This window comes from Muntiacus reevesi, chromosome 2 (assembly GCF_963930625.1).
Source record: "Muntiacus reevesi chromosome 2, mMunRee1.1, whole genome shotgun sequence".
In the NCBI taxonomy this organism is placed as follows: Eukaryota; Metazoa; Chordata; class Mammalia; order Artiodactyla; family Cervidae; genus Muntiacus; species Muntiacus reevesi.
Window position 1 is genome coordinate 215,841,305 of NC_089250.1, and position 126,476 is coordinate 215,967,780.

General features: G+C 47.2%; 2 protein-coding genes and 1 pseudogene across 7 annotated transcripts; 1 reads left to right on the top strand and 2 right to left on the bottom strand.

Moving 5' to 3' along the window:
* Positions 1–382: 382 nt before the first annotated feature.
* MLKL (mixed lineage kinase domain like pseudokinase) lies at positions 383–29,475 on the bottom strand. Of its 5 annotated transcripts, none has more exons than XM_065925006.1 (11): positions 28,838–29,112; positions 24,343–24,808; positions 22,333–22,404; positions 21,024–21,219; positions 19,884–19,981; positions 18,694–18,829; positions 16,185–16,269; positions 13,019–13,170; positions 12,643–12,692; positions 12,269–12,409; positions 383–5,850 (listed from the first exon to the last, which is right to left on the bottom strand). In XM_065925006.1, exons 2-11 carry the CDS (start codon positions 24,794–24,796, stop codon positions 5,819–5,821), a joined length of 1,416 nt encoding a protein of 471 aa, XP_065781078.1. In that variant the 5' UTR covers positions 24,797–24,808; positions 28,838–29,112; the 3' UTR covers positions 383–5,818. The 5 variants fall into 5 exon arrangements, with proteins under 5 accessions (XP_065781078.1, XP_065781077.1, XP_065781075.1 ...); XM_065925005.1 differs by having other exon boundaries at positions 18,694–18,850; XM_065925003.1 differs by lacking the exons at positions 383–5,850; positions 28,838–29,112 and adding exons at positions 10,526–10,817; positions 29,265–29,475 and having other exon boundaries at positions 18,694–18,850.
* A 4,754-nt stretch (positions 29,476–34,229) lies between these two features.
* Positions 34,230–90,794, bottom strand: FA2H (fatty acid 2-hydroxylase). 2 transcript variants are annotated; one of them, XM_065920422.1, is made up of 7 exons: positions 90,490–90,794; positions 58,893–58,985; positions 46,726–46,868; positions 45,868–45,974; positions 38,523–38,695; positions 36,981–37,233; positions 34,230–35,628 (listed from the first exon to the last, which is right to left on the bottom strand). In XM_065920422.1, exons 1-7 carry the CDS (start codon positions 90,757–90,759, stop codon positions 35,549–35,551), a joined length of 1,119 nt encoding a protein of 372 aa, XP_065776494.1. In that variant the 5' UTR covers positions 90,760–90,794; the 3' UTR covers positions 34,230–35,548. The 2 variants fall into 2 exon arrangements, with proteins under 2 accessions (XP_065776494.1, XP_065776495.1); XM_065920423.1 differs by lacking the exon at positions 90,490–90,794 and adding an exon at positions 59,422–59,540.
* On the top strand, positions 75,571–76,284 carry LOC136158610 (large ribosomal subunit protein uL1 pseudogene; annotated as a pseudogene).
* Positions 90,795–126,476: the final 35,682 nt, after the last annotated feature.

A 126,476-nucleotide genomic window follows, 5' to 3' on the forward strand; every position in this document is an offset into this window, starting at 1 on the left:
TGTAACCATTGTCAAGGATGTAAAAGAACACATGTTTATAATGAAGGAACATGAAAGAAATCTCAGCAGAGAAATAGAAATAACAAAAATAGGACCAAATGGAAATCCCAGAAATTAAAAATACAGTATCTCAGTTTAAAAACTGACTGGATGAGCTTAATGGAAAGTTGGAGACAAAAAAGAAAGAATCGATTAACCTGAAGCTACAGTAACAGAAGTTATTCAATCTGAAGAACAGAGACGAAAAAGTAAAAGAACAGACCTTCAGAGATCTGTGTGACAATATCTAGAAGTTTAATATGTATGTAATTGGAATCAAAGAAGCGAGAATAGGGAGGAAAAAATATTTGAAGACATGATAATCCACATCTTGCCCTCAATATAAGATTAGCTCAAAATAAGTCATCAACTTAAGTATAAATTCTAAAACTATAAAATGTACAGAAGAAAGCAGGAGAAAAACTTCATGACCTTGGGTTAGGAAAAGATTTATTAGATAACTCCTAAAGCATTTTCATGAAAATAAAAACTGACAAGTTGGACTTCAAAATTAAAAACGTATGCTCTTCAAAGGATGTTGTTAAGGTGAACTGAATCCTGGTAGAAAATACTTGTGGGACTTCCCTGGTGGCCAGTGGTTAACATTCTGTTCTTCCACTGCAGGAGGCACAGTTTTGACCCTAAGATCCTGCATGCCTTGTGCATCCACTCCCTGCCCCCCCCAAAAATGAAAGCTGATAAAAGGCTTGTATCCAGAATACTGTATATAGAGAACTCTCAAAACATGATAATTGGTAAAACTAAACAACCTATGAGCAAAAGACCTACAGACCAAAAAAAGAACCAAAGAAGATACATATAGATGGCAACGTAAATGAAAGAATGATCAATAAATGAAAGGATGATCAACATCATTAGTCATCCAGTTCAGTTCAGTTCAGTTGCTCAGTCGTGTCCAACTCTTTGCGACCCCATGAATCACAGCATGCCAGGCCTCCCTGTCCATCACCAACTCCCCGGAGCTTACTCAAACTCATCTCCATCGAGTCAGTGATGCCATCCAGCCATCTCATCCTCTGTTGTCCCCTTCTCTTCCTGCCCCGAATCCCTCCCAGCATGAGGGTCTTTTCCAATGAGTCAAGTCTTCGCATGAGGTGGCCAAAGTATTGGGGTTTCAGCTTCAGCTTCCAGTGCTTCCAGGATCACCCAGGACTGATCTCCTTTAGGATGGACTGGTTGGATCTCCTTGCAGTCCAAGGGACTCTCAAGAGTCTTCTCCAGCACCACAGTTCAAAAGCATCAATTCTTCAGCACTCAGCTTTCTTCACAGTCCAACTCTCACATCCATACATGACCACTGGAAAAACCATAGCCTTGACTAGAAAGACCTTTGTCAGTCAAGTAATGTCTCTGTTTTTCATATGCCATCTAGGTTGGTCATAGCTTTTCTTCCAAGAAGCAAGCGTCTTTTAATTTCATGGCTGCAGTCACCATCTGCAGTGATTTTGGAGCCCAAAAAAATAAAGTCTGACACTGTTTCCACTGTTTCCCCATCTATTTGCTATGAAGTGATGGGACCAGATGCCATGGTCTTAGTTTTCTGAATGTTGAGTTTTAAGCCAACTTTTTTACTCTCCTCTTTCACTTTCATCAAGAGACTTTTTAGTTCCTCTTCACTCTCTGCCATAAGGGTGGTGTCATCTGCGTATCTGAGACTATTGATATTTCTCCTGGCAATCTTGATTCCAGCTTGTGCTTCCTCCAGCCCAGCGTTTCTCATGATGTACTCTGCAGTTAAATAAGCAGGGTGACAATCTACAGCCTTGACGTACTCCTTTGCCTATTTGGAACCAGTCTGTTGTTCCATGTCCAGTTCTAACTGTTGCTTCCTGACCTGCATATAGGTTTCTCAAGAGGCAGGTCAGGTGATCTGGTATTCCCATCTCTTTCAGAATTTTCCACAGCTTATTGTGATCCACACAGTCAAAGGCTTTGGCATAGTCAATAAAGCAGAAATAGATGTTTTTCTGGAACTCTCTTGCTTTTTCGATGATCCATTGGATGTTGGCAATTTGATCTCTGGTTCCTCTGCCTTTTCTAAAACCAGCTTGAACATCTGGAAGTTCACAGTTCATGTATTGCTGAAGCCTGGGTTGGAGAATTTTGAGCATTACTTTACTAGTGTGTGAGATGAGTGCAACTGTGTGGTAGTTTGAGCATTCTTTGGGATTGCCTTTCTTTGGGATTTAATCATTAGGAAAATGCAAACTAAAGGCTCAATGACATAGCACTCATAATATACCTATTAGGATCACCAAAATTAAAATGCTGACTGTACCAAATGTTGACAAGGATATACAGGAGCTCTATATGCTACTCGTGGAGTGGAAAATAGCTCTACCATTCTGGATAACAGTTGGACAGTTTCTTAAAAAGTTAAATGTACACCTACCACATGATCTAGCAGTTCGTTTTTAGGTATTTATCCAAGAGAAAGAAAAGTATATACCACCTGAAATTATCACAACATTGTTAGTCATCTATACTCCAATATAAAATAAAAAGTTTTTAAAAAATTTTAAATAACATATATTCAAACAGTCTTGTACATAAAAATCCATAGCACCTTTATCTGTAATAGCCAAAAATTATAAACAACTTAAATGTTCATCAGCAGATCAAAGGATAAATAAATGGTTACACTCATACATTGCCATAGTTTTCAACTATTTTTCAGCTAGAAAAAGGGAATAAATTAAGGATACATGTGATTACATGGATGAATCTCAAAATAGTCATACTGAAAGAAGGCAAACTTATCATATATCATATGATTACATTTATATAAAAATTTAAAAAACAAACTAATCAGTAGTGATAGAAAGCAGGTTAGTGGTTGCCTAGGGAAATGGGGGTGGTGGAGTGGTGGGAGGGAGGGATTATAAAGGAGCATGGAGCAGCTTTGGGAACTGATGCACATGTTCATTATCTTGATTGTGGTGGTGCATATATATGTCAAAACATCAAATCACACATTAACATGTATAGTCCACTGTGGGACAATTATACCTCAAAAATGCCATTTAAATCAGAATTGCGGGGCAGGAGTGAAGAGGGGGTTTGACTGTATGCACACAATAGGACTTTTGGGCATGATGGTAATGTTTGTCATCTTGATGGGGTCTGGATCAGTCGTGTATGAATTTATTAAACTCATCAAATGGTATATTTAGGGTTTGTGTATTTCACAACATGGAAACATTACCTTCCCTCATCAAACAAAGACCACCACCCTGTAAACAAATATTGAACTGCAGTTAATAATATAAACGCTGAAATGTTTAGTGATGAATTATGTTGATGTTTGAAATTTTCTTCTAAATGCATAAAAAATAAGTATGGATCAACGGTAGGAAGAAGAATGGCTGAATTGATAAGTATGTGATAGAATATGGTGAATTGTTAGGTGTAGAATCTAGGTGGTGACTATTCAGATGTTCAGAGCATAACTCTACTGACATTCCTGAGTATTTGAAAATTTTTATATTTATAAATGTTGAGGAAAAAATTAGGTATAGGGCTTTGAAAGATGTCTTGTGCGAGTCAGGGGTCCCTGAAGATTAAACTTTATTACTAATACTTTCACAGTGAATCCGCCTCTGCGTGTGGGTCTACCAGAACATGTATAACCTATAAGGGAGAATTTATGCTGTAGTCCCTATAGCTACAGAGAACATAAGATTTCAAAGATGAAAACAGTAGTACCCTATGATTAGCTCAAGAAAAGCCTCATTTTCAGTGTTCATTCTGTCCTTGTTGATTCTTCTCTCTTTTTTAACTTAAAAACATCAAGAATAAATAAAAGATAAAAAGGAATAGAAATGAACCACAATTTTATTCCCCAGAGATGATTACCAGATTATAAGCTCCAATTTATTTTGTCTTTTTTTTTAAAATTTTAATTTTATGGAATTATAGTTGTGTTAGTTTCAGGCGTACAGCAGAGTGATTCAATTACACATATAAATATATTCCTCCTTTTTGAGATTCTTTTCTCATAAAGGCTACCACAGAATAGTGAATAGAGTTCCCTGTGCTATTGAGTAGGTCCTTGTTGGTTATCTGTCTTCTATATAGAAGTGTATGTTCATCCCAAGCTCCCAATCGACCCCTCTCCCTGTCCCTGTCTATTGTCTCCTCAGTGATTGGAACAATGCCCAGCACATTCGCTGTTGAATGATTTGGCAGGAGTTCAGGCAGAAAGAAAAGCAGGGACAAGTAGAGGTCACCTTACCAAGAGCAAAGGTGTAAAAAAAATTCAGAACAAACAGGTCACATCCAGGAGACACGGGTTTCTGAGACCTCTTAGGCTAATAATATTTTGTTTGGCCTGTACAGCATAAAAATAATTTTTAATGAAGTGCCAATCTTTAAAAAAAGATGGACAATTTACCAAAAATGTGACAAAGTGGATGGCTCTGGAAACACTGGAGTCCGTTCCTATCTGATAAAAATAGGCTGGAGCTGAGCAGAGGCTGCCCTTTCTTCACAAAGCTCAGCTGTTCCCTGAAGTCTCTCCTTCAGGCTCAACTCACTTTTTAGGCTCCCACTAGACCTCATAGGTATTAGAGTTTGCAGTCTCTGGTGGGAGCACTCTGGGACCGGATACTGGAGATCAGGTTGGCGTCAGAGATAAAAGACCTTGGGGATCCAAAGGGGGATTCTGTACTTAGTTCAGTGGGAAAGAGGAAGGATCGGTATTTACCCAGGTGTTTACTGCTGTGTCACAGTTCACCCCGGAACTTAGTGGCTTAAGACCAGAGTCATTTATTTAGCTCATGGTTTTGTAAATGGGCCGTCTGGGCTGCTTCTGCTGTGTGGTTCTTCTGGTCTCAACTGAATTCACCCCTGTGACAGCTGCTGGCCTGGCTGGTCTAGTATGACCTCGGCTGGGCCAGGCTGTCTTGGCTTTGTGTGGTCTCTCCTTCTCCAGCACGCTTGCCCAGCTTGTTCCCGGCGGGGGAGGGCTCCAAGAGATGGGGGTGGAAGCTTGTAAGGCCTCCTGAAGCCTGGCCTTGGAACCCAAACACCATCACTTCGACATTCTATTGGCCAAAGCCAGTTACAACACCAGCCTAGGTTCAAGTGGTGGGGATGTAGATTCCACTTCTTTTTTTAAAAAAAATGTTGTTTATTTTTTTATTTTTAGTTGTGATGGGTCCTCACTGCTGCGCAGGCCTTTTCTCTAGTTGCAACGATTGGGGGCTTCTCTTCGTTGCAGTGAGCAGGTTTCTCCTTGCAGTGGCTTCTCTTGTTGCAAAGCACAGCCTCTAGGGTGCGCGGGCTTTAGCAGTTGGGCTCCGTAGTTGTCGCTCCCAGCCTCTAGAGCACACAGGCTCAATAGTTGTGTGGCGCACAGGCTTAGATGCTCTGCGGCATGTGGTATCTTCCCAGACTAGGGATCAAACCCATGTCTCCTGCATTGGCAGGTGGATTCTTTACCACTGAGCCACCAGGGATGCCCTAGATTCGACTTCTTGATGGAAGGGGCTGCTAAGTCACAATGCCAAGAGCTTTGGATCCAGAGAGAGAGACACATTTTTGTAAAACCATCAGAGTTATTGTCAAAGGTGTATTTTTGACAGTATCATTGGGAGTGGGATGAATTACTGGAGTTGTTTTCTATTGGTTACAGAGAAGTGCTGCCTCCCTGTATCCATAAATAAATCCATGCTGAAGGGTTCGAGAGAAAAAAATGCCCAACTTGTGTTCTTCCAGCTCCTTGTTCAGGGACACAGTTTCAGTTTCAATACTTGGTTTAACAAAAGGGAGACAGTCTCTTTAAGATTTCTGTGAATGAATGAACAGAAAGTTAGACAAGCTCAGCAACTTACAGTCACGTTAGAAACAAAGACATTTCCATACTCTAAGACAGTGTAGAAACTGCACTCCCCTTGGTCTGACTGGAGTCTAAAACACCATCAGCATTCATGCCTTTGGAATGTGATGTTCCCTCTCACTTGGACAATTTTTGTTAGTTTATTTTTATTTTATTTTTGTAATTTTACTTGGACAACTTTTAAAATACAACTAGCTTGTGGGAAATGTAAGCTCACATCTTAGTGTGAATTAGTCTCAGGTATTAGATTCTCTAATACCAGGAGGACCTGGGTTTAAGGGAGCCTGGAAAGAGGAGGAAGAAGACAAAGGAGAATTTGAAGGAGAGGAAGGTACTGTAGAAAATACTGTCAGCTTCTCATCCACCCTGAAGGATAATTCTTTAGGAAGCACCACTGAGTCTGCTCTTCTGTGCTGTGAGGGCAAAGACAAAGTTTCAGGTAGAAGCTAGGCCAAGGTTTTGATTTTGTTAGGGAAATTAAAATGGAAGTAGTCTTGTTCAGGCTTCAGAAGCAGGAAAGCAGGCCACAGACTGACTTCTGACCCTGCCTGGACTACGTGCCTGCTTGCAAACACACCAATTGTTACCAGGAAGCCAAGTGGCACGTTAGAATAGAGAGGGAATGGGTCTTGGACTTCCTTGAGCCCTTGGAGGCCTGGCCTGCTCCCTGGGGTTCCAGAAAATCTTGCGACTCACGAGGTGAAACAAACAGCATTGTAAAAGTTAAAGAAAAACCATCACTGCATTTTTGCTTGCAGACTGATGCTCATATCAGCTGGCAGCCTGGGATTGTAAGCAGGAGCTCCCCAAGCTGCAATTTGAAGTCTCATCCCTGGGTTAGACACACTGTTGGGGACCCCTTCCCAACTGGGACTCCAGACTGCTATTAACGAGGGACTTCCCAGCACTTGAAGCCTGGAGGTTGTTTGGCTCAATTTGGTGATGTGTGTGCTGTTACGTTTCTCTGTTGTTTTTCTCTTATTTTAATGACTATATATTGAAATGAAGTCAATCAATCCTCTATTAAATATTGAAATTGTTTATTGTGTGTGCAACAAATGGTTTCTTTTGTTAATGAATCTTTTGAACTTAAAAGAAAAGTAAAACTTTCGGCAAAACAGATTTTCATTCCAAAAGGTAGGGATGGGGGCAAAGGAAGGGGAGGGATGAGATACCCTGTCTTACATGACTGTTAAGAGTGATTCCCAATGGACCACCAACGAAAAGGCCTTGAAGGACAGTCTTCATGCCAGAGATTTCTGTAAATAGTAGTGCTGTCCTTGGGGGGGACTGCCCCCAAAGCCTGGGTGCCTATCTTTTTAGTTCTCTCTCTCAAGGCATTCAATCTTTATTTATTAATACACTTCACCCCCAGGTCTCTAACTCAGGATATTCTCACTTGTGTGTCTCAGGATACATGCACAAGAATATTTAAGGGTGAGGTTCTTAAAAGGACGATTTTTATCCATAGATAGAGGAAGGGGTAAGTAAGGTGCATAGTTATCTAAGTGACCTACTATACAGCAGTGAAAAAGAATGAGTTGAAACCATCACATTGGCATGGATGAATTTCAAATCATTTCTTCATACTAACTGATCAACTGAAGAAAGTTGTGGTAGAATATAGCATGATACCACTTACAAAAAGTCCTTATACATTTGTGCTAAGTCACTTCAGTTGTGTCTGACTCTTTGTGACCCTATGGACTGTAGCCCACCAGGCTCCTCTGTCCATGGTTTTCCAGGCAAGCATACAGGAGTGGGTTGCCAGTTCCTCCTCCAGGGGATCTTCCCAACCCAGGGATCAAACTTGCATCTCCTGGGGCTCCCGCATTGCAGGCAGATTTTTTACCGCTGAGCCACAGGAAAGCCCATAATTTAGTGTACCTTGGTTATAAAACAATAGACAAACTTTTACCAGGAAGTCAGCATAGTGGCTCCTCCTGGAGGAGGGGAGAGGAATGTGAAAGCAAGGGACAAGGAGGTGGTTTCTGAGTTAGTGGTAACGTTCAAGTCTTTAACCAGGAGTGGATTTGTGATGTTCTTTTTCTTCAATTAAAAAAAATGCACATATATATTTAATCATTGCTGTACTATGATACATATCACAATAAAGATAAGAAAAACATGATTTTGTATTTTTGAACACTGTAGCAACTTCAGTGGAAACACTTCCCCAGTATCTAGATATATTGCATGTGAATCAAGTTCTCTTGTATCTGGAGCTTCGTGGAAAGCCTGAGAGATCTGGATCTAGAGTAGGGGAGGGAGACATTCCCATCGAGGGAGATGGTGTAGGGAAACTACGGAGAAGCAGCTGATAACATGGTGAAATAAAAATCTGAGTAAAGGAATTTACCCCAGGGTGTTGATAAAAGAAAAGAAAAGGAAGAAAGGGAGAGAAAGAGTATCAGTTCAGTCCCTCAGTCTTGTCCGACTCTTTGCGACCTCATGGACTACAGCACACCAGGCTTCCCTGTCCATCACCATCTCCCCGGAGCTTACTCAAACTCATGTCCATCGAGTTGGTGATGTCATCCAACCATCTCATCCCCTGTCATCCCCTTCTCCTGCTTTCAATCTTTCTCAGCATCAGGATCTTTTCCAATGAGTCAGTTCTTCGCATCAGGTGGCCAAAGAATTGGAGCTTCAGCATCAGCCCCTCCAATGAATATTCAGGGCTGATCTCCTTTAGGAGGGACTGGTTGGATCTCCTTGCTGTCCAAGGGACTCTCAAGAGTCTTCTCCAACACCACAGTTCAAAAGCATCAATTCTTTGGCACTCAGCTTTCTTTCTGTCCCAACTCTCACATCTGTATCTGATTACTGGAAAAACTGCAGCTTTGACTTTTGTCAGCAAAGTAATGTCTCTGCTTTTTAATATGCAGTCTAGGTTTGTCATACTTTTTCTTCCAAGGAGCAAGAAGAGTCTTTTAATATCATGGCTGCAGTCACCATCTGCAGTGATTTTGGAGCCCCCCAAAATAAAGTCAACCACTGTTTCCCCATCTATTTGCCATGAAGTGATGGGACCAGATGCCATATCCTAGTTTTCTAAATGCTGAGTTTTAAGCCAACTTTTTCACTCTCCTCTTTCCCTTTCAATAGGAGACTCTTTAGTTCCTCTTCACTTTCTGCCATAAAGGTTGTGTCATCTGCGTATCTGAGGTTATCGATATTTCTCCTGGCAATCTTGATTCCAGTTTGTGCTTCATACAGTCTGGCATTTCACATGATGTATTCTGCATATAAGTTAAATAAGCAGGGTGACAATATACAGCCCTGACGTACTCCTTTCTTGATTTGGAACCAGTTTGTTGTTCCATGTCCAGTTCTAACTTCTTGACCTGCATACAGATTTCTCAGGAGGTATGTCAGGTGGTCTGGTATTCCCATCTCTTTCAGAATTTTCCACAGTTTGTTGTGATCCACACAGTCAAAGGCTTTGGCATAGTCAATAAAGCAGAAGTAGATGTTTTTCTGGAACTCTCTTGCTTTTTCGATGATCCATTGGATGTTGGCAATTTGATCTCTGGTTCCTCTGCCTTTTCTAAAACCAGCTTGAACATCTGGAAGTTCACGGTTCACATACTGTTGAAGCCTGGCTTGGAGAATTCTGAGCATTACTTTGCCAGCATGTGAGATGAGTGCAAGTGTGCAGTAGTTTGATCATTCTTTGGCATTGACTTTCTTTGGGATTGGAATGAAAACTGACCTTTTCCAGTCCTGTGGACACTGATGAGTTTTCCAAATTTGCTGGCATACTGAGTGCAGCACTTTCACATCATCATCTTTTAGGATTTGAAATAGCTCAACTGGAATTCTATCACCTCCACTAGCTTTGTTCGTAGTGATGCTTCCTAAGGACCACTTGACTTCACATTCCAGGATGTCTGGCTCTAGATGAGTGATCACACCATCATGGTTATCTGGATCATGAAGATCTTTTTTGTACAATTCTTCTGTGTATTCTTGCCACCTCTTCTTAATATCTTCTGCTTCTGTTAGGTCTATACCACTTCTGTCCTTTATTGTGCCCATCTTTGCATGAAATGTTCCCTTGGTATCTCTAACTTTCTTGAAGAGATCTCTAGCCTTTCCCATTCTATTGTTTTCCTCTATTTCTTTGCATTGTTCACTGAGGACGGCTTTCTTATCTCCCCTCACTATTCTTTGGAACTCTGTATTCAAATGGGTATATCTTTCCTTTTCTCCTTTGCCTTTTGCTTCTCTTCTTTTCTCAGCTATTTGTAAGGCCTCCTCAGACAACCATTTTGTCATTTTGCCTTTTTGCATTTCTTTTTCTTGGGGATGGTCTGAATCACTGCCTCCTGTACAATGTCATGAACCTTCATCCATAGTTCTTCAGGCACTCTGTCTATCAGATCTAATCCCTTGAATCTATTTCTCACTTCCACTGTATAACTGTAAGGTATTTGATTTACGTCATACCTGTATGGTCTAGTGGTTTTCCCTACTTTCCTCAATTTAAGTCTGAATTTTGCAATAAGTAGTTTATGATCTGAGCTACCGTCAGCTCCTGGTCTTGTTTTTGCTGACTGTATAGAGCTTCTCCATCTTTGGCTGCAAAGAATTTAATCAATCCGATTTCGGTATTATGAGTCTTCCCTTGTGTAGTTGGAAGAGGGTGTTTGCTATGATCAGTGTGTTCTCTTGGCAAAACTCTATTAGCCTTTGCCCTGCTTCATTCGGTACTCCAAGGCCAAATTTGCCTGTTACTCCAGGTGTTTCTTGATTTCCAACTGTTGCATTCCAGTCCCCTATGATGAAAAGGGCATCTTTTTTGGGTGTTAGTTCTAGAAGGTCTTGTAGGTCTTCACAGAACCGTTCAACTTCAGCTTCTTCAGCATTACAGGTTGGGGAAAGTCTTGGCATTCTGTAGTATTGAATGGTTTGCCTCGGAAACAAACAGAAATCATTATAACTCAATGAAACTAAGCCATGCCGTGTGGGGCCACCCAAGACGGTCGGGTCATGGTGGAGAGGTCTGACAGAATGTGGTTCACTGGAGAAGAGAATGGCAAACCACTTCAGTATTCTTGCCTTGAGAACCCCATGAACTGCATGAAGAGGCAAAAAGATAGGACACTGAAAGATGAACTCCCCAGGTCGGTAGGTGCCCAATATGCTACTGGAGATCAGTGGAGAAATAACTCCAAAAAGAAGGAAGAGATGGAGCCAAAGCAAAAATAACACTCAGTTGTAGACATGATTGGTGATGGAAGTAAAAGTCCTATGCTGTAAAGAAATGTGGCATAGGTGTTGTGGCCAGCACAGTGGGTAAGGCTCGAAAGTGGCTGACGCAGAGTTTGGGAAAAAGAAATTAGAGACAGAACTAAAGTTTTAAAGATGGGGCTGGGAGACTCAAAACCTCTTGGGCCAGAAGCCCTGTTCCATGGAGCCACATCACTTTTATTGAGTGTCTCGGCAAGCAGAAAGGATCTGTTGTGCTATGATGAAGTCAGCCTCCTGTGTCCCCGGTCACATCTCCCATTTTATTGATTACTTTAAACTATCTCTGTTATTTTCTTGTACAAGGGCTATCACCGAGCTGGAGGTCATAGACCCACATATGCCTTGGGAAAACATCTTAGTGTGTGCACAAGCTGTGTTCTGAACTTGTGCTGACCCGGTGTTCCAAGGTCCACACTATGTTTTTCCTTAGCTTAGCAGGGAATGACAACCCCAACTGATCAACCCAATGTACTTTCATTTGTGTTATGCTGTATTGCTATATTATGCTTTTATTCTCTTCCCATGGTGATTTTCTCATGGCTTAGCCAGAGCAACAGGTGGCTGATTATTAACCCCTGCACATAGGAACCTGGAATGTTAGGTCCATGAATCAAGGTAAATTGGAAGTGGTCAAACAGGAGATGGCAAGAGTGAACATCGACATTTTAGGAATCAGAGAACTAAAATGGCACTGATATGACACTGAAAGATGAACTTCCCAGGTCGTTAGATGCCCAATATGCTACTCCTCTGAGCTACAGAAAGAGTATAGGCTGGAATAATCTGCCTTCCCAACCCACTTTAGACTAAACAATGCCATTCGGCCAGGGTTTCTGAACTCCAGTGCTACTGATAATCTGAGCCAGATAATCGTTGTTGTAGGGGTTGTCCTGTGAGTCCTAGGATGCTGAGTAGCTTCTGTCCACCAGATACCAGTGGACATGTCCATGCCACCTCACCTCCCCTGAGCTGTAACTGCCAAAAATGTCTTTAGACATTGTCAGTGTCCCCCGAAGGGCAAAACCACCCCTGGTCGTGATACACAAAGAAAATCTTTCACAAATGTTAAGTAACACATGTGGTCCATGCTCTTTAGACCAGAAAGAGCCCTACCTTTAACAGAGGGCCTCCTGGAGGGTTCATAGGCACGGCAATCATCAATGATCTCCTGCAACTGTGAAGGGCAATCTTCACCCACTGGCTCCCGGTGCCGGGACTCAGCCACCAGCTGGTAGATCTTCTTGGAATCACAACCTGGCGTGGAAATGATATGACGGGAGGCTTAAAGGTTTCTCTGGCACCCACACATCCCTCTGGATGCTGCCGGCTGGCATCAGAACTAGGGACTCTGAGAACTGGAGACACAGGAGCTTCCAGTGACCCCACTGAGCAGCACAGGCAGTGCCCACATTGAAGAAGAAAGGGTCCAGGACAGCACTGCTGTGTAACTCTAGTCTACCATCTGAGTCAGCTTTCACACGAGTTACCTTCAAATGGGCTCTTCCCAGTGGTGATCTCCCAGAGAACAATTCCAAAGCTAAAAGAGAAGCAGGAAAATGAGCAGTGATAACAAGTTTCCCTTTTTCCATGCCCCTGGAGCCATTTCCAGAAAACACAGAGAATTTTCTTTTTTGTTTTCTTTTGCACTGTGAGCTTGTAGGATCTCAGTCTCCCCAACCAGGGATTAAACCCAGGCCATGAAGTGGAAGTACTGAATCCTGACCACTAGCCCACCAGGAACTCCCCACAGTGAACTTTCTCATTACCATCAATTACATTCCACAGATGCTCCTCCCTAACAGCATTTGACTGGGACTTTCTTGTCAGGTTCATCTGAGAATTGGCATGGGAACATGAACGTACCTGTATATTTCAGCTTTTATGTCGTATTTACTATACACATTTTCCAACCTCTGGGGAGAGATGTACGCGGCAGAATTGACTCTCTCTGCTTCTTTTCCCCCAGTTTGTCGGCTGATGGAAGTCTGTGTTTTGCTCAACTCAAATCCTGCAAGCTAGAGAGAGAGGCGACTCAGAGGCAGAAGGAAATGGCATGATCTCGGGCGGGAAGTAGAGGGCAGGGACTGGTGCTACATGTGACCGTCAGGGGATGGTCTTTTTCCTTCAGGATGTTTCCAGTGAGGTCTCCTGGCCACGTGGCTCCTCTCCTGGCTGCATCCCGGGTTCAATCTATTATGGTGCATTGACCGAGAGAAACGAGAAGAGGTTTCTTCTCTGTAAAAATCAGACAGTGAGGATTACTTGAAGTGATGGTTGTCAAGCACCTGTAAAACTTGGTATGTTTTTTATTTTTATTTATTTATTTATTTATTTTTAAACATTTATTTATTTATTTGGCTCTACCGGGTCTTAACTTCGGCACGTGGGAACTAGTTCCCTGACCAGGGATCGAACCCAGGACTCCTGATCTGACAGCATGGAGTCTTTGCCACTGGGCCACCAGGGAAATCCCGGTATGTTTTTTAAAAATTAATTAATTGACTGATTTTTGGCTGTGCGGGGTCTTGGTTGCCGCGTGTGGACTTTCTCTAGCTGCAAAGAATGGGGCTACTCTCTAGTTGCGGTGCTAATCTCTAATAGCGGGCGGCTACTCTCCAGTTTCGGGCTTCTCACTGTGGTAGCTTCTCCTGTTGGGAGCACAGGCTCCAGGCGCATGGGCTTCAGGAGTTGCAGCAGGCGGGCTTCAGCAGTTGTGGCTCACCGCCGCATAAGACTTGGCATGCTGTAGTCATTCTAATATTACTACATTAGATATGTACAGGGCTTCCTCAGTTGATAACAACTCCACTGTGTTAGGATGGACAGGGGTGCCTGGAGCTACCAATGGCTCGTTTTCTCTTGGAGGCAGACAAAACAAAATCAAAGAAACAAAAAACCTCCAACAACACGGGGGATCCTCTCTGTCGTGTCTGACCCTATGTGGCCAATGCCATGCTCTTAAAGAAGGCGCAGCACAAGAACACGTGTGTTCTTGCTCCGTGTACATCTGTCATCAGCACCACTTGTGTGCAGAGGGCTGTCTGGGCCAAATGCAGCCAGGGAGCCAAAGCTAGCGGCCAGAATTAGATGCTTACGTGGCTCCTCCCTCTTTTAGTCACAAGTTCAGGGAGCGCTGACATCCTCTGACATCTGGCTCCATGCTAACCACCAGGGGTGAGGAGCTGAATAGCACATGTTACAGTCACACGTGATGAGCACCAAGATTGTGGCATAGACTCCGTGCTTTGGGAACACTTACTTATATTACACCAATGGCGGGGAGATCCAACCAGTCCATCCTAAAGGAAATCAGTCCTGAATAGTCATTGGAAGGACTGATGCTGAAACTGAAGCTCCAATACTTTGGCCACCTGATGAGAAGAGCTGACTCATTGGAAAAGACCCTGATGCTGGAAAAGATTGAAGGCAGGAGGAAATGACAGAGGATGAGATGGTTGGATGGCATCACTGACTCAATGGACATGAGTTTGAGCAAGCTCCAGGAGTTGCTGATGGACAGGGAAGCCTGGCGTGCTGCAGTCCTTGGGGTCACAAAGAGTTGGATATGACTGAGTGACTGAACTAAATTGAACTGAGTGGTGGGGAAAGACATCTGAAGAGAAGAAAAGACCTGTCTCTTGATATTCAGAGAAAGCTATCTACAGATGACAAAGAATATATTCTTTTAGCATTTGGAAACTGTGGACATGGGGTAACAAAACCCTTTTCCTCATCCACAGGACAATCTGAATGTCAGTGAACTTTTTAGTTCTATTCCCCTGGGAACCTGTCAAAAACAGGCTGCTACTTATGCTCCTAAGTAATACATATTGCTGCTGATTAATAAATGACCAGTGATTAGTAAGTCATATATGGATGGGAGGTCGGAGTGGTGGGGACTATGAAGAGCTATAGGGATGCTGGTTATGTGGTGACACATACCTGGCATGCCCCTTGTGGGGATGCTGGAAGGCATGCCTACAGAGTTGTTATAAAAAAGAATATCGAGGACTTCCCTGGTGGCCCAGTGGATCAGAATCCACAGTGGATAAGAATGCATGGGACACAAGTTTGATGCTTGGTCCAGGAAGATCCCATGTGTTACAGAGCAACTGAGCCCGTGAGCCACAACTACTGAAGCCAGTGTACCCTAGGGCCCGCAGGCTGCAACGACTGCAGCTCGAGTGCCTAGGGCCTGTTCTCCACAACATGGAAGCCTCTGCAACGGGAAGCCCTCGCTCGCTGCAACTAGAGAAAGCTCTTGCAAAACAACGAAGACCCAGTACAGCCATAAATAAATAAAAAACGCAGTGATACCACACACACACACACACACACACACACAAACTCCTCCAGTTTGAAAAAAAAGAATATTGACTCCTGTGAGTCGTGAGGCTTCTAAGCTTCTCCTGCACCTGCGGAGCGGAGCCTCTTTCTGTCGCACTTGGGGTGAGGGTGAGGAGATTATCTCCTGGAGGATTTCGGGGGCTCCCATTTGATGGCAGGATTTGATGCTGCCTAGGTGGCAAGCTGTTTCCTGCACAATACCCTTCTGATTGCCTCCAGGTGCCACGTGCGGGCCACGGCCAGTCTGTGAGTCTGGATGCCTCCTTGGACCTAAGACGACGCCCTCATGGGTGTTGCAGGGACACTGAAGCGGTGTCCAGGCATCTAAGAGGCGAGGGCTCTTAGCCCGCCCCTGCTGGGAGGACAGTGGGGGAGACGAGCATCAGAAGGGCAGGGAGGATTGAGTCTGTCCAGTGGGGGTGTGGGGGGCGCGGTCCAGGCATGGGACCCGCCCCTGCTGGGTGGACAGTGGTGGAGACGAGCATCAGAAAGGCAGGGAGGATTGAGTCTGTTCAGTGGGGGCATGGGGGGCGCTGTCCAGGCATAGGAAGCGCAGAGCTCAGTTCCACGGCGAAGGCAGAGAAACCAGCAGGCACAGGCTTTCAGGGAAACACGCACGCCTCTCCCAGCACCAAACAGTCACATGGGTCAACTCAGAGGGTGCCTGCAAGGCCACACTCACCTTCACGCTGTAGTCTTTAGTCACCAGGAAGCTCCTGCTGCTGATGTTCCTGTGGAGTTCTGAGGGTGTTTCCGAATGGTGCAGCCTGACGTGACCAAAGGCAGGGTATGTTAGTGACCTTCGCACAGACTTTCTTTCTTTTAAAAAAAATTTTTTTTATTTATTTCATTTTTGGCTGCGCAGGGTCTCTGTTGCTGTGTGGGCTTTTCTCTAGTGGCGGAGAGTTGAGGCCACTCTCTAGTCACAGTGCTCCTCTCTAGTTTTGGGCTTCTCATTGCAGTGGCTTCTCTCGTTGCGGAGCGTGGTCTCCAGACACATGCGGGCTTCAGTAGTTGGAGCATGTGAGCTCAGTAGTGGCAGCTCCCGGGCTCTAGAACAGAGGTTAGGTAGTTGTGGCCCATGGGCTCAGTAGCTCTGCAGCATATGGAATCTTCCTGGACCAGGGGCCAAACCCGTATCGCCTGCATTGGCAGACGGATTCTCTACCACTGAGCCACCAGGGAAGCCCCTGCACAGGCTTTCTTGAAAGGCATGACAGTCACTACCAGGATAATGAGGTTGGTCAGTACCAAGCCTTCTTCTTGCATAGGTATCCATGGGTTAGTGGAAAAACCAGGATGCAGAGGTGAGATCTGACAACTGTGTGCTGCATGCTTCTGTGGGGCTCTGCCTGGGAAGTGCTGAGCGGAGCAAAGGGCTGAGCCATGGCTGGATGGTTGGGCCATATCTAGGGCCCTTCTGCTTGAAACAGAATGGAAAGCTGGGGTCTCCACCAACTCAGTAAGTGGTGAGGACTTCCCAAGTGGTGCTAGTGGTAAAGAAACTGCCTAAGTTCTTCGGATGAATGGAGCTCCTGCCTCCCATTTTGGACTTCTATTACAGAGTCTGCCTCAGGTTGGATTCTCCCAGAAGCAGATCATGAGCATGGACCGTACAAGTGACTGATTAGGAAGGTATTTCTAGCAATTAAGCTCTCATGCCACAACTACTGAAGCTTGAGCTCTGCAACGAGAGAAACCACCGCAGTGAGAAGCCTGGGCTTCACAACTGGAGAATGGCCCCCGCGCTCCACAGCTGGAGAAAGCCTGTGCAGCGACGAAGACCCAGAGCAGCTAAAGATAAATCAGTGAGTAAAACTTTAAAAGAGATGATAGTCCAGGAAACCAGTGAGGGAGGTGTGGAAGCAGGGCAGAGAAAGAGGAGAAATCAAGCAAGGGCGTGACTTCAGGTGAAGTTCCAGGCTCAGCCTAATCCCATGGGGACCTCTGGAGAATGACTACCCCTCAGGGTTTGTTCTGCACGAAGCAAAGGACCTGGACTTTTGTACCCACACTGGGTGTTGAGTGACTACAAGTTGGGGTGAGGGAGGGGAGGAGAGAAACAGGGGCAGGGGCAGGGGCTGTAAAGTTCCTGGGCGTTTTCAGCTCTCAGGGCCTAGGCGTGCAAGCATCCATAGATGTTCCTCTACAGATGGCGGTGATGAGCTGTTAGCAGCAAAGTGTGCTGAGTGGTGGGTAAGAGTGCAGATCAGGTAAGAAGGATCAGCGGTCCTCTGGATAGGCATTGACAGTGTCCCCTACAGTCCGAAACTCCTTCTCACAAAACCCACTAGTGTACAAAGTTGAGAAGGAATAAACTGTATGATTTCCAAGAAACAGCTAAGGAAGTATTCCCCAAAGTATGGGATAAGTGGTATGCAAGGTGATATAGTAAGAAAGGTATTCTTCTTTTAATTCTAATCTTTCTGATTATGTCAAGAAGAAAGTCTCAGTTTGGTTCTGGATGTCTTTGACACTTCTCTAAATCTGCTAACATCTCCTCTGCGAAAAGATAATACTGGTCTGAATTGCAGATCTTTTGCTAGGCAGAGACGTTTAACCAGAATTTAATGACATTGTTTTGGTTTTATTTGTGGTCACCTATTTGTGCTAAGTGATTCTGGTCTCTAATTTATGGTAGTAATAGAAAATGTCCCCTGTTTTTTCCTAACTTATTTAGGTGTTTTCTTTTTTTTTTACAAAGTGAGCTAATCGAAAGGAAAATATTAAATAAATAATCTTGGCATTACTGTGAATATGGTAATAACTACATATGTGGCCTGTTAGTGACTGACTTTTGGGGGGGTTTGGGCTAAAGGAACCATAGATTATATGCGAGAGTAGGTAGAGTTGGTGGATAAAATATAAAACATCCAGATGATTTTGAATTTTGAAAAATCAATACTTTTAAAAAAAGAAAGTACTAAAAATGTATAGGGTTTATATGGAATTCTGTATATCTGAAATTTCAATAAAAGTATATCTGGTGTCATATTTGGAACATACTTACATTGTACTAAAATTGTTTATTGCTTACCTGAAATTCAAGTTTAACTGGACCTCTTGTATTTTTATTTGCTAAATTTGGTGATTTGCTCAAGGAGGCTTCCAGTCTGTTCTCTGCTTGTCTCTGGGTCAAGTGGAGGCAGACTCATCCTCTCCCTCTGGGAGCCCTCTGCCCACGCTGGTACCTGTACAAGCCTCTGGCTGCCCCCAGGGTCAGGATGATGCGCTTGGCCAGGTTGAGGTCCTTTTCCCGATCCAGCAGCTCCCTCAGGGTCCCAAGCTCACAGTACTCCATGACGATGGATAACTGAGGGGGCATCACTGATGGAAAAGAGCCGATTGCTGTGAAGATGCATCCTGCTCAGAGGTCCTGCTCTCTGTAGCCCGTCCCACCCTCTCTCTAAGAGACAGACGCAGCTCTGCTGTGCTTCTCCGTCCCCGTCTCACATGGTTTGACTCCTTGAATGAGTCCAGTACCCACAGAGTCCCCATATCTCCTCTCTGTGGCATTTGGCATGTCAGAACTCTACACTTCCCCTAGTTATTTGAGTAACTGACTCCCCGACTCAACACTACAACCCAAGAGGGCAGGGTCTGCTGTGTCCAGACAGTGCTCATGGGAAGTTGAAAGACTATGTTGAGTAGGGGAGCTCAGACAGGGAGCTGAGACCTCAGGGCAGGGCCATGAGACGTGTAAGAACTGACGTACACAAAGTGAGTCAGTCACCTTGCTGTCACCCAAGAGGATAAATGTTACTAGAAGTTTTCTTTTAGCCTGGGATTCTGTGCTCCAAAGTCAGGTCACCTGAGCCTGTGCAGAAACTTCCAGAGGGGCTAAGAAGGGAGCTGCTCTGTGCCCTCTGTAGGCAAAAGCAGCAAAACATAAACAGCAGGAGAGGCCACACTGTGAGAGGAAATGCAGCCACATTTAAAAAAAAACAAAAAAGAAAATGAACCTGACAAACGAAGCTCTTGGTAAAGGGCAGGTTAATTTAGCTTTTAGATTCCCTCTACACTAATGATCAAGGTTAGATTCCTTATTTGGGTCAGTCAGCTTTGCAATGTTTTATTGCAACAAAATACTCTCATCACCCAGGTCAGCATGTGAACAAGTATCTCCTTGGTTCCCAGGGAATCAGCAGGAAGAGATGTGGTTGCATTAGTGCAAACCAGCCCTCAGGCTGAAGCCAACTTCAGGCCTCTTCTCCTGAAAGAAGATGAGAACCTGCATCGTGGGATGTGAGGAAATGAATGTCAATAATAAAAGCACCGTGCAGATGCCATCCTTTGAGCTGCTGTAGTGAAACAATGCAGGAAAGCACAGAGATATATGACAGACCAGAGTGAGCATGCCCAGGCCTAGAGGCACCCTTACCTGCTTCATCAACGCAAATCCCAAACATGCGCAGGATGTTGGGGGAGTCAAACTTCTTCATGGTTCTGATTTCATTATTGAAAGTATGCCTCACTATTCTATGAGAATAAAAAGGGAAAATAGGATTTCAGGATGGGGAGATCCTTCAGAAAACCTTCAGTGTAGGGACCGTCTGTATGCACGGGGCTTGAAGGATCATCGGCCTTTCCCTGTGGCTCAGACGGTAAGGTGCCCGCCCTCAGTGCGGGAGACCCAGGTTCGATCCCTGGGTCGGGAAGATCCCCTGGAGAAGGAAATGGCAACCCACTCCAGTATTCTTGCCTGGAGAATCCCATGGACTGTGGAGCCTGGTAGGCTACAATCCATGGGGTCACAAAGAGTCAGGCACGACTGAGCGACTTCACTTTCACTTGAGGGATTATCAGCATCTCCCAGGGGTGAGGGTAAGACGTATACAACCTGTTCTAGAGTCACCTGGTAATTCTTAGTCAACTTAATATATGCATACCCTATAATACATCAGTTCCTCTCCTAGCAATACAGCCCCAAGAAATTCCCATACAGGGCCATAAAGGGATACCTATGGCAGCATTATTTTTGATGGGCAAAAGTTAGAAGTAGGTTGTGTTCCATCACTGGAAAAAGAGGCAAAATGTGGATTTCCACCATGGATAGCAGTCAGAAGGAAAGGACTACAAGCATAGTACAAGTTTCACGACGCTGAGTGAGAAGGGTAAGAATAGCAGGCGGCAGACATGTCACACTACCGTCTGTGAACATTTAAAATGCACACATTAAAAAAAAACCTCACACATATAATAACAGCAAACATTTTGCAAGAACACATACAAACAAAATAATTTATCGTCTGTGAAAGGGATGGGAAAGCAAGAAACAGGAATGAAAGGGAATCTGCCTTTAAAAATATCTAAATACATGAATAAACAAGAGACGTTTCTAGAATTGACTTTGGAAGACATACCTTCAAGTCTAGACTGTGTTCCTTAATAACAGAGAGCAAATATTTAACCCTCTGGGGTCTGAGTTCCCCCTATCAAAACATGGAGACAGTCTGCCCCTCTCCTTGAGGAGTTACAGACAGGAAGTAACTAGGGGACAGAACCATACAAAACAACTCACCCAATGCCTTGGGCCTGGGAGTTCTTGAATACTTTTATGGCCACTGGAGATTCGTGGTATTTTCCTTTATAAAGTGTGCTGGATTTATTTTCCTTTAGTAGGATCCAATCGGCTTCTGGAAGCTCCTCCTTCTTAATCTCCTTGATTTGATCTTGTGGGAACCCCTTCTTGGGTTTCTGTGAATCTGACCTCATCCCTAGGACAGAAGGTAATAAAGAGTCAATAGCTGAGGAGGGTGTGTTATGAGGGAAGAGGAATCTTAGCAACGCTTGAGGGGGAAGCCCCACCTAGTGAACCAAAGCTGGGTCTGCCTGGAGCTTCTGATTGCCTCCTCCCAGGAGAGATGTCCCAGTGCCTCTGAGTGATCGGTAGAGACATAGCTGATGGTAACAGAAATGTCTCACGTACTTCTCTCCCCTCTTCTTCGGATCCTGCCTTCTCCAGCCTACGCCCCATCTCAATCCATCTCTCTCATCTCCTCCTACTGCACAACAGCTTGGTGCCTTGGCGTTTGACACCTTGTCTAGTGAGTTCAGTCCTAACAGGCAGATACACAGTTTAAGCTCAGTAACCCCACTGTTCTGCGTCTTTCCTCTCCCTTACTCTGTGCCATGGCCGGGAACTTTCAGAAGGCAGTTTTTCTCTGTATCTTAGTTTCCTCTACACATAGGCTCTAGCATAAAGCAGAGACTCACAGATGTGTAGAATGGATAAGCATTTTTGATTTTATTTGAATTTCTTTTTTTTTTTTTAATTTTTGAAAACTTTTAATTTCGTATAGCTGATTAGGTATAGGTGATTAACAAACAATGTTGTGATAGTTTCACAGGTACAGCAAAGGGACTCAGTCATACATATACACGTATCGGATTTTGAATTTCTTCTTGGAAATTCAGGAAATGAATTGAAGCTTTGATGCTATCTAGAGGAAGTCATCAGGGGATTTCCCCGGAAGTCCAGTGGTTATGATTCTGAGCTTCTACTGCAGAAGGCATGGGTTCAATTGCTGGTCAGGGAACTAAGATCCACAAGCCACAAGGAAAAAAAAAGATAGAGAGAGAGAGAGGAAGTTGTCAGTACTTTGACAGGTGCTGGAAGATATCTTGCTGGTCAAGAAACCCTCTTCAAACACAACCCCATGCACAAAAGCCTGGGCCAGCCATGAACACATCCCCAAAACCTGTGGGCTGCTTGCAGCCATCCAGCCCAGAAAAAGGACCAGAGTGGGGTGGGGGAGCCTGAAGTTCCTAACAAACTCAGGATTTCTAGTTTGGGGCAGCCAGAAGCAGCAGGGCACATGACAACTCACAGTTCCTCACGGCTTCGATGGTTTCCTTCATGTTGTCCAGTTGCCTCAATAAAGTTTTTACAGTTTCTTTCTCTGCAAGAAAAACAGCAGCAAACACTCAAAAACAGAAGCGCTCAGTAAAAGTACACTGAGATACCCTTTTCTCATCTCTCATGTTCGCCACAGTAGGAATGATTGCTGTTCACAAATATCTGGCTCTCCACTTCTAAGCAGACAGGAAGTGCCCTGATGCATGACTGCATGCCTTGCTTTGGCCAAAAAATGAAGTGAAAGAACTTTTCAGGGAAGTCTGTGTCAACAAGAAAGTGCCACAATACTGAAACATCCGGGAGGATGACAGTTACCTGAGCATCTCCTGGACTTTCTCTGAATGAGAAAAAGACATTTCCTTCTCTAAGACACTGAGGTTTTTTTTGAACCACGGTATAATCAAATCTATCCTGACTTATATATTCAGAAATATGTTAAAAATGTATCCTATACTAGATAGGGTGACCAACCATCCTAGTTTTCTCAGGACTGAGGAGCTCTGAGGATATGAGACCTTCAGTGCTCAAACCAGGAAAATCTCATCAGACAAACACATACATGGTTCGTAGCCATAATATTTCTATAACCTATGTGGAAGTTAATCTGGCAACCTGTATCAAAGTTTTAAAATGTCCATACTTTTTGATCTAGCAATTAGACTCAGTAACTCAACTTCAAGGAATTTCCCCTAAGGTGATCCTGAAATACATACAAAAAGACTCACTGTAGAACTATTAACAATAGTAGAAAACTGGACACAATTTAAATGTCCATCAATAGAGAGCTCCTTGAATATATCTGGTCCCTATAAACCAAGGAATACTAGATAACTCTATGGGTATTTATATGGAAGAATATTTAATGAGCTTATTTGATGAGAAAAACAAGGAGAACAGTGTACTTAATATGCTATTGATTGTACAACAACAAGAAAGAAAATATGTACTTGACTCTCCAAAAGGCTATTCAAGAAACTGGTAAGAGAGCATGTGTCTGGGAGTGGAACTTTAATGTCAAGGGTGAGAGGCAGATTTCCACCTCCTGCGGGGTCCTTTTCGTGCCTTCTGAATTTCGTCCTATGTGAAAGTATTACCGAGTCAAAATGTTTTCACACAATTGCAGGAAGTATAGCCTTTCCTCCAAGTTGATGACACCGAGGTGCCAATGAACGCTAAAGATGAGGAAGGCCAGGGACCAACCCCACTCTTCGGCAGGATCAGCTGCTGCGATGCGTTCAACCTCGTTTCAACCCAATTCCTGACTCCAGTTTTCCTCAGTGGTAGGTGTTTGGTTGAGGGAATTAAAAATGCCTCACTCTTCCTCATCAAAAAAACAAGCAAACAAAAAACCGTTTGCCTACAGGTCTCTTCCGTATCCAGTTTGTGATGCTGGAGAGTCTCCGGCGCACCTGACTGAGGAGGCACCATCTTCCACATCAAGGGGGAGAACGGTTATCCCTCTGAGTTCCAGTGCCCGGAAGGTTCATTGAAACTCTCCCCTTAACCCCTCTCCCTCCACCCACACCCCTAATAAGAGGGAGGGATCTGGAATTAACATCACCACGATCTGCAAAAGTGTAAAGTCATATCTGTGTCCATCGTTCCCCCTCCAGCCCAGCCCGTGTCTCATCCCCTTGGAGCCCTGCCCTCCGCTCAGTCCAGCCCGGGCCACTCTGACCCAAGCCCCTGCCACGTGAGCACAGCCTCTGACGTGGTCTCCTGACGGCAGTCGCACCTCCACTCTTGCCCCGGGTCTGCGGAGTTACTGGCCCCGAGCCTTCACTCCCATGTCGTCGCATCACACATCCACACTCTGGCTGTAGCCTCATGGCGGGCACCCCACTCCACTCAGACGTCTGGAATTCTGAGTCTCGTCGACAGATACCTGCCAAAACCTCTTCAACCTTCCTGATTTTCCAGTAAACCAAAATGAGACTAATACCTCTGCATGTGCATTCCCCCAACTGAAAAAAATCCTCACCACTCAGTCCTTGGAGAGCTTTCTTGTCCTCCTCTGCATCCTGTTGATCTTCCTGTTGCCAGGACGCTCCTGGGCTGAGGCTTGAAGTGTGCCTCCACTGATCCACCTGGAGCAGCAGAGAGAGCTCCTCCCAGACATCGCTCAGCCTCTGGTTCACCCCACCAAAGACTATGCTGTCATGCCCTGCTGTTAGAAACTTCTGGATATTGGACTTATTGCTGAACTTGTCTATCTGCTCCTTAGCTTCCTCTAGGGCAGCCTGGAAACGGCTCAGTGCAGTGGTGATCTGAGAGGGCAGGTTCCTCTCTCCTTGGTCCTGGAGCATTTGCAGAGGCTGCAGCAGGCCCTGGACTCGGTCCCCTAGACGTCGGCACTGTTTCCGGCAGTATTTCATCTCCCCACACTGGTTGTAGATAAGCTGGCCTAAGGAGATGATCTGCTTCAACTGATCCATACCTGGAAGAAACTGATGGGATCTGTGTAAGTCCTGGGACCCTCTTTCATATTTACTACTGGGATAAGGGAACATCAAGGGTGTCTGTGATTTAAATGGCTGAAGAGGTCTTCCTATTGTTTTCATGTAAGGTAGAGATGGCTTGCATCCACCAAAAGCTTCCAGTTTTAGCTGGGAAGTACTGGCTTTGCCAGGGACTTCCCCAGTGGCTCAGCAGTAAAGAATCTACCTGCAATGCAGGAGATGTGGCAGGAGCCGTGGGTTCGATCCCTGGGTCGGGAAGATCCCCTGGAGGAGGAAATGGCAACCACTCCAGTATTCTTGCCTGGAAAATCCCATGGATGGAGGAGCCTGGCAGGCTGCAGTCCACAGGGTCACAAAGAATCCAATATGACTTGGTGAATAAACAACAAATTGGCTCAGCTAGGACTACATCTCCCAAACTTTCCTGCAGCTTGATGGGGCCATATGACTATTTCTCACCGAAGGGGTATGAGCAATAAAGTGTTACTAGGGGTTTGAGTCAGGTTTGTCTCCTCCACACACTGTCAGCTGGTAGTATAGGAGGATGTAGCCCTGAGTGTGGTGGAGCTCAGGAATGAAGAATCTGGATCCCTGAAGCATCGCTTGGAGGAGAGCTGCTCATAAACCTGGAATGACTGTCATGGACTGTTAAGTTAGCAAGGAATAAACTGCTATTGCATTTGAATCATTATATTTTGGGGTCAGTTTGTTAAAGCAGGTCAGCCTATTTTAACAAGCATATCCTGCCAAAGTATAGGGGTGACCATAGGACAGTGGGTTGAAATGTTCAGATCTTGTCTAAAGAAGGTAAGGATTACCTAGTCAAGTCAACAGCTGCTGCTCTTCAAGGATAAAGGGCCCAGTGGTAGAAGATCTTCTAGTTTTTAGAGAGCAGTTAGAAATCTGGATTTTTATACTTAATCTCTCAATTTAAAATCCTGCAACCAATTCAAAAAATGTTTTAAAAACTATGCAGTCCAACACTGTGTTGGTCAAATAAACTTTGTTTGCCAACTGAAGATTGCCTTTGAAGCCTCAGTTTACAACCTTGGCCACAGCCAGCTGAGGACATTCAGAACTGTAATAGAAGCCGGCTTCTGTTAATCTCAAACTTTTCTGTTTCTTTCTTCAATGCTTGAGCATGCCTGCCTCCATGGTCCACACCTTCTTCCCTCTCTATTGTGTTTTTAGCACTCTGTAAATTTGCTTCACCCTCTCCACTGGCCGATGCATCAGTAAGACTTCTTGTTATAAGTGCTGGTCCCTCAGAGGCATTTGCATAAAGACTAAAAAATTTTCCAGGCTCAGAAGAGTTGCGGTAGACATTCGTGTTGCCTACACAGTATCCATTTCTCTGCTTTCTAATGCATTGTGTGTGTGCTCAGTTATGTCCTACTCTGAGGTCCCATGGACTGTAGCCCACTAGGCTTCTCTGTCCATGGGATTTTCCAGGCAAGAATGCTGGAGTGGGTTGCCATCTCCTACTCCAGGGAACCTTCCCAACAGAGGGGTGGAACCTGCATCTCTTGCCTCTCCTGCATTGGCAGGCAGATTCCATACCAGTAGTACCACTTGGACTACCTTCATATTTTCTGTAACAATCTGTTCCTCCTTTAATCAGCAATCTGTTTGTGGGGCTCTGGCCCTATCCCTGGTTCTAAGGGTGACGCTTGATGTCTCTAAGCCAGAGGTTCTAAACTAAAGGTGATTTTGCACCACCACCACCACTGGAACTTTTGGCAATATCTGGAGACAGTTTTGGTTGCCACAACTGTGGAGTGGGTGTTCCTGACACCTAGCAGATAGAGGTCAGGATGCTACAATGCATAGGGCTGACCCTGCTCCCAACAAAGAACTATCCAGCCCCAAATGTCATTAGTGCAGGGGTTGAGAAACCTTGATCTAAGTCATCAGACAATTCCTCATAGCTTATCACAGTGATTGGTTCTAAACTAGGCATCTGGGCTACTTTGAGGGGAATGTTTGCTGGGGAACTTCCTGGCTCCTCTAAGACAGCCCAGGAAGCCAGCTTCTAACTCTCAGTCTTTATTGGAATATGAATAGAACTCTGATTCTAAAGCTGTGGAATGAGGCTAACCTACAGATGGCAGAATGGAAAGAAAAGAACCCAAGTCCTTGATGACAACATTGAGCCACTGGTTCGAATTGATCCTGAGGTCTACCCCGTTACTAAATGACAGGCTTCAAGAACCAATAACTGTCTCTATTGCTTAAGCCAGTTTGAATCATATTTGCTGTACATGCAACCAAAAGCAACTAGGTTCAGTAATGAATGATGCTAACATCGAGGACCATGAATCGCTCTATTTACCAGATACAGGCTAAGGGATTTGGAACCAGGAGGTCACAGTGGTTATCTTAATTTTGTAAATGAAGATACTAAGTTAGGGACAAGGTTGCATTTAAATAAGTACAGGGCCACAGAAACAGTTTCCAACACAGTTTTAAACAAAGTTAATCTCAACAGTTCAATGAAACAGGTAGGAGTAGTAGTACTAGTTAGGAGAAAGTCCTTGGCCTGGAACCAAATCTGGCTTAAAAACGGAGTAAAAAAATTAGAAGTGAAACCAAATAAGCAACTAATTGATACTTTTTGTTGTTATTGTCTTAGCATTACATTGATCTAGGAAGGGAAGTAACAGGTGTTAGGGCATGCCTAAAAAAGATTCAAGGAGTCTCAGGCTACCCAGCTATTCCTAGTTGCTAAGCAGAGACTCAAGGCCATTTTTGGGGGACTCCTGGGGGCAGTGAACTTTATGCCTTTCTCTGGTCTACTGGAGACAGAGCAGATATGAAAGTGTTGCTCAGGAAAACTTGAAGATTTCAGCTTCGTAGTTCCAGCCTCCAGTTCTTATTCAAAAAAGCCATATTTCAGCAATAACTAGTCAAAAGATAATGGGGAAAATACCCAACTCATCTTAAGTTAAGCAACAACTTAAAAGAATTCATTTGACAGGAAAAGTGATGACGTGGTATGAAGAAAACCACGGAAAACAAAGCCTCAAGAAATGGAGAGAACTATTACTTATTTTGGCTGGGGAGATTAAAAATTACAAACCTGGAAATCCTTTTCAAATATAAATCTAATTTAATGCAGTTCCAGTAAAACTCTCAATGGTACATTCTGGTATTGAAACTAAATGATCCTCAAGGTTCATTTGAAAGAGGAAATTAGTAGGACTAGTCAGGATTCTTGCAATAAAATAGGGACCCATCTATCAGCTATTAAAATTATAATAACTAAAATTGTTTAGGGCTTATTGAGTATAGGATAAAGATATCAAAAGGATGAAAGGGAATATAAATACATACACTTTTACTCACCAATGTGAATTTCTAGGAATTTGTGCTGTAAAGAAGGTCCTATGTGTATAGATAGATGGATGCTAAGGATGCACACTGAGGTGCTAATTATAATATGTAAAACTGCTAACATCCCTAATAAGGTTATGTTCATAGGTTCCTTGCAGGAAAACAATGAGGGGTAAAAGTCATTAATTTTAAAAGTGAAAAATCTTAAAATGGTTAGTAACAATATAAATCCATGAAAAATTCTGATGCCATTTCCCCCTCTCCTCCAAAAACTGGCATCAAGCATCCTTTTCTGATGAGACTTTTAACACAGAGTTATTCCTCTTGTGCCTAAAACGGGCTCTGGAAAAGGAAGAGGGCATTAACCATCAAGACGTGGGATCAGCTCCCGGCATTTCCGCACTGACTGCCCGCGGCGGGGCTGTGCAGGGCAGTGGGCCGGCTTCCGGAGGCCCCTCCACGGCGACCCCCACGCGTCCCCTCCCCTACACCGTCCCCACGTGTCCACTCCCCTACACGGCGGGAGAGGGAGGCCGCACCCTCGGGGCCGAGGAAAAGAAACCAACCGGTCCTGAGTTCCGGGAAACGGGCCTGTGGCTCCCCCCTCACCGCCCCGGATCCCGGCTGCGCCCTGCAGCCCGCGCGCCCCGGCACCGCGCCCGCCGGGACGACCGCCGGACTCACCCCGTCCTTCCCGGAGCCGTCCAGTCGGTCCGGGGCGAGGTTCCCGGAAGGCAGCGCGGCTTCCCGGACGTTCAGCCCCCTGACACGAAGTCTGCGGCTGGAGACCGCGGGAGGTGCCGGGCCGCGTGCTTTGTAGCCCGCCGGCCGGCAGGCCCGGAACAGACGCCAGGGGCTGGGGGCGGGCGTGCCCCTCGGAAGCCCGGCGGCCTTCTGCTCGCCGGCCCTGCACGCCGCCCTCGCGGCGGGCCCCGTCAGCCTGTCGGGCGGGGAGTCTGACGCCCTGCTCGGAGCGGTCACGGGGAGCTGTAGCCGCCCCCAGGCTCAGGCGCCTTGGTTCCCTAGATCTCTTTCCAGGCGCTTCAGGCAGAAGGCCCTCGCTTCCTCCTGGTATTCTCCCCCCGCCCTGTCCACCTCTCCCCCACCTTACCAAAATTTCTCAGCAACTCTTTCGAGTTCCACGTCTTCTGCTTGGGGCTGAGGACTCAGAAAAGAATAAGGTCCCAGAAACTAGTACAGCGAGCACCCAGTATGGGAAGGATTAGGTGAGAAAAAACAAACAAACAAACCAAAAACAGAACTAGAGAGGAGATTCTCGTGTCTGCTTCTCGCTGCTTGAAAATATCGAGTGTGGGGGGAAAGTGCCAAGGGAAGAGACACACAGGCGGGATGGCTCAGGAGAGGTGTGGGCGGGTGTGGGTGCGGCGGAAGCCAACTCCTCCAAGGTCGCCACAGAGACTTCTGTTTCGGTGTGAGCCGCGGTTTCCGTCCATGGGATTCTCCAGGCAGGAATACTGGAGTGGGTTACCGTTTCCTTCTCCAGGGATCTTCCCGACCCAGGAATCAATCCCGGCTCTCCCTCATTGGAGGCAGACGCTTTAACCTCTGAGCCACCAGGGAAGCCCTTATTAAAGCTAGCTGAGTCCTTAGCTAGGAAGTCTGAGCAATGTCATTCATTAACTCATCAGACTGTTCCCTCCGAAAGGATAGAATTGGATTGTAAGAGAAGACTTTTTGAGTAGGGAAGACCTGGGTGGAGGATGTCTGGGGTGTTTATTCATTTACATTCTCTTGCCATTGTTCTTCACCTACTGCATTATCAGTTTTCTTCTTAGGTCAGGTTCCCTGGAAGTCTGCGGAAAAGAATTAGGTCCATGTGATTTACTGAAGAAAGCCTCTCAGGATCGAGGGTAGGAGGGGCAGTGGGAGAAAACTAGCTCCGCGAGGATAGCTGGTCTCTGTGGAGACTAGCTTCAGCCAGACTCCATGGAGAAGTCTGGAGGAAGCAGCTCTGGAGCGAAAGCAAGCTCTGCTCTGGATAGATCAGAAGTTAGGTCACAAGAAGTCTTAACAAATTGAAGAAGACTGAAATCATACCAAAAGATGACCCTCCACCGTGGTCATCTTTTCTGACCAGAGTGGAATGAAACTAGAAATCAATAGCAGAAGGAAAACTGTAAAGCTCATAAATGTGTGGAAATTAAACAACTTTTGAACAACCATTCTGTCAAAAAAAGAAATCCAAAGAAATTCAGAAAGTACCTGGAAACGCAAAACTTAGAGGATGCGACAAAAGCAGTACTAACATCATAGCAATATATATATATATATATATATATAAGTTCATAGCAATACATGCCTACATAAAATAGGAGAAAGGGCCTTCCCTGGTGGTCCAGTGGTGAGAACCTGCCTGCCATGCAGGAGACAACTTCAGTCCCTGCTCTGGAAGGATCTCACATGCCACGAGGCAACCAAGCCTGCACACAGCTACTGAACCACGGGCCCTTGAGCCCGTGCTCTGCGAGCAGAGAAACCACCGCCAAGGAAAGCCGAGACACCACAGTGAACAGCCCCGTTCACTGCACTGGGCACCCCTGGGGGCTCAGCTGGTAGAGAATCTGCCTGCAATGCGGGAGACCTTGGTTCAGTCCCTGGGTCAGGAAGATCCATTGGAGAAGGGCTAGGCTACCCACTCCAGTGTTCTGGCCTGGAGAATCCCAAGGACTGTCTAGTCCACGGGGTCACAGAGAGTCCGACACAACTAAGCAACTGTCCCTTTCACTTTCACTTTCTCACCACAACTAGAGAAAGCCCACACGCAGAGAGGAAGATCCAGGGCAGCCATAAATTAATTAAGAAAAGGAGAAGGATCTCAAACAACCAAACTTTACACTTCAAGGAACCAGAAAAATAAGAACAAACTAAGCCCAAGGCTAGCAGAAGAAAGGAAAGAACAAAGAGTAGAAATAAATGAAATAGAAAAATAATAGAAAAAATGTGAAATGGAGTTTATTTTTTAAAGATAAACTCTACAAACCCTTAGCTACACTAAGGAGAAAAAAGAGAAAATTTAAATAAAAAGAATCATCAGTAAAAGACATTACAACTGATGTCACAGAAATAAAAATGAATCAAAAGAGACTGTAATGAGGAATTCCCTGGTGGTCTAGTTTTCACTGCCATGGACCTGGGTTCGATCCCTGGACAGCAAACTAAAATTCCACAGCACAGACAAAAAAAAAGACACAGAGAGACTCTGATGGATGATCAATTATGCCAATAGACTGTGTAAACTAGAAGAAACAGGTAAATTCCTAAAACATACAGCCTCCTAGGACTAAATAATGAAGAACAGAAATTCTGAACTTGCTTGCTCAGTTGGTAAAGAATCTGCCTATAATACTGGAGACCCGGGTTGGATCCCTGTGTCAGGAAGATTTCCTGTAGAAGGAAACGGCAACCCACTCCAGCATTCTTGCCTGGAGAATCCCAAGGACAGAGAGTCTGGTGGGCTACAGTCCACGGGCACAGCTTAGCAACTAAACCACCACCACCATAATTAATAATGGAGACCGAATCAGGAATTTAAAACCTCCCAACAAAGAAAAGCCCAGGGCCAAATGGCTCCAAACATTTAAAAATGAATTGACCTCAATCCTACTTAAACTCTAGCAGAATACTGAAGAAGAAAGAACACTCTGAAGTGCATTTTATAAACTCAGCATTACTGTGATACCAAAACCAGACAAAGACTTAAGACAATTACAGGCCAGTATCCCTGACGGATATAGATACAACAATGCACAACAAAATACTAACAAATCCAGCAACACATTAAAAGGATCATACACCATGAGCAAGTGGGATTTATTTCTGGGATGCAAGAATGGTAACATATGAAAATCAGTTAATGTGACACACCACATTAACAGAATAAAGGATAAAAACATATGATTGTCTCAATCGGTGCAGAAAAAGCATTTCACAAAATTCAACACTCTTTAATGATAAAAACTGTAACAAATTAGGAATAGGAGGAAATTATCTCAGTATAACTAAAGCCGTGTATTATACTCTCAGCTAACATCATACTCAATGCTGCAAAACTGAATGCTTTTCCTCCAAGATCAGGAATAAGGCCAGGATGCCAGCCTTCACCACTTGTAATTCTCCCCCTCATTCTAATCCTTCCACCTCTGTAACTCCTTATTTTTTCAATTGCCTCCTAAATAAACCACTTGCATCTATATTCTTGTTTTAAGATTTGCTTTTTAGGGAACCTTAATGAAGACAGGCTCCCACATTTATGTTTTCATCAAAACGATATTTTTTCTTCTTTTTCTTATCACTCCTTTCCCCTGGATATAAGATGATAAGTTGTCTCAGATGGAGAGCAGATGAGAGTTTTGGCATTTTCCAAATTTCACATTCATCCCATAGTATCCTTAATTGGTAAGTTATTCATTATACTGTTATTACTTCTCTGTAAAGAAATCTCTATCAATTTTTTGCAGTCATCGTATTTTTATAGAAAGTTAGAACTGGAAAGTCCATATATATATAGTTCCAGCTTTATCTCAAAAGTAGTAGATGAGATAAAATAATAAGTTACAAGAACAGTTAGGTGGAAAAGATGAAAATTTACAATCACCGATTCCCAGTCACAAGGGCGCAGAGCCTCACGCTGTCGTTAGGGGACAGCAGAGGCCAGGGGACAGGTGGAAAACAATGTACCCTGCCTGAGATCTGACAGAGACAAAATAAGTGAATCGTTCAGTCCTGTCTGACTTTGCAAACCCATGGACTACAGCCTACCAGGCTCCTCTGCCCTTGGAATTCTTCAGGCAAGAATACTGGAGTGGATAGCCATGCCTTTCTCCAGGAGATCTTCCCAACCCAGGGATCAAACCGGGGTCTCCTGCCTTGCAGGCGGATTCTTTACTGCCTAAGCCACCACGGAAGCGACAGAGATGAGATTAACATTTACTGGGGCCTGTATGAGATGGGCTTTGTGCTGGGCACAATCAGAAATAGTACAAAGTTCAAAGGCAGAGAAAAAAATCACATGCTCCAAGTTTCAGGCTTTTCCATCACGCTAGACATGTTGGCATCTTGATAATGTCCCCTGCTGGCTTTAGCATCAAATCTTTGACCCCTCCTTAGGTCTCTTGCACTTGAAGATAAAATTTTTAACTCTAGCAGATGATCACTGAGTAGTGAACCACACTATGAGTGCCAACTGACTTGAGGTTAAGGGCACTTGCTATATTAGTCTCCTCTGTAGGGTGGGGCTCATTCTCTTTCTTCCCAAGGCCTTGTGGAAGTTCCTACCCCCCTGGAAAGTTGTAGCAGGCACAGCAGGAAGCTCTGGGAGACTCTGTCTAATATTCACTGGGTGGCCCTTTTCATTAACAGATTGGCTTTCCCCCTCCCCACATCTTATTACCATGCTACAAACTCACATTTATTTTAGTATTTCTTCCTAGTTCTGTTTCAATCTCTTTAAAGAAGGCTTTTGTTTTTTTTCTCCAATTAACTTTTTGCTCAAACATGCTCATCTTAGACCTGCCTCCTGTGAACTCCCGTATTTACAACCAGTTGGTTTTCTCCTTTCCCTGGGGAATGATGCCCGGTGGTTGGATTCCCAGCACGTTGTAGGGAATGGAGGTTGGATTTCTGCTGCTTGGACTGCCCGGGTCCAGCAGCTTGAGGGATGAGTGGCTCAGTCAGGTGGCCCTAACTTTCAGGCTGGGAGCGGGTGTCCCTCCATGGGCCAGAGTCTTGCCAGCATCAGCTTGTCTATGCTTTCATTTTTGCCTCTGCATGCTTAGGCAGGCAAATCCAGAGCCCACCTCTGCCAGACTACTGAATTAGACCCTGAGTGATGAGGACTTGGAAAACAGTAACGAAACCCAGTAAGATAAGGGTTGGTCTGCTTTTTATCATCACTCTACCCCAGCAATCTACACAAATTGGTCAGTGATCAAGTCAATACTCCTTCCTGCGGGACTTGGCCACCCCCCTCCCACCCTTCTGTGCCTCCTTGGCCTTGACCAAGTCTGTGGGCTGCCATCAATAAGTAGCACCTCATCTTTGGTGGTTTCTTTTCCAATGTTTTTATTTTTCAAAATATACAATTTATTTACACCTTTATTTCACAATGGTAGTTTGTATATTTATTCCAAAATCTTTAAATAACTCCCCAGTAAACAGTACAAATCACAGGATCGGTCCAACTGCTTCCCTTTAACCTTTACACACATTGAGTTTCAAGTAGTAATGGTTTGTGGGTAAGAAGGAACAAAACTAAGACCAAAAAAAAATTTTTTTTTTTTTTACATAAGCTTGACATGTAGGATTAGAAAGGGCAATCTGAGCAGCTACTTGGTCCAGGGCCCAACTAAGGGTATTTATATAGTTTATAAATAAGACCCTCTTATGGGCATCTAGGGTTTTGGTTACCAGGAGGAAAGGGTGGGAACACACCCGCCGGGCTGAGGCGGGGTTTCTGGGAGATAAGGCACCGTGTCAAGGCTCCTTCTCGGCTCGAGGAGGCACCGGCTGGAAGGGTCCTGAGTGATGCGGGCAGGGGCCCACCTATGCCAAGGGGAGGCTGAGAACGCCTGGGGACAGGAGAGGGTTCCCACGCACGGAGAGGTATTTAACCTCCTTTGGGGAAAAGCTTTGTGATTCTGGAGGCCAGAAGAGATGGGAGAGCCGGTTCCTAAAGAGAGGGCTGCCGGCTCCCTCCAGCCTTGAGACCACCTGCAGAGACAGGTGGGGGCCAGCATGTGGACGCTGGAGGTGTCTCTGCCCAAGGCACCTGGTGGTACAGCTGGCGTTGGTCATTGGCAGGGACAGAGGCATCGCCCCAGGATTGGCTGTGGGCCGAGAGAGGCTTCATGCTTTCTCTTCTGAAAGCGCTTCATCCATCTCCGTGTTCTCCAGTCCAGAACTGCTACACCCTCTCCAGGAAGGGAAGGTGGGCCCCGCAGACCCCCTCTTCGCTGTGCATGCAGCAGCTCCAGGGCGGCGGGGGCAGCTCCTAGGGAGCCCAAGGTGCTAAGACACAGGCCTGGGCCCAGGGGTCAGTTGCCGTCACTCCCCTTAGGAACGTCCCCGCCAGGCGGCTCCTGGAGCAGTCCTGGGGGCTGGGGCTCTGGGCGGGTGCTGGCAGAGAGGCTGGGGTGCTCCAGGGAAGAGCTGGTCCCCTAGGGCTCTTAGGCCACCCAGCAGACGGGGCCTTCCTGCACCAAGTCAGGAGGGCAGGCTCAGGGTCATCCTTGGTCAGGGTCTCCCCAGGACCCTCCACCAAGCCCAAGGGCTGGACAAAGCCCGCGCTATCTGGCCAAGCAAACCTTCCTTGCAGGATCTGGGCGGGGTGGACTGGGGTAGCGGCCAAGGCAGGGCTGAGGGCGGGGCGGGGCGAAGTCACTGCGTCTTCAGGTGGGGCTCTTCCGGAGTGAGGGTGTGGAAAAAGTGATCCCAGAGTTTACTGCTGATGCCGAACCCTAGGGCGGGAGAAAAATGGGAGAAGGTGAGGCGCTCTTGAAGGAGTGGGATCTGTTTGGCTCAGAGGGAGCCCAGGCGGGGTGAACACGTGGGCAAGTTTCAACATCACCCCCGACGACCTTCCCAACTCCTGGGGCCATCCTGGCAGAGGTCAGGAGCAGGGTACCAGTGTGCCTAGGCTCCCAGGGATGCTGTGGGAATAACACCAAGGCTCTTATCTGGCCTGCCTTCCTGGGAGAGCCTGGCGCTGCCTGCCTCTTCCTCTCTACCCCCCGCAGTCCAGTCAGCCTCCTTCTCTCTGAAGATGCCAAGTTCATTCCTGCTTCAAGGCTTCGGACCTGTTGCTCCTGGGATGCTCTTTCTCGAGACGTCAGATGCTGGCTTCTCCTAATTTAGGCCTCAGCTCTAATGGTGTCTGTGTAGTGACTCCTTCCTAGACCACTTCAGCTAGCATTCTGCCGTCCATCAGGGTAGCCACTAACCCATATGACTCCTGAGCATTGGAAATGTGACCCTGGGCTACAGTGGGACTGAATTACTAATTTTATTAATAATTAACTTACATTCCAGTGTAAAACCCTAAACTTGGTTTAGTTATTGGAAAACCTATAGGCACATTTGGAGCAATTCATGTATGTGAATCTACTTTTTTGACTGTCGATTTTATAAATTCTAAACATGGATGAAGTATTTCCAATGGAGATTTAGCCCTTGAATGGAGATGAGCTTGTAAGTGCAAGATACACACCAGATATCAAAGACTTAACAGAAGGAAAGAATGTAAAATCTCTCATTAAAAATCTTTTTAGCCACGCTGCACGGCTCGTGGAATCCCAGTTCGCCAGCCAGGGACTGAACCTTGGCCCACAGCAGTGGGACTGCTGAGTCCTGACCACTGGACCCTCAGGGCATTCCCAATAGTGTTTGATCACATGCTGAAATGATAATATTTTGGTTATATTTGGCCTGACAAAGTACATTATTTATATTAACTTCATTGGTTTTACTTGTTAATGTGGCTCCTAGAAAATGTAAAATCCCATCTATAACTCAGCCTGCATTTTATTAGCTAGTGTGGGACCCCCTGCCACTGACACGGTTTCCTGACCATCGCCTTGCTTTCTTTTCTTGCTGGCACTTACCACTGCTCTGGAACGATCTTTGCTATTTATTGGTTTCCTGGTTTTTCTGTCTCTGTACAGCCCCCTGCTCCAGGGCCTAGGATGGGCGTCCCCGGCTTGCCTTTCTGACTGTGAACCCCTGGAACCAAGGCTGGCCCTGGCTGGAAGCTCAGCGGGGGCTGTCAAATGGGAAATGAGCTGAGGGAGCGAGCGGTGCGGCGGGTCCTCACCCGACTGATGGTGTGCAAAGTGGTGCTTGACGTGGTGGGCCTTCAGGTGGTACAGGTAGGAGCCCTTGTGAGGGGAGCCGAAGTGCAGGTAGTAGTGGGTCAGGTCATAGATGACGTAGCCCAGGAGGCTCCCCGCAAACACGGTGCCCGCCACGGCCGCGGACAGGATGAGCCGTAACAGCAGGTAGAAGAAGGCTATCACCAGGGAGGCCGGCACGGGCGGGAAGACCAGGCGGGAGGTGTCGAAGGGCGCCTGCGGACAGAGGCTCACGCGTCAGGACACGGCCGGGGGCCCCGGGGCCTGCCTGCGGTCACACACGGCAGACTGGCCGGAGATGCTCCTTCAGGAGAGGGGCTGGAGTTGCCCAGATGGGCCAGGGAGGGGCGCAGGCCATGTCGGTGGCTTGGGGAGGGCAGGCCACCAAGGCCGAAGGCTTGGAGAGCCTGTCTGGCCCCAGTAAGCCAGGACGGGAGCTGGAAAGCTCCAGGAACATGGAGGTGGGGGTGACGTGGGCAAGATGCTCACAGGTCAGAGTATCTTGCTTCAGATGCTCTGCGCTCAAGAGGCCACTTTGGCTCTGGAACTTGCTAGGTGTGGACAGGAGCCCCCACCCCCACCCCGAGTACCATGCAGGGCACCTCGCCCGAGGCCTGAGGGTGACGAAGGCACACGGGGTGATCCTGGAGCTGTTAACAGGAAGGTCCCCCCCAGGTGGCCTTCTTTGCCCCAAGGAGGTGCTGTCACATTGAACCAGACCATGAAAGAGTCTAGCCTTTGGTCCTGAAGCTTCACAAGCCAAGGGCCTGGCAGAGGTAAAGAGGTAAAGAGACTGCATGAGTATTCCGAGACCCTCTCTGGATTGAGAGAGGAGAGAGAGGAACTAGGCGACCGAGACAGGGTACTACACGCACATGGGCCCCCGCCCCTCCACCCGGAGCAACAGGACCTGCGTGGCTCCGGGCTGGAACCGGCTCCTGGAGAAAGCAGAAGAAGGGCAAGGGGGAAGGTGGGAACCCTGTGGCAGGATGAGAGTAGCGCGGGGCAGGGCCATCCTCTGGGCGGACCTGGCCTCCAGTGCCGACTGCCGGGACCCTCGTGTGTTGCCCCGAAGGAGCCCCAGGGTGGGTGGATGACCGACAGCATAGACTGTGGCGTCCACAGGGGACGACATCCTAGGGTGACCTTGGGTGAGTGCCTTAGTTCCTTTATTTCCCCAAGCCTCAGTCTGCCACTCTGTGGAACGGGGAGAACAGCAGCACCCACTTCAGAGGGAAGCTCCACAAGGTTAGTGATTCTTGCCTGCTTTGATGGATGGTGCCCAGAACAGCACATGGCCCATAGTGAGTGCTCAGTGAGCATTTGTTGAATGAGCAAATGAATGAGCTGTTGTGAGGATTTGCGTTGGACACGCCTGCTTACTCTGTCCACAGCTGGTTCAGGCTTGGACCCAATCACACGCCCTTGACTTCTCCTCGCCCTCAACCCACCCTGAGGCGAGATGGGCGCTCCCGAGGGCAGGCGTCAGCAGCATGGCCACTCACCTTGTGGTGCTGGCCGTGCATGGCGAAGTGGAGCATGATGAGGTAAGCGCTGTTGCTGGGCGGCTTCAAGTGGAACAGGAAGCGATGGATGAGGTACTCCAGGAGGCTCCAGATGAACAGCCCCAGCAGGAAGAGGCCCGGGAACGCAGACTCGGGCATGGCCACTGAGTACTCTGTATTGGGCGCGACAGAAGGCGGTCAGGGGCTGGAGGCTCCAGAGGTCCAGCCCCGTCACCCTGGGGGCTGCTGTCCTCGGCTCCGCAGCTGTGGGGCCCAATCCCACCACCAGGGCCCGAGAGTCAAAGCAGGAAGGAGACGGTGACGATGTGTGTGGGCTTATTTAGGAGGAGTCCTCTTGGAGGAGAATTAATGTGGTGGATCACATTGATTGCAGGCATTGAACCACCCTTGCATTCCAGGAATAAATCCCATTCCGTCATGGTGCATAATGCTTTAATATGTTCTAGGATTCAGTCTTCTGGTATTCTGTTGACAACTGTTGCATCTGGATCCATGAGTGATACTGGTCTGGAGTTTTCTTTCTTGTGGTATTTTTGTCTGATTTTGGTATCACGGTAAGATTTGACTAGAGATCTGAGATCTTCCTTAAAGGGACCATAAGAGGAACAGCTATGGCCAGTGGTGGACCTCTGCTGGGGCTACAGTCTGAGTGTGTTCTCTCAAATTCATATGCTGAAACCTGACCTTCAAGGTGATGAGAGGTGCTTAGGTCATCAGGTGAGTAAGACTAACTCCCTCATAAAAGAGGCTCGAGAGAATCCTCCCCTTTTTCACATATGAGTATACAAGGAGTCTTTGACCTAGAAGAGGGCTCTCGCCTGACTATGCTGGCACCCTGATCTCAGACTTCCAGCCTCTAGAATCATAAGCAATTTCTGTTGTTTACAAGCTACCTAGTCTGTGCTATTTTGTTACAGCAGCCCAAAGGGACCGACACCAGGAAAGAGTGACCTTGCCTCAGTGGCCTGGAGGAGAGGGAGGGGTGATCCTGATGAAGCAAGCAGATCTGGGGGCTGTTGTTGGAAGATGTTAACAACGAGGGACCGGGGGCCAAGAGGGTCAGGAAAACCCGAGGAGAGAGAGGTTCATTGAGAACATCTGAAACCACAGCATATGAGGGAGGGAGATGTGAAAAAACAGAAGACCATTAGCCTGGAGATTAGAAGACTGGAGTGATGTCATTGTCATCAAGTGCGAGGCCCCCGCGCCCAGCTCTGGCTTGCAGTCCTCCCAGCCATTTCTTTTCTCCACTTCACTGATTCTCTAACTTCACAGGGACTTCAGCTCTCACTTTTTCTTCAGGTCTACCCTCACCTTCTAAGTTTTACTTCTTTTCTCCACTAGCCACTGCTTTGGTTATACTTTCTCTCTCTTTAAAAAAGTGGCAGCTTTACTGAAATATAACTCACATATCTTACAATTCACCCATTTAAAGTGTACAGTTCAGTGATATTTGGTATATCTATAGTTGTACAACCATCACCATAATTTTAGAGCCTTTTCATCACCCCAGAAAGAAATCCTTTACCCATTAGTAGTCATTTCAACCTTTGTCATTTCCCAGAGCCAGGAGATCTCTAATTTGCTTTCTGTCTATTGTATTTTCTGATTCTGGACATGTCATACCAATGGAATCATACAATATGTGGTCTTTTGTGACTGGCTTCTTTTGTTTAAATATTTTTAAGGTTCACCCATTTTGTAGCATGTTAGAACTTCATTCTTGGTTAATATGGATGCACCATAATTGTTTATCCACTCACCAGCTGATAGATAGCTGGGTTGTTCCTGTTTTTTTCTGGCTATTCTGAATAATGCTGCAATGAATAGGTGTGTTTTTAGTTATCTTGGGTATAGGCCTGGGAGTAGAATTTCTGGGACCTTATTGCAACTATGTTTAACTTTGGGGGCACCACCAAACTGTTTTCTAAAGCTAATCATTCTCTTTTGACCTCAGCTGCCCCCGTGACCTCCCAAGCTTGGATGAGCAGAAAAGCCTGTCTCTCCACCCCACATCCAAGCGGCTGAAGATGGAGGGGGAGCCATGTGTAGCCATGAGTCTGGTGCCTTCAACCTCAGCTAGGCCTCAAACACTGCCTGGAGATTCTTTCATGTCTGCACGTTCAGCTCCCTCCTCACTGCTCTCAGACACCCCCTTTCCCTTCCATCCAGCTTCCTACTTCACAGGAAAAAGACTTCTTGGGGTAGAAGAGTGGAAGGGGGAGAATGGCTGCTTCATAACCGTCCACCTTCAACCACCCTTGATTGTGCTTCAACCCTGTAACTTCGTGCTCCTCAGAGAAGAAGCGTGCACTCAGGTGCCTGGGCACTGGATGGTGGTGAAGGCAATAACAATAGCAACAGCAGCAGGATATGTGCATTCACCAGCCCCTACACGCCCGGCGCCACTCAAGTACTTTATACTTCATGTTCGTCTCACTCCAACTTGACGAAGGAAGTGCTGGCATTGCCCTTGTCACTGAGGGTGTGGAAGTACAGACAACTTACATCACTGACCAGCTCACCCTCAGTCTGCCCCCCTCCACCCTCTTCATCCCATCTTCAACTTCTCCCCCACTGCTCTTGTGCTCATATTTAAGGCTTTCTCATCATAGACGCAGTCCCGTCACAGCCAAACCCCTGAAAAGGTCAGTTAGACTTAAGTCTACTTCACCTCTTTCCATTTGCTGAAGCCCCTAAAGTCCGTCTTCTTCAAAGAACTGTGAAAGCCATTTGTGATGTATTTCTTGGCAGATCGAAGTAATTTTTTCAATTCATCTCTAAAATTGGCTGTGGCATGTGACATCGGTGACCACGCTATTTTTGAATCTGTAACCACGTAAGTTCCCAACCTGAGGTTTAGGAACGCCCAGAGATTCCTTAGTTGGGTTCAGAGTGAACCTGTTGCCATGGTATCCCAAACAGTGCACCTGTGTGCATCTTTCTGGGGCAGATCCACAGCTTTTCAGATTCTCAGAGCACCTGGGACCAAAACGACCTGAACACAGAACTCCCTGCCGTTGAAACACTTGGCTCTTCTCCTCCTCTCACCTTTTTCCCCTCTTCCTTTTCTTTCTTTCTTTCTTTTTTTTTTTTCCTGCCATGGGGCTTGTGGGATTTTTAGTTCCTCAACTAGGGATTGAACCTGGGCCTTCGGCAGTGAGCCTGCAGAGTCCCAACCACTGGGCCTGCAGGGAATGCCCTTGCCGCTTCTCTAGAGGCCCTCTGTCAGGCTCCACTGTGGAAACTGCCTCTGTCTCCAGGGTCAAAACCTTGACCCTCCCTTCTCAAATGCCCTCCGTTTGATCTAGGACGTCAGTCACACCCACCTGTTGACAACCCCCATATCTGTGTCTCCAGCCCAGCCCTGGATAGGCACTTGCTACTGGGCATCTCCATGCAGCTGTGCACAGCGCCGCCTCCAACATCAGCAGCTTCCAAATGAAGCTAATCATCCTCTTCTTCCTTCCCACCCAACCGCACCTCAGGGGAGGTTAATGACTTCCACACATTACCAAAGCCTTGACTTATTCCTCTCTCCCGTGTCCAACCTGGGTCACCAAGCTCTGTCAGCTCCCCCTCCTTAATATCTTTTGATAGTTATTAAAAAAAAAAAAAGCCAGACACAAAAGACCACCTATGTAGCAGTCCATTTACATGGCGTGTCCTGAAAAGGCAAGTGTGCACAGAAGCAGGTCGGTGGTTGTCAGGGCTGGAGAAGGGGGAATAGGGAGCAGCTGCTCAGAGGGATGGGGTTCCTTCTGGGGTGAAGAAAACATTTTGGAACTAGACAGAGTGGCAGACTGAATTGTTCACTGCAAAATGGTTAAATCTGTGTGTATCTCACCTCAGTTAAAAGTCTCCTGGGTCAGTTCACCGCTCTCACTCCCCCATGACCTAATCAGCACCCACAGCAGCTTCCTGCTCCAACTCTCTGCCCCTGCGTGCTGCTAAAACCCTCTTCTGGGGCCTCGTTCTCCTCAAGTGAAGTCCAGTCCCCCAGCCTGGCACTCAGGGTCCCCTGAGACCCAGCCCTGCCAGGCACATCCCTGCCTCATCTCCCCGCCACCCCGTCTGGGGCCCGCTGAACCATGTGGGACCCCTGGGGGCCCCACGCTCCCCTCCCCTCCCCACACAACTTTCCTTCACTGGAATCCCCTCCCTCCCTTCCCCCGGTAAGAAGCCGCTGCAGATGCCCTTTGCCCTGACCTGGGCAGGGTCTGAGCCAGGCCTTTCACATCATCCTTTCATCATGCTGAACTGTGGCCCTGTTTCACTCGTGTGCCCCCACCAGGTTATGAGCATGTCATGGGCAGAGTGGGTATTCTGTCTGCTATCTCCTGTGCCCTTAACACAGCAGGTGCTCAGACACTCGTGGGAGACTCGGGCCAACCCACGCCTCTCTGGAGGGCTGGACATGGATAACATTGGACCTGTGCTGTTCCAAAGGCAGCCTCTGGTTCTGTTTAAGGAAGCACTTCTGAAGAGCTGTGCCCAGGGTGAATGGCCACAGGGAGTCACTGCAGAAGGAGAGAGCCCAGGAAGGAGGTGGGGAGGAAAGGTGACTTTCCAGCTCTCTGCACCAGATTCCGGGCCTTTATGACAAAGGATTCCAAGTGAGCCTCTAAACTAAGGAAGGATTCTTCATGCCTCACCTGGAAACTAACATGTAACACGGCCAAGATTCAACCCCCCAAGGGGTATTAAGCTGCTCTGATGTCTCTTATCAGCAGGGCACGTGGTGTCCACACCCGGGCCTGACACTTGCCTGGGCTGGGCGGCTCTGGCTGACCAGGCCCCCCTCTGAGGGATGGCTGGCCACCTCTAGGGTCCTCGGGACGCCCTGCCGAAGTGCAGGATTCTGGTCTCCGCCCTGTACCATCCACATGTTTTCTCAACAGTAAAATATCCTACCAGCTGTGAAGGGCTGTTGCTAGAACCCAGGGAATATAAAACATGGCTGTGTGATAAGTATGTATCTCAGAGGACCCTGTGGGCTACTGTCCAGGGGGTCGCAAAGAGTCAGCCACGACTGAGTGCCTTCACTCTCACTTCACTTATATGTAAGAATAATACACTGTATATGGACATATGATAGTAAATAACACTTTTCACATGTTACAGGTCGCTGCTACGATCTTTAAATATCATCTGTCAAAATATGTCCAGCCATAGTCCTCCCTGAGCTGCATTTTCTCGATTCTCCTTGCAGGGCTCTGGAGGGTCCCTGGTTGGGGGAGAAGGAGTTTCCCTCCTAAAGTGCAAGAGCCCTTCCTTGCTGCGTAACTCACTTCTCAGCAGAGAAAGGACTGGACATACAAAAGCATTCCCTGGCCACAGACTGCAGTCTCAACCTTTGCTGGGGCTCCCACCACAATCCCTGCATAGGATGCCGCTTGGCACCCACTCTAACGCACCTCCAGGAACTGTCTCGGGGCTAGCCGGGAGGTGAAGACCCTCTCTGCTTCCCAAAGCATTTTCACACACGTGCACCTGCGACTTTCAGCCTTGAACTGCTGCCTCCGCACAGCTTCCACTGCTCCTTGGCACCCTGAGTTCCTGCATTTCCTGCAGCGCATCTCTCGTCCTGGAGCTGCATCAGGACCCTGCCGAGCCTCCACACGCCTCACTTCCTGACTGTTTTCCCTGCCTGGGCCTGGGCTTTGCCTGGCAAGCCGGGGGTGAGGGAGGCGTGTACGGCTCTCTCGCCACCATCACTGGCATCCTGGTCACAGGCCCACTAACCCCTACACTGGATCTTTATTAGACAGCACATTTCAGCTCGCTGCAGCACCGTCAAATCACCCACTCGGCCTCGCACCAGAGTCGCCTCCTATAGGTCAAGGCTCCGCCCGCCCCCTCACCCCAGCACCACCCCTGTCGGCCCATCAGGCCGGAGCTGGTACCGAGTGGCATCTCCGGAGGACTCCTGCAGAGGGACTTGGGCCAAAGCTCTGGCGTCCCCTTCTCCCTCCGGCCCCAGTCCTGTCGGCCCCGCCACTGTTGGCGATTGTTCGGGGAGCGCTGGGCAGAAACAGTGGGCGATTCAGTGAGCAGGCCGTCTGGGCAACAAGGCTTGTGCTGTGCCTGAGCTATTCAGCGTGGGCAGAAGTGGGTAACCTTGGCTTGAGGGGTGCACACATTAACCCTTGGTGTCTGGGAGAAGCCTTAGCTCTGGGGGACTTTCTGCAACTGGCTCAGCCCCACCCCATTCTGGACCAGGTGGGAAAACGGGCTCCCTGCGCTGTGACCATGACCTCTCTCATCTAAACCATTCAGCCCTCAACTTGTCCTCCTGGAGGAGGTGGGCAGGAGAGAGCCCCAGAGTGTGGAGAGAAGGAGTTTGCATTTGGCGCACACAGGGGTTCAGAGGCTCACAGTCAGGAACCCGACATGTGATCAGGAGAGGAAAGCCCTCCTGAGCCATCCTCAGCACCCTCTTCTACCTGTCCCCACCACCTGGCTTCTGTCTGAGCCACTCACCATGGGTGAGCACTCTCCCAAGGTGGACTGTGCCAGGATGGGCAGGTTACCTGGGCAGGTGGTCCGGACCTGGAGGCCCAAGGTGGGTGATGAACTGGGGAGACAGGCTGGCAGCAGAGGCCATGCCCACACAGTGCTGCCCTGAGACTCAGCCTCACAGGCTCTTCTCTCTGTCCCCTGCCTGCCTGGTGGCACCTGGCAGCTACATCCTAGCCACGCGACCCTGACCTGCTTGCTTAACCCTCTTATCTCTAAAAAGGTGTAATGACAAGTCCCTTGCTTGTGGGCTGTTGGGAGTGTTAAATGACATGGTCCCTGGGAAGTCCCAAGCATGTGATGACTGCTCGGCAGAGGTTACTGGGGTGACTCCGAGTCAGGCTTCTGCTGATGGGCCTTTGCCCGGGAAACACTCTAGGTCACCTACGATCTGATCTTTGTTTCTAATCTTTCTCCTCCAGGTTCTAATCTCTGTTTTGTTCGTGTTTCAGCTCTGCTGTCCTACCTGGTGAAATGACTTCATTTAGTTTCCCAACAAACAACCCCAGGTCATACTTTTTCTATTCTTCAACTCAATGGAAATCCCCTTCTTTATTGCTATACCACTTGATGAAATGATTTAATTTAATGTATGGCTGTTTATTTTTTTTTAGTTCCTCTTTTGGAGGGTGGGGAAGTCTGACCTTTCTTTTGGAAGAGTGTTTCTACAGATAGATCTCATTTTAAAATGCTTGTGATGTGGTTTAGGGTTCTAAGGTCTCAGAAACTCAGGAGGAGGGAGAGCACCAAGGTCCCCCACCCCCAGGAGCCACGGGAACTGCACAGAAGGAAGACCAGACATCACCTGTGGCGAAGGGTGCCAAGAGTGGGACGTTGCCCTGGGCGAAGGCGCCGTAGTAGGACCAACTGCAGTACAGGACCAGGGGGACCCAGACGATGGGGACGCTGTACCTGCAGGAAGACCATCAGGGTGAGAGAGATACATGCACAGCAGCTTGAGGCGGCCCAGCTTCCTAACAGACATACCTCTCTACTAGAGGGGGGACGAGAAGGTACTAAAGCAGGTGCAAAGAGCACATGGAGACCTGCGGTCAAGGGATACTGCTGCGGGGGTGGGGAGGGCAGGAGGAAAGAAGAGAGCAGCTGTGAGTCTATCTTCCTCAAGTCTCCCGAGTGACTGGAACGGAAAACGAAAAGAATCCCTGTGGCTACTGACAGTGCAATTGTATAGGTGCTGACCTCTCGTGGCAGAGGAGGTAATTGCAGGCAAAATAGCCCCCCAAGGGCAGCAGAGGCTAAAAACGCCTCATAGGAGTCAGGAACAGAACAGGCTGCTGCTGCTAAGTCACTTCAGTCGTGTCCGACTCTGTGTGATCCCATAGACCGCAGCCCACCAGGCTCCACCATCCCTGGGATTCTCCAGGCAAGAACACCGAAGTGGGCTGCCATTTCCTTCTCCAATGTGTGAAAGTGAAAAGTGAAAGTGAAGTAGGGACATTCAAAGCAGTTTCTGGCTACATGTTGGGTTGCCACTCAGTGGGAAAAACCATGCACAGGAATAGATTATGCCCATGGCATGTTCCACTGTCTCCAAGAGCTTGCAGTACAGCTCTGGGCTCCAGGGAGGGACCCTTCCCCTTTGCATCTGGCTGGCACCATCAGGAGAGGGGACAGCCCACCATGACCCCAGAGCAGGACTCACCAGACGGTCTTGCTGAGGGCCTCGACAAAATCTGAGTGGAAGAGGCGGATGGGCCTGGATACCGGCTGGTGGACCCACTCATCATACTTCTCTCCCAAGTGGCCGACCTGCCACAGGAGGGGCTTCTGCCAGTCCACCAGGTCCTTCAAGAGCCAAACCCAAGCGAACACTTGAGACTCACACCTCTTTGTTCTCCTGGTTACAGCATCCCATCCCCAGCTCTACCTCGACTCCCACGGACCGTATGGAGCGACCCACCCTCCCTACTGCAGACATCAGGAACCAACCGTTCGTCCCCACCCTTGGGCCACAGAAATGGGATCCAGGACAGGCCCATGGCCTAAGCTGGTGCAGTGAGCCATCAGACACCCTTTCCTCTTGCTGGGATGCCTAGGTTGGTGGGGCATGACCCTGGAGTTGCCAGGGGAGCCTGTCTGAGGACGAAGTCAACACAGAGGATGGTCAAGCCAGGAGCTGGAGACACCAAATTCTGTTGATGATATCTGAGCGCCCAGATTCAGCACTGCATGCCTGAAGCTCGAAGTCTTAACTAGGATTCTTTAACTACAAGAATCAATACATTCTGTAGGAGGAATCAAGTAGGCCCTTTCTCCTCCACCAAGGCCTTTCTTCTTAGCGGTGGCCTATGCAATTCATTCATTCATCCATTCAAACAATCATTCATTCAGCACTTTGCTTGATATACGTGCCAGTTGCTGGGAAAAATAAACAACAACGTAAAAGATCATCTTTGCTTTACATAGCTTAGTGCTGAAGCAGAGTTTAGACTCCAGAGTCAGGTGCCATCACTTCCTGTGTGACTCAGAGGAAATTACTTAACTTCTCTGAGCCTCAGTTTCCCTAGCTACAAATGGAAGTAATAATAATAGTACTTGCATAAAGTACTCAGCAAGGTGAGACAAGCCAGGCAAGATAATTTAATGGTGATGCAGGCAGGCTGAGGTTCAGAGGTGAACGATTGGTACAAATGTCTGAGTCTAGGGTGGGAGAGGAGGGCTTTGTACAGAAACTGGGGTTGTGGTTGGGGCTCATACAGTAGGGAAGACTTAGCAAGAGGGAGAGGGAAATGGAGATGGGCAGGGAACATAGGCGTCAAGGTGAAGTTGAGAATGACTGGGGCCCGTTTGGTCCCTTGACTTTGATCTGTGGGGCAGCAGAAAGAAATCTGCTGAGGGCTTTAGATGACAGAACATTCAGTATCAGGCCCAGGGGTTGTCACTTCATCCTCCAGGTCAGCTGTCCCCAAGGTGAGGATGGATGTGTACCCCAGAGGTACTCACAGGCTGATTCCCAGGGGTGGGGAGAAAATATTAGAGACTGCTTTTGATATATTTCTCTCGTATATAAACCATATTTGAATGCTTTCTAATGTACATAATACAAGAATACATAAGTTCATGCAAATAATTTGTGGATAATTAAAATGGACATATAATGAAGACCATGCTCAAAATGTTTTACTTATACGGACACAAGATCAAAAAAGTATGGAGGTCACAGCTCTGGGCAATGAGCAGCCCTTGAAGATCTCTGATGAGTTGGTGTAATGAAGATTAATCTAGACCAAAATCAATTAAAAAAAAAAAAAATGACCTTGTAGTCAGGCAACCCCCTTCAAAGCCCAACCCTGCCGTTTATCAGCCGTGGGATCCTGGGCAAGCGTCTAGCTCTCAGAGCCTCTCGGAAGCCAGGTGTGCCTGGACCCCCCACGAATGATAGGAGAGAGGGGTCCATGCACCCCGTGTCTGGTGTGCAGGGGGTTCAGTGAACCTCCAGTGCAGGGAGTCAGGCTGCCCCCGCAAGTGAGAAGCGAGGCGGTGTCCGGAAAGGAGCGGAGAGAACGGATGTGGATACGTGTGGAGGACAACCACGGAAGCCAGGGAGGAAGTAGCGACTGGAATCCACAAGCCCACCTTCCCACAGCCCCAGCTGGAACCTGCTCCCTGCACAGGCCTCCGCGCCACAGCTGGTCCGGGCCCAGCAAGGGTCCCTGCCCTGCCATGACAGCCTTGGAGCAGGGGGCGGAGGGTCTCGGGGCAAGTGGGGCAGGTCCCCAAGCATTCTCTGTGTGCCTGAGCCTGGGGGACAGGCCCAAAGATGCCGTGGTTCTGGCCACGTGATCCTGGCAGGTCCCAGGTGCTGACAGCCTTCACGCCTCTCAGGCTGGAAGATGACCCAGGGCAGCCCAGAGCCATCCCACGCAGTACCAGTTACACCAGGCGACCGTCCAAACCCTGCCGGCTGTGACACTCCTCCTGGCCCCAGTCTCACGCCTCCTTGATTTCATGCCTTGGGTCTAGCAAACAGATCACTGGGCGCAGGCTGACTCATTCCTGCCATTCCTCTGCCTCTTGTCAGACACATACACACACACACACATTCTGTGTCTCCCTTACACATACCAGCGGAGAACTGGAGGAACCAGCTAGTGGCCTGTGTTTACATCTTATCTTGCAACAGACCACAGAACCCCACCTCAGAGTAGCTGGGTCAGGAGCACAGCAAGAGCGTGAGGTTTTGTCCCTGTTGCGCCAACACCGAGGGTGGAGAGTCACAGTGCCCTGGTTATGTGCTGAGCGTGCCTCTGGGTCCTTTACGGGAGCTCAGCCCTCTGGTCCCCACCAGACCCCTAACCAGGCAGGTGCGGTATCATTGCTGTCACGCAGATGGGGAAATGGGAGCGGAGTAACTTGCCAAAGACCGCTCAGTGAAGACATTTTGATGAATTGGCCCCTTTATCACTGGGAAATACAGGCTCTGATAGGACTTCTTGTCCTGAGTCCGTTTCATCTGACTCTCGTAGAAGCTTCCTCATGCTTACTGTCTGCATGATCTACCTTGCCCACCCTTTCCCTTTCACCTTGCTCACGTCTCACATTTGAAGTGCATCCCTTGCAGACAGTGTATATAGTTGAGTCTGACTTTTCTATCCAGTCACTCTCTGCATTTTTATCTTTAATTTTTTTGGTCCTGCTGCACGGCATATGGGATCTTAGTTCCCTGACCAGGGATGGAACTCGCACCCGTTGGACTGTAAGTGGGGAGTCTTAACCTCTGGACCGCCAGGGAAGTCCCCACTCTAACTGGAGTATTCAGTCCATTTACCTCTAATGTTGTCTTGCTATTTGCCTGCTCTGTTCTTCACTTCTTGACTTGTTTGCATTGATCAAGTATTAAAAACATTCTAGATTATCTGCTCATCTTAGCGACGCCTTTTTTTTTTTTTTTTTTTGTATTTTTCTTAGTTGCTACCACCTATCTTGAGTGAAACTACTGGTTTTTATGTGTTCCACTTTTGCATACACACGACACCTAATTCAGACTCAGCTACCTTAGACAAGAAAATTTCCAGCTGTGGCACAGCACTGCGAACACATAGACCTCTTTCTTAGCCAAGAAGCAGTCTGGGCAAAATTTTCCTGTTTTGTGAAGCATGCAGAAAACAGCATGGGATTTGTGAGCTTAATTCAGCTGAGACCCAGGGAGAAACGTCTGGGTGAGCAAAAAGCAGGGATTCCAGCCCAAAGGGGAAGGAAAGCGACCCTTCCACCTTAAGCATGGAAATTGAGGTTGGCTGACTTCCTCCCCACTTTGAGAACAAGGACTCTGAGGCCCAGAGGGGTTAGGTGACTCTTGAGATGGGGCTGGTTGGTCCTATAGCAGGAGCCTCCCTTCCTGCCTCCCCCAGCCCTTAGCATCCTCCACAGAGTCTCCTAAGAGACGTAAGTGTGTCTTCTCAGTTCTCTTCCAGTCCTGCTCACTGGGGCTTCCCGGGTGGTGCTTAGGGTAAAGAACCTGCCTACCAATGCTGGAGACATAAGAGACACAGGTTCGATCCCTGGGACGGGAAGATCCCCTGGAGGAGGACATGGCAACCCACTCCAGTATTTTTCCCTGGAGGGTCCCATGGACAGAGGAGCCTGGCGGGCTACAGTCCGTGGGGTCGGGAAGAGTCAGACACGACTGAGCACTCGTCAGTAGCAGCAGCGTCCTGCTCACTGGTGAGCGTCTGAGGTGGGTGTTGGAATACACTCAACACTGCTCACTCGCTGGTCATTTCCAACATACAACTGGCCCAGAAGCGACAACAGCAAGACACAAAAGAGATGACCGCTCAGGCCCAGTGAGGTGGGAAGGGACTCCGGATAAATGTCACTTCCTGCTCTACCTGGCCAGGACAGCTTGGCCACTTCACACACACATGCACGCACATGCACACGCGCGCGCGCGCACACACACACACACACACACAGCTCTCTTCCTCCAGAGCTGGACCTGCTCCTGGCGCCTTTCCACCCCTACTTCCTGAGATTCAGGTGACACAGGGAAGGTGTCAGCAAAAGTCTCCCGGCCTCAGAAGAAGGTTGGGTGAGGGACAGGAGGGGGGACCAGCCCTGGACTGTGGGGGCTTCCATTGCCCCCTCACAATAGCAAATCCTCCTTCTACAGCAGTGGAACTGGATGGTCGGAGAGCGTGGCTGACCGACTCAGTGCAGCCAGCAAAAGCCAGACCACACGGATGAGGGTGAGGACCCGCCCAGACACAGCTCTGGAGTGCGCTTGTTGGGGGACGTGTGTGGGGGGGAGAGTCTGGGATGAACGCAGAGACCTGGGGCCACAGGCCAAGCCACAGGAGGCGCACAGCAGTCAGGGTGAGCTGGCCCCTGCGTCCCCCTCCCTGCCCCACCAGGAGGCAGAGGGCGGGAGGCTCCCGGCTATGCCAGGAATGCAGCTGCGGCAGTGCTGGCAGGGGGACAGGGCAGCCGGCTGCCCGGAGGGCGGGTGGAAGGGTGCTGCCAGGGTGTGCAGGGGACCTCTCTTCTGGCCTCACCCGCTCCCCAGGGGCCCCTCATCCCAGGCGGCACGGGCCGGGTGGCTCAGGAGTGGGAACTGCTCGTCCCAGGGCAAGGCGAGGCACAAACCGGGTGGGGGTGGGGGTGAAGGGAGCGCCGAGGGGGCGGCAGCTCTGCGTCAGCAGCTCCGCCCACCACCCCACGTGAGCCGAGGCGATTGTTCCCAGCATTGCGCACCCAAGCCCCAAGCGCACCGCTCCAGGGCAGCTTTCTGGGCCAAGGAGGCGAGGACGTGCTTCCAGCCCGCGGGCCGGGAGGAGGGAGGAGAATTCCAGGTCTATACTTGAAAGCCAGAATGTTGCGAGTCTACGCCTTTGATGAGCCTATCTGTCAGATGAGGAGATTGAGGCTACAGGTCAGCAGTGAGTGCTGCTCAGCTCCGGCCGGGGTCCTAACAGCTGGCTCAGGGCCCCCTGGGCAGTGAATTCTCCAGCACAGAGGCTGTGAGGGACCCAGCACCGGAGTCTAGTGTGTGTGACCCACCGGGGCTCTTGGTGGCCTCGCAGGGGTCGCTGCAGACCCGCCCCATGAGGTCTAATTGGAGTCTCCCAGCTGGACAAGCTCCAGCCCACTGGAGGGGTTCTGCCCCCTGCATACAGGTTCCCTAACCTCCCTGCACCGGAGGGGACCTCAGGCTCGCTCCGGTGCTCCAGGAGACAAGCGCGGGGAGGCCCGCGGAGAGGAGAGGCGGGACGATGCACCAGGAACACGCCCGTGCCGCGCAGCCCCGCCCAGGCGCCCGGCCCACACCGGCGGGTAGACTTTCACCGGCAGTTCATTTTCTCGTTCCCGTTTGTAGGTTCTTCCAGATCCTCCCGACAACCCCACACAACGTGGGGCAGGAAGAACCTCCTCCTCTTATTGATGGGAAAACAGACCGGAATTGTCTTTGGTCACCGGTCGGCACCTCCTGCCCCCAGCCTGCCTGGTCCAGGGCCCCTGCAGTGACAAAGAGGGCAGAGCCCAGCCTGCCTGGCGTCTCCCTGGCAATAGTTTTGAGCACGGCTGAGCTCTTAGGTGAGGGTTTCCTGGTGACTCGGTGGTAAAGACTCCACCTGCAAAGCAAGAAACCTGGGTTCGATCTCTGGGTTGGGAAGATCCCCTGGAGGAGGGCATGGCAACTCACTCCAGTATTCTTGCCTGAAGAATCCCGTGGACTGAGGAGCCTGGCGGGCTGCAGCCCCCTGGGTTGCAAAGAGACTGAGCGACGGAGAATGAGCATACTGGCGGATCAGCGGTATCGGGGGCGGGGAGGAGCAGGGCAAAAACTGGGCCAGGAGGACAGTCCTGGGGAAGCCCCCACGGGTTTCTCCACAGCCAGGCCCTCCAGACTGCTCCTCTGGGGTGGGCCAGAGGGAGGGAGGAGGCTCACGGGGGTCCCAGGTGACTGCGGGTCAGAGTCCTGGGGAGAGAGCCTGGACCATGATGTCAAGACTGGCCCTCTCCAGGGGAGCTGCTGGGGGGCCCTGGTTCCAATCTAGGCTCTACTTGCCTGAGTTCTTAGTGACTTACCTGGGGGCTGTGAAAGGATAAAACCAGGTGGTCAACATCAACATCTTTGCCAGGCAGCCCCTGATGCCAACTGTGTGTGTGTGTAGGGGCTGGCAGCCCCTGATGCCAACTGTGTGTGTGTGTGTGTGTGTGTGTGTGTGTGTGTGTGTGTGTGTGTGTGTGTGTGTGTGTGTGTGTAGGGGCAGGGAGGTTGGGGACCTGCTTTTTGCTTTGTGACGTGTGTGTGTGTATGATGTATGTGTGTATGATGTGTGTGTGTGTATGACATGTGTGTGTGGTAGGGGCAGGGAGGCTGGGGACCTGCTTTTTGCTTTGTGACGTGTGTATGTGTGTGTGTGTGTAGGGGCAGGGAGGCTGGGGACCTGCCTTTTGCTTTCTGACGTGCCTGGCTAGATGACTCTACCTGTCTCTTAAAGGAAGAAAGTTGCTCACTCACTCTGGAGGCCTCCAGGAGCCTGAGGGAAGCAAGCGCTGCTGGAGTCTGGCTCCCTCTGGGGAGGGATGGGAAGAGGCCTCCCCGAGTGCCTGCTCAGACCCCCCTCACCTTCTGCCACCCCCTCTCCCTGTCACGGGCCTCAGGGTCTTATTCTTGGCCAGCTGTCAGGGTGAAAGTGTTCTAGGACCCATGGAGGGGGCAGGTCAGGGGGCTTAGCTGTGACCCCTAAGCTAACTAGCAGAGTGACTTTGACCTTGGGCAGGAGACAAGCTCTTTCTCATGAGTTAAATCAGGATCATCATCTCTTTGTGTTGTTGGAAGAATGAAATCAGATCGTTGTTCAGTTGCTCAGTTGTGTATGACTCTTTGCAACCCCATGGACTGCAGCACGCCAGGCTTCCTTGTCCTTCACCATCTCCTGGAGTTTGCTCAAACTCTTGTCCGTTGAGTCAGTGATGTCATCCAACCATCTTGTCCTGCCCTCACTCCTTCCAAGCATCAGGGTCAGCTTAGACTTGAACCAGATCCCTTCCAGCTAAGCTAGAGGGGTGTGCGCGCGCACACTCAGTTGTGTCCAACTATTTGCGACTCCATGAACTGTAGCCCTCAAGGCTTCTCTGTCCATGGGATTCTCCAGGAAAGAATACTGGGATGGGTTGCCATGCCTTCCTGCAGGGGAGATTCCTGACAGAGGGATTGAACCTGAGTCTCCTGCATCTTCTGCATTGCAGGTGGACTCTACACATTGAGCTACCTGAAATTAGAGAAAAGATAGTATTTTTAAGGAACCTCCATACTGTTCTTCGTAGTGGCTGTATCAATTTCACCAACAGTGTAGAAGGGTTCCTTTTTCTCCACACCCTCTCCAGCTTTTATTGTTTGTAGATTTTTTGATGAAGGCCATTCTGACCATGTGAGGTATTCACTTCATTATATTGCATTTCTCTAACAATTAGTAATGCTGAACAACTTTTCATGTGCCTCTTGGCCATCTGGATGTCTTCTCTGGAGAAGAGAAGTGTCTAGTTAGGTCTTCCGCCCATTTTTTGATTGGGTTTTTTTTTTTAATTGAACTGCATGAGCTGTTTGTATATTTTGGAGATTAATCCCTTGTCAGATGCTTCATTTGGAAATATTTTCTCCTGTTCTGTCAGTTGTCTTTTCATCTCATTTATGGTTTTCTTTGCTGTGCAAAAGCTTTTAAATTTAATTAGGTTCCACTTTTTATTTTTGTTTTTATTTTCATTACTGTAGGAAGTGGGTTAAACAAGATCTTGCTGTGATTTATGTCAAAGAATGTTCGTCTTATATTTTCTGCTAATAGTTTCATAGTGTCCGATCTTACATTTAGGTCTTTAACCCATTCTGAGTTTATTATTTTTTTAAAATAATTAATTAATTAATTTGGCTGCAACAGATTTTTAGTTGTGGCATGTGGGATCTAGTTCCTGGACTAGGGATGGAACCCAGGCCACCTGCATTGGAGCATGGAGTCCTAGTCACTGGACCACCAGGGAAGTTCTGAGTTTATTTTTGTGTATGGTATTAGAGGGTGTTCTGGTTTCATTCTTTTACATGTGGCTGTCCAGTTTTCCCAGCACCAAGAGACTGTTTGAAGAGATATTCTTACTGAAGAGACTATCTTTTCTCCATTGTATATTCTGGGCTCCTTTGTCATAGATTAGTTGACCATAGGGGCATGGGTTTGTCTCTGGGCTTTCTATCTTGTTCCATTGGTCTACATTTCTGTTTTTGTGCCAGTACCATACTGTCTTGATGACTGTAGCTTTGTACTATATTCTGAAGTCAGGGAGCCTGATTTCTCAAGCTCTGTTTTTCTTTCTTAAGACTGCTTTGGCTATTCAGGGTCTTTGTGTTTCCATACAAATTGTAAAACTTTTTGTTCTAATTCTGTGAAAAATGCCATTGGTAATTTGATAGGGATTGCACTGAATCTGTAGGTTGCTGAACTACCATATGATCCCACCATATGATCCCACTACTGGACACATATGAGCTGAAAAAGCCATAATTCAAAAAGACACATGCATCCCAATGTTCACCGCAGCACTATTACAACAGCCAGGATATGGAAGCAACCTAAACGTCTACTGACAGACTCATGGATAGAGACTTGGTACATACAGACAATGGAATATTACTCAGTCATAAAAAAAGAATGAAGTTGTGTCATTTGTAGGGATGCAGATGGACTTAAAGTCTGTCGTACAGAGTGAAGTAAATCATAAAGAGAAACACAAATATTGCATATATTATGGAATCTAAAAAAACGGTACAGATAAACCTATTTGCAAGGCAGGAATAGAGATGCAGACATAGAGGACAGATGTGTGTACACGGTGGGGGACAGAGAAGAGAGGTGGGATGAACTGGGAGGTTGAGATTGACATATATACACTATCACATATAAGACAGGCAATTAGTCGGTGCCTGCTGTATACCAGGGGACTCGGCTCAGTGCTCTGTGGTGACCTAGACGGGTGGGGTGGGGGCAGGGTGGAAGAGGAGGGGATACATGTGTACATACGGCTGAGTCACTTTATTGTACAGCAGAAACTAACAACATTGTAAAGCAACTATATACCAATAAATTAAAAAGATAATAGATGTAATTGAGAATGACAACTTCAAAAAATATAATATTGTCAAAGTGTTTAGCCTACAGTGTTTAGCACAGGGTAAGAGCTTAATAAAAGAAGAATTAATTCGGTGCTAACTCCACTGTCCAGGGGGATCTGGGCAGGGGGTTCTGCAAACCTCTCAAACTATACTAGTTCAATCTGGTTCCCAGGAGGCTGGCACTCCAAGTGGGAAACCTTGCCAAGGACAAAGTGAAACAGCAAGGACAGAGGGACAAATAGGACAGGTGTGCCCAGAAGCCAGGAGCAGTGGGAGCTCCGGCAACTTCCACTGGGTAAGGCTCCACACAGCCTGGTGTCCAGGAAACAGCGAGATGTGTAGGACAAAGTATGTGGTGAGGAGCTTACCTGGTATTTTGTCCCACAAGGAAACTTGGGGTCCTGCCCAATAGGTGATGGAAGGTATGATTTAACAATAATTCCAATAAAATCTCATGCAGAGCTTGAAAGCCAGATGATGCTGCAGCTCTAAGCAGGGCAGGGCCCGCTGGGGTTGCTTCCTGGTCCTTTCCTTTCAGAACCTTTACCCTATGTCTCAGCACCCCATCCCTGTTCCCCTCAATCTTCTCAGCATGGCTGACGCTGTCCCCAGCTTCCAGGGCCGGGAGGCTGGGCCAGGGGACCCGAGATGCCCTTCCTTAGCATGAAGGGTTAGCTTTGGCAAGTCCTCCCCAGATCCCTGGCTTCAACAAAGCTCCTGCCCTCTTGGCCTCTCTCGAGAACCCCTCAAGGCCCCTGGACTGGGTCAGAAACAGATGGGGGTCTCTCAGCCTCTCGTCTCCCCCAGAAGGGCTGGGATGGACCACACGGTAGATGAATTTAAAAAAGGGAAAAAGCAAGAAAAGCACGATTCGCTCTCCCTGGGAAGTGAGCTCCTTGAGCTGGGTCTTCTTGGTGCCTGGGGAAGGCACGAAGCTGACCCCCTTGCTCACAGCAGGTCTCCATGGCCTCTCCTGCACCAGTCCTGTCCCCTTCTCTCAGCCCAGGGACACAGGAAGAGCGACAGGAGGAAGAGAGAAAGTGTGTGCGAGAGAGACAGACAGGCGGGGCACCTGAGTCAGGTGTGACCTGGGTGTGCTGGCGAGGGGCCAGGGGCTGGGCCTGGGGGAGGGGAGGGGGGCCTGTCTTCCCCTGATGGGGGTGGGGGGGGGTGCGGCACAGGCCTGGGGGATGTGGCTAGGGGAGCCCAGGGAAATCAGAAGGACCCCTCCCCAGCACAGGGCTGTGATCTGCCTGTCCTCAGCCAGGCTCATGTGACAGCCCCCTCCTTTCTAGGGTGATTGATTCTTTCTGGCCACCCACCCCAGGCCCGGTCAGCTCTCTTGAGGGTGTTTTCCTTCCAACATTCAGTCCCTAAGCCAAGCCCCATGTGCTGGCCCAGGGCCCCCTCCATGGGGTCCTCTGAGCACGGCCCACTGGCCGCTGAGCGCAGAGTTGGGCGCGCTGCGGCTTCCCCCCATCCTGCCTCGTCCACAGCCTTCTCGGCTCCCACCGCAACACCTCCTCTCTCAAGCCCAGGTCCTGACTTCACTAGCTTGAAGGCCTTGTCCCTTCACACTGGCTGTCTCCCACTCCATCCTCATCACGTCAGAGCAAGTCCAGAGCCCCAGAGCTTCCAGAGAAGCCAGTCATTGCTACTGAGGCCCCCACCCTCTGTGCCAGCCTGGGCAATGCGCAGTCATGCCCCAGTCTGGCGTCAGGGTCAGGAGACAGGTCCAGTGAACCCTCTGCGGACATAGTGCCCTCGACCTCCCCTTTGGTCTCAGGCCTCCTTGAAAGGAACGGGGCATAGGGCCACTTATCCTGGACTCTCCATCGAAGGACACAAAAGCGTCTTTGCCCTGGGCTGACAGGCTTCCCCGGAGTCAGTGCCAATGCCATCTCTGGGTCCCTGGGGTCGGGGCCTCAGAAGTCCCGGTCGGACGGGCCCTCCGGTCAGCGCTGCTGGGTGTGCTCCGCGCGTCTCCCCGTCTTGTGATAACATGTTCTGGGGGAGATCTGGCCTCCTCACCAAACTGTCAGCTCCCTCAAGGCAACGGCCTGTCCTGCCGGCCTTTTGCTCCCAGGGTCCAGCACGGGTTGGGAACACTTAAGGACGTAAACCCTCGCTTCTATTCCGGGAGGAGATGGCAACACGACAGCGGGCAAGTCCCACGAAACAGGCTGGAGGGACATGTGCCCAGCCTGCTTCCCTCCTGCGCCCCAGGCAATGCCACCCCGCATGTCTCGGCTCCACCGCCACTAGCGACCACCCAGCCCCTCCAGGACTCACTGACCAGCACGTGGGTGCGCCTAACCACGGCCAGATGCTGGTCTCCGAGCGCTGAGAGAGGCGAGTGGCTGGGCTTTGCACCCCCCTGATGCGGATGGCTCCCGCCCCGTCCTGCCTCCTGCCAGTGGCTGCTCGGCCGCGTGCACTGGTCAAGCTGGGCATGTCTGCCCCTTCTCAGCTTCAGGGATCCCTGTGGGGGACCTCCCTCTGGGGTCTTTGTAGCCAGACCTTGCATTTGGTTTCTGGGAGCCCACCACCACCATGGGCCGAGTTTACTGCCCCAGGTCAAGCTCGTGAGCTGCAGGCACCGCCCCCGGGCCCTCATCCCCCTCATCGTGAACAGCCATGGCCCGTGGCCCCGCCCCGGCCCCACGAGCCCCAGTCACCACCCCACCCTGTCCCATGCCCGCTACCTTGTCCCAGTCCACTGCTTTGAGCTTTGGCTCCATCACAGGGTCTGTCTTCTGAGTGTTCGCGGAGGCCACAGACCCGTTCTCCACGGGACCCTGGGGAGAGAAGACAAGAGGGGGTTACTGATCGCGGCAAGGGAAGAGAGCCCTGAGCTGGCCCGTGACCAGCCAGGATTGGCAGGAGCACAGTGTGGGGCAGGGTGGGCGGAAATCGAGGATACTGAGTTCACTTGGAAGCAGGTATGCACTGATGTGGGCAGTCATTCCTGGCACCTGTCTTCTCCCTTAGAAATATACACCAAAAATAAATAAATAAATAAAGAAAGAAAGAAAGAAAGAAAGAAATATACCCCAAAGCGAGAGGCAGAAAGGTCCAGGGGAAAAGAGAAGCTGGCAAAGAGACTGGAAGGAAACGAGAGCCATCAGGGGGAACGCCCTGGCCCAGGGGAGCCCTGCCAGCCCCTCCCCAGGCTCCTGGCAGCTGCCAGGCCAAGAGTTGCAGGGTGGCACCCAGGGGACCTGGCAGGCTCACCGGGTCACGCCTGCTGACGACACGCCGGGCCTCTCTTCCTGGTGAGTCTACGGGGCTGGTGAGCCACAGGCGGGGCATCTAGGGCTGCATGCCCACAGAAGGAGAGTCAGCAGGGCACGCGGAACTCCCTCGAGGAACTCCCAGGTGCGGTCAGCAGCCGCACATGGGGCGGGGATGGCAGAGGAGAGCCCAAATGGGCTCAAGGTCAAACGGAAGGGGCGCAGAGGCAGAAGAGGGAGGAAATGGAATGTACCGCGAAAATCACATGGCCCCAGCTGGCCCTGATGTCATGCGGGGTGAGGCTGGAGAGGCTGGCTGGCATGCAGGTGGGGCGTGCGTTTCCCTCCAGGAGGGGTGGGGAGAGCTCCTGCCCGTAGCAGAGGCCTGTCCTCTGAGTCCCTGAGACCAACGGAAGCTGTGGGGCTGGGGGCTGGGGAGGAGGGGGCCTGAGAGGTTGGGGAATTGCAAGAAGCTGAGAAGACTGCCTGAGCAGCCAGTTGGGGTTTCTGATGTTACGATTCTTACATTTTCCTTTCCAGATGAGCCGAGAGACGCTGATGGCAACAGCGATTCTGTCATTTACCGGGAAAGCCCATGTGCAATCCAAGTAAAAGGGGCTTTTGTGGTCCTGTCTTGGTCTGGGTATCTCAGTATTTTTAATTTGTGTCACCATGTTAATATTCGAATTTTTTTTTTTAAGCATCTCTGAAGATCTCTTGAGGACAGAGAGGATTTTTATAGTATTTCATACAATGAAATTCCCTAACTACCCAATATAAAAATGCTATATAATAATCTTGTTCCTTTTAATTTTGTGATATCCTCAAAACATCCCCGAGCACCTCTAACCATGGTCCTCTCCCCATCCCGCAAAGCTCCTGTCTCCCGGTCCGTCCAGGTCTTTTCTTAAGTAGGGTGATCTAATCCTTCTCTGCACCTCAACCCCACTCACTCACTCCAACTCCATCTCTCTCCACAAAAGGCTTGTCTTGGGGTCCACCCATCCCAAGCAGGGAAGGGGTTATCACTTGAATCAGCATATGATTTTTTTGTCTGCGCTACACTTTTCAGACATCCCTGAGTGGCAGACACAGATCTTTTTAGGGCATGTGCTTCGAACCAACCACTGGAAGCAGAAGGAAGGGTCCCCTTTTCCCAACACTGAACTCAGCACTCACCTACTCATCCCGTGCTTCTGCTCACGCAAGGCCTTGGGAAAATCTTCCCTCTGCTCAGCTGCCTCAGCGATCAGGGGCAACTTCTGGCTCTTGCCCTCTAGGACTCTAGCCTGTAAGGCTCTTTTCACCTGGTAGCTTATATATACACCCAAGAACAGACCACTGCCATCTGCTTTTCTCTAAGATCCCCTTAGAACATATTAGGGTCTCTACAGGAACTGGTTCCTGTTCCTCCTCCAAGGTGGGTGTGATTGGGGACGCAGGCAGCACCCTGCAAGGCCCGTGCCTCCCCGGCATGGAACATCCTATTTCAGGCCATGGGAAAAGAGCTCCCATCAACACTTTGACCACCATCTCACGCGGCTCATTTATTTAATTTCTGGCCACCTGAAGTTTTCTTTTTTTTTTTTTTTTTTTTAATGGACTGCTGCTGCTGGCATGGTGTTGAGAGCTGGTGTGGCCCGGGAGGTGATTCAGACCTGCAAACCTGTTCACTATGATGAAGACTGGGATGCCCGGAACAGCGATGAACAGGAGGGCAGGAGGCAATGGAAATCAGAGAAACCCTAAGAAATGGGATCATCGAGGGGAGTTTGCAGGGATGGAAGCCCCGGCTCCGTATCTGCCTCCTCTTCAGGGGTTGGCGGTGTCAGGAGCATCGCTATGGTCATCTTCCCTCCTACATGGATCTCATCCACACCCACTGCCATCACCCACTCATCCACAGACAGGTGTCTGAACATATGCAGCATGCTACCCACGCATCAGCTCAGAAGACTCTGCAATGTCCCTCTAACACTGGTCCTGCTGCTTATCCCAGGGAGTATGTTCCCGAAGGCTGACAAGATAGTCTGATCCTCTGACCACTTTCCTAAGAGTCACCACACTAGTATCCTCTGCAGGTTGGCTTGTCCTTGACTTCCCTGTATTTCACATCTTTCTCTCATTATTTCCAAACTCTTCTCCTGTTATGCCCTCGAATTAACCCAGACTTTTCCCTCAAGCAATAGGGAGCGGTTGCCATTTGCCTTACACTCTTCTTCTCAAATGTCATCCTACCTAGCATGACAACAATGGTTAATGTGCATGAAGCCTTACCATGAGCCCAGCCCTTTCATCTTCATAACAACTGTATGGGAGAGGCATGATTATTATTCCTACTTGACAGGTGAGCAGACCAAGGCATGAAGCAGCCCACAGTTCATAAGAAAGTGGAGCCAGCAGCTGGGCTCGGGAACATTTTCTTGACCACCATATACTTTACGCCTAACCATTCTAGCCAGAAATGATGTCTTCATTTCCCGACTTAGGGGAAAAAAACACACTTTCCACGTGTCCCACTGCCTCAGTTGGTAGTTATAATTTTCTGCCTCTTGTTGTTTTTGTGTGTGGGCCATGATCTTGTTTGTCCAATGCTGCTACAGATTCCAACAGGGCAGGAAACTACTGTTTCCTTGAGCACACTTCATGCTCCACTCATATTTCTAGAGTCGACCATGTTTTGGTGTTGGCTTTCTGCAACCCAGTCACGATCCCCTGAGATTCCAGATCCCTGAGTCACGGCAGGGGTTCTCAGGGGACCCTGGCTGTGTTACTGGGGTGGAGCCCTGAAATTCCACAGGGCTCCTGCTCCTTGGAAATGTAAATCGAATGGTGTGAGCAGGTCTGCTTGGAAGTGATGTGGCGCAGGACACTTAACAAGCCACCTGGGGATGCCGCCCGAGGCTGGGTGGGACGGCGCCCAGATACAGGGTCAAATTCCAGAAATCTGACCCACATGTCGTCCTCAGTGCCCTTTGCCCCCGTCCACGGGACAGACAGGTACAGAACTGAAATTACATTAGTCTGATACGAAATGACAAGCATCTTATTTTGCCAAGATAAGATGTATTTTTAAAAAAGTATTTTTTCAAAAAATTATCATTAGCAGCATTTCATAAATGAAAGAAGTAGATAGGAAACACACACTTGCAGCATAAAAGGCAGTTCTTCCCAAGGAAGGGCATCTGGCAACTTCACGCAAGGATTAAAAAAAAAAATTCCATTAAAAAATATTTATTAATGCAGAAAAATGACAACCTAAATTTTTGTTCTGTGAGCATTAATCGTATATCATCATTTTCTCGGTTCACGGGGGTCAGTGTGGGGGCTCTAATCTCTGTGTAACAGGAAGTGGATCAAAGGCGCTCTTTGTTCCAGCTCTAAGGTTTTCTTAACAAATTACTAAAAATCTAATTTCACTGAGAGATGTTGGCTGAAAATGAAAACAGGACTTTCAGGGGACTTCGTTGCTGCTGTTGTTCAGCTGGAAATACTTCAGGTGAAACGAGGGAGAAGGAGGGAGGACCCCAGGCTCTTGGGCCCTCTGGTCCTGCCCAGCGCGGGCTCCCGTCTGCCTTCCCAGCCCCAGGCAGTCATGCTGCCCTTAGATCCTGCCCCGGAAGGTGGGGAGAGGGGGAAGCGGCAGGAGAAGCTGCCTCCTCCTGCCATCCCAACCCCAGGTAAGCACAGCTGGAGGGTCCTGGAGGCACCAGGCAGTCCTGTCGTGAGTGAGATGCTTTTAGCCAGCAGATCCCAGGCTGGCAGCATAAGTGAGGTGCTTTCCGGGTGACCTCATCTGGACCACAGCCCTCCCTGGGAGGAGCCCAGGTTTATTAACCACAGGACTGTACTCGGCTCTAATATGGGAGGAGATTTCAAGGAGAACCAGAGCAAGCAGCACATGGGAACTGCCACGGGCAGAAATGCTCTCAGGGACAAGGAAGTGTCCTCTAGTTGACTCTTTTTCCAGAGTCTAGTTGTGAGTTTTCAAAAGGTCTCCCATTGCAACTTGGGCTGCTCCCATGTGAATCAGGGCAGGGGTGGGTGTTCCAGGAAGGAAGTCCTTCCGGTAGCCATCACACCACACCACATATACTGATCTGGGCCATGCCTTCCAGACTTCCTAGCCTCTGTGTTTATTTAATAGGTGAGCTGGGCTCAGCCTTGAATTCCAAGGCCAAACTTCAGCCATGAATCAGAAGTATGTAAAGGTCATTCCTAGGGACTGAGGTACAACTCAGACTTTAAAAGACCTCTAAAAAAATGTTCTTAAGACACTTCCACAATGCATTATTTAACAGACTCTCCTGATCCTGGAAGCAAGCCTTAAAACCAAAAAGCCTTAACCAAAAAGCATGAGCAAGTTAAGAACACTTGTGCACGTTTCCAGGTTTAGGACATTGTTCTGGGTCCTGCCTTCAGACCACATAGCCGCAGACTTTGGGGAAGGGAAGTGAGGAGTTCTGTAGTCAGACACACAGCGGCTTTTGTAAGAATGATCAGCCCCCGTGCTGACAAGTGAGGCTTGATGTGGGTGCTCAACCCACCTGTGCCCAAAGACCGCTTTCCTGGAGGGTCTACCCAAGTGACTCCAGACTGTCTCAGGGTAGCAAGGATGGAGCTCCTGAGCTTTCCACCCTGGGAAGGCAGGCGGCCGATCTGGCTAGAAACACATGTTATGGTCAGGCCCAAGGCTGTTTGCAAGCAGCTGGTGAGCTCAGCAAAGTTGTTCAGGGGCTGAAAGCATGTTGCTTTGCTGTGCCTCTTCTGTGGACTGCCTCCCAAGTCAGAGTGCAAGCCCCACTAGGGTAGAAACCCTGCTGCCCCGCTCCCTGCTGGGCCCTCGGCTGCAGGCACGGAGTCAGCATGCGAATGTGTGCTGAATGGGACGCCATGCGTAAACGGCGGCCTGGTTAGGCTCTGGGGGTCCCGGGGGAGGGAGGAGGTCAGTATACCCCGCTAAGGAGACTGGGTAGGCGGCACTGCCCACCCACAGCTGGAAGCCACTGGCCGTGCTGGGCAATAGGGGTGGGGGGGAGGAGGGTCCCTGATCTCCTTCGGGCCTCCCAGCCACGGCCCCAGGCCACAGGCCTCAGTGAGATGGCAGCACCAGCGCCGTGTTCTCCCAGTGTGGCCACTCCCGGATGTCCTCCCAGGTCAGCCCAGGCCCTTGCTGCTGTCTCACGGGGATGCTCCCGCAGACACCACCCCCTACTCTCCGAGACTCCCTGGGCCGCCACCTCCTCTCTCATAAGCTGAGTTCAGACTTGAGCTCACAGGGGACCCAGGAGTGGTTCCCTGCCGGCTCCCTGAAGTTCCAGCCGTGTCCCCCAACACACCTGCCTCTCAGGGAGGCAGCTTTCAGGGAGAAGAGTCCAAGGCCAGCCGCCCAGTCCAGGCCCTGCAGATTCACTCTACCGCAGAGACCAAGTTCTAGGCCTACCTCCCTCATCGACCTGCTTTGTGACCTCAGGGTCTTCTTGGAACAAGATATGCTTCTCTCTGGCAAAGGCACCCCAAGTTCCTGCTCTCCTCAGAAGCTGGGCAGGCGCCACCCACGAGTGAAGCAAGCAGAGTGTGGTGCATGATGCAGACTCATTTTGTTTGTAACTAAATTCAAAGGAGTACTCCTCAAGTCTTTGAGGAAACAGGCTCACTCCCATTTTTTTTAAAACATGAGGCACCAAGAAACAAAGAAACAAGCAAAACCGTGAGGAGCCCTTTTGCTGGAAACAGTGATACAGAGAAAAAAAAAGAAATGCAGCCTGCACAGTAATCGATGGTCACTGTGTTGCAGTTGTGGTATGGGGAAGGCTTAGAGGAGGGTGGGCTCCGCAGCAACCTGGAGGGGTCGCCCCCAGGGGAAGGGGGTAGCCCTGACTTAGGTCCAGGTCAGGTAAGGATGGGGCCCAGTGCTGTCAGACCTTCTGATTTCTAAGAAAAGCCGAAAAACTAGATTTCTCTGTGAAATCTCCAGAATTTAAAAATCTGCCTCATATTTAAAACCAATGACGTGGGCCAAACCAGTCTGTCTGAACGCAAACAGAGCCCTTGGTCTGCAGCAGCTGGGGCAGCTCAGCCCTCCCGCCCCAGGGGAGCCGCGGGGAAGGATGGGTGTGGACGGGAAGAGCAAGGCCTCTGTCCCCTGGGGACTCACAGGGCATCCAACTGCGCCCACCCAGCTCTGCCAAGGCCCCCAGTGGGTTGGTGACAGACTGGCTCCAGGGGGAGCAGAGCCCCATGAAGTTCAGTGAACGGCAACTGGGCCTCACCCTCCGTCCAGTCTAGGCAAGAGGATTGGTTCCAAGGACAAGCAGCGGGCCAGGAAGCAGAAGCAGGTGGGGGATCCTGACTTTCACTGCCCCTCTTCCCCCTCACGGTGCCTGGAAAGGAGGAGAACCCGCAAAGGTGAAGTGACTGCAGGGGAGACGCGGCCGGGCACCAAGGATGCGCCTCCAGGGTCCCCCACCCTGAGAGGCCTGACCTGGTCCTCCCCACGCCCAGCCCACCTCCAAACTCCCGGGCTGACGTCCTGAGCCCCAGGGCACCAGAACGTGGCCTTATCTGAAACTCAGGTGTACCTAGTGAAGACGAAGTGACTCGGGGGGGCCCCAATCCAGTGTGGCTGATGCCCGCGCAGAAAGGTGAGACGTGGAAATAGACACATATCCTGGAGAGCACCCTGTGAAGAGTCAGGCCAAGCATCTGCAAGCCCCAGGCCACCAACCAACCGGCCACAGCCAGGGCGTGGCCTGGGATGGTCTTCCTCACAGCCCTCGAGAGGAGCCCGGCCCGGCCGCCCGGTCTGTGGGACTCCACCGCAGCAGCGCCAGCAAGTGGATCAAAGACCCGGACCAGTTTCCCCTGGGTTTGACTTGGGGCCCAGAAGGAGAATGAGTCCCACAGGGAGTGAGAGCAGATGATGGAGGCGTTCAAGGAGACGAGGGAGCGGGCCCCGAGGCCGCGGCAGACGCTGGGGCCTTTCAATCTGCACAGCCCTCCCGCCAGGCCCCTGGCGACCCACACAGATGGCCCTGGAGGGTGGGCATTCGGGTACCCCTCCCCAGCCCACCGGCCCCGTCTAGAGCCAGGGTGGCTGTGATCCCCTTCTTCAGGGCCTGAGCAGTCTCACTCCAGCACGTGGAATGCTATGTTAGGGTGGCAGGCTGGCCTGGGGCTCCGGTGGACTGCAGTCCTCTCTGATGCAGACCTTGGCCTCTGATGTAGACTTGGCCAGCCCCACACCCATCACAGCCGTGCAGCTTCCACTCCCCAGCAAGGGCCATTCCCACCTGGGCGTATGGCCGTCAGCTCACAGCCATCACCACAACTCTCCCTGAAGACGTATTCCCTGCACGAGGGAAACTGAGGCACAGAGGGCCCAGTCACTGATCTAAGGGCTCGCCAATGGCTGCTGGGAGCGTCGGCCTGGAAGCTGCTTCCAGCGCTGTCCCCCGACAGCCTCCACGTGCTCACCGTGTCCCCACCGGGGGGACTCACCGGGATGCTCCGAGCCCCTGCCGTGGGCGCTCCCGGGCCCGCACCCAGGGCCCAGACTGTCCCCAGAGAGGGTGCATGAGGGGGAGAGCAGGGAGAAGAGCAGCAGAAAGCCTGCACTGTGTGCCGCACACAAACAAGCCGACCACAGAGGCGCTGAAAGGAGGCTGTGTGCGGCGGGCGGCGCGGGGCGGGGGCGCCGCATAAAGCCGTGTTGTTCTGGAAGGCCGGGGCTGGGCACCGCGGGGCAGACAGGCAGCCTTTTATCCTGCAGCCTGGGCTTGGCCTGAAAACTCTTTTTCTGAAAAGGGATGGTGCCCCGGGTCCTGTGTCCAGCTCTCCCCCACTCCCCGGGGGCCCAGCGGGTGCTGGGGGTCCAGGTGTTTCACGATACCTGGGTTGCAGGTGGGCCAGGCAGGCCCTGGGAGAAGGGGCACCAGAACTGCACCAAGGGGCTTCCGCGGGGAGAAGCCTGTGTTAACAAGCCCACCCTGCGGTCCCCAGGGAACAGCGTCCCTGGGGGCAGAAATGAAGGCGGCAGGACCTGCTTGCTTCCATCCCCAGTAGACTGCCATGCGATGAAGTAAAAATCAGAAGCCAGGTCCTGTGGCCTACCTGAGCTGAAGACATTGTAACAAACCCTTGACGCTGCAAAATCCCAAAACCGAAACCAGGCCTGGCGGATGACAGGCCGCAGAACCCCCCGAGCACAGCCACATGCTGCCGGCCCGGTAGCTGCAGGGGGACCAGCTCTGCCAGCCACTCGCCCGGTGTTCACGGCAGGAGGACCAAAGGAGAAGAGGCAACGGGCAGGAACAGGAAGCGTGTCTGGAGTTGTGCCTCGCGCCTCCACTCGGGAGGTTTGGGGGTGTGGACAAGATTGCCCCAGCCTCCACGCATCCCTGACGTCCGTTTCAGCAGTGCTGTGACCCCACATGGCTCCTAACTGTGAAATGAGCCCCCTTGCATGACGTCACCAGCAACCCTGTCACCAGAAGCAGGAGCCAGCCTAGGTGGGCATTCCAAGACATCAGGAAAGGGGGACAGTGGATTAAAAGTACTAAATTACCACCCCAAACGCACAACAGTGTCCCACTGGTTTCTGGGCTACTAATTTGACTCTCTACTGAGTCCTGACATGGACCGTCTGCATCCAGGCAGATCACTTCTGCTCAGATGAGGGCACCATTTCCAGGAAGTCACCAAGAGGCGCCTCCTCGGTCCTGCCGTACCAAACCCTGCCTCGCCTGTAGTGGTTGGCTGGGTGGGACCAAGAGCTTCAGCTCTGATGAGCAGCACCAGCAACTACCGCACGCAAGCTGCTCGAGGTTCAGCCTTTTGTAGATTCGACGGGACATTTCTAGGCTTGGCCTCTCAAGTCTGAGACCTCAAGGCACCTCAGGTGGGCTGACAGAATGTGTTGCCCACAGGGAAGACACACTTAAGCCATCTAAAATATGACCCAACTTACATAAAAAGCCAATTTCAGATGTAACACTCCTTTCTGTAAGGATTAACCTCAAAATACTATTTTGCTGTTTTATTAAAAGAGAAGCAAGACCATGGATTTACAAAAAATCTCAGGTATCATTATCCCAGAGGCAAGATTTCAAAATGTGCCTTTTATAATCTAATAATTTAAGAAAGAAAATCACTGCTGTTCCCCTCTGTTTACAAAATGGCAAAAGATTATTTTGCCAGAAACAATAAAAGTCATTGAGCTGTTTTGTAAACAAAGCAATAATAATAAAAAAAACAACAACCTGTTTTATACCCACTACTTCTTTTTACTGATTCAAGCCATTTCCCCTCTCCCTGCCAGGCATGGAATTTTTCCCCATTTACAGTTGAGGATGCTGGTGTACACAGAGGATGACTGGCTTATCTCCAGTGATACGGTTAGTTCAAGAACACAAGACTGTCTAACTCTAAACCTGTTTTCTTTTCCACTCTCATTTGACCTGACAACTTCCAAATCCACTGCGTGTCTCTTAAACTAGCCAAGTCCACACAGTGAGCCCTAGAACTAGTACCTCTTCATGAGTTATAGCCTACACCCCCCGGTTTTATGCTCATTAAACACCGTGTTTATTCGCATCACGCTAATGGTGCTCAGCCTCAGGGGGTGAGCTCCTTGAACAGCCCCAGGGTAACTTGTCCTTCTGCGTGGCCAGTGCCTCTCCGACAAGGCCACATGTTGGGGACGTCACTGAATACACGATCTGGTGTGATCAAGGAGAGGGAGACATGACAAGAAGGAAGCAACTGTGAAGGAGGAAGGGACATCAGCTTCCTGGACCAGAATCACCAGGTCAGGATGCCACCAGCCTGGACAGAAATACCTTGTGACTCTGGGCCACAGCTCTTAGACCAATGCTGCCCAAGGGAACTCTCTGCAATGACAGCAATGTTCTAGATCTACCCTGTCCAGAATAGTAGCCACCAGCCACACATGTCTACTGAGCACTTGGAATGTAGCTAGTATGACTGAGGAACTGAATTTTAATTTTATTTCATTGAAAATTAAATTGCCACATGTGCCTTGGGGATACGTTACTGGGCAGCAGACTTCAACTACCATTTGAAATCTCTCCCTGCGTGTTTCCTGGGCCTCTCACACCCAGCAGGGCCCCAGTGAACTTTAACTTCCCCATCCCAAACCCGGACCTCCACCCCAGTATTCACCATTCCCACAAATCAAAGTACCTAATTGCTCAGGTCAAAACCATGATGTTACCCTCAACTCTTCTCTTGCCCTCACTCCCAGCATTTATTCCCTCAGCAAGTCCTACTGGTTTTACCTCCAAGACATTTCTATCTACTTCTTTGCACCCCAAACGCCGCCCAGTCCAGGGCACTTCTTTCTGTCATCTGGACCACAGTGATGGCCTCTAGCTCTCTTCCTGTTTCCATTCTTGACACCCTTCAAGCCACTATCCATGTGGCAGCCAGAATATTCCAACAAGCTACACAGCGACGGTGTCAGTGTTCCACTTACAGTCCTGCAGCCCACTGTCCTCAGAGTAGACGCTGAGCCCCCACAATGACCAGCGAGCCCCCCTGAGGTCAGGCTCTCCCCACTGCCCCCCACCCTACACTCTCCCTTGCCCGCCACGCTCCCAGCAGCCCCAGAGCTGCCCTCTGGATTCCAACTCTGCCATACCCCAGGGCGCTTGTACTTGCTGTTCCTCTGCCTAGAATGCGTTTTACCCAGTTCTTATGACAGCTCCTTTCCACCCACCAGATACCAGCTCCCCAGACAGGCCTTCCTGGACCACTCCCACCAGAAGCTGTGGCTGTCATTCTGTCGCAGCCCCCGATCTAAAGTTTATTTGCTATCTATTCATCCACCCATCCATCCATCCAAAGAATATTGTTACAGCTCTAACCACCACCCATTATTGTCCTATCTTCCTCCTCCATTCCACGGGTAGGTACACCCTGTGAGGACAGCAACCAGTGGTCTCTTTATCTCCAGCATTAGGCTCAGCGGGGGCATGAGGAGACTGGGACCACTACGTTTGCCGCTGAACAGAGGAAGGAGAGGAGGCAGCCCTACCAGCCCCGGGACCACTGGGGTGGTTGCCAGTGTCCGTTTTGGAGACCATCTGTCCCTGACCAGGGCACGTGTTGTCCAAGTGAAGACAGAACGAGGGCAGAGGTCAGTGCAGACCCCACCTGCCCTCGCTGGGGGGAGAGGCAACTCTGAGAAACTGAATGTTGCCACTTGCATGCAACTACAGGGGGTCAGCGGCCTGACCCAAGAGTCTGAGCATGTAGCAACTTAGACTCTAAAACCACGCATTCCTCACTGCCTAAGAGGAACCTGGGTTTTCTTAGCAGAAGATGGGCTGAGAGGGCTCATAATCTTCCTATGTCAGTTAATCTCCATGCTCCATTTTACAGAGCTCACATGATCTCCCTGTAGCCACACAAAATCCTGCACTGGTGCAATGAACGGGGAAATAAAGGCCAGGAGAGTTTTCTGACTCATGCGACGTCACTTAGCTGGCGAGAGGCCGAGCTGGACCAGAGTTACAGGTCCCTGGACTCCCCCACTCTCCTGGAAGGGGACAGGGTGGGCGGCGTGTTCAGTACCCACTGCACAGCGGCTCTGCACGGAGCTCCGCGCTGGCAGCTCGGGGACGCGGCTTCTTCAGTAATCCCGAGACCTGCCCACCAAGCCGCGTTCAGTGACTTCAGCTCTCCCATCTCCATTTCCCCTCCGCCCTTAAACTTCCAGGACAGTGGGTTGCAAAGTTTATGTTGCTTCTGAAGCACACAGGGAGCGTGTTAAAAGCACAGGTTTCTGAGGTCTTGCCTTCAGAGATTCTGATTTTGTAGATTTGGGGAATGACCCAAGAACATGAAATGTATATATATATATATATATATATAGACACATACAAACACACTACATCTATCTCCTTGTTAAAGTGAAAGTGTTAGTTGCTCAGTCGTGTCTGACTCTTTGTGATCCCCTGAACTGTAGCCCACCAGATTTCTCTGTCCATGGGATTTTCCCAGCAAGAATACTGGAATGGGTTGCCAAGCTCAGCTCCAGGATATCTTCCTGATTCAGGGATCGAACCCAGGTCTCCTGCATTGCAGGCAGATTCTTTACCATCTGAGTCACCATGGAAGCCCATGTATGTATGTGTGTGTGTGTATATATACATGTGTGTATATGTTATATATGTATATGTAAGTTATATATGTATATCTGTGTATATGTATGTTATATGTATATGTATGTTATATGTGTATGTATATGTATGTTATATATGTATGTATGTTATGTATATGTGTATATATGTATGTACACACACACTCTCTCTCTCACACACACACATCTATTTCCTTGTGTTAATTATGTTAATTAATTCTCTAATTTAGTTATATTTGTATTTTTTCACCCCAATGAAACATCAGACTTTTCATAAGAGTCTTAAATAGAATCTCTGTTGCTACTAGAGCCATTTTTCTGAAATACAGCACAATTCTCCAGTGCCTATCATATTTACTTACATCTAGGTTATCGGAGTGGCAGAAGTTATTTAAAGATATCTGTATTGGGAGGAATAGTACCTCTCCACACGAGACACAAGTTCAGTCCCTGGGTCAGGAAGAGCCTCTGGAGGAGGGCATGACAATCCACTCCAGTATTCTTACCGGGAAAATCCCATGGAAAGAGGAGCCTGGCAAGCTACAGTCCATGGGGTCTCAAAGAGTTGGACACGACCAAAGTGATTGAGTGTGCACAGACACCACCCATGTCAAGTTCATGTCCATGCAGAACCTTGTGAACATGACTTTATTTGGAAATAGTGTCTTTGCATTCATCACGTTATGATGTGGTCACACTGGGTGAGGGTGGGCTCTAAGTCCAGAATGACTGGTGTCCTCATAGAAAGAGGGGAAATTTGGACACAAATGTAAGACACAAGGAAGAAGGCATTTGTGATATTGTGGCAGAGACTGGAGTGAAGCATCAACAAGCCAAAGAACACCAAGGGTTGTCAGTCCCATCAGAAGTTAAGAAAGAGGTAAGTCCCCTTAGAGGCTCCAGAAGGAGCCAACCTGGCCAGCTCCTTGATTTCAGACTTCTCACATATAGAACAGCGGGAATAAATTTCTGCTGTTTTAAGTACCCAGTCTATGGAATTCTGCTAGAGCTGCTCTGAGAAAGTAATACAGGATCACTAGAAAGGTGATGCCTTGTTGCACGCAACCATTCACGTGCTGTTACCTTGTTTAATTCTCCCACCCATTCTTTAAGAACTTGGGGGTGATGTCCATAAGGCAGCTACCAGTATTTTTCCAACATTTTATTATGAAACAATTTAAATATGCACCCAAGGTGAAAGAATCTTACTGTGAGTTCCTGTATTCCTACTACCTAGATCCTACCATTCACATTCTATTTCTTTTTAAAAGCCTTTTTTGTGTATATCTTGATCAAAAAATAGCGCTAAAAAATATTAACTATCACTTGGGCCTTCAGTGAGTTACTATCTTTTTGCTGGAAGAGGGTTTGAGATACTGCAACAATTACCAAACCATGACCCAGAGACACACAGTGAGTGGGTGCCCGTGGGAAAATGGTGCCAACAGACATGCTTGACGCAGGGCTGCCAGAAACCTTCAAACCACAACAGTATCTGGGAAGTGTGACAAAGCAAAGCACAATGAGATCAGGTCTGCCTATACAGACCATGTGATTCCACTTCTGTGACACTCTGTTTATGTCTGAGAGGAAGGCGATAGAGGACAAAGCCGCACCTCGCAGTATGTGGACACTTCTCAGTAAAATGTTGACCGTGCACCTTCCTACCTGCTAATCTCACGGCTCTCCCCGGCTCTTGGACACCCACTCTCTGTGTCACAGCATGCTCCTGGACCCACAGGACACCTGCCTGCTTCCTGGAGTCTTTCTCCAAAGTCATCTCCTCACCACAAAGTCCAAACCAGCATTCCCTCCATGCCCAGTTCTAGTAGGAAAATAAATGATTTACATGATTGATATTAAGATCTGAATGACCAGAGACAATTCCTTTAACCTGTCAGAGTTTTCATGCTTTTAATTGAGTGAGGATTTCTAATCTCTAGTTGATACATAATTACCATTAATGGTAAAATGATCAAAGAGGTGGGGGAAGCAATTCTTAAAGGCTGGTGCATACCAACATCTAACTCTTACAATCATGAGGTCATGTCTTTAGAAGCAAGTTATTTGCCTAACCTAGAGCCAGACATCCTGGAATGTGAAGTCAAGTGGGCCTTAGAAAGCATCACTACGAACAAAGCTAGTGGATGTGACGGAATTCCAGTTGAGCTATTTCAAATCCTGAAAGATGATGCTGTGAAAGTGTTGCACTCAATATGCCAGCAAATTTGGAAAACTCAGCAGTGGCCACAGGATTGGAAAAGGTCAGTTTTCATTCCAATCCCAAAGAAAGGCAATGCCAAAGAATGCTCAAACTACCAAACAACTGCACTCATCTCACACACTAGTAAAGTAATGCTCAAAATTCTCCAACCCAGGCTTCAGCAATACATGAACCGTGAACTTCCAGATGTTCAAGCTGGTTTTAGAAAAGGCAGAGGAACCAGACATCAAATTGCCAACATCCAATGGATCATCGAAGAAGCAAGAGAGTTCCAGAAAAACATCTATTTCTGCTTCATTGACTATGCCAAAGCCTTTGACAGTGTGGATCACAATAAACTGTGGGAAATTCTGAAAGAGATGAGAATACCAGACCACCTGACTTGCCTCTTGAGAAACCTGTATGCAGGTCAGAAAGCAACAGTTAGAACTGGACATGGAACAACAGACTGGTTCCAAATAGGGAAAGGAGTACGTCAAGACTGTACATTGTCACCCTGCTTATTTAACTTATATGCCGAGTACATCATGAGAAACACTGGACTGGAAGAAGCACAAGCTGGAATCAAGATTGCTGGGAGAAATATCAATAACCTCAGATATGCAGATGACACCACCCTTATGGCAGAGAGTGAAGAGCCTAAAGATGAAAGAGCCTCTTGATGAAAGTGCCTAAAGATGAAAGGGCCTCTTGATGAAAATGAAAGAGGAGAGTGAAAAAGTTGACTTAAAGCTCAACATTCAGAAAACTAAGATCATGGCATCTGGTCCCACCACTTCATGGGAAATAGATGGGGAGACAGTGGAAACAGTCTCAGAATTTATTTTTGGGGGGTCCAAAATCACTGCAGATGGTGACTGCAGCCATGAAATTAAAAGACGTTTACTCCTTGGAAGGAAAGTTATGACCAACCTAGACAGCATATTAAAAAGCAGAGACATTACTTTGCCAACAAAGGTCCGTCTGGTCAAGGCTATGGTTTTTCCAGTGGTCATGTATGGATGTGAGAAAAAGACTGTGAAGAAAGCTGAGTGCTGAAAAATTGATGCTTTTGAACTGTGGTGTTGGAGAAGACTCTTGAGAGTCCCTTGGACTGCAAGGAGATCCAACCAGTCCATCCTAAAGGAGATCAGTCCTGGGTGTTCATTGGAAGGACTGATGCTGAAACTCCAGTACTTTGGCCACCTCATGCGAAGAGCTGACTCATTGGAAAGACCCTGATGCTGGGAGGGATTGGGGGCAGGAGAAGAAGGGGACGACAGAGGATGAGATGGCTGGATGTCATCACCGACTCGATGGGCATGAGTTTGAGTAAACTCCGGGAGTTGGTGATGGACAGGGAGGCCTGGCATGCTGTGATTCATGGGGTCGCAAAGAGTCAGACACGACTGAGCAACTGAACTGAACTGAACTGAACTGAAAGGAAAATGGGTATTGCGCTTCCCTGATGTCCCAGTGGTTAAGAATCCACCTGCCCATGCAGGGGACATGGGTTCAATCCCTGGTCTGGGAAGACTCTACATGCCTGCAAGACAGCTAAGCCCCATGACCCGCCCTGGGGCAGCTGAGCCCCTGGGCTTCAACACTGCACCCAGGTGCCGACACCCTGCGCTCCGCGGCGAGAGAAGCCACCAGCACAACTGGAGAGGAGCCCCTGCCGCCGCCCCCAGAGAAAGCCTGCACGCGGCAACGAGGGCCCAGTCCTGCCAGAAACAAAGAGATGAATAAATCTTAAACAAAAAGAACGAACGACTCTTTTCCGGTTATCGCGGTGTAGGGAACCATGAGCAGCAAAGTCTCCCGCGACACCCTCTACGAGGCAGTGCAGGAAGTCCTGCCCGGGAACCAGCGCAAGCGCAGGAAGTTTTTGGAGACTGTGGAGGTTCAGATCAGCCTGAAGAACTATGACCCTCAGAAGGACAAACGCTTCTCGGGCACTGTCAGGCTTAAGTCCACTCCCTGCCCCAAGTTCTCCGTGTGTGTCTTGGGGGACCAGCAGCATTGTGATGAGGCCAAGGCTGTGGATATCCCCCAGATGGACATTGAGGCACTGAAGAAACTCAACAAGAATAAGAAACTGGTCAAGAAGCTGGCCAAGAAATACAATGCCTTTTTGGCTTCAGAGTCTCTGATCAAGCAGATCCCCCGAATCCTGGGTCCAGGCCTGAACAAGGCTAGCAAGTTCCCTTCCTTGCTGACCCACAATGAGAACATGGTGGCCAAAGTTGATGAAGTGAAGTCCATGATCAAGTTCCAGATGAAGAAGGTGCTGTGTCTGGCAGTGGCTGTTGGCCACGTGAAGATGACAGATGATGAGCTTGTGTACAACATCCACTTAGCTGTCAACTTCCTGGTGTCATTGCTTAAGAAAAATTGGCAGAACGTCAGGGTCTTGTACATTAAGAGCACCATGGGCAAGCCCCAGCGTCTGTACTAAGGCACAGCTTAATAAACCATACTAAACCATCAAAAAAAAAAAAAAAAAAGAACGAACGAACATTGGGTATAAATTTCATATAGAAAAAAGTCACCAATCTTAAGTGTACTACTGTACGATATGTTTTGACAATTATATGCCTTCTTGTAGCCAATGCCCACATCAAGATATGGAACATTTCTGTCACCCCAGAAAAGTCCCAGGAATCTGCTTTTAATAGGCCTCATTTCATTTTGATGAAAGGAAGCTGGAGGGGGATAAGTATGCAGTTCCCCTGACCAGAGGCACGTGAAGTTTTAGCTTTACAGGGCTTTGCAAGAGAGGCGCAGTTTCCCTCGCCGGGCACCCCCCAGTTCCCCGGGCTCCCCCGACCTCCATGCACACTCAGAACTTGGCCTGACGGCCCTCCTCCAACCACAGGCTGGGAACACAAGGCAGGAAGACACACAAGACCCGCCCCCACGGAGGAAAGGCTGCCTGCCCGCGCTCCCTCCACCCGTCTCCCCATCTCGGCAGAAACACCACCATTCCACAAGCACTGCGAGCTCAGGCTGCATCTTCCCAGGGATGTGCAGACTGTGGCTGCGCCCTGCATGGGCTTCTCAGAGCCACGTTCCCCCCCGATCCAGCCACAAGACCCCAGAACCAGGGCACGCTGGTCAGCCAAAGCTCCTGAAAGGCAGACTTGACTGTGTCCCCCACGGCTGGCAACGCAACCCAGAGCTGTTGTTCAGGTCTCGGCCTGCCCTTTGCTTTCTCCAGTGGAGCAAGTGGGAGCAGCAGTCTGGCTGGAATAGAACAGAGGAGCAAAGCGGGGGGGGGAGGGGCGGGGGGGGCGGGGGGGCGGAACCTAATGCCTAAAGCATAATAAAAAAACGAATGCTTTCAAGGGAGCTCGGCCGGGCGCTCTGTGACAATCTGGAGGGGAGGGCGGGAGGCTCAAGAGGGAGAGGATATATGTACCCTTATGGCTGCTTCATGTCACTCTACAGCAGTAACCGACACAACGTTGTAAAGCAACTATCCTCCAATTAAGAATACATTTAAAAAATGAGTGATTTCATTAGCATAGAATAGAGTCCAAGAACAGACTGAAATTCGGAACTTCTCTGGTTGTCGAGTGGCTAAGACTGCACAGGGGGCCCAGGTTTGACCCCTGGTCAGGGAACTAGGTCACATATGCTGCAACTAAGACCTGGCAGAACCAAATAAATAAATATATAAAAAAAGAATAGTCCAAACTATGTATGTGAATACTGTGTGATTGTTCAGTCACTAAGTCACGTCCAACTCTTTGTGACCCCTTGAACTGTAGCATGTCAGGCTTCCCTATCCTACGCTATCTCCCTGAGTTTGCTCAAACTCACGTCCATTGAGTCAGTGATGGTATCCAACCGTCTCATCCTCTGCTGCCCCTTTCTCCTCTTGCCCGCAATCATTCCCAGCACCAGTGAGTTGGCTCTTCAAATCCAGCGGCCAAAGTATTGGAAGCTTCAGCTTCAGCATCAGTCCTTCCAATGAGTACTCAGAGTTTATTTCCTTTAGGACTGACTGGTTGGATCTCCTTGCTGTCTTCTACAACATTACAGTTTGAAAGCATCAATTCTTCGGTGCTCAGCCTCCTTTATGGTCCAACTCTCACATCCATACATGACTACGGGAAAAATTATAGCTTTGACTATACAGATCTTTGTCAGCAATGTGACGTCTCCGCTTTTTAATACACTGTCTAGGTTTGTCACAGCTTTTCCAAGGAGCAAGCATCTTTTAATTTTGTGGTTGCAGTCACCATCTGCATTGATTTTGGATCCCAAGAATATGAAATCAGACAGTTTCCACTTTTTCCCCATCTATTTGCCATGATGTGACAGGACTGGGTGCCATGATCTTTGTTTTTTGAATGTTGAGTTTTAATGTGTGGAAAGGTGGGGTTTTTTTCCTTAGTGTGAAAAGAGAGATTATTCCATAGACCTACTGGGAAAACCAGTTGGTCATTTAGAGAATTTTGAACACAAAATAATCTCTATTTTGTCACTTATAACACCCCCCCCCCATTTCCAGTAGATAAAATATTTAAGCAAAACCAAACAAATAACAGAATCATTAAGGATAAAAACTATGAACAGGATACTATTTTTATTTTTATATATAAAAGCATAAAGTGAGGTGATCTTTCTAAGAATGATGATAGCTAAAAGGTTTAAATGGAGGAAGAAAATGTTAAACAGGGTAAAAGACAAATGAGAGCTGGAAGACAAGCAGTAATGTGCATGATGGATAAAGGCTCATATACTTTATATATAAAAAGTGGTATAAATCACTAGGCCTCCCAGGTGGTACAGTGGCAGAGAATCCACCTGCTAATGAGGAGACACAGGAGACACAAGGGACCAGGTTCAATCCATGTGTCAGGAAGACCCCCTGAAGTAGGAAGTGGCAACCTGCTTCAGTATTCTTGCCTGGAAAATTCCATGGACAGAGTAGTCTGGCAGGCTGCAAGTCTATGAGGTCGAGAAGAGTTAGAAACGACTGAGTGAGCACACACACACACATAAATTAATAGGGAAAAGATTAACTATCCAATACAGATGGACAAAGGGCCTGAACAGGCAGCTTACCAAAAGGGTGTAAATAATTCAGAAATGTGTAAAATATACATTGCAAGACTTTCTCTTGTAATTCATAGAAGTGAAGTGAACAAGGAGCATTTTTTTTTTTACCCATTGGCAAAGATTAAAAATACTCGTAATATACATCTATGGTGAGGATGTGTATGATTTCAGAGGGAATTTAAATTGGTACAACCTTTTCAGAAAGCAATTTGGCAATATTCATCAAAATACAAAATGGATATAATTTTGATAAAGAAATTTCAAATCTAGAATTCTATATTACAAATTTATTTGCATGTGTGTGCAAAATGATTATGTAAGGATGCTTCTTATAGCACTGATGAAATAGGGAAAAACACCAATAGGGAGAGCTACTAGAAAGACCGTTGACAACCTAAAAGAAAAGGACAACTTTCTAGAAACATACATCCCACCAAAACTGAATCAAGAAGAAATAGGTAATTTGAACAGACCAATCACTAAAAGTGAAATAGAATCTATAAAAAAAACTCCCTATAAACAGAAGTCCAGGACCAGATGGCTTCATGGGAGAATTCTAAAAAACATACAAAGAAGAACTTACGCCGATTCTTCTCAAGCTCTTCCAAACAACTGAAGAAGAGGAAAGACTCCCACAGGCATTCTGTTAAGCCACTATAACCCTGACACCAAAACCAAGCAAAGTCGCCACCAAGAAAATTACAGACCAGTATCTTCGATGAATATAGATGCAAAGATTCTCAACAAAATATTAGCAAACTGAATCCAACAACACATAAAAAATAAACCCCATAACTGAGTGGAATTCTTCCCAAGTTCACAAGGATGGTTCAACATATGCAAGTCAATCAATGTAGTACACCACACAAAGTCAAAAACCACATGATCATCTCAATAAATATAGAACAAGCATTTGACAAAATTCAATATCCATTCATGATAAAAGCTCATATAAAAATGGGCAAAGAGGTAACATATCGCAATATAATAAAAGCCATTTATGACAAACCCATAGTGAACACAATACTCAACAGTGAAAAAAAAAGCTGAAAAGCTTCCTGCTAAAATCTGGAACAAGACAAGAATGCCGACCCTCACCGTTTATATTCAACATAGTATAGGAAGTCCTAGCCACAGTAATCAGAGAAGGAAAAGAAATAAAAGGTATCCAAATTGGAAGAGAAAAGGTAAAATCACATTAACAATAAAATATCAGAAAGGGAATGTAAAAAGACCACACCTTTCAAGATTGCAGATGATATGATACTATTTACAGAAAACCCTAAGGACTCCACACAAAAGCTAATAAATGAAGTCAGCAAAGTAGCAGGATACAAGATTAACACTCAGAAGTTGATTACATTTTTTACATTAACAATGAAATATCAGAAAGGGAATGTAAAAAGACCACACCTTTCAAGATTGCACCCCTCCCCACAACAAAGCCCAGGAATAAACCTGACCAAGGATGTCAGGAAAGGACCTGACCAAGGAAAGACTTATATGCTGAAAACTATAAAACATTAATAAAGGAAATAAAAAAGGATTCAAAGACAAGGAAAGATAGTCCATGTTCTTGAATGAAGAAAACTTTCATGGCTGATGTGGAAGGAAGTACAAAATATGTCATTAGGTTAAAAAAAAAAAAAGCAGCAAGTTGCCAAGGAGCCTGACCATACAACTCCTTTACATGGGAAATAGAAAGAATAATATATGTGCTTCTCTGAGGTCACAAGAAATTGTTGATAGTGTTTACACAGGGACTAGGTTGGGAGGGGCACCCAATTTTTTCTGCACATTCCTTGTAGTGATTTAAATTTGTGTATGAACAATGTTCACAGGTAATTGTGACAGAGAAAAGGTGGGACAAGCTGATGGCTGGGGTTACTACCATCTGACAATATTACAGCATAATAAAATGAAACCTGACTGCAAAGTGAAAATTCAAAATCAATGCAAAAACTTAGAAAATGTCATGAAGTCAATGAAAGTGAGAGAAAACTGTTTTAGTTATAATTCCACGGTCAAATAAGGATCTGGCAAATGTAGGCTGTTTCACACTGAAACACAGGCAATCAAGAAAGGATGAAGCCCTTCAAAAGAGGAGGGCTTGTTTACCAGAGATCAAAAGAGACCCTCAGCCCTTAAACACTCTTGCTAAAATGACCCTCTTTATGATTGGTGTGAACAGCCAACGCAAAGCTTAGAATGTCACACTGTGCTTTCATACGTTTTGTCAAAAAACCACACATGTAAAACAACACTTCAGTTCAGCCGCTCAGTTGTGTCCGACTCTTTGCGACCCCATGAACCGCAGCACGCCAGGCCTCCCTGTCCATCACCAACTCCCGGAGATCACCCAAACCCACATCCATCGAGTCGGTGATGCCATCCAGCCATCTCATCCTATGTCGTCCCCTTCTTCTCCTGCCCTCAATCTTTCCCAGCATCAAGGTCTTTTCCAATTAGTCAGCTCTTCACATCAGGTGGCCAAAGTACTGGAGTTTCAGCTTCAGCATCAGTCCTTCCAATGAACACTGAGGACTGATCTCCTTTAGGATGGACTGGTTGGATCTCCTTGATGCATTATTTGCTCAATTTAATAAGCAGCCAAGCGCAATCTTAATTTTGCTGTCACTTTTTTTTTTTTGGCTTTGCCAGGGAGGCTTGTAGAATCTTAGTTTGAGGGTCAGGATCAGCACAAGCAGAGCCCTAACCACTGGACTGCCAGGGAATTCCCTTGCCGTCAGGTTAAAGTAAGATTAAAAAAAAAAAACCACACAACTTTTTAGTTTCATTTTTAAAGATAATCAATTTCCTTCTCCCCTTGGTCCATTTTCTATGAAATTTTGGTCTTCATTTAAAGTAGATTCACTTTACAGGACCTCTAATCCTAAGAGTCAAGGACCTTCCCTCTCAGGTTCAAGGAACAGCTGAATTTTCATTGGCACGCTGTCTCCAACCTGCATAAGCTGTTATACTTGCCACTCTAAAGGTTTTTTTTTAATAAAAATTAATTATTTATTATTCCTTATCTGGGCAGTGCTGGGTCTTTATTGCTGCGTTCGGGCTCTCTCTAGCTGCGGGGACGGGGCCCCTCTTTATTGCGGTGCTTCGGCGTCTCATCGCACTGGCTTCTCTTGCTGTGGAGCATGGGTTCTAGGAATGTGGACTTCAGGAGTTGTGATCTACAGGCTTAGCTGCTCTGCAGCGTGTGGAATCTTCCCAGACCAGGAATCAAACCCATGTTGCCTGCATTGGCAGGTGGATTCTTAACCACTGGACCAGCAGGGAAGTTCCCCAACGGATCCCACCTGGGACAAGGGGAAGCAACTACCAAATTAGGTTGGTCTGCTGTGGTCCCTAACTTGGGATCATGGACACTGTATTTATTCAGCCAAATGTAACTGCTCCTTATTTCTCCATGGCAGTCAGTCTCAAAATGTGGGCCTTAACTTGACTTAAAAACATGAGATCTTCCTTAGATTTTTGTGGGTAAATGATCTTGTTTCATAGAAGTTCATTATTACACAAGACTGAAAGTGAAAGAAAGTGAAGTCGCTCAGTCGTGTCCGACTCTTTGCGACCCCATGGACTGTAGCCTACCAGGCTCCTCCGTCCATGGGATTCTCCAAGCAAGAATACTGGAGTGGGTTGCCATTTCCTTCTCCAGGAGATCTTCCAACCCAGGGATCAAACCTGGGTCTCCCGCATTGCAGGCAGACGCTTTACCATCTGAAGCCACCAGGAAGTGGGTTATTATGGACTACTAACATTCGGAATTTATAAAAGAAAACTAGCCATTACTAAAATCTCCAATTCCATTTTCCAGAGGGAAATGTGAGCACTGCACAATGCTAAACAATGTGAAAAAGGTTCTGCTGAGCATGTAAGAATGTACAGAACTACTCCCTTTAAATTCTACTTGTTTTAAAGGAGAAAGTACGACCAATTCACTTAGGTAATTATCAACCACATTTGATGTAGATTGCATGGTTCACTTTTAAGTGTGTAGTCACATGTAGTTACATCAATGGAATTTTTGGCTACTAGCTTTCTTCTAACAGGACCTTAAGACATTCTGTACGCATCACAGTTAAAATATGTTAAAACAAGTCCTTCCAAATTTGCTTATTTGGTATTGCTGTTTTAACACCTTGCAATATACTATCGCAGTAAAGAAACAACGCATTTGAATAACTGTGTTTTAGCGCAAGGCTTCATAACAACAAATCCTGAGTATGAGGTTTCTGCTTCTCCATGATAACTTCACAGCTCTTGCTAGCATCAGGTTTGGTGTTCTCCAACCTCACTATCATGACTGAGCTTGGTTTCCACCAGAGGGCAAGAGCAGGTGGGACGAGAGGTCGTTAGAATTTTCTGCCATTTTAGATGAGCGGCAATTAGAGAAGGTTGAGAAGTTCGGAGATGACATGCTTTAGAGAGTTTTGCATGAAAAGACACAGGAAAGAGTCAACAGAACTGGAAACCCAGGAACCTGGGTTCTACTGCCACACATCATCCAGACACTTACACACAGGGTTACAAGTCACAGTACTGAGAGGAAGCAGGGCTCTCAATCGGCATTTCTTAAGGTTACTTTTACTTCTACCCTTGCCGGGGACTCAGGGGAAGGGGTGAACTGCAGTAGCCTCATGTGGAAGATGTTCTGCCAATTCTTTCAGGCTGATGAAACTGAGGGCAAAGGCAAAAATGAGGGACTCACTTGATAGTCCTCCATCCTTTCCATCAACTCACCTTTCAGCTACCAAAGAAAAAACTGGAAAGAGGTTTGTGTTTCCACATCTTACTACTTGAAGCATCTTGTGTGTGCTACTGTCACCACTTTCCTTGTCAATTTGCCACCTATCTCGGCATTTGGAAACGAAGATCGAGAGCTGTCCTTGCTCGCTGCAGGTCATTCATTCATTTATTTAGACATTTATTACTTTCTGTTGGCAGGCACCAGTGTGCTAGTGTCTCCCAGGGAAACCCAGATGAGTCAGGCAATTTCAGCCTTCAGAGAGTTTACAATTTAGTCAAGAAGTTAAGACATGTAGTGAAAACAGTGAATAACAAAGAACATTTTGAATGCTGCAATGTAAGTAGAGGCCAAGTGCTATGTGAGCGTGCGAGAAGAAAAACCTGGCTCTAGATGGGAAAGGAAGGAGTCTGAAGACGTAGAGTGGATAGTTACCTGAATTAACTACAAATTTAACTAAATTTTCTGGGCATGGATGCAGCAATTGGGAGCCACTGAAGATTCAGGATACCGCTGTGATACAACCATGTGCTCTTTGGAGAGCATCACAGGCCATGGGCTGCAGGGAGAGCTGGCAGAGAGAGGCCTGCCCGGGAAACTGCTGCAGGAATGAGCATAACGAGGCTCTGACCACAGCAGGGGAACAGTGGGCAGATGTCTGAAAGGAAGACTAAGGAGGTCCATGAGGATGAGCAAGGCTCTGCCCCAGCCACCAGTATGCTTTATCCCCCACTCCCTTCTACAGCCTCCGGGTCCTTTAGGACGGAGCAGGGAATGGAGACAGCAGGACAACACAGATCATCTCCCAGATGTAGTGCTGAGTGAAAAGAAGCTGCATCTCGGGGCACGCCACTGTGGTTCCACTGAAGCTTTGCGCACTTTTCTGGGAAACGAGGAGCAAGAGGAACTAGTGGTGGAGACTGAGCATGAACAGCCAAGAAGGGGTGAAGCAGATGGAATAAAGCACCTCCCTCCCAAATCTACATCCCAATACCTGGACCCATGACTGTGTTACCTTACATGGCATGGAGGACTGTGCAGAGTGGTTAAACTAGAGACTTTGTGATGAGATGATCCTGGATTGTCCAGTGTGTGTGTGGGAGCGAGGAGCACAGTGCAACCACAAGGTTCCTTATAGGTGAGAGATGGGAGCAGGAGAATCAGAGGTCAAGAACGAGGAGAGACACGAGGGCAGAGGAGAAAGCAATGTGACTGACGGCTGGGGCCAGGAGCCAGGGAACATGGGCAGCCTCTAAAAGCTAGAAAAGGGGGGAAACAAATTCTCCCCTAGAGCCTCCAGAAGGAAGGCTGCCCTGCCAACTCATTTCTGACTTTTGACTCCAGAATCAGAAGAGAACATGTATGTGTTGCTTTATTGCACTGAGTTTGTGGCAATTTGTTACAGCAGCAAAATAAAATAAATGCAGGTGGAAAGCTAAAGGAGTGAGGTTTCCAGAAGCCAGGTGAACACAGCTTATCAAGGACAGGGCAGTGATCACCATGTCGAGAGTTCTGTCAGGCCAGCTGAGGACTGACCATCAGGTTTAGCCAGGGGAAGGTCCCGATGACCCTGACAAGGGCACTTTCAGTACCATGGTGGGTTTCAGAGAGAACAAGATGCTCACTACTTGTCTGTCTAAATGAATGGAAAGCAACGTATGGACCAATGGTGAATGTGTGTCTTAAGGTAAATAATAAAATGAAGATGATGGATGCTGCTCAGGCATCAATTTTGGTTCTCTGCTGGGAATGTTTCCAGAAATGATTACTCTCAGGTGTTTCTGAGATTCCTGTCTGTTTCTTTTTATTTCCCCCATAGAGTCCTAACTTCCAGTGAAAGTGAAAGTCGTTCAGTTGTGTCTGACTCTTTGTGACCCCATGGACTATACAGCCCATGGAATTCTCCAGGCCAGAATACTGGAGGGGGTAACCTTTTCTTCTCCAGGTGATCTTCCCAACCCAGGAATTAAACCCAGGTCTCCTGCATTGCAGGCATTCTTTACCAGCTGAGCCACAAGGGAAGCCCTAATTTCAACCTTCCCCTTAATTTAGGTCTCGAAGCCCCTTCTCTGAATTCCAGGGTGACATCAGGGAGCAGTCTTGGAGCCTGTGTTTACCCCATGTCACATGGAACCACATGACTTGGGTCCCTGGCTCTCTCCCAGCTGGCCCTAGCTTCATCCTCCAGGTAAAGCCCACCTGCCACCACAAGGCCCTGGCAAGGAGCAAAGGATGGGAGCTGCTGATGGGCCAGACAGGCCCATTTAGGGGGCCCTCCTGTAGGTTAAGCAAATCTTGACCCCCGTCAGCCAGCAGACTTGTCACATCCGCTCTGCTCTGCAGGTGGGGGCAGTTTGGCAAGTTCCCCATGCACCGGCTTTTATCTGAACTCTCAGCTCAGACCGGCGCTCCAAGCTGCGCTGTGCTCAAACTGCTCCGGAGCCTGGGGTAGGGTGGAAACCCTGAGTCTTCCTGCACTTAGATCTCCTCCTTAATCACTCAAGCTCTGAACCTCTGAATGGCCGGACCCTCAGAGCCTGACAGAAGCACACATGGCACAATCTGTGGATTTCTCAGCCACTCAGAGATATGCCTTATGGGACTAGGACACGACATCCAGAGACATTCAGAAGGCAGGGTTCGCCCAACAGCAGGGGCTGGGAGTCAGGGCTTGCCTTCTTCCAGGGTCTCCTCAAACAGGGCTTTTCTCCAGGGGCAAGCTTAGATGTCTGCCCACAAGAAGCATTCTTGAGGTCCAGCGGTGTGAGATGGTGCCGGGAGTGTGGTCTGCCCTTTCACAGTTATTTTCCTCATCGCAGCAGGTCTGGAATGAGGGAAGGATTCTGGTTGGACTGTGACGAAAGCTGTAGCTCTCTCACCAGAAAAATGCACAACCACACATTTTTACACATAATTTCATCTCTTCCATCAATCTCAGAAAATACTCCGCAGATCACCAGGGATAAGAAGTTCCACTTTAGGTGTCTTCCAAAGTGTGATACTTACTCCACTGATGGTGCTCAGGATTTCAGGTGATGGGAGGATGAGCATTTATTTTAACAGCTCTATTTTCAAAGTGCATGTAAAATCTGTGATTTCACTGGTAATAATGCCTAGGGCAAGTAAGTGGTAAAATAGAGAGTGAGTCTACTTACAGATAAACATTAAATAGTTCAAGTCCTATGCCAATTTGGAAAAAAAACTGGGACACTGATTCATGGATGACCTACGTCTGGGAAACACAGTTTCCATGGCCTTGGGAGGTCATTTCTTTCATATTTCTTAAAAAAAAAAAAAAAAAAAAAAAAAAAAGCTGGTTGCAGCTCAATCAATGGGCTTCACATCCCCTAACAACGTGAGCCACTCTTACCTAAGCTTGGAGTGAGGAGCCCAGAGCGCCCGGCTGAGAAGAGGGCCAGCTTCCCTGCTCAGCCATCCCTAATTCACCTTCTCAAGTTTGCTGCTGCCGCTGCTGCTGCTAAGGCACTTCAGTCGTGTCCAACTCTGTATGACCCCATAGACGGCAGCCCACCAGGCTCCGCCGTCCCTGGGATTCTCCAGGCAAGAACACTGGAGTGGGTTGCCATTGCCTTCTCCACCTCAGGTCAGAGGCTATAACAAACCTTGTCTCATCCCACAGTATGTTGGCTCAAACAAGTCTGACTTGTTTCACGTGTGTGTGCTTTCCTGTGAGTGTGAATGAATGTGTGTGTAAGTGTATACACAGAGGGGGTGTGGTAAAGTGGGGAACAGGGGAAACCAACGGGGCTGAGTCTTGTCCCTGCAATTTCACGGCAGGGCTCCAGCAGGCTCCTTGCCGAGGACTACACTTGGGGAGAAGGATTCTGAGGATGGGCACCATTCAGAAATGAGCCCCAAAGAAGAGAGCTGGTTCACGATATTCCCCTTCCCTGTCAAGGCCCCTCCTTGTCTTCACGTTACAGGAGCCGGGTTCTAGCCTCAACAGGTGTCAGCGTCCCTGGTCAAGTCTGAGGAGAGGAGAGAGGTGGAGAAGGCAGCACAGAGCTGCTAGGAGGGCTTAACCAGAAAGAAGAACAGAAGTGTCTTCTCTGTATTCAGGCCTTACAAGGAGGGCTTCTCTCTGACAGGATAGCTTCTCTAGATTTCTCCTCTGGCCACCTCTCCTCCTAAACATAAAGACAACCCTACACTTGTTTCCAGACTAGAAATCTGCAGACAGAAGCTGACAAGCAACTGCAGTACTGGGTGATTATGGCCAGAGGTCAAGTTTGGGCCATGGGTTTGTAAGTATGATGTTAGTTTTCTCCCCCATATCCTCAGGCAGGGGGCCCAGTTACAAGGACACCTGAAACACGGCACACTGGGACTCTTGCAGTGACAGGTGAGAGCAGGCGTAGGAAGCAAATTTAGACTCAGTATTCTCTGAAGGACAGCTAAAGCAAAGCAAGTGAAAGTGAAAGTCGCTCCGTCCTGTCCGACTCTTTGCGACCCCATGGACCAGAGTCCATGGAATTCTCCAGAATACTGGAGTGGGTAGCCTTTTCCTTCTCCAGGGTATCTTTCCAACCCAGTGATTGAACTCAGGTCTTCTGCATTGCGAGCGAATTCTTTACCAGCTGAGCCACAAGGGAAGTCCAAGAATACTGGGGTGGGTAGCCTATCCCTTCTCCAGGGGATCTTCCTGACCCAGAAATTGAACCGGGGTCTCCTGCATTGCAGGCACATTCTTTACCAACTGAGCTATGAGGGAAGCAAAGCAAAACAAAGACAAATCAAACCATAGCACTGGGTGGCGAGCAGAGCCAGGAAGGAGGTGGGGCCATCTCAGGAGAGATACTCTGGACGGCGCTGGGAGGAGAGGTCACACCCTAGGCTCCTGTTGATAGGTTACAATTACAATATAGAACACCTTCCATAAGCCATCACATGCCTAGAAGTCTCTAGTATTCTGGCCTATGCCTCTCATTTCCTGCACTCAGCTTCAGTTAAACCTATGGCTAAGCCCCTTCGGCATGATCTGACACCAAACTTCAGCTTCCAAGATTAAACTGGACTCTTGCTGCAGAATAGTGAGTCCTATCATTTTACCTGTGAAGTCTCCCAAATTCAACCTTCCCCTCTTCTTGGTCAAAGCCAGTGTTACCTCTCACTGGGGCTACAGGCTAGCCTCCTTCCTGGTCTCCACACACCCACTTTGGCTCCCTCCACTCCTCCTCATCACTGCAGCTGGGATGGTCTTCCAAAGATGCAAATCTGACCACGCTGTATCTCCACTTGAATCCGTTCCCTGCCTTCCGGTTGTTCTTAGAATCATGCCCCAAATCCTGAGCACAGCCGCCTGACTGATCTCTGGCCTCCTTCCACTTCCCTCTCCTTGCCCACCAGCTTCTGGTCACATTGGTTTTATTTCTGTCCCTTGACTCTGCCAAGTCCTTACCCTTCAGAGCCTCTAGGTATTCTGTTCCGTCTGGAGTGTTGTCCTCACCACACTCCACCTGGCTAAAAGCCAGGTATTCACTGATTAGCTCCCAGGGTAAACACCACTTTCTCCAGAAAGTCCTCCCTGATTCACACTCTGATGGCACCAGGTAACTGAAGAACTACTGTAGCCTGTTGGGTCCATGAATGAGACCATATTGTTTTGTCCATTGGTACCTCAGTCCCTTGGTATTAGTGCCTAGCTAAGTGCTGCCAATCATTAACATATCAAGAGAGTGAGTGAATCAATGATCAAAGAACTGGGCAGGATGACTCAGTGAAAAGACACCTGGAACAATGAGAGTCAAGTCCTTTCATCCAAAGACCTAAAAGTATTTGCTGGGGCCATCTTGAATGAAGAGATAGAAGCAGGGAACAACTGTTGGTTTATGTCCAAGCGTGATGGCTCCACTGTCCTCAGTCCTGCAGCTGGGCCTGGGGAAGGCCTGAAAGGTCAGTTTGCCTCAGGCCCAGGCCTACCCAGAGCCCAATAGATAAGATCATCTCCCACACCCAAAGGTCCTTGGAATGTACAGGGTACAGATTTTGGAATCAGACACACTTGACTTTTCTACTACTTGACTTTTCTACTATCTAGCTCAGATTCCCTCAGATCACAAACTGACCTCGAACTAGTGTTTCTTTGGGCCCCAGTTTCCACATCCTAAAATGGAGAAAATAAAATACAGACAGCAGTTTGAATACCATCACGAGCCTGGAATGCACAGCTGCATGCTGCTCAGTGCTATTTCCCTCTCCCCAGCAAAACTGGCTGACCCCGTCACGTCACTCTGCTGGACACCCAGGCTAGCATGCAGGGCATGAGACGAAGGGAGGTTTGAAGGGCGGGAGGACACAGGCCGTCTAAGACACGGCCCCAACTTTTCCACTCGGCCAGGGAAGCCCTGGCACAACACAAGGGTGGCAAAGAGAAATCCAAACTAACTGAGAAGGGTGACCAGTCTGTGCCTTTTGGATGCAGGAGCAGTGAGATGGGGAGGGGAGGACAGGTGAGCCTGGAAGCTATTATTCAAACAGAAACGAAGCGTAGTTGCAAAAAGGGAGAGGCTGATAAGGGAACAGGAAGGAAAGACTGGGTGTGTGAGGGGCTGGGAGGGAAAAGTGATCCAAGACGTCAGATGGCCAGAGGGGCAGCAGGAACCAGTATGAAGGAGGAGATACCTTGGGAGGTGGGAGAAGTAGCCGACAGCAGAGGGTCAGGGGAAATGCTGGAAAGGGGCAAATTCCTGGTTGGGGAGCCAGCGGGGGCTCGCAGGGGCTTGTACCAGGAGAGAAGGAGGTGGCTGTCACCTTGGGCCCTCCTGGAACGCAGGTGCACGGGGCTCGCGGGCAGTGGAGAGCCGGTGGTGGGGGGAGGAAGCAGGGGTGTGGGACCACCGGCCGGTTGTACCTGGGGGTCTCCTTGCAGGTCGCCCACGTAGTACTGCTCCAGCCAGCGGCGCGCGTTGGCCGAGTGTCGGTGCGGCGGCCCGTCCAGGTCGGCGCTCACGTCCTGGCCCGCGCGCGCCCACAGCAGCTGCTCGCCCCCCGGGTGCTGCCGCACGAAGCCGGTGAGGTCGTAGAGGCGGGCCCCGCGGCGGACCCAGCAGGCGCCGGCCGCCAGGCGCCGCTGGACCTCGGCGGCGGAGAAGCAGGCGGCGGGGGGCGGAGCGGGGTCCATGGCGTTAGAGCTGAGCTCGCGGCTGGCTCGGCGGCTGCCCGGCGCGCCTCTGGCAGCCCGCGGCCGCCGCCGCCTTGACGGGCCTGCCGCCACCGCACCTGCTCATTTGCATGCCGCGCTCCCATTGGCCGTGCGGCGGGACTCCGCGGGGGCCGCTTCGCCATTGGCCGGCGGGACGCCTGGCAGACACAAGAGGGGCGGGCCGGCGAGGGCGCGCTTGGCCAGGTGGCCTGAGGCAGGCCAGGGGTCCGCGCTCCGCCAGGTAGCCCGAGGCAGGCCGGGGCCCGCGCTGCACTGGGTGGTCCTAGGCAGGCTGAGGGCGCGCCCGCCGGGTGCGTCTCGTTGCACGAGAGCACAGGAGCAGGCAGTTGGAGGCGGGGCGAGTCCTCCCGTCGTCGGCGGCGGTCCGGACAGACGTACTCCTTGGCCTGATCGCCACCGCCGCTGCCTTATCTCCGCCGATCTCCCAGATCGCCACTTGGGAGAAACCTTCAGGTTTCCATCCTTAGGCTCCAGGAGTGGGTGACGAGGAGGAGAGGCAGGGTGACAACTAGAGTAACGCAACCAAGACGCTGGCCTCTGGCGCCCCCAAACCCTGTAATCACAACACATAATATTTTAATAATAAATAGATAAATATTTTAATACTTAATAATGGGTTTCCCTGGTGGCTCAAAAGCTGAAGAATCTGTCTACCAATGCAGGAGACTCAAGAGATGTCGGTTCCATCCCTGGATCAGGAAGATCCTTTGGAGAAGGAAATGACAACCCATTCCAGTATTTCTGCCTGAAAAATTCCATGGACAGAGGAGCCTGGTGGGCTACAGTCCATGGGGTCGCAAAGAGCTGGACATGACTGAGTGACTAAGCACACACAATATTTTAATGTACTATTTTTAAAAATTATGTAAATGGGCTTAGTGCCACTGAACTGTAAATTTTAAGATGGTTTAAAAGGTCACTTTTATGTCTATTTTACCAGAATAAAAATATAATGATTTTTTTTTTAAAAAAAGGAATACTGGCAAACCAGTCAGTGGGCTGGCCATCTGCTTTTGTAAAGTTTTAGTGGAACTAGGACTAGTGAAAGGAGTGAAGCAGGGTAGTGAACATGAAGGGTTGGATCTTGTCTTTAATGCTTTAAGTTTTAGTATTTTGTTCATCATGGATTTTTTTGCACTAGATTTGAATTTTTTAAATACTACATTAATATTATTATTGCCATGCTGAATTTGGGATCTTAGTTTCCAGACCCACGATTGAATCCTTGCCCCCTGCAGTGTAATACTCAGTGTAACACAGAGTCTTAACCACTGGACCACCAGGGAGGTCCCTAAAGTATTCTTTATCTTGATTACTGAGATTTTTTGGCATACCCTTAAGTTTTGCACACAGAGCGACTGCCTGAGTTGCCTCAGTCTAGTTTCATCTTCTGGAGAGGGCTCTGAAGGAAGAACAGAGAATCACGTTGCCATTACAGAAAAAGAAATAGGGATCTGAAGAAGTGAAGCCCAGTGACCATGAGGCTGGATGGGAGGGAAGACCAAGAGTGCTCACCCAGGTTTGTTTATAACAGGGAAGAACTGCACACAACTTTGCCCACTTCAGCTCATGGTTTGTAATAAAAGGATCCTGGTATTGAGGCTGCATCCATTTAACTGGTTTTGTTCTCTCCCAGAAAAAGGTATTTTCAGGGTCACCTCTGTTTATGCTGTTGTGGGGGTGGGCCTCTATGCTGGGTCAGTCTGTGGGAAGCCTAGCTCAGATGCCCTAGGGGTTACCCCAGCTACAGACATGTCCAAGGTCAGGTGGCACTAGTTGTAAAGAATCTGCCTGCCAGTGCAGGAGACACAGGAGATATGGGTTCCATCCCCGGGTCGGGAAGATTCCCTGGAGAAGGAAATGGAAATGGCAACCCACTCAAGTATTCTTGTCTGGAAAATTCCATGGACAGAGAAACTGGCAGGCTTCAGAGAGTCAGACACAACTGAGCACACACACACACACAAGGTTAGGAGCATCGTCCTTTCTTCTCTCCCAAGCCTTTCCTGGCTCACCCTCCGGGAGAAGGCAAGAGTTTCGCTGAGTCCACAGGTTGGCTGTGAAATTGCTGTCTACCAGGCATGGAGGGAGCGTCACTAATTTTGCTTTCTCAAATAGTGAACACCTAAACAGTCCCTCTCACACTACTTTCACATCTACTTTGTTCCAAATATCTTGCATGTGCAAAGGCATTCCAGCAGTCATCGGTATCTTCAGGGACTTCCTGATCTTGATATCTGTAGGACTTCCATATTTGGGTTTTCCACCATTGCCTTAAATTCCTATTATCTGAAGTTGAAGAAGCAATTTAGTCATCTATTCAGATTTATAACACATTTCTTACCATAGTAATTCCACTACTAGAAATTTAATCTTTCTGTATAAAGATGTGTAAGGGGAGGAAAAATAATTTTCCTTCTATCCTTTTAGGTTCTGGGCTGAGATACCCTCTGTAATAACATAAATATTAACAGAAGAAAAACAAATTTAATTTCATATATATGGGGCCCCACATCTATGAGAGCCAAAGAAGTGACCAGGGCAGGCAAACTTTGTACTTTTTAGACAAAGAAACAATAAATTTGTGAAAAACTGATAAGACAAGTTTGAGCTTGGAGAAGTAAATTAGTAAAGAAGTAACAAGATTTGTTTATATAGCCTTCTCAGTCCTGAATTCCCTGTTTCTGATAAGGATGTCTCTCTACCTTCTAGTATAGGAAGGGCACATTTCACATGGGAGATTTATTTCCTCCACTTAAGGTGATGGAGGGTCAGAGTGTTTTTCTTGTACCAGCTGTTTTTTAAGTAAATTTAATTCAAAATAGTCAATATGCCAAGTGAAAGTGAAAGTCACTCAGTCATGTCTGACTCTTTGTGACCGCACGGACTATACAGCCCATGGAATTCTCCAGGCCAGAATACTGGAGTGGGTAGCCTTCCCCTTCTCCAGGGGATCTACCCAGCCCAGGAATCAAACCAGGGGCTCCTGCATTGCAGGTGAATTCTTTACCAACTGAGTCACCAGTGAAGTCCCAATATGCCAAAGTGGCCTATTTTGTGGTGGCCTATCCTGAACTCCATCAGAGGTGTGCATAATAATAATTGCAATACTGCTAATAGATAAAAAACACCCAATATTCATCCTTAGGGTGGAATGATTAAATAAAGGACAGTGTAGTCAGTGGAATACTAATCATTAGAAAGAAAGAGGTATATCTATGTGTACTGATAGGGAACAATCTCTACACTATTTTTAGTGGAAAACAAGAATAATCAGTATGCTAATGATCATTTTACTGTTTTAAATTATTTAATTTTAAAAAGATTTTAAAGGTTTATAAAAGAGTATATATAAGTTTTAAAGCAAAAATAGTATAATTCAATGAATTTGCCTCCCAACTCAAGAGCTGCATGCATGTATGCTAGGTTGCTTCGGTTGTGTTCAACTCTTTGTGACACTATGGACTGTAATCCTCTGTCCATGGCATTCTCCAAGCAAGAATACTGGAGTGGGTTGCCATGCCCTTTTCCAGGGGATCTTCGGAACCCAGGGATTGAACTCGAGTCTCCTGCAGCTCCTGCATCTCAGACGGAGTCTTTATCACTAAGCCACTGGGGAAGCCTCAACCCAGATACCAAAATCTGCAGATGCTCAAGTCTTATATAAAATGGCATAGAATTTGCATATAACCTACATACATTCTCCTGTATACTTTAAATACTTTAAATCAGATTACTTATAATACTTATAATACTGAGGTATTATAAGTTGTGTCCGACTCTTTACGACCCCATGAACCGCAGCACACCAGGCCTCCCTCTCCATCACCAGCTCCCAGAGTTCACCCAAACCCATGTCCATTGAGTCGGTGATGTCATCCAACCATCTCATCCTCTGTTGTCCCCGTCTCCTCCTGCCCCCAATCTTTCCCAGCATCAGGGTCTTTTCAAATGAGTCAGCTCTTCGCATCAGGTGGCCAAAATATTGGAGTTTCAGCTTCAACATCAGTCCTACCAAAGAACAACCAGGAATGATCTCCATTAGGATGGACTAGTTGGATCCAGTATTATAATACCTAGTACAATATAAATGCTATGTAAATAGTTGCTGATGCATGGCAAACTTAAGTTTTGGTTTTTGGAACTTTCTGCAATTTTTTTCCCCAAATATTTTTGATTTGCAGTTGGTTGAATCCACAGATTCAATCCACAGATATGGAGAGCCAACTATACAGTTCTATGAGTTATGGGCATCTTTTATACTATTATAAAGATCAGGAATTTTTTTGTTTGTTTCTCCTTTTGCCAATACCACATTGTCTTTATTATTATAGCTTTATAATAAATCTTGGTATCTGGTAAGTCTACTGTTCACACCCTGTTCTCCTTTAGAGGGTGTCTTGGTTTTTATTTGGGTTTTTCTTTTTTCATATAAACTTTAGAATCAGTGTGTCAATGTCCATGAAAAAGCCTATTCAGATTATTAAAGGAACTACATTGACTCTATAGATTAATTTGGAAAGGATTGATATGTATGCAAGGTGGCACTACTGGTAAGGAATCCACCTGCCAATGCAGGAGACATAAGAAATGCGGGTTTGATCCCTGGGTTGAGAAGATCCCCTGGAGAAGGAAATGGCAACCCACTCCAGTATTCTTGGCATGGAAAAATCCCATGGACAGAGGAGCCTGGTGGGCCACAGTCCATGGGGTCTCCAAGAGTTGGACACAACTGAGCGCATACACACACACACACACAAAATAGGTTTACAGTACCAAGTCTTCCTATTTGTGAACTTGAGCTATATCTCTACTTATTCCCGTCATATGTGATATTGTTCCATAAAGTTTAAAATTTTATGCATACAGGACTTACACATATATGTTAAATTAACTTACAAGTTTACCTTATAGGGTTTTGTTTTTGCTATTGTAAGTGGCTTCTTTTTTTTAAAAAAAAAAAAAAAGTTTTTTCTTGTTGAAGTATGACATCCATAGAGAAAAGTACACAGAGTACAGTTTAATGAATTTTCACAAAATGAACACACTCTTACCAGAAGACAGAACACTAGCAGCTCCACAGAATTCTCCCTAATGCCCTTTTCACAGTTCCTTCTTCCTTTCTTCCCCAAAGAAAATCACCATATTGGTTTCAAAAACTGTACACCAGTTTTGTCTGCTTTTGAACTTTCTATTAATGGAATCATATAGGTTGTGCTCTTCTGTAGCTACTTCTTTCATTCAAATTATGTTCATGAAATTCACCTGTGTTTTGAGGTGTAGTAATCATTTGTACATTCTTGTGGCTGTACAGTATTTCACTATATGAAAAAGCCAAACTTATTTATTCATTCTATCATTGATAACAATTTGAATTGCTTTCAGCTTGGTGATATTTAGAGTTGCTAATGAACATTCTTGTACATGTCTTTTTTTTTAGTTATAATTGACCTATAACAATGTTAGTTTCAAGTGTACAATAAATATAGTGATTCAATATTTCTATACATTACAAAATGGTCACAAGTCTACTTATCATCTGTGACCAAAGTCATTCCAATATTATTGACTATATTCCCCATGCTGTAAACTTCATCCCTGTGACTCATTTATTTTGTACCTGGAAATTTCTATCTCTGAATCTCTCTCACCTGGTTCACTCATGCCCCTTCCCTCCCCTGCATCTGTTGGCCATCTGCATGTCTTCTTTGGAAAAAGGCTCATTTTAAAATCATATTGTTTACTTATTTGATGTTGAGTTGTATGACTTCTTTGTATATGTTGGCTATTTAAACCTTTATCAAATATATTGTTGGCAGACATCTTTTCCCATTCAAGAGGCAGCCTTTTCATTTTGTTGATAGTTTTCTTTACTGTGCAAAGGCTTTTTAGTTTGCTGTACTCCAGTTTGTTTATTTTTGCTTTTGTTTCCCATGCCCAAGGAGACAGATCCAAAAAGAAAAAGAAAAAATACCGCTTAGATCCATGTCAAACAGTGTATTAACGATGTTTTCTTCTAGGAATTTTATGGTTTGAGGTCTTAAAAGTTTTTCCTTAAGTCAGTACCCCCTCTAGATTGCCTTATTTCTGTCCGTGATACCACCACTTACCTAGCCCTGACATGCAAAACCTTAGAATCATATAGAATCAAGACCTATACCACAGTCTTCTCCTTTAAAAGGCATCCACTATAACTCGTATTTTTTCATCATAAAAAGGACAGAATTAAAAGTGTCCCCAAAGAAGGTACATGGTTCAGTTTTATCATTTGATGAGGAAGAAGAGACCTGAGACCATAGAACTAGTAAGGAATACAGTTGGGGGCTAAGTTTAACTTCACATTTAATGCCAATTTTTCTGTTGCCACTAGATGTGAGCAATTCAAGGGCAGGGGCCATTGTGCCTCCATCATTGTTGCTTTGCTTCTCACAGAGTTTCAGACACGTAGCAGGTGCTTAAATGATGTTCCCCTGATGTTTAGACTGGTGCTGTAACCTAAAAGTCTCCTTTCCTTCAAGCTTTGCTTCTTCTGATTCAGCACCACTGAAGAAGTGCACATGAACTGAGCACACATCATCACGCTTCTCAGAAACTGTCGGAGGTGCCCTCCTGCAAAAATGATGTGATCCAAATTCAAGCCGGCGGAAAGCCCCAATCACCTCCTCAGACTTGCCTTACCCTCCTTCAGATGGAAAGGTCCTCTGTCTCTCTGCCTGAGAGGCCTGACCGCCTGATCAAGGACCACCTCTCTGAAGAATCTTCCCTGACTCCTCTACTGTCTGTCCCTCTCATTCTGCCCTCGCCAATGGTGTGCTGTTACCCTTGCTCCCTGACGACACTCAAAGGACTCGAGGGCAGGGAATGATTCCAAGTCAGTCTGAGTCTCCAATCCTAAACACACTCGAGAAAATCAACAAATATTTACTTAGATTGGGTTGGCCAAAACGTTCGTTCCGTTTTTTCCATAAGGCATTACAGAAAACCTGAACAAATATTTTGGCCATCCCAATAATTATGCCAATATAAACACAAACTTGTCTCAAGTAAACATACACACATTTCAAGTACTCCTTTTTTTGGCCACAAGGCTTATGGGATCTTTGTTGTCCAACCAGGGACTGATCCCAAGTCCACAGCAGTGAAAGTGCTAAGTCCTAACCACTGGACTGCCAGGGAACTCCCTCAAGTGCTCTTTTTTTTTTTTTTCCAGTTCAAACTCTTTTCCCTTATTAAAGTCCAAGGTACATTACATGGTTTGGTATTCAACAAAGGAAAACTTGTTCAAATAAGGTAATTTGTTATCATCAGTATTTCTAGGTGACTGTTTATAATCAAGTAGCATTGTCAATATATCCGTGGGAAGCCCAACCATGAGGTCTACACTTTATGGAGGCCCAGTTCCTCTGAACTGGAGATTCCCAATTCATTTAAAGTTGGTCTAAGTTCCTGGATGACACAGGGATAGATTTCCTTATGAAGTCCTGCTTTGCTCTTAATGATCTCTATGATGTGAACTGTACTAGCAAAATCATTTAAGCACAGGTATGCTCACAAACCAGCAATAGTGATTTTGGGTTCTGGAACCAGATTATAGCCAACAAGTATATTCTTCCCTTTACACAATTCTTGAGCATCAATACCTGATGTATTAAAGTATGTCACCTAGCGAGTATCAGATTCCTCACCTGTCTCCTGTGACCCGTGGGAGTAGCAGTGAATTGACTGGATAGTGGTGGCAGGGCAGGGTGCAGGAGCCCTCGAGGGCTGGTCCCAGAGATTGCAGCTGCGGCTACTGGGCGGCAGTCAACAGCTTCTTCTATCATGATGGTGTGACAATGGCTGCCCACAGGCTAAGGCTGAGCTCAAGTACTCTTTTGAACACTGAACATTATGCCTATATTAGGAAATATAATCTTTTTCTTCCACATATTATTGACTATGTACCTCCTTCATTTTGGGACAAACCCTAGGTTTGTTATTTATTTTTGGTGGCCTTTTTATTTCTTGGTTGGCTTATTGGTTGATTGGTTTGCTAAAAGTCAACATTGTATATGATAAAGCACTGGGTGTGGGAGGTTTGTTTTTTCAATTTGATTGAGTTATAACAGACATATATCTGTGTGTGAGTTGAAGGTGTCTAAGGATCCTACTTTGCCAACAAAGGTCCTTCTGGTCAAAGCTATGGTTTTTACAGTGGTCATGTATGGATGTGAGAAAAGGACTGTGAAGAAAGCTGAGTGCCGAACAATTGATGCTTTTGAACTGTGGTGTTGGAGAAGACTCTTGACAGTCCCTTGGACTGCAAGGAGATCCAATCAGTCCATCCTAAAGGGGATCAGTCCTGGGTGTTCATTGGATGAACTGATGCTGAAGCTGAAACTCCAGTACTTTGGCCACCTCATGCAAAGAGTTGACTCATTGGAAAAGACCCTGATGCTGGGAGGGATTGGGGGCAGGAGGAGAAGGGGATGACAGAGGATGAGATGGCTGGATGGCATCACCAACTCGATGGGCATGAGTTTGAGCAAACTCTGGGAGTTGGTGATGGAGAGGGAGGCCTGGCGTGCTGCGATTCATGGTGTCGCAAAGAGTCGGACACGACTGAGAGACTGAACTGAACTGAAGGATCTTACTTCTGTGTGGAATCGTAAAAAACCAAAATCATAGAAAATAGATAATAGATCATATTTGTGGTTATCAGTGGTGAGCATTAGTTCTTTACTCTGAAGTCCTAAATCTGTTAGGGATTCCCTGATAGCTCAGTTGGTAAAGAATCCACCTGCAATGCGGGAGACCTGGGTTCAATCCCTGGGTTGGGAAGATCCCCTAGAGAAGGGAAAGGCTACCCACTCCAGTATTCTGGCCTGGAGAATTCCATGGACTGTATAGTCCATGGGGTTGTAAAGAGTTGGACACGACTGAGCGACTTTCACTTTCAACACTGACCCTGGTGAGTGTAGCCAGCTTCTTACACTAGTGAACACTGGTTTCTTCTTTTTTAAAAATTCAGTTAAAATTCACATAACATAAAATTCATTGTTTTAACCATTTTATCATGTATAATTCATTGGCATTTAGTAAATTCACAGTGTTGTGCAACCACTACCTCCACCAAAACATTTTCATCACCCCAAAAGGAAACCTCACACCCTTTAGCAGTCACTACCTGCCCCCCTTCCCCATTCCCTTCTGCTCCCTACCCGAACATCTGCTCTCTGTCTCCATGGATTGGCCTATTCTGGGTATTTAATATAAATGGAATCACTCAATTCATGACCTTTTGTATCTGATTTGTTTTAATTAGCATATTTTTTGAGGCTCATCCATGTTCTACTATGTATCTATTATCTCATTCCTTTTTAAGGCTGAAAATATTCCATTGTATGGACAGACCACATTTTTCCCCCCATTTAGTGTATCTGTTCATCAGCTGATAGATATTTGGGTTGTTTCTTTTGGGATGTTCACCTTTTGACTCTGTGAAGAGTGCTGCTATAAATATTTGGCTTCTTTCTGTTTAAAAATAGGGATTAAAAAAAAAAAAAAAAACAAACACCCTGGCCTGGCTGTTGCAAGGACTGTTGTGAAACCAAATGAGAGCATGTAAAAGAGCATCTTCTCAGCCGCCCAGCCCCGTGCCTGTGTATTGCAGGAATTGCTGGTGGTGGAGCCTGTGGCTATAGCTATGCTATGGGCAGGAGCATCTGTGCTGGCCTCAGGGAGAGAGACAGGGGTCCTGAGACTCTGGCCTTCCTCTGTGCCACCCTGTCATCCATCCAATGCCCGGCGCTGGGTCTGGCAGACACCAGCTGCTCACAACTGAAGCTAGACATCCCTTTGCGGCCGTTTCAGATAAAGCAATCCTGGGCAGAGGGGCCAGTAGTGTACGAGGACAATGACTTGCTTCAGGGGTCTGAGTCATAGTTTGGTCTTGCCACCACTGGGCCTGAGTTATTCATCGGTGAGTGGAGTAACATCTGAGCAGACCTTCTGGGCGGGGGCATCTCGACAGGTAGGCTAGGCAGTGAGAGACTGGGGTTGTTGAGAAACTCCTCAGTGCTCTATGCTAGTGCAGAGCAGAGAGTGACCTTCATTTCCTCCATCCTGGCCGAGTGCCCTTTCTCTCCTGAGCTGGGGACACCAAGACAAGTCAAGAAAATCATCCCCTGAACACGCGAAGCTAGAAGGTATCCGTAAAGCACATCATTTTAAAAACTGTCTCAACTGCTATGGTGCGAAGTGCGGAGTGCAATGGGGGAATATGCACACAGTGTTACTGTAGGGAATCCTCTGGCCGTCCAGGGGTTAGGGCTCCATGCTCTCACTGCTGAGGGCTGGGCTTTGATCCCTCAGGTTGGGGAACGAAGATCCCACCAGCCACACGACATCCACACAGTCGACAGGATATACCCACTGTGAGGTCAGAGGCTTCCTCCCTGTCCTCTATAGGGTAACACGAGCCACATGGCTCACCTCTCTGCTCACGCTCCCCCCAGACTGAAGACAGAAAGAGGGCCCGGGGGCCAGAGCCATGGAGCCCCGGGCCCTTGTTGAGAGCGGGGGCTCTCCTGCCTCACTTCCGCACACCAGTCTCGGCTGCAGTGAATCCGTACTGTGTGTCCTTCAGCATCTTAATGATGACAGCTCTCCTCCTTGGCTGCTGGACACAGTGTCCTTGTGGATTCTGCCACGCCTCCTGACACTCTTCTAATTCTTTGCCAGCCTCTTTGACAGCACCTTCCTTTTTCCTATTACTGGCATATTTTCTTTTCCTGACCATCTCCAAGGTGGAGATACTTCACAAGGTGTCCCCCACGTCTCCATGCTTCCCCTGTACTCTTTTTGGGTGACTGTCCACTTCCTTGATCTCAACAATCACTTCTAATTGATGAATTTTAAATCCACAGCTTCCCTGCTGATCCTCTCTGAGAGAGGTGTTTCTCTCTGTTTGGCCACACTGCGCATAGCATGCGAGATCTTAGTTCCCCAACCAGGTATCAAACCCATACTCCCTGCGGTGGAAGCACTGAGTCTTAACCACTGGACTGCCAGGTAAGCCCCCAAAAAGGTATTTCTGATCACCCTGTGAGCCTTCTACATGCTCAACATGCTGAACTCAAATCCCACCTCTTACCCCTAAAACCAGCTTCTCTCATTGCTGCAGTGACATCATGAGGCTTTAAACACTTAGTACTTAATAATAGCTTAATAGCTGTGTCAATTGTTTCAGTTCTACCTCTGATGCACCTCTCGTCTTCCCTGCACCTTCACCATCCAGACATAGATCCATCCATCACTCACTGGACCATAGACGCTGACATTATATCATTCAATAAAGAGAGTTGGGATAATTAGCTAATTACAGGGCAAATTAACGTATGTGAGTCAGTTTGGAGCAAACATATTAGAGAAGTGTGGTCGAGCTGCCTATTTGAGAAAGTTGGAAGATGTTACTAGAACTTCATCAAGATGTTACTGGCACTTCATCTTCTGATTCTGTATTATATTTCCTGCTTTTATTCCCCTGAAATGAGCACAGGTGGATAATGGGAAAAGGAAGAATAACCTTATTTAGGTTAATGGATTTATATACATAGGTGATACACAAATGTGTTATTAGTAAACAAAAGTTCTGGCATTCACCCTCTGCGATGGCCCACACTCTGTCTGTGGAGTGTGTTTCCCTCTGTATCTGAATAAATCTACTTCTTACCTATCACTTTATCTCTCACTGAATTCTTTCTGCAATGAGACATTAAGAACCTGAGCTTCATTAGGTCCTGAGACTAGGTACTGTGGCTGGATTCAAGTCCCAGCCACATGGGTTCAAGTCCCAAGAGGATTTTGGCTGGGTTTGAGACCCAAACTGAAGTAAACGGTTTCAGCTGTGTCTGACTCTTTGCAACCCCCATGGACTGTAGCCCACCAGGTTCCTCTGTTCATGGAATTCTCCAGGCAAGAACACTGGAGTGGGTTGCCATTCCCTTTTCCAGGGGATTTTCCCGACCCAGGAATCAAACCCCAGTATCCCACATTACAGGCAGATAGTTTTACTGTCTGAGCCACTAGGGAAGCCCCATCGTGGAAGAGTGGAATTTCACCCCTGGTTTGGGAACTATGATCCCGCAAGCTGTACAGGTGGCCACAAAAAAAAACAAAAAAACAAACAAACAAACAAACAAAAAAAGTTCTATAAGAAACAAAAACCAGATTGTTTTTGTACAAAAAACGAAAAAAGGGCTAGTGGGGAGGGAGAGGACTGACTACATGAGGGACCTTTGGGAGGAGGTGACAGAAATATTCTATGTCTTGATTTTGGTGGTGGTAACATATCTGTGTGTTTTTGTCAAGACTCGTAGAATTGTATACCCATTCAGATGAATTTTACTGTATATAAATCTGGTTTTGGGCTTCCCAGCAGTAAGTCTTTTTGACTCAGCGGTAAAGTATACGCCTGCTAACGCAGAGAGTTTGAACCCTGAGTCGGGAAGATCCCCTGGGGAAGGAAAAGGCAACCCACTCTTATTCTTGCCTTGGAAATCCCATGGACAGAGGAGCCTGGCAGGCTACAGTCCTTGGGGTCACAAAGAGCTGGCTACAACTTAGCGACTATACAACAACAACAAATCTGACTTTAATGGCAAGTGTTACATAAAATAGAAGTTTCAAGAGTGAGTCAAGCAAGCCCTCTTTCAGCGATCATGTCCCCAGCCCAATCTCCCCAACTCTACTTCTCTGACAAGAGAGAACCACTATTCACAGTCTGGCTCATTTCCTTCTAGCCATCTTTCCACCCCCACTTCTACCCCACATATACTTTTTTTTCAATTGAGATATAATTGACATATTACATGTGCTGGCTTTAAGTATATAACGTAATGATTTGATATATGTATACACTATGAAATGATTACCACGGTAAGTTTAGTTAACATCCATCACCACAGATAGCTATAATTATTTTCCCTGTAACGAGAACTTTTTAAATTTACTTTCTTAGCAACTTTCAAATACATAATACAGTATTGTTAGCTCTTGCCACCATGCTGTACATTACATCCTCAGGACTCATTTACCTTATAATTTGAAATTTGAACCTTTTGACCACCCTTACCTACATCACACTCTCCCCCACTCCCATTCGCTGTCTCTGTAACCACTCAATTGTTCTCTGTATCTATGAGTTTCTTTTGGTTTGTTTTAGATTCCATGAGATCATACAATATTTGTCTTTCTATATCTTTTTCACTTAGCACAATGCCTTCTAGGTCCATCCATATTGTCACAAATGATATGATTTCCTTCCTTTTATGACTGAATAATATTCCATTATTATTATGTATTATATATAATAATATATGTTGTAATGTATTTATATTATAGTATAATATATTATACATATTAATATGTATGTAGGTATATAAATATATATATTTCATCCATTTATCCATGATGGACACTAGGTTGTTTCTGTATCTGTACTTTTCTTTTTCTATTTAACAATATAGCTTAGAACTGGCTCTGTATCAATTCATAGAGATATTCCTTATTTTCTGATACAACTTCACAGGGTTCCACTGTGGGGATCTAACATAGGTTATTAGACCAGTGTCCTTCCTGTTTAGATTATTTCCTATAATCCTTCCTATTTAGAGTATTACCAGTATTTTGAAATTAGCAATTGTTCCACAATGTTCTCAGGCAGGCATGTTTTAGAAGGCAGGGAGAGGAGGTACTTTGAGGTCATCTTATGACGTGGTCTTATGCTGCTAGAAGCCATGCTAGAGCTTGGGCAAAGTCATGCAAGCCGGGCGTCCTGCAGCTCTCAACACACACACACTTCCACAGCATGTATACCCACCCCTCACCCCCACACACTCACTCTCATTCAGGGCCTTAGTCTACCCTAGCGCCATCAGATCCACATTCAAACTCTTTTTCTCCTTTGGAAATCTTGTGGGTAAGTCTTAAATGGGGCAGTGTGTAGCCCTGAGGGCCAAATCCTGGCACAAACCCCAGGGCAGGGGCCTGCTAAGGAGGATACTGGCCACATGGTGAACTTGTGGGAATGAGACCCAGCAAAGCCCCCCTTGTCTGCGACCACACCCTTCTTTGTAGTTTCCCAGGTCAGCGACACATCTAGAAACACACCAAGCGGCTTCCCAGTGTCAGCCCACAAGATAGACTCGAGGTCTAAATGAGGTAAGAGGAGTCTCGCAAACTATAAATAACCCACCCCGCTGGCACCACGAGCATTCACCCCGGATCTGTGCTGCAGAGCTCTCTCCAGGTGCTAGTGCAGACATGCCACCAGCTGCTCCATCTTGCCTCTCTCCACGTTCCCCAAAAGGGGGGATGAGCTTACTGTGATAATACTGAATGCCAGTCCCTTGCCAATTTTTCCTCAAGCCCTTCCTGTTATGTCAAAGAGAACACCTTTGCCTGATGCTACTAAATGCTTAACAGCTTGCTGAAGCTTAGAGTCTTCGGATCAACCAAAGCCTAGCTAGTATTTATTAACAATCATGTCATTCATTTGCCTTTGTTGTGTTTGTCTTTATAGTTACCTTATATTTTTGGCAAAGTATATTGCCTTTTCCACTTGTGATAGTGGTATAAAGCTTTCTTTTTATATGTATTTATTTCAGTTAAAAAAAAAAGTGAGTCTTTTAATGGCTATATATCACAGCAAGAGGAAGCAAAAAGAAAAATAAAGGAACAGAGTGAACTGGTGAATACATCTCACAGAACAGCCTTTGCCTTCTCTCTAGCTGTGGAGCCAAGGAAGCAACTTCTGCTTTCAACACTGCAAAGAATTTTCATATATCCTTTGCTCAGATTCACCAATTATTATTTGTTTCATTTTCTTTCTCCCTTTCTATATGTGTGCATAGATGTATTATATATGGAATACAAAAATGCACATATTTGTATCTATGTACATGTACACACACATACATTTGCAAAACTACATGAAAGTGTAGTAGACACATTATACTCCTTTATCCCTAAACACTTCAGTGCGTCTTTCCTAAAAGCAAGCACATCTTACACAGCGCCACTATCAGGATCAAGAAATTTAACACTAATATAACTCTATTGTTTGGATATTCAATTCTACAGCCAACCATTCAAATCCATATTCAAATTTCACCTATTTCCAATAAGATCCTATAAAGCAAATTTTTTTTTCCTGGTCCAGGATCCAAGTCAGCTCATCACATTGCATTTAAGTTTCCATGTCACCTCTCCTTCTTTCACGACCTTGACATTTTTGAAGAATCCATACCATTTATTTTGAGACTATCCCTGGATTTGGGTTTTGATTTCCAACATTGTTGACCCTCTCATGGAGAATGACATCAATTGCAAATCCCACAAACGGACCTAAATTTCTAAGTTCAGAGAAGAAATGGAGGGGAATTCCCTGGTGGCCCAGTGGTTAGGACTCCAAGCTTTCACTGCAGGGGGCTTGGGTTCAATCCCTGGTTGGGGAACTAAGATCCCACAAGCCCCTCAGCACAGACAGAAAAAAAAAAGTGGAGGAAAGGAGGAAGTACTGTGGGGATGCAGAAGAGAGGAAGAATAAGGCGAGAAGCTTCCACCCAAGCATGAGAAAGCCAGCCCCGCAGTTCTGTGCTTGGAGACTTGCACTTGATTGCAAAGCTCTTCTGGCTTTGGGCTGCTGCTTCGGGCCTGCGAGAAATGGTTGCACAAGGCAGAGATTTTGACAGGAGGAAACATTCTGGCCGGGGGTCAGGCCCTAGGTTCATTCCCAGGGGTTCCCCTCGACCAGGTCTGTAGAAGAGGGGGGAAGCTGGTCCTCCTCCAGCAGCACTGCTGGCTGAGCAGTCACACATCTGCAGGTGGAGTACCTGGGCTCAGACCTCCAGGAGTCTGACCATTGCCACTGGTCCCGGGGAGTGGCACTGCCTAGGTCAGGGGGCCTGTGGGAAGATGCTGTCTCATTCCTTTTCAATTTCTCGGGGTCTCCTTGGTGAATGGAAGGTAACTTTGAAGATCTGTTAATCAATATTTGGGGCTCCCATAGGGCACTTGATCACTGCACTCTGTGTCCGGGGTCCTTTGCCGCAGGTGGACACAGCGGTGCTGGTTCTCTGGCTCTGTACCCCACCCTGCAGAATGCACCTACTCTAGGAATGCCAGGGTGGCCACATCCTCATCAGCCCAGCTTGCCCACCTGGGCTCCCAACCCCTCCCCTGCCAGCCCCAGAGTTTTCACCTGAGCCCTGAAGCAGCTCTGGGCTTCCCCAGGGGGCCTGGAGCTGAGGGTACAGGGGATCCTCATCAACTAGTTTAGGGGAAGCAGAGCCATGAGGGACAATAGCCATTGTCTGGCGCCCTCCTGGAGGACAGTTGGACAAGAGCTAAGTATTAAAAACTGGCAATTCTTCCTTGATCTGGATGCCTCCCCGGCTCAAGCTGACTCTACATCCCCTTGCCCTCTCTGCCGGCTGGAGCCACAGCAGCAGCACCCCCATCGCAGCACCCCGAGAAGACCAAACAGTCCTGCTCCCCTGCTTACCCAGGTGCAGCCATCCCAGGGAAGCAGGTGTGAGCTCCCAGCCCCCCCAGGTCCTGCGCTGCCCCTAAAAGGAACTGTGGGGCACTGAGAACTTCTCTACCTCCCCATGTGCTCCTTCTTAAACCAAGAAACTCCCTGTTTGGGGTTGAAAGTGCATTTCCCTAAGAAACCTCTTTTACTCTATATTCACAGGCACACAGGTGAGAACCATTCATCCTGATGGTGTAGTCTAGCAACTTCCAGATGAAATTTCCCCTCTATCTGATAAGCCCTCTTTATCTTAGAGATGATGATGGTGCAGAAGAGGGGTGGCTGGGCAAACAATGGCAGGTGCTCCAAAGATCAGCCTGCTTCTTGCCCAGCAGTGGGTGACACCACAGGGGGGCTGGGGCAGCCTGGGGGTTCCCCCAAAGTGTGACTGTGGCAGAATTGTCGGTGTCCTGCCCTGATCCCCGAGCTGGGGTGTGCACTTGTCCTCCAGCCTTAGGGTGTTGGCTATTAACTGCTCACCCCTACACCCTCCTCCCGGCCTTGGCTGGCCACTATTGCTTTATCTGGAGATGCCCCGGATAAAGAGGCCCTCCGTGGCCAATGACTGCTCAGCTCTGTGGGAGTGTAACAGCCTGGCTCCCTTGCCTCTGGGTGCGTGTGGGAGGGCAACCTCTGTGACACATTTCACAGTCTAGAGCTCCCCTGGACCCAGGCTGAGGCGACGGTCGACCTGAGCCCGTGTCTCTCCTTGGCTCACCCCCTGCCCTAGCCTCCATCCCTCATCACCTTACAAATTTCTTCTGAGACCTTTCTCTCAGTAAATCTCCTGCACAACAATCACCCTTTCAAATCTTGCTTCTGGAAAGCTCATCCAATAAATACTGTCCTGCCCCATACCAGTCTTAGAGATAGATATGTAAGAAATAAGTTCCACAGCCAAATAAGTGGGAGTAACTCTGCAAATTCTGTTCCATTTCTAAAGGACTAAAATGCATATTAAAGGTTCAGAGAGATCTTGCAATAAAGAAACCTGCTCAATTCTGTTAGTACTTACTTCCGCACATCCAAGCCAGTCAGATTAAAACTAAGTAGATTGGGAGTGGGAAAGGGATATTAGGAAGAATCATTGATCAAGAATATTCTAAGGCTAAGTCTACTCTGAGGCTGGCTTCGGGGTTTGGGTTCAGTTCAGTGTAACCATGGGGAAGCTCCCAGAGCAGTAGTCACCCAAGCCCAAGCTTAGACACAAACGATAAGCCTAGGGCCAGCTCGAACCCCAGGGCCTGGGTGTAGAAGCGTCATCCCCCTTGCCTGGCTGGCTTGACTGCTGACTGCGAGCTGTGACTCCTGTCACTTGTTCTATGCAAGGACCACATGGGATGACCACCTCCCCTCCTTTCACTGCCAACTGGGAAGAGTACTGTCTGACGAAGGAAAATGTCTGGCTTTTTATCTTAACTGAAGATGTTCCAAAGCCAAATCCTGTCTAGGAGATTGGTTTGCCAAAGTTCATCTTTTCTCTTCTCCAAAAGGGTGTGAGGGAAATTATTCTCTATCAACAACATGGGTTGTCAGGTCCACAGTGATGGGGAAGACATGAGATCAACATAAGCACAGCAGAACTGGAAGATCAGACGATCACGAAAGGCGCAGGGGAGGCAAGACGGAACCAGTCTCCTTTCCACTGACTGTCCCTGTTCCTGCATCAGGCAACTCTGAGGAGCCAGTGCGCGATCCTGAGCCGTCAGAGTCCTCTTTCAAGGCCCTTCATGTTCTTTCCACTCTGGGCGCTTCCGTCTGATTGGAGGAAGTGCACTGCCTGGAGTATGTAGGGTCCAGCTGGATGAGTGGTGATCCCAAGTGCCTAAGGCCCTCCTTCCAAGGGGCTCAAGGCTTCCCAGAGCATCTGAGTGAGGCAGCTGGCTTTTCCACCCAACCTCTAAGGCTACCCTGAAAACTTCTAACACTGAACCTCCAAATTGCTAACAAAAAGCCAACACACAATGAAAAGAGGAATCTGAAATGCCTGATTATCTGAGTATATAATTCCACTTAAGATGATAAAGTCACATAAGAAACCTGCTTGAACAAGCCAGTTTAAACTTAACCAATAGTTGAGATGTCTCCAGGTATGAAAAAGTCACAGAAACCAGTGGCTTGGATATAGGTCTAGAAAGAAATAAAATAGGGATTGCCATGGTGGTTCAGTGTCTAAGACTCCACTTTCCAAAGCAGGGGACTTGGGTTTGATCCCTGGTTGGGGAACTAAGATCACAAATGCCTCGGGGCAACTACAGAGCCCACACACACTGGAGCCTGCGTGCCACAGCTAGAGAGCCCATGCACTGCAACAAAGACCCAGCGCAGTCAAAAATTTTTTAAAAAAGAAAGAAAATAGAAAGGAACTTGATCAGAACACCAGCCTGTGGTGACTGGTGAGTTTGAGTAGGACTGGAGCCTGAGTTTTGTAGATACTGAGTGATTAATGGCCTAGAGTAATCCTTGCAAAAACCTAAGACCAAGAAGGTGGGAGTACGGGAAGATATCTGTGGTGTGTTCACGGAAGGCGGTGTGCTTCTGAGTGGACGTGCAGGATAGACAACAAGGCTGTGCGCACTTGGGGAGACTGAGGTGTGACCAGAGTGCCACAGCTAAGACCTGATGCAGCCAAATAAATAAAGCCATGTGAGCACAAAGGGACATCCAGTGTGGACCCTGAGTCTGTGCGGGTGTCTGAGGAAAGTGGTGATGTGGACAAAGAAGGCTCCAAGAGGACTTGTGCAGTACATACCAGGGTGTGTGTGCTCCAGACAACAGGTGGCATGGAAGCAGAAAGCCGTTTGTTCCAAGGACTTCCCTGGCGGTCTAACCGTTGACTCCGCACTTCCACTGCAGGGGGCACAGGGGTTCAGTCTTTGGTTGGGAAACCAAGATCCCACATGCCTGGAGGTACAAAGAAAGCTGTTTTTTCCCAAGACGATCTGTGGTGTAGACAGAGATGTGCCAACATGCGTCCCTGTGTGATATGGGCATAAAAGATGGCGTGTCCCTGAGGAGACTTTCTGTGTGGACAGAAAGCCATGTGTACCTCAGGGACTTGTGATGTGGACACTGAGGCTGTGTGTCTCTGAGGAAACTTGTGGTGAGACAAAAAAAGGCTGTGTGTGTGAGAGGACTAGTGAGGCAGACACAGTAGGGCATAGAAGGTGGTGTGTACCCAGTTGGAATTGTGGTGTAGGTACCTGAGTACCTGAGGAGAACTCTGGTGTGGTGTGCACCCAGGAGACTTTAGGTTTGGGCAAAGTAGGCTGCAGTGCTTGGGCAAAGAAGCCTGGCATACTGCATTCCATAGGGTTGCAAAGAGTCAGACACAACTGAGTGACTAAACTGAACTGAAAGTAGGCTGTGTGTGACCCAGAGGACATGTAATGGAGACACAGAAGACTTGTGTTCCTCAGAACTGTGTGAACACAACTGCCTGTACTGAAAACCATTTCTGTGTTGGACAAGAAGGCTGTGTGCACAGGAGGCTAGTAAGTAGAGTTTCTAAGTATCTGAGGTGACTTGTGGGGTCGACATAGAAGGTTCTGGATACCTGAGACGGTGATAGCCATGCTGTGTAACACAGTAAGCTCTGTTAGCCCCAGGGGACTTGTATGCCATGGAAGGCTGTCTGTGCCCAAAGGGACAAGTGGTGAGGAAGCCAGAGCCGTGAGGGGGCTTGTGCTGACGGAGAAGTCTGTGTATACCAAGGTATCATGGTATGGATACAGGTCTAATAAAAATAATACAGATAATAACAAATTTTGGTGACAAGGTGAAGAACCCTTGGATACTGCTGGCAGGAAAGTAAACTAGTGTAGCCACTTTGGAAAACAGTCTGTTCCTCATAATGTTAATCATGGAGTCACCAGATGACTCATATACTGAGGGAAAATGAAAACATATGTCCACAGAAAAACTTTCACATAAAGGAAATCAGTCATGAATACTCATTGGAAGGACTGGTGCAGAAGTTGAAGCTGCAATACTGTGGCCACCTGATGTGAAGAACTGACTCATTGGAAAAGACCCTGGGAAACATTGAAGGCAGGAGAAGAGGGGGACGACAGAGGATGAGATGGTTGGATGGCATCACTGATCGATGGACATGAGTTTGAGCAAGCTCTGGGAGTTGGTGATAGACAGGGAAGCCTGGTGTGGTGCAGTCCATAGACTCGTAAAGAGTCGGACGTGACTGAGTGACTAAAATGAACTGAACTATTCACAGAAGCATCATTTATAATAACCCAAAAGCAGAAACAACCCAAATATCCATCAGCTGATAAATGGATGAATGAAATGTGGTATACCCATATTTGAAATATTATTCAGCCATAAAAAGAAATGGGATTCAGATATGTCCTACAATACAGATAAACCTTGAAAACGTCATATTAAGTGAAAGAAGTCAATCACAAAAGACTCAGTTCAGTTCAGTTTAGTTCAGCTGCTAGGTCGTGTCTGACTCTTTGCGACCCCATGAATTGCAGCACGCCAGGCCTCCCTGTCCATCACCAACTCCCAGAGGTTACTCAAACTCATGTCCATTGAGTCAGTGATGCCATCCAGCCATCTCATCCTCTGTCGTCCCCTTCTCCTCCTGCCCCCAATCCCTCCCAGCATCAGGGTCTTTTCCAATGAGTCACCTCTTTGCATGAGGTGGCCCAAGTATTGGAGTTTCAGCTTCAGCATCAGTTCATCCAATGAACACCCAGGACTGATCTCCTTCAGGATGGACTGCTTGGGTCTCCTTGCAGTCCAAAGGACTCCCAAGAGTCTTCTCCAACACCACAGTTCAAGAGCATCAATTCTTCGGTGCTCAACTATCTTCACAGTCCAATTCTCACATCCATACATGACCACTGGAAAAACCATAGCCTTGACTAGATGGACCTTTGTTGGCAAAGTAATGTCTCTGCTTTTTAATATGCTGTCTAGGTTGGTCATAACTTTCCTTCCAAGGAGAAAGCGTCTTTTAATTTCATGGCTGCAATCACCATCTGCAGTGATTTTGGAGCCCCAAAAAATAAAGTCTGACACTGTTTCCACTGTCTCCCCTTCTATTTCCCATGAAGTGATGGGACCAGATGCCATGATCTTAGTTTTTTGAATGTTGAGCTTTAAGCCAACTTTTTCACTCTCCTCTTTCACTTTCATCAAGAGGCTTTTTAGTTCCTCTTCACTTTCTGCCATAAGAGTAGTGTCATCTGCATATCTGAGGTTATTGATATTTCTTCTGGCAATCCTGATTCCAGCTTGTGCTTCATCCAGTCCAGAGTTTCTCATGATGTACTCTGCATATAAGTGAAATAAGCAGGGTGACAATATACAGCCTTGACTTATTCCTTTTCCTATTTGGAATCAGTCTGTTGTTCCATGTCCAGTTCTAATTGTTGCTTCCTGACCTGCATACAGGTTTCTCAAGAGGCAGGTCAGGTGGTCTGGTATTCCCATCTCCTTCAGAATTTTCTGGTTTGTTGTGATCCACACAGTCAAAGGCTTTGGCATAGTCAATAAAGCAGAAGTAGATGTTTTTCTGGAACTCTCTTGTTTTTTCCATGATCCATTGGATGTTGGCAATTTGATGTCTGGTTCCTCTGCCTTTTCTAAAACCAGCTTGAACATCTGGAAGTTCACGGTTCATGTATTGCTGAAGCCTGGCTTAGAGAATTCTGAGCATTACTTTATTAGCGTGTGAGATGAGTGCAATTGTGTGGTAGTTTGGGCATTCTTTGGCATTGCCTTTCTTTGGGATTGGAACGAAAACTGACCTTTTCCAGTCCTGTGGCCACTGCTGGGTTTTCCAAATTTGCTGCCATATTGAGTGCAGCACTTTCACAGCATCATCTTTTAGGATTTGAAATAGCTCAATTGGAATTCCATCACCTCCACTAGCTTTGTTTGTAGAGATGCTTTCAAAGGCCCACTTGACTTCACATTCCAGGATGTCTGGCTCTAGGTGAGTGATCACACCATCATGATTATCTGGATCATGAAGATCTTTTTTGTACAGTTCTTCTGTGTATTCTTGCCACCTCTTCTTAATATCTTCTGCTTCTGTTAGGTCCATACCATTTCTGTCCTTTATTGAGCCCATCATTGCATGAAATGTTCCCTTGGTATCTCTAATTTTCTTGACGAGATCTCTAGTATTTCCCATTCTATTGTTTTCTTCTATTGTTTTGCATTGATTGCTGAGGAAGGCTTTCTTATCTCTTCTTGCTATTCTTTGGAACTCTGCATTCAAATGGGAATATCTTTTCCTTTTCTCCTTTGCTTTTCGCTTCTCTTCATTTCACAGCTATTTGTAAGACCTCCTCAGACAGCCATTTTGCTTTTTTGCATTTCTTTTCCATGGGGATGGTCTTGATCCCTGTCTCCTGTACAATATCACGAACCTCCATCCACAGTTCATCAGGCACTCTTGTTTATCAGATCTAGTCCCTTAAATCTATTTCTCACTTCCACTGTATAATCATAAAGGATTTGATTTAGGTCATACCTGAATGGTCCACTGGTTTTCCCTACTTTCTTCAATTTAAGGCTGAATTTGGCAATAAGGAGTTCATGATCTGAGTCACAGTCAGTTCCCAGTCTTGTTTTTGCTGACTGTATAGAGCTTCTCTATCTTTGGCTGCAAAGAATACAATCAATCTGATTTTGGTGTTGACCATCTGGTGATGTCCATGTGTAGAGTCTTCTCTTGTGTTGTTGGAAGAGGGTTTTTGCTATGACCAGTGTGTTCTCTTCAAAACTCTATTAGCCTTTGCCCTGCGTCATTCCGTACTCCAAGACCAAATTTGCCTGTTACTCCAGGTGTTTCTTGACTTCCTACTTTTGCATTCCAGTCCCCTATAATGAAAAGGGCATCTTTTTTGGGTGTTAGTTCTAAAAGGTGTTGTAGGTCTTCATAGAACCGTTCAACTTCAGCTTCTTCAGCGTTAGGGGTTGGGGCATAGGCTTGGATTACCGTGATACTGAATGGTTTGCCTTAGAAACAGAGATCATTCTGTTGTTTTTCAGATTGCATCTAAGTACTGCATTTCGGACTCTTTTGTTGACCATGATGACTACTTCATTTCTTCTAAGGGATTCTTGCCCACAGTAGTAGATATAATGGTCATCTGAGTTAAATTCACCCATTCCAGTCCATTTTAGTTCGCTGATTCCTAGAATGTCTACGTTCGTTCTTGCCATCTCCTGTTAGACCACTTCCACTTTGCCTTGATTCATGGACCTAACATTTCAGGTTCCTATGCAATATTGCTCTTTACAGCATTGGACCTTGCTTCTATCACCAGTCACATCCACAACTGAGTATTGTTTTTGCTTTGGTCCATCCCTTCATTCTTTTTGGAGTTATTTCTCCACTGATCTCCAGTAGCATATTGGACACCTACCAACCTGGGGAGTTCCTATTTCAGTGTCCTATCATTTTGCCTTTTCATACTGTTCATGGGGTTCTCAAGGCAAGAATACTGAAGTGGTTTGCCATTCCCTTCTCCAGTAGACCACATTCTGTCAGACTTCTCAACCATGTTCTTAGGTGGCCCCACAGGGCATGGCTTAGTTTCATTGAGTTAGACAAGGCTGTGGTCCATGTGATCAGACTGGCTAGTTTTCTGTGATTATGGTTTCAGTGTATCTGCCCTCTGATGCCCTCTTGCAACACCTACCATCTTACTTGGGTTTCTCTTACCTTGGACGTGGGGTATCTCTTCACGGCTGCTCCTCACCTTGAATGAGGGGTATCTCCTCACACCCGCCCCTCCTGACCTTGAACGTGGAGTAGCTCCTTGGACCACAAAAGACTACACGGAGCCTATTATACAAAGTGAACTAAGTCAGAAAGAGAAACAACAATACAGTTTATTAATGCATATATATGGAATTTAGAAAGACAGTAATGACAACCCTACATGCAAGACAGCAAAAGATACACAGATGTAAAGAACAGACTTTTGGACTCTGTGGGAGAAGGTGAGGGTGGGGTGATTTGAGAGAATAGCATTGAAACATGTATATTACCATATGTAAAATAGATGACCAGTGCAAGTTCAATGTATGAAGCAAGGCATTCAAAGCTGGTTTTCTGGGACAACACAGAGCGATGGGGTGGGGAGGGAGGTGGGAAGTAGGTTCAGGTTGGGGGTCACAGGTACACCCATGGCTGATTCACAGCGATGTATCGCAAAAGCCACAATGGTAAAGTAATTAGCCTCCAAGTAAAATTAATTAAAAAAAAAAAAACCACGACTACATGAAATGAATATGAAATGCTCATAATGGGTCAATCTATAAAGACAGAAGGGCTTCCCTGATATCTCAGCTGGTAAAGAATCCGCCTGCAATGCGAGAGACCTGGGTTCGATCCCTGGGTTGGGAAGATCCCCTGGAGGAGGGAAAAGCTACCCACTCCACTATTCTAGCCTGGAGAATTCCATGGACTATACATTCCATGCGGTTGCAAAGAGTCGGACATGACTGAGTGACTTTCACTTACCTACTTAACTGATAAAGAAGAGAGTAAACTGGTGGTCATCAGCAGCAGGGAAACTGAGGGTATCTGGAGTCTGTTTGTTTCCGAGGGCTGCCATGATAATTACCACAACCTGACGGCTTAAAACAACAGAAATGTACTCTCTTCTGGTTCAGGAGGCCGGAAGTCCAAAACCAAGTGTCGGCAAGTTTGGTCCCCTCTGGGGACTCTGAGGGAAAATCCCTTCCATGCTGCTCTCCTGGCTTCTGTCGCTGCTGGTGACACTGACGCTCTAGCTTGAAGGGCTTTGTAACTCCAGTCTCCACCTACATCTTCACACTGCCTCCTCTCTGTGTCTCTGCATGGTCTTTTTCTCTCTCTTAGAAAGACACTCATCACTGGTTTTAAAAACCCTAATCCAGAATGATCATATCTCACAATCCTTACTTTACTGACATCCACAAAGACACTCACTCCAAATAAAGTCACTTTTTGAGATTCTAAATGGACATATCTTTGTGGGCCACAATTCAACCCACTCCTGAGGTGCTGGCAATGGGGCATGCTTCCTTTGGGGCATGATATGTGAGAGTTGGACCATAAAGAAAGTTGAGTGCTGAAGAATTGATGCTTTTGAACTGTGGTGTTGGAGAAGACTCTTGAGAGTCCCTTGGACTGCTAGGAGATCCAACCAGTCCATCCTAAAGGAGATCCGTCCTAAATGTTCACTGGAAGGACGCATGTTGAAGCTGAAACTCCAATACTTTGGCCACATGATGCGAAGAACTGACTCATTTGAAAAGACCCTGATGCTGGGAAAGACTGAAGGCAGGAAGAGAAGGGGATGACAGAGGATGAGATAGTTGGATGACATCACCGACTCAACGGACAGGGAAGCCTGGTGTGCTGCAGTCCTTGAGGTCACAAACAGTTGGACACAACTGAGCGACTGAACTAAAAAACTAAATTCTAAAATTGATTGTGGTGATGGTTGCACAACTTTATGAATATACTGTAAGCCACTGAACTGTATACTTTAAATGGGTGAACTGTATGGTGTGTGACTTCTATCTGAGTAAAGTTATCATTTTGAAAAAAGAGTCACAGGAAACTCCCAAGTGGTCGGAACTCTGCGCTTTCACTGCCAAGGACCAGGGTTCAATCCCTGGTCAAAGAACTGAGGTCTCACAGTCCTTGCAGAGCAACCAAAAAAAGAGGCATAGTATGCTAACACACCTGCTATTACTCAACTGTAAGAAACAAATCTGTTTCTTCACAGATCCATGAATGGTTCAAACAAACAAAGCATTGCCTCACTCCACACATCTCTAGCACATAAGGCTCCTGAGAAATAGAGCTGAATATCCTACTCAAAAAGGGTTTTTGAAAGAGAAAAGTGGTTGGTTAGCAATGTCATTTCAAAGTCCCCTAGAACTCAAAGATTTATCACAGTAGCAGTTGAGCATGATTTCCCAAACCAAACTGAGTATTAAATCAGTGTAAATTTGTACTGTATTTTTAGAAATCAGTGTTTAGATGTCCTTGAAAGGAGAACAACTTTTCAGCAATGTTTATCTATGACTCACTACATGACATAAATATACGTACATGAGGCCAGATACTGAGATTAAGGTTCAGATATCATAGTATCCCTTACCTCGATCCGACCCTTTTCTGTAGAGCCAGGACTTGTGTGGCCGTCAGGTTTTCATAGAGTAGAGGCATATGATGTGGTCTTCCATGCTTTCAGAATGTTGACAAAGGCTCTGAAGAGAGGAAGGCCCACAGTGAGTCTGTAGCCTTGAAACTCCTGCTGATGTCTGAAAAAACTGAGTACCACTTCAAATGCCACTCCTGCTTGAAAGCTTCCCTGATGTCTTGGGCACGGCTCTCCTCCCTGTGTACTCCAGCGATACTTGATACAATCCTCTCTGCATGGCCTGATTCAGGATAAAGCATCAATGAATTGCTTAAGTACAAACCTAATAAAGTATGTTTTACAGAAAACTATGTGGAAGCCACCAAATAAAACTTAAATTGTATAGTAGTCATACTGAAAAGATAAGAAGAAACAGGCGAAATTAATTTCGATAATATAATATATTTTATTTAACCTAATATGCTTATGAACTGTGGTGTTGGAGAAGACTCCAGAGAAGACCCTTGAGAATCCCTTGGAAAGCAAGGAGATCAAACCAGTCAATCTCAAAGGAAATCAGTCCTGAATATTCATTGGAAGGACTGAAGCTGAAGTTCCAATACTTTGGCCACCTGATGCAAACAGCTGACTCATTAGAAAAGACTCTGGTGCTGGGAAAGATTGAAGGCAGGAGGAGAAGGGGACAACAGAGGATGAGATGGTTGAATGGAATCATTGATACAATGGACATGAGTATGAGCAAGTTCTGGGAGATGATGAAGGACAGGGGGTCTCAAAGAGTCGGACACAACTGAACGACTGAAGAACAGCAACAACAATATACCCCAAATATTATCAAGACAATATGCCATCACCATAGAAAACTTTAATGAGGTTTTCTCTTTGATTTTTTGGCTAGGCCATTCAGTATGCAAGATCTTAGTTCCCTGACCAGGGGTTGAACCTGCACCTCCTGCAGTGAAACTGCAGTCTTTAACCACCTGACTGCCAGGGAATTCCCCCAAACAACTATTTAACACAAACAAAGGCTGTAAGAAAGGTGTGTGTGAGGAAGAGTTCACCAGACTAGGAAGTTTGGGAAATAGAACTGCTCAGTGTGAGAAGATAAAATGAGAGATGTGGATGGGATCCTAGCAGTCATGCGAAGTCCAGTAAGTCATGGCAGGGAGTTTGGAGCCTGTTCAAAGGGCAGAAGTACAGTGGATTCTGTGACTCTGTCTCTCCCTCTGGCTTTCTCTGCCTCTGTCAAATAGATACGATGAATAGCACGTAGAGTCCTGAGGGGGCCTCTTGTCTCTTGGGGACCCCTGACTGACACAGTATAAACAGAGTGTAGAACCAAACTAAGACAACCCAGCTAGGTTTGGGTCATCAAATAATTAAACAAGGAAAGAACAACTTCTTTGAACGCATAAGAGTAATATACAATTAACTGTTCTGATGTGTTGCTATAGAAGTGAACATTTATACAAAATTTAAACGATTTTCCTGTACTCTAGCTTACACAGCTCATTTATCCAATTGCATTTCATGTGAAGTCTAATGTCTACTTGGTTGCCTTCTGGACTATTACGGTGCTGATTAATGAGACTTAATTTTATAAAATACTTCTTGATGACAGCCTGAACCAAAAGGCTCAAGCCAAACGGTATTGCTTGATGACAGCAAAACCAACTTGAAAGGTCAAGTGCTTTCCTACTGTCTCTTGGCAACTCATGAAAGGTGAAGCCACACTAATCCTTGCTCTCAATCAAAGTTGCAGGAAACAGGGACAGGATAATTTCCTGCAAGCACGTCACCATGTGAGCCAAGTAACTGGTGACCTGGAGAGGCTCAGACTTACTGTATTTGAAAAGTAGTTGTTGAAGAGACTCATAGTGGAATTCATAGGAAACTTCAGAGGAGGCTGAAGACCTGCACCACAGATTTAAGCAGAGGAATTTTCTTTTCTAGTCATACATTTAAGAATTTTTCAATTAAATATTTTTTAGTTTTATTTAAAAGATTCAGAATGACAATTAAAATTTTTTTTTTAATTTAGTTTTCACGAATGACAGTTGTCCCATGCCTCATCTTTGTCAGAGCTTCCACTTTACAGCAAGTACACCTGGCAAGTTATAAGAAGAAGAATTTAAATGGAAAACTATTCCTTCCCACCTCCCTTTCTGTGATTCTTATCCTACTTCCCACTTTTAGTTCATCCTTCTTAAGATATGTTGACAGCTTATCTATGGGATTTCATTTATTCACTCAACAAACAGTAAAGCACTACTCTTATCCTTTCAAAGCTGCCTGTGTTAGTCGTGACTCTTGGTTATAAGCAGCAGAAACCAACTCAACACACAGGAAAAGAATATTCTGGAAGAAATAGATGAGAGGAGGAAACCTAGGTATGGGAAACGGATAGGAAATAAGGCAGTGGGGGAGGGCCAGCAAGAAGGAAGACACAACCATTTTCAGCAGAAACCACTGGTCCAGGTGCCGCCACCACAGAAGACCACTGTCACCACGAACAAGGCCCAACCATCTCACCCTCTTGTGTCGTTAGCTCAAGATTCTGTGTTCCAGGTGGGAGAAGTGATTGACCAAGCCAGGTCCCGTGTCCATGCTCTAATGTCTGGAGGCAAGGAGAGTGTTTCTGGCCCTTTTACGTTTTCACAGAGGAGGTAAACTCTACAAAGGCAGCACGAGGGGGAGCCCAGAAATAGGAAGGAGCGTGGCAGTCAAAAGCAACTCCACACTTTAGTGCGTGAGGCACTGACTCTGTTCTTAAGACGCCCTCAGTCTTGAAGGAAAGACACACAACAAACAGATGAAACCCAACACAGAATAATAAACACGATCAAGAAAAAGTACAGTGCCAAGGCTCGGAGCACAAACTCTGCAGACAGGTGGTTACATCTTGGTTCTGCTGGGTGTAAGCTGCATGACCTTAAAAAGGTGATTAACCTTCTGTTGCCTCGTCACTTGCAAAGAAAAGTTAATATTAGTAATCTCCTCAGAGGACTGCTATTAAATAAAGCATGCAAAGCAATCAGCATAGTGGCTGGTACACAGTAACACTTCAGTACATGTTGGCAATGATTATTACTATAAAGGGCAACTGGGACTCTATTAGAATTGGCAAAAAGTCCATCATTCACTCATACACAATGCCGAACTATGGGCTGTATCTGTCCCAGAAAATGGATTCATTTTAATTTTGTTTTGGAAGCAGATAGGTAAGTCTGCCTAAAACAGGGACATAAATTATAATCGTATCTTTCCATCTTTTCCCCAGTTACTCATTTAATGTATAGAAAAAAGGGCTAGGTAGGGTGGAGACAGGTCATAATGTTTGCATCAGATTCTTGAAAGGTTTAGCAACTTCAGAAACAAAGTTGGAGCCTCCACACTAGAAGGAAGGTATGCAGAAAGAGCTTTTAAGAATGATTATGTTGAGGGAGGAACTGGAATTGCCTACATACACCTGAATATGGAACCAGATGAACCAGGGATCGAATTGCCGATATCTGTTAGATCACTGAAAAAGCAAGAGAATACCAGAAAAACACCTACTTCTACTTTATTGATTATGTCAAAGTCTTTGACTGTGTAGATCACAACAAACTGTGGACAATTCTTCAAGAGATTGGAATACCGGAACACCTTACCTGCCTCCTGAGAAACCTGTATGCAGGTCAAGAAGCAACAGTTAGAACTGGACATGGAACAACAGACTGGTTCCAAATTGGGCAAGGAGTATGTCAAGGCTGTATATTGTCATCCTGATTATTTAACTTACATGCAGAGTACATCATGTGAAATGCACGGCTGGATGAAGCACAAGTTGGAATCAAGATTTCCAGAAGATATATCAATAACCTCAGATATGCAGGTTGACACAACCCTTATGGCAGAAAGTGAAGAGGAACTGAAGAGCCTCTTGATGAAAGTGAAAGAGAAGAGTGAAAAAGCTGGCTTAAAATTTAACATTCAAAAAACTAAGATCATGGCATCCAGTCCCATCATCTCATGGCAAATAGATGGGGAAACAATGGAAACAGTGACCGACTTTATTTTCTTGGGCTCCAAAATCACTGCAGATGGTAACTGTTAGCTATGAAATTAAAAGACGCTTGCTCCTTGGAAGAAAAGCTATGACCAACTTAGCATATTAAAAAGCAGAGACAGACATTCCTTTGACAACAAAGGTCCGTCCAGTCAAAGCTATGATTTTTCCAGTAGTCATGTATGGATGTGAGAGTTGGACTATAAAGAAAGCTGAGTGCTGAAGAATTGATGTTTTTGAACTGTGGTGTTGGAGAAGACTCTTGAGAGTCCCTTGGACTGCAAGGAGATCCAACCAATCCATCCTGAAGGAAATCAGTCCTGAATATTCATTGGAAAGACTGATGCTGAAGCTGAAACTACAATTCTTTGGCCACCTGATATGAAGAACTGACTCATTGGAAAAGACTCGGATGCTGGGAAAGATTGAAAGCAGGAGAAGGGGATGACAGAGGATGAGATGGTTGAATGGCATCATCAACTTGGTGGACACGAATTTGAGTAAGCTCTGGGAGTTGGTGATGGACAGGGAAGCCTAGTGTGCTTCAGTTCATGGTGTCTCAAAGAGTTGGACATGACTGAGTGACTGAACTGAACTGAACTGAACTGACCTGAATATAGATGTCCGAAGAGGTTGCCTGAAGTTTCAAAAATATTGCCACCCTTCCCTGGCCCTCCACCCATTGTCTTGCCATTAACTAATATTCTGGGATTGTTTAAGAGATGAGTGTTTCTCCTGATGGTTCCGCAGGCTTGTCCTTTGATCTTTGTCAAGTCAGAGAAGTTTTGCACATCTTGGTTTCATTCTCCAAAGCAGTGCTGTCCACTAGAACTTTCTGTGAGGATGGAAATGTTCTATATCTAATATGTGGCCTCTAATTAGTGAGCATTTGGATGATGGCTAGTATGACTGAGATACCAAATTTTTAGTTTTGATTATTTTTAAAGCAATATAGACAATATGTGGCTAATATGTGTGGTTAATAGCTACCATGTGGTATGGTTAATTCCATGTGTCAACTTGACTGGGCTAAGAGATGCCCAGAGAACTGGTAAAATATGATTTCTGGGTGTGTCTTTGTGAGAGGTTTTCTGGAAGAGATCAGCATTTGAATCAACACATTGAGTATAAAAAAATCATCCATACCAACATGCTGCTGCTGCTGCTGCTGCTACTAAGTCGCTTCAGCCATGTCCGACTCTGTGCAACCCCATAGATGGCAGCCCACCAGGCTCCTCTGTCCCTGGGATTCTCCAGGCAAGAACACTGGAGTGGGTTGCCATTTCTTTCACCAACATGAGTGATTAGCAAATAGAACAAAACAAGCAGAGCAAGGGTAAGTGACAGCACTGCCTTTAGGGTTTTAGAGCAAGACTCTGACATCCTCCACTTTTAACTACCCTCCTTTAGAGAAAGAGTTCTTGGTTGCTACTGGGCCTTAGTGCAGACTGAACACTTGACTGTGGGTCACCAAGTTACCACATGACCTGAGTAGCCCATCATAAAATGGAGGTTATTAATATCTGACCCACCATGCCATAATGATGGTGTGCATAGCAACACTCCATCATCAAATGTAAGTGATACATAAGTGATCTGTCCTAAACAGGCCCAGAAGGCACAAGTAAGTTACATGACAAAGTGGCCCAAATGCCTGTGGTCCCCATCACTGCTATGTTGCCTTGTCTCTCCCAGCCTGTGCTTCATCATTTCATGCGGAGTTCCCTATGATCAATTGGCAGGGAAAGTATAGACTCAGACCTGGCTTATAGATCGTTCTGTAGATATGTCCAGCACCTACAAGTGGACAGTTACAACATTATAGCCCCTCTCTGGGACATCCCTGAAAGATGATGGTGAAGGGGAATCCTCCCAGTGGTCAGAACTTCCTGCAATGTACCTGGCTGTACACCCATCTTGGAAGGACAAATGGCCATACTGCAATTCTATATCAATTCATGGACTGTAGCCAATGGTTGGGCTGAATGGTCAAGGACCTAGAAGGAACATGATTGGAAAACTGGGGACAAAGAAATTTGGGGAAAGAGGTATATGGATAGGCCTCTCTGAATGGGCAAAAAGTGTGAGGATATTTGTGTCTCATGTGAATTCTCACCAAAGAATGAACTCAGCCAAAGGGAATTTTAATAATCAAGTGGATGGGTTGACCTTTTCTGTGGATACCAGTCAGCCTCTTTCACCTGCCACTCTTGTCATCACTCAAAGGACTCATAAGCAAAGTGGCCATGGTGGTAGGGATGGAGGCTTATGCATGGGCTTGGAAATATGGACTTGCATTCACTGAGAGTAACCTGGTTATGGCCAATAACTGTCCAGTCTGCCAGAAGCGAGACTATACTGAGCCCTTGACATGGAACCACTCTCTGGGGTGCTCAGTCATCTGCTTGGTGGCAGGTTGACTACACTGGACTGCTTCTATCATGGAAGGGGCAGCATTGTGTATTTATCACAATACAGGGAGACCTCAGAGATACTGTGGGTTTGGTTCCTGACCTCTGCAGTAAGGTGAACATCACAAAAAAAGTGAGTCACATGAATTTTTTGATTTTCCAGTGCAAATAAAAGTATGTTCACACTATACTATAGCCTTTTAAGTATGTAACAGCGTTACATTTTAAAAAATATTTACATTAAATGCCTTAATTTTAAAATTAAATGCCTTAATTTAAAAATACTTTATTGCTAAAAAATGCTATGCATCATCTGACAATACAGGGTTGCTACAACCTTCAATTTTTAAGAAACCAGTATTTGCAAATCACAACCAAGTGAAATGCAATAAAACGAGGTGTGCTTGTAGATCCTCTAGATACAGATTTGCCTTTCCTGAACCCACTGTTTCTGTCCATGGACTTACAGGATGTTTTCTCCATCACCACAATATTCTACACACGCTTCTGATCAAGAACCTCAATTTACAATGAAAGAAGTACAGCACTGGGCCCATGTTCATGGAATTTATTAGTCTTATCATGTCTCCACCATCTCGATGCAACTGATTTGACAGAATGGTGGCATGGCCTTTTGAAGACTCAGCTACAACACACACCAAGTAGCAATACATTGCAGGACTGGGGCGAGGTTCTCCAGAAGGTCATGTAAACGTGGTAAAGCACTTACTACATGCCTGGGATTGTGCCAGACCTGAGAGGTGGAGGCAGAAGCAAGCAGATCTTTTCCTGGGGGAGTTTATGGTCTAGGGAGAGAGGCAGCTGCAAAATGGGTGGGGTTACAGTAGGAGGGAAGGAAGCTCAGGGAGAGAGGGGTGGGAGGCACTGATCCTGGGGAGCCCGGTACACACATCCACCAGGGTCTTTCCTCTTTGGACTTCAGAAAGCCAGTTTTCCCCCCAGAAACTCTTCATTTAAAAACTAAGAAAACTGTCTCCAGGATTCAGTTGCATTGCTTCATTGTTATGGTCACCACACATAACCTTACATATTCTTTTAGAATTAAAACGGAAAAGTGAAAGTGTTAGTCGCTCAGTTGTGTCCAACTCTTTGTGACCCTGTGGACTATAGCCCGCCAGGCTTTTCTGTCCATGGAATTCTTTAGGCAAGAATACTGGAGTGGGCTACGATTTCCATCTCTAGGGGACCTTCACAACTCAGGGATCGAACCTGGGTCTCCTGCATTGCAGGCAAATTCTTTACTGTCTGAGCCACCAGGGAAGCTCAAAAAAATCTTTGTTAGGTTACTCTTGAAAAATACATTTGGCCACCACTGTCCATTTCATCCATGCTTCCCATTGAAGGTGGTTAAAAAATACAAACTTCCAAAAGTTTATACCTTTTAAAGGTGGTCAAAAGGTACAAACTTCTAGTTACAAGATAAATAGGTCCTGAGAATGAAAGGGACAATACAGTGACTATAGTTAACAACACTGCATTGTGTATTGAAAGTTGCTAAAAGAGTAGATCTAAAAGTTCTCATCACAAGAAAAAAATGTTACCATGTGAGGTGATGGATGTTAATTAAACTTATTACAGTGATCATTTCACAGTTTAGATGTATATCAAATCATTATGCTGTATACTCAAAACCAAAAAAACATTATATATGCTAGTGGTAAAGAACATGACTGTCAATGCAAGAGACATAAGAGATGTGGGTTAGTTCCCTGGTTGCGGAAGATTCCCTGGAGGACGGTATGGCAACCCACTCTAGCATTCTTGCTTGGAGAGGCCCATGAACAGAAGAGCCTGGTAGGCTGCAGTCCATAGGGTGACAAAAGTCAGATATGATTGAAGCGACTTAGCATGCCGGCATGTCAATTATACCTCAATTTTAGAATTTGAAAAAAAACAAAAGAAAAATAGATCATTAATATTTACCCTTCCATTGAACAAGATTGTATGTCATTTATAAAATCTGGTGGCAAAGTCATGCAGTGAGTACAAAGCAACCAAATATTTACCCCTTAAAATAAATTAGAGAAAAGCAAACACACAGAAATCCCTTGCATTCCTATATACTAACAATGAGAAAACAGAAAGAGAAATTAAGGAAACAATACCATTCACCACTGCAACAAAAAGAATAAAATACTTAGGAGTATATCTATCTAAAGAAACAAAAGACCCATACATAGAAAACTATAAAACATTGATGAAAGAAATCAAAGAGGACACAAATAGATGGAGAAATATACTGTGTTCATGGATTGGAAGAATCAATATTGTGAAAATGAGTATACTACCCAAAGCAATCTATAGATTCAATGCAATCCTTATCAAGCTACCAACGATATTCTTCACAGAACTAGAACAAATAATTTCACAATTTGTATGAAAATACAAAAAGCCTCGAATAGCCAAAGTAATCTTGAGAAAGAAGAATGAAACTGGAGGAATCAACCTGCCTGACTTCAGGCTCTACTACAAAG

Bases quoted from the DNA above. Each gene is read 5' to 3' on its own strand.
- FA2H (XM_065920422.1), bottom strand. From the start codon at position 90,759: ATGGACCCCGCTCCGCCCCCCGCCGCCTGCTTCTCCGCCGCCGAGGTC. The intron at 58,986-90,489 runs GTACAACCGGCC...TTCTCTCCCCAG, and splicing joins ACCTGCAAGGAGACCCCCAG to GGTCCCGTGGAGAACGGGTC. The intron at 45,975-46,725 runs GTGAGTCCTGCT...GTCTTCCTGCAG, and splicing joins GCCCTCAGCAAGACCGTCTG to GTACAGCGTCCCCATCGTCT.
- MLKL (XM_065925003.1), bottom strand. From the start codon at position 24,796: ATGGATCAGTTGAAGCAGATCATCTCCTTAGGCCAGCTTATCTACAAC. The intron at 21,220-22,332 runs GTGAGTTGTCAT...CTTCTGTCCTAG, and splicing joins CATCGAAGCCGTGAGGAACT to GGATGAGGTCAGATTCACAG. The intron at 18,851-19,883 runs GTAAGGGTGCCT...GCATCTTCACAG, and splicing joins GATTTGCGTTGATGAAGCAG to CAATCGGCTCTTTTCCATCA.